Below are 144,179 nucleotides of genomic sequence, written 5' to 3'. Positions count from 1 at the left end.
ATGTAGTGTGCAAGAGGCCTGACATGTACCTTACATGACCACTAGGGGCCTCCAGTATTTGTGCTCTTTAGCATTAGTTACATTTCACACGTAGTGATGGGAATTCCGGCTCTTCTCAGAGAATCGGCTCTTCTGAATCGGCTCTTCATTAAATATCACTGGACACCACTCAGAATCGGAGTAAAAGCCCCGCCCCCGTCTCCATGTCAACTCCAGACTGCTTCTCTGACTGGGGCAATCCCTCCTGCTATTGCTCTGCTCCGCCCCATACACTCCTACAAGCTGCAAGAGGAGGACTACATCTCCCAGCATGCCTCAGCGCCCTCTATTACGGAGCAAAACAGAGCTAAAAGGGGCGGCTGAGGCATCGGCTCTTCTCAGAGTGAGCATCGGCTCCTCTGATTCACTTCAAAGAGCCGGCTCTTAGAGCCGGCTCGTTCGCGAAGGACCCATCACTATTTCACAGGCAGACCGGGACTCGCGAGTGGAGAGACCGGAAGGAGAACCCAGCGGGTAGAATGGAGGGTAAAACTGCGCAGTGGACAGGTGACAGAAGCTTCATCCTGAATTGGAACGCCACTAGCGAGGCGATTCCAATACAACGCCAATCAATCAAAAATTTTACATCTGGCACATTTTCGGTCAATTAGGAATCATTTGTGCATGAATTTCTTGCTGGTAAATATTTATTTATTTATTTGTTGTATTTATAAAGCGCCAACATATTACGCAGCGCTGGACATTAATTTAGGTTACAGACAATATTTAGGGGTGACATACAGCAATATGACAGGACAGGTTTTGTGGACAGATTTGTAGGTCAGACACAATATCTTGAATCTGATTCTGGACTGGATAGGAAGCCAGTGGAGGGATTCACGGAGGGGAGCTGCCCTGGTGGAGCGATGGGAGGAGTGGATAATTCTGGCAGCCGCATTCATGATGGACTGCAGTGGGGCTATTCGGGTCTTAGGGAGTCCAGACAGAAGGGCATTGCAGTAGTCGAGGCGGGAAATTATGAGGGCATGGATGAGGAGTTTGGTGGTGGCAGGGGTCAGGAAAGGGCGAATCTTACAGATGTTACGAAGGTGGAAGTTGCAGGACTTTGTGAGGTTTTGGATGTGGGGAGTGAAGGAGAGTGCGGAGTCCAGGGTGACACCCAGACAGCGGGCTTGAGAGGTAGGGTGAATAGTAGTGTGGTTAACAGTGACCTGCACATCTGGGAGGTCCAGGGATGACCGGGGTGGGAAGATCATAAATTCCGTTTTGTCTAGATTTAGTTTTAGGAACCTAGCGGACATCCAGGAGGAGATGGCAGATAGGCAGGAGGAGACCTTGTCCATGGTAGTGGTGGATATGTCAGGGGTGTGGAGATAGATTTGGGTGTCATCTGCATACAGATGATAGTTAAAACCCATGGAGGAGATAACCTTGCCAATGGAGGATGTGTATAGGTAGAACAGTAGGGGGCCAAGGACCGAGCCTTGGGGGACTCCCACTGAGAGGTGGTTGGGGGTGGACGAGGACTCATTGAAGGAGGTCGTGAAGGAGCGGTTGGAGAGGTAGGATGAAAGCCAGGTCAGGGAGAGATCGTGAATGCCCATGGATTGGAGGGACTGGAGGAGTAGGGGATGATCTACTGTATCAAAAGCTGCTGAAGGGTCAAGGAGGAGGAGAATGGTGTATTTACCTTCAGCTTTAGCTAAGGCAAGGTCATTGACCACTTTGGTGAGAGCCGTTTCGGTTGAGTGGGCAGGCCGAAATCCGATTGCAGTGGGTCTAGTAGTGAGTTGGCATTGAGGTACTGGGTCAGGCGTTTGTGAACCAGACGCTCAAGGAGTTTTGAGGCGAAGGGGAGGAGGGAGATCGGGCGGTAGTTGGAGGGTAGCGAGGGGTCGAGGGAGGGTTTCTTGAGCAGAGGCAGTACAGTGGCCTGCTTGAAGTCTGAGGGGAAGGTGCCTGTGGATAGGGAGAGGTTAAACATGGTAGTGAGGACTGGGGCCAGATCCGTGAAGTGAGGCTGAAGTAGATCAGAAGGGATAGGGTCAAGGGGGGAGGTAGTGGTATGGGAAGTCTGCAGTAGGTGGTTGACCTCCTCAGTGGTAGTAGGAGTGAAGGAGGTGAGGGGAGGATAGGGTGGAGAAGGAGTAGGTTGTGAGCAGGTGGGAGGTGAAGATTGAAGATTGGATATTTCCTGACGGATGGAGACTAGGATATCGATGCCAAATATGTACAAGTGTATGAGGTCACCTTTCTGCGAGGTCAGGGTGTCACCAGGACAGAATAGAAGGGCCATATAACCTGACAGAGGTCCAGCCTCTTCTCCACTGCACATAGACAGTGTTCCCAGCACCATCTCTGTCCCTGCTGAGAAGTGGAAGGGTGTGAATGCTCCACTGAGACCAGGGCTGTTTCTAGGGACAGGCAAACCTGGCGACTGCTGAGGATGCCAAACCGAAAGCATCCCCCCTTTCCTGAGATCCTGAAGCGCTGGCAACTGTGAAATGCCCCCCTGCAATGCATGCCTGTGTGTGACGTGTGCCAGTAACAGTACTCACCTCTTCAGCTGGCGCTTCCCTCCCCCCGCTTGTCGGTATCGCTGGTCTTCATGGCCGCCCCGCAACCTCATCACTGCTTCCATGACCTGCCTGAATGAAACAGCCATTTACATATGTCATTGGGAAACATGGATCAGTTTTATATCAGCACATTAACAGAGAGACACAACACACGCGCACCCGGCCATCCACATGAAGTAAATATAAATATTTATCTTGGTAAAGGCGGGCTCATTTAAAGATCCGGCACACTGTATCTTTATATGACAGCGACCCCCAAGGGCATTGTTCCCCTCCTTATCCCTCCCACCAGAAGCTGCTCCATCAGTCACCTGGTGCTTTCGATGGGGCATCTGAACTGGCAGGCCCAGGAACGATATCCGTTTTACCCGTAGGGTCCAGGCACATTATTGAGTTGCTCTACACTCAAGCTGAACATGTACCTGCATTGCTCTGCATGTAGGTGGTCATTTCTTTTCAATTCAAGGATTACAATCCATTTTTCTGATTAACTGTAACATTTGAAAAATCTGACCAATGTACCACATACATATGTGTTCAATTTTTCCCCAATTATGGAAAAAAAAACGACTGAAACATTCTAAGAAAATTGCTTGGGCGTATATATTGAAGGACAACTGAAGTGAGAAGAGTATGGAGGCTGCCATATTTATTTCCTGTTAAACAATACCAGTTTCCTGGCAGTACTGCTGATCTATTTGGCTGCAGTAGTGTGTGAATCACACCAGCAACAAGCATGCAGCTAATCTTGTCAGATCTGACAATAATGTCAGAAACATCTGATCTGCTGCATGCTTGTTCAGGGTCTAGGTCTAAATGTATTAGAGGCAGAGGATCAGCAGGACAGCCAGGCAACTGGTATTGCTTATAAGGAGATATATTTGGCAGCCTCCATATCCCTCTCGTTTCAGTTGTCCTTTAAGAAATTGAGAATCTACCCTACCAGCATTCAACTTTCATAAAAATTGATCAGAAATATCCCTGATTTACCTTCTGAAATTTATCACAGCAACATTTTTAATCGTGTCTTTAGTCATGTCAGGTGCACCTCTGTTTGTTTTTGAGAATTCTGAAGCCAGTACAAATAATACCTAGCCTCCCAGAATGCTCTGGATGGAAATTTCCACATAGCTAAACAGGGCGGGACTACATACACAGTAATATATAGATTTAGGAAGTGTTTCTGATGCTGAAACCAGGAAAATTACCATAAAAGTGGCTATCCTGAATAATTTACTGAATTCTACTATGTGTCACTACAGGGCCTCTTTAAAGACTGGACATCATGTGAGCGTTTTCTCACACCAGCTTGTAACCGGCTGAACTGATGAATGGGCCCGCTACAAACCCTCGGCCTCCATCTGTAAAAAGAATGATAAATGCCGATAATCCGGAGGGAGTTTTTCCCCCTTTTCCTCGCTCTCTCGTCGGGTCGCTACGCTGACATTAAAATATTGATGCTCTGCCCTGGAAAACATGTAAAGATTGCACGCCCTAATGTTATTTAGCAGCAATATTTCCGTAATAAAAGAAATCAATAGGGCCGAGAAAATAAGCTGTCCGGGATTTGATTTTCTAATTTTAATGGAATACTTATTTACTTCCAGCGGTTTGTTCATTGGATTTTCATTACAGCCGTCTCGCTGTAAGTGGGGCTATCGATGCGCCGCTGCTGACACAGCTGGCTTGGTGTAGACACAAATTACTCAGATTCCGTGCCGGGTTAAATGACTGGAGCCGGGCTGCCGACGCGGATTGGCCGCTGCGGTGTCAGTAATAACGCTGGCAGGCAGCTATAAATCTCCTATCGTTTTCAGCTCCGTGCATTAGATGGTGAAGCCATGTATATTCATGTCAGGGGAGATGTATTTTCATCAAAGGAGGCTTTACCTTCTCCCGTGGGGATCTGGAGGTGAGCGATACGCGGAACTCAAAACCACGATGTGCGCAGTTTCCCGAGACTGGGATGGATGCCGCGTCTGTTCATGGACAGGCGGGTGTCAGAGCTGGACAGGCGCGTGTCAGAGCTGGGCAGGCGGGTGTCAGAGCTGGGCAGGTGGGTGTCAGAGCTGGGCAGGCGGGTGTCAGAGCTGGGCAAGCGGGTGTCAGAGCTGGGCAGGAGGGTGTCAGAGCTGGGCAGGCGGGTGTCAGAGCTGGGCAGGCGGGTGTCAGAGCTGGGCAAGCGGGTGTCAGAGCTGGGCAGGAGATGGTCAGAGCTGAGCAGGCGGGTGTCAGAGCTGGGCAGGCAGGTGTCAGAGCTGGGCAGGCGGGTGTCAGAGCTGGGCAGGCGGGTGTCAGACCTGGGCAGGAGGGTGTCAGAGCTGAGCAGGCGGGTGTCAGAGCTGGGCAGGCGGGTATCAGAGCTGGGCAGGCGGGTGTCAGAGCTGGGCAGGAGGGTGTCAGAGCTGGGCAGGCGGGTGTCAGAGCTGGGCAGGCGGGTGTCAGAGCTGGGCAGGCGGGTGTCACAGCTGGGCAGGAGGGCGTCAGAGCTGGGCAGGAGGGCGTCAGAGCTGGGCAGGCGGGTGTCAGAGCTGGGCAAGGTTGGTGTCAAAGCTGGGCAGGCGGGTGTCAGAGCTGGGCAGGCGGGTGTCAGAGCTGGGCAGGTGGGGGTCAGAGCTGGGCAGGCGGGTGTAAGATTTGGGCAGGAGGGTGTCAGAGCTGGGCAGGCGTGTGTCAGAGCTGGGGGGGCGGTTGTCAGAGCTGGATAGTAGAGATGGCCGAACCTCAGATTTTAAGTTCGCGAAGCGCGAACTCGGCGAACGGCAATAGACTTCAATGGGCAGGCAAACTTGAAAAACTACAAACACTGTTTCTGGCTTCAAAATTGATGGAAAAGATGTTTCTAGAGGTCTAACACCTGGAGGTGGGCATGGCGGAGTGGGATACATGCCAAAAGTCCCCGGGAAAATTACGGATTTGACGCAGAGCAGGGTTATAATCCCTAAAGGGCAGAAATCACATTGCATTCCTAAATTGGAGGCATAAAGTGCTTGAAAACATCTTGTGTGTGTATACATGGATCAGCAGGTAGTGTAAGTAGTGTACTGCTTCACACTGACAGACCAAACTCACTGTGTAACGCACTGCAAACAGCTGTTTGTGTAGTGATGGCCGTGCTGGACTGGTGCGCACGATGGCGAGAGTGCAGGCAATGGCAGTTTTCAAGCCCATATGGTCGGGCTGAGGTAGCTCAATGACAGAACAAAAGTGACTGTCCAGCTGATCGAATTTGGTCTGTCCACAATGAAGCAACAACCTTATTATCTTGGTTGTGCCCCACAACACACTCATATAGGTCATTGCTTCATTGTGATACGCAAGCCCCTTCACCGCGGCACGGTAACGATCATGAAGGGGAATTGGCACATGTACATGCCTTTTGTTTTGTTGTTGCAGCCGCAGTGTAGCCAGAAAAATTAGGCAGGCATGTTTACGCACCAGAAAAATTAAAATTATTATTCTTTTTGTTAGCGGCCGCTGCTAGCAGCGATTTTAAAATTCAGGAATCCACCTGGAGTCCTGGACCCTGTTGGTAGTGGCGGAGAAGGTAGTCAAGCTGCCTGCAGACCAGGCATCCATGGTCAGATGGACCCTTGACCCAACGCTGTGTGCCAGAGATGACACCACTTGCCTTTCAACATTACGCTACAGTTTGGGTATCGCCTTTTTAGAAAAATAATTGCGGCCTGGTATCTTCCACTGCGGTGTACCAATCACCACAAATTTTCGTAAGGCCTCAAAGTCCACCAGCTGGTATGGTAACAGCTGGCAAGCTAACAGTTCCGCTAAGCCAGTTGCCAGACGCTGGGCAAGTGGGTGACTGGCAGACATTGGCTTCTTCCGCTCAAAGATTTCCTTAATGGACACCTGTCTGCTGTGGGCAGAGGAGCAGGAACCGCTCAAGGTGAGAGGCGGAGTGGAGGAGGGTGGCTGTGAAGGTGCAAGGGAGAAAGCGGCTGAAGATGCTGCACCTGAAGGAGGAAGAGGAGGTGGAGGGTGGCTTTGCGTTTGTGTGCTGCTTTTCCTCAGGTGGTCATCCCTTTGCTGTTTGGGCTACTTCATCAGGTGCCTTCGTAAGGCAGTTGTCCCTACGTGGGTCGTACTCTTTCCACAACTCAATTTTTGGTGGCAGAGAGTACAGATGGCATTGCTGTCATCTGAGGCACACACACACAAAATGGCCAAACCGCTGAGCCCTGGGATGATAGCATTTTGATGGTGGCGGCAGCAGTTGACCTTGAAGGGCATGTTGGCTGGCAGTCCATAGGTGGCGATACATGGCGCCGGACACTGCCCCCAGCTGTTTCTGACAACGAGCTCCCCCTGCTTCTTACAGCAACTCGTCTCCTCCTACTCCTCTCTGACTCCCCCTCTGAACTGTCCCCTGGGTCATCGTGTCTCTAGGAACCCACGTGGCATCCGTATCTTCGTCATCATCATAATCATCCTGCCCAGCTTTGCTTGCCTCAGGCACCTCATAAACTGCACCAACAACAGGTACTTCATAATCCTCACACCTTACGTCCATACTGACGCCTGTAACGATCGGTGTAACACAGAGAGGGTCTGATTACCGGTGAACTGCAGTATCACCGAGAATACAGAATATACCCGATTATTGATGATCTGCAGTATCACCGACAATCAGATATATCTACTAACCTCTGGACACCTGAGATAACAAGTGAGTGTTAAGTGCAACAGCAATACTTAGAGTACTGCACAGGAGTATGTTCCTTCCGTTGGCCTAGACTCTCCCGGGGGAGGAGCTAGGCTGAGAGTAGGAAGGTCAGAGTGTGAGTAACACCAAAGAGAGGGTGTTACTAACAGGTCTGGGAACTGCCTCTAACAGTAAGGCCAGTTCTCAAGGTCGGGCAAGCCAGGTCGTTAACACACAGACAGATAAGGTACAGATTCAAGAGACAGATACGGAATCCAATGAACAGGCAGGGTTTGGCAACGGAGGATCAGAATAGCGAGGTACAGAATCAGGAGGCAAATACAGAGTCCAGGAACGAGCAGGGTTTGGCAACAGGATATCAGAAATAGCAAGGTACAGAATCAGAGTTCAGGAGGATTGGTCAGGCAAGCAGAAGGTCATAACAAATAATACAGTTCAATATTCCTAATGCTAAGGTGTGTGCTTCTTGATGTCAACACCTTTGGAAACTATGCTAGAACACAGAAACAGACAAGGCCTGAGTGCTACCACGTAGTGATCGCAACGCCAGACACCAGAGGAATGGCCAGCACCCAGTATATATACACCAGCGCTTCCAGCGCCTCCCCTAAGTGCTGGGCCAATGAAAGGTGGTGGAAATGTCAGCTGACCAGCTTGGTCAGCTGACCTTCTTCTGGCTGTCATATAAACTCTGCCTCTCAGCGTGCGCGCGTGTCATTCTGAACCTGTGTGGACTATCAGTCCCAGCCACACCAGTCACGCTTTGCAATGTCTCTGCTGGCCTGCGCGCGGGGTGAGACGCACCGCTATCTGCACATGCAGTGGCCTCCCTGCGCCTGGTCAGACTGTCAGTAGCAGGCCTGTGCGCGCAAACCGCCGTGTCAGACGCGGCGGTTTCTCCGCGTTCCGCTATGCCAGCCGCGGAAACAGCCGCCTCATCCTGCGTCCATGCGGCAGCTTTTTCGCGTTTCTTCACAATGCCTAACTCAGACATATGAGGTGATGGTGTAACATGCTTAGCGCCTTCATCTTGTAACAATAATGGCTGTGAATAAGTTAATACCCCACCAAATAACTCCTGCAAACTCTCAAATGGAGCGGATGTGGTGCTAGTAGTAGTAGCAGTGGTGGCTGCCGGCTGAGTGTTACGTGGGGTGCCAGAAGTAGAGCAGGAGGAAGATATGTCACGGTTCCGTGCGGAAGCTGAGGAAAATGAGGTGTTCTTGTTAAATAGTCAACTAATCTTGGGGGTTGATGGTACGTGTCTTCTGAACACTGTACTTTGGTCGAGGGCCACACAAAATTACGACACCACGACCTGGACCAGACTTGCCGGGTGGCCTGCCTCTGGTTCTGCCTGTTATTTTGTTCATATTGAGGGGGGATGAAGTGAAAGGTATGCACTGACTGGACTAATACAGTGTGCAGTCACAGAGTGCAGTGAAAGGTATGCACTGACTGGTATAATACAGTGTGCAGTCACACAGATGAAGTGAAAGGTATGCACTGACTGGACTAATGCAGTGTGCAGTCACACAGATGCAGTGAAAGGTATGCACTGACTGGACTAATACAGTGCGCAGTCACACAGAGTGAAAGGTATGCACTGACTGGACTAATACAGTGTGCAGTCACACAGATGCCGTGAAAGGTATGCAGTGACTGGTATAATACAGTGTGCAGTCACACAGATGCAGTGAAAGGTATGCACTGACTGGTATAATACAGTGTGCAGTCACACAAATGCAGTGAAAGGTATGCACTGACTGGTATAATACAGCATGCAGTCACACAGATGCCGTGAAAGGTATGCACTGACTGGTATAATACAGCATGCAGTCACACAGATGCCGTGAAAGGTATGCAGTGACTGGTATAATACAGCATGCAGTCACACAGATGCAGTGAAAGGAATGCAGTGACTGGTATAATACAGCGTGCAGTCACACAGATGCAGTAAAAGGTATGCACTGACTGGTATAATACAGCGTGCAGTCACACAGATGCAGTGAAACGTATGCAGTGGGACTGGTATAATACAGCGTGCAGTCACACAGATGCAGTGAAAGGTATGCAGTGACTGGTATAATACAGCATGCAGTCACACAGATGCAGTGAAAGGTATGCAGTGACTGGTATAATACAGCGTGCAGTCACACAGATGCAGTGAAAAGTATGCAGGGACTGGTATAATACAGTATGCAGTCACATATGTAGTGAAAGGTATACACTGACTGGTATATAAAACAGTATGCAGTCACATATGTAGTGAAAGGTATACACTGACTGGTATAAAAAAACAGTATGCAGTCACATATGTAGTGAAAGGTATGCACTGACTGGTATAATACAGTGTGTTGGGCCTGGCACAGTATAGCAAGGGCCAGCTGCAACAGACAGGACTGTATATGCAGTCAGTGTCAGTGGCACACACAAGGAACACAAGAACATTAGCTCTCAAAAGAGCTTTTTGGGGTGCTTTTCAGCAACAAATATCAGCAAGGAGCAAGCTAACAAGACCTAACTAACGCTTTCCCTATTTCTGCAGCAATGTCTCTCCCTAAGCAGGCAGCAGACAGAGTGAGAAGATGGCCGACACAGCAGCGTTTTTATAGGGGGGGCAGGGGTCCAGGAGGGAGTGCAGCCTGATTGGCTGCCATGTGTCTGCTGACTGTGATGTAGAGGGTCAAAGTTTAGCCCAATGATGTGGTATAGGGGGCAGATCGAAATTGCTATGTGTTCGTGGTTCACCGCGTGTCAGAGCTGGACAGGCGGGAGTCAGAGCTGGACAGGTGGCAGTCAGAGCTGGACAGGTGGGTGTCAGAGCTGGGCTGGTGGGTGTAAGAGCTGGAAAGGCGGGTGTAAGAGGTGGGCAGGTGGGTGTCAGAAAACGCAGGAAAAACCTACCTAAGATGTGCGCGATAGGCCAATTTACTGCAGATGATCGCGGGACAACGGAGCAACCTGGCAGGATAGCAGGGGGCCCATGGCCTGCAAGCAAGATTGTATCATTAAAGTGTACCCCGGACGTTGAAAAGAGACATAAATATACTTACCTGGGGCTCCCTCCAGCCCCGTGCAGGCCGTAGGCTCCCTGCTGTACTCCCGGGTTGCTCCCTTGTCCAGCAATCAGCTGCAATGGGTGACAGTTGTTGCCAGGTAACAGATGAATGGGTGACAGCTGTTACCAGGCTACAGAGGAATAGGTTACAGAGCAATGGGGGACACTTGTTGTCTGGTTATAAAGGAATAGATGACACTTGTTACCTGGTTACAGAGGAATATGTGACAGTTGTTGCCATGATACAGAATGGGTGACAGGTGTTGCCATGTTACGGAGGAATAGATGACAGCTGTTGTCAACTTACAGAAGAATGTGACAGCTGTTGCCAGGTTACAGAGGAACAGGTGACAGCTGTTGCCAGGTTACGGAAGAATAGGTGACAGCTGTTGCCAGGTTACAGAGGAATGGGTGACAGCTGTTGTCTGGTTACAGAGGAATAGATGACACTTGTTACCTGGTTACAGAGGAATAGGAGACAGTTGTTGCCATGATACAGAATGGGTGACAGGTGTTGCCATGTTACGGAGGAATAGATGTCAGCTGTTGTCAACTTACAGAAGAATGTGACCACTGTTGCCAGGTTACAGAGGAACAGGTGACAACTGTTGCCAGGTTACAGAGGAATAGGTGACAGCTGTTGCCAGGTTACAGAGGAATAGGTGACAGCTGTTGCCAGGTTACGGAGGAATAGGTGACAGCTGTTGCCAGTAGAGATGGGAAGTTCGGATCTTTTCAATGATCCGGATGATTCGAATCGGATCATTGAAAAGATCCGGATCTTTGATCCGAATCTCGGATCATTTTACTAGGGAAGCATTCGGGGCTGAAATGACTAGCAGGACAGGTCTGTGGACAGGAGAAGGGGAGGGGGGTGGACACACAGAGAAGGGGAGATGATGGACAGAGGGCAGGGAGTGGACAGAGAAGGGACGAGCAGAAGTGTTTGCTTGCACACAATACCCACATGCTGCAATCATATGCTTTACATGTATTTCACCTATATGCTCATCTGTGTACTTTCTCATGCAAACGTCGCACAGTGAAAGAAAGCATTCCCCGAAGATAAGTGCAGCTGTATAGAGCAGAGTCTGGGAGGATAATATTGCAAAGCAATCACAGTGCCTGCAAAGTTACTGAGCTGTGCTGAGCCAAAAGCTTCCAATGTGATCACTGTGCACAACTACGGAACAGCCAGCCTATAATGGGCAGCACGTTATAGCCAGTATGTGTGCTCTACACATATCTGGCAGTGGCACCCATGTCCCCTCTCTCTCGTCTACCTGTCTCCCTGCAGGGCTGCCTCCCTTCCAACAGAGCGATCCATCTCAGCTCTAGTGTTGTCCGGATCATGAACGATTCGGATCTTTGATCCGAATCTATTTTGTGAGTCGAATCATCCGAATCATCAAAATGAGTGATTTGGATCGAAAAGGGGGCGGGGCCAGGAGCGACACGCCCCCTCTCAGCGGGCAGCGGGGTCCTGGAAGCAGAGCAGAGATGGATCGCTCTGTTGGAGGGGACTCAGGGGAGCCAGCCTTGCAGGGACAGGTAGAGGGGACATGGGTGCCACTGCCAGATATGTGTAGAGCACACATACTGGCTGTAACGTGCTGCCCATTATAGGCTGGCTGTTCCGTAGTGCTGCACAGTGAACACATGGGAAGCTTTTGGCTCAGCACAGCTCAGTAACTTTGCAGACAGTGTGATTGAAAGGCAATATGATCCTCCTAAACAGCTGCACTTATCTTCTGGGAATGCTTTCTTTCACTGTGCGACGTTTTCTTTCAAAGTGTACAGATGAGCATATAGGTGAAATATATGTAAAGCATATGACTTCAGCATGTGGGTATTACGTGCAAACATTTCTGCTCTCTGCTCGTCCCTCCTCCCATCTCTGTCCACTCCCTGCCCTCTGTCCATCTTCTCCCCTTCTCTGTGTGTCCACTCCCTCCCCTTCTCTGTCCTGCCCCTCCCCTTCTCCTGTCCACTCCCTGCCCTCTGTCCATCTTCTCCCCTTCTCTGTGTGTCCACCCCCTCCCCTTCTCCTGTCCACAGACCTGTCCTGCTGTTCATTTCACCCCCGAATGCTTCGGTAGTAAAATGATCCGAGATTCGGATCAAAGATCCGGATCTCTTCAATGATCCGATTCGAATCATCCGGATCATTGAAAAGATCCGAACTTCCCATCTCTACTCAGCTCTGCTTGCAGGACCCCGCTGCCCGCTGATAGGGGGTGTGTCGCTCCTGGCCCCGCCCCTTTTGCGATCCGAATCACTCATTTTGATGATTCGGATGATCGACTCATAAAATAGATTCGGATCAAAGATCCGAATCGTTCATGATCCGGACAACACTAGTTGCCAGGTTACGGAGGAATGGGTGACAGCTGTTGTCTGGTTACAGATGAATAGATGACACTTGTTACCTGGTTTGGTTACAGAGGAATAGGAGACAGTTGTTGCCATGATATAGAACGGGTACCGGTTGTTGCCATGTTACGGAGTAATAGGTGACAGCTGTTGCCAGGTTACAGAGGAATGGGTGACACCCTGGTGTTGCCATGTTACAGAGTGATAGATGACAGTTGTTGCCAGGTTACAGAGTGATAGATGACAGTTGTTGCCAGGTTACAGAGGAATGGGTGACAGGTGTTGCCATGTTACAGAGTGATAGATGACAGTTGTTGCTAGGTTACAAAGAAGGCAATGCTGGTTCTCAGGTTAGAAACAACTCATACCTCCTAACTTCCACAGACTAGAACAAATGGCAGGTCATTTCCTCCCCTCGCCTCATCACCAGCTTCTCTCCGCTCAGGATATCTTCCCGCCTTGCCGTCGCTCCGCCCCTGAACTGTGAGGAGGCGGCGGGGGGAGAGCTGCAGAGCGCTGTCAGCCAATGGGGTGCGAGCTGTGCTGTGCGCGCGCCCCTCTCCCGTCCCGCGCAGTATGGTCACGTGCAGTCAGTGTGGAGAATGCTGAGCGAGCGGGACTCGCTCTCTCTGCTGCGGGGAGGCGGGGCTCCTGGCTGTCAGTCACAGGCAGGTGGGCGGGCGCTTATCAGATGGGCGCTGCATAACTACAGGAAGAGGGAAAGTGTGTGCTCCTCCCACTATAGAATTCTGCTTCATCAGTAGTGTTCCCCAATCCCCACTAGCAGTGATGGATGCACTATAGAGGGCAGCTGGCAGCCTCTGCAGGGGATTACCCATTTCATACACCCCCCTTCTTTCCTACCTTCATATTAAAAAAATTCACCTCTCCTTTGATATTTCTTTTTTTAAAGAAAATAATGTATTAATTTTAACTTTTAAATAGGTTCTGTGGACTGCTAAAATAAACAAAACCGGACAGTTACCTGGGGCTTCTATCGGCCCCCTGCAGCTGTGTCATGTCCTGCTCCGTGCTTTTCCGATGTTCCGTTCCCTGCCGCCGGTCTCATCACGCGACCAATTACACTGCGGCCGTAGCCACGCGTCATCGGGAGCTTACTGCGCAGGTGCAGTACAAGAGAACTTTGGACTGCGTCTGGTTGTGCGAGAGCGAGCATTATTTGTCTTGTTATGGCCCATACTCACGGGCTGCAAAAGTGGCCTGTCGCCAGCACACGTGAGTGTGTGGGCGACAGCTCCTCGCCAGGTCCCTCCGCGTACACAGGCGGAAGAGGGACCAGCGGCGCAACGGAAGCTGTCGCCGACGTTCCTCCTCCCCCCGCCGGAAGCTCCGTATACCTCAATGGAGGTTGCTGTCGCTAGTCCGCGTACTCACGCGGACTAGCGACAGTTGCGGCGGAGTTGCGGCGGCGACTGTCGCCAGGCGATTGAAACTTTCAATCGCCTGGCGACATCAGCGACGGGCAACAGTTCGGGGTGCACGCCCGTGCGACGGCGCATACTCACGGGCGCCCTGTCGCCGCAACACGCGCGCGCCGCGTGTTGCGGCGACAATTGTAGCCCGTGAGTATGGGCCATTAGACATAGCCCCCAACTGTCCCTTTTTCGGAGGGACAGTCCCTCTTTGGGAGCCCTGTCCCTCTTTCCTCCTCATTTGTCCCTCTTTCAGGATTTTGTCCCTCTTTCTATGTAAATATATATATATTTCTCTACTAAAAAAATGTGTTTGATTGACTCTAAACTTTATTCGCATCCTTTAAATTGATATATTAAGTAAGGAAAATTAACCAGGAGAGAAAGGACCAGTGTGGTTTGAATTATAAAACAACATATGTTTTTTATGAAATCTTTATGGTATGCGTGACTAGGGCCGTGGTGGGGGCATGACCAGGGGTGTGGCTTACGTGTCCCTTTTTCTCATCTCAAAAAGTTGGGAGGTATGTTGTTAGACGAATATTAGACTGGGACCGGCGGGGGGAAAGGAGCATCGGAGGAGGGCGGCGCAGAGCATGACAGCTGCAGGGGGCCGATAGAAGCCCAGGTAAGTGTCCGTTTTTGTTTATTTTAGCAGTCCACAGAACCCATTTAAACAATACAAGTAAAGTTGACATTCAGGAGGAAAATTATCTCCATTACGATTATTTTCAAGAACCCCCCCCCCCCCCCCAATCTACCTTTCCACCCCCACCGCTACCCATACCCCACCACCACCCTCCCTAGGTCACTCCTTGCTCATGTCCAATAGGCTCCTTCAAAAATACATTGTAGCCTGCACGCTTAGGCGTCTGTTCAGTTTGGTCCTGTAAGACTAGTCTCTAACTTCAAGGCGTCCCAAAGTTCCAGATAGATGCGCCCTTGCACACCAGGATCCTTTGATATTTCTCCAGTCATGTCCATGTTTTTTTAAAGGATATAGGAAGTGACATGTGACATGAGATAGACATGGGTATGTACATTGCCTAGCACACAAATAACTAGGCTGTGTTCCTTTTTTTATTTCTCTGCCTGAAAGAGTTTAACATCAGGTATGTAAGTGGCAGTTCCTGTCTGAGTCAGGACTGGGTCAGACTACAGTGTGACCCTCACTGATAAGAAATTACAACTATAAAACACTTTCCTAGCAGAAAATGGCTTCTGAGAGCAGGAAAGAGATAAAAAGGGTCAACAGTTCATAGATGTTAGCTCTGGCACAATTCAATGAATGTCATTGAACAAACAATAAAACAGTAAAAACTTAAAAAGTAGATTTAAACATAAAATAAAACTGTGGAATATCTTAAAAAGTCATTTTTAGGAGAAGAAGGATAGATACAATTGTTTATTTCATTAGTTTATTTTCACTTCGGGTGTCCTTTACGTGGCCACCAGCTATATTTTGGTATGTATCTCCACCCTCCCTCCGAGGTTTAGCCTAGGCTGTGTAGCTGTACAGAATTTTCCTAGAGCATTCTTGAGACAAGGTATATTTTGCACTGGCTACGGAATTCTCAGAAACAAACATTCCGCAGAGCTGCACCTGACAGGACTAAAGATGTTGCCACCTGTGATCAATTTCAGAATGTAAATCAGAATGAGGAAAGATTTTTACACTGGGCAAACAATGACTAGTTTATAAATTAAAGTGGACCTGAACTCAGAACTTCCTCTCTGCTCTAAAATATAAGCAACAGCATAATAACCTTTAATCAAAAAGCATTTTACAGCTGATACAAATCCTAAAATACATTTTCACTGTTTCCAATTCCTGATTCATGGAAGCCGACATATTGTTAACATCCTGTGCTTTATGAAAATAAATATCTTAAAATAACTAAGAGTGGATGTCTTCCTATATAAGGTAGGCAAGAATCTTATTATTTTTACTTGAATCTATTCCAAACCGAAACAACACACATATAAAGTATATACCTCGCAAATAAGGGCACCTCCTAATACTACTGTATCCAGTTTTTTTTTGTTACAGGTTCTCTTTAAATACATACAGGGTGCATTTCTTGTTATGTTTTCCTTGTGTCCTGAGCAAGAGTTCAGGTCCACCTTAACATTGTAAAAATGAAATAAGAAATTTTATTCATTACGTTATTTTTACTACAGTTCCTCTTTATGGCAAGATTTGGATTAGGATGATAATCTATTGGGTATCTTTACAGGAATATTTAAAGAGACACTGAAGCGGAAAAAAAATGATGATATTATGATTTGTATGTGTAGTACAGCTAAGAAATAAAACATTAATATCAGATACATCAGTGTAATTGTTTCCAGTATAGGAAGAGTTGAGAAACTCCAGTTGTTATCTCTATGCAAACAAGCCATTAAGCTCTACGACTAAGTTAGTCATGGAGAGGGCGGTTATCTGACTTTTATTATCTCAACTGTTCCTGGACTATTTACTTTTCCTCTGCTAGAGGAGAGGTCATTACTTCACAGACTGCTCTGAAAGACTCATTTTGAATGCTGAGTGTTGTGTAATCTGCACATATTATAGAATGATGCAATGTTAGAAAAAACACTATATACCTGAAAATAAAAGTATGAGAATATTTTCTTTGCTGCTAATCTTCTAGTAATTATTCATAGTACACAACCAATTCACTATATCATTATTTTTTCGCTTCAGTGTCTCTTTAAGGAAGCCTCAGGTACCATAAGTACAGATCAATTTCCCACCTATTTAGTCAGAAATGAAGGAAAGCAGTGATTGCCATCTAGTGGACAAACGCCTCTCAACTCTTATTATATGTAATAAAGTTGGCCTTTCCTATGACTATGCACAGGACCTGTTCTAGGCACAATGGGACTGAGGTGAAGAATAAACCTGGGAGCCCCAGTTGATGAGAATCCCATTTATTGTCGTAGTTATGGGAGATGGTAGGAAGTCTTTCATTATTATTATTATTATTACTAGAAGACCTAAGCCCGTTTAAAAACAGGTTCTAGGTCTCTCTCACCGCAGCATGTCATTGTGCATGAGCGCGCACCCCTCCCCCTCCGTGAAGTTGAACCCCCTACAATCAGCACAAATCAAAATTCCATCCTGATTGGCTAGTGCTACGTTTGTGCCCATTTGTGCTGCAAAAATTAATATTTGCGCTGCTTTCATTTTGAAGATAATAGCAATTATTATTTCCAAAACAATATCATCACCAGGGTCGGACTGGGCCACAGTAGTACAGTTTTTTCCCTCGGTGGGCCCCGCCTCCAGGTCTCTGGTGGGCCCCCCACTCCTTGTCTGACAGAGCTCCGATTGCTGCCTGAAGCACAAAAATTCTCTTCTCAGTGCTGTAATCACTCATGCTGAGAGCAGTGGTGTAGCTAAGGAGCTGTGGGCCCCGATGCAAGTTTTACAATGGGGCCCCCCAAGCACTCTATACACAGGGCCGGTCCTGTACTTTCTGCTGCCTGAGGCAAAGATCCTAAATGCGCCCCCCCCCCAATATTTCTACATAACATTACATTCCCCACACAACCGACCGTGTCCGTGAAGGAAAGCCTGAGTGACGCAGCAAAGTGAGTGACTGACTCACCAGGGATTGGGTCTCCCTCCGGGTCTGGCGGCGGCGAAGGGCGGGCATCCGCATCCAGCATGCATCCTGCACTGGCATGGGACAGACGGCTGCGGTCTGCGGCGGGCATGCTCCATCTCGGATCTGAGGGATCTCGCGCTGGGCCAGTGAGCGGCGGCCGGCGGCAGCCATCATCATCATCATTATCGTCACGGTCACGTCGGCGGCGCTCGCTGCTCAGTGACTGACCATGACAATCAGCCGCAGCCAGGGCAGCAGAGCGGGCGGCAGCCGCCGCCATCAAATCAGCAGGCTTAGGCACTAGGCAGCGTCACCAGCGTGCAGCCTTGGAGGAGACAGGAGAGGCTGCAGAGCTCGGAGTCGTCGGACTCGGAGGCCGGCGGCAACAGTGCAGTTTCTAGGCTAAAATGCACCCAGGGCGAGGGTGTAAAAATTGCGCCCTCCCCCCCCCCCTGGTATAGGTAGCCAGCTATAGGTCCCCCCCGAGTATAGGTGGCCAGGCATCAGTGAGCCAGTAAAGTCGCCCCCAGTATAGGTTAGCCAGGTAGTTGCCTCCAGTATAGGTAGCCAGTATAGTTGCCCCCAGTATATGTTAGATAGGCAGGCACCCCCCCCCCCGCCCCGGTATAAGTTAGATAAGTAGGTGCCCCCAGTACAGGTTAGCTAGGTAGGTGCCTCCAATATAGGTAGCCAGTATAGTTGCCCCCAGCATAGGTTAGATAGGTAGGTACCCCCAGTATAGGTTAGTTAGGTAGGTGCCCCCAGTATAGGTAGCCAGTATAGTTGCCACCTGTATAGGCTAGCTAGGTAGGTAGGTGCCCCCAATACAGGTTAGATAAGTGCCCCCAGTATAGGTTAGATAGGTAGCTTCCCCCCAGTATAGGTTAGATTAGGTCGCTGCCCTTCAGTATACGTTAGATTAGGTAGGTGCCCCCAGTACAGGTTAGATTAGGTAGGTGCCCCCAGTATAGATTAGATAGGTAGCTGCCCCCAGCATAGGTTAGACAGGTAGCTACCCCCCAGCATAGGTTAGACAGGTAGCTGCCCCCCAGTATAGGTTAGATAGGTAGCTGCCCCCCAGTATAGGTTAGATAGGTAGCTGCCCCCCAGTACAGGTTAGATTAGGTAGGTGCCCCCCAGTATAGGATAGATAGGTAGCTGCCCCCAGTACAGGTTAGATTAGGTAGGTGCCCCCCAGTATAGGATAGATAGGTAGCTGCCCCCAGTATAGGTTAGATAGGTAGCTGCCCCCCAGTATAGGTTAGATAGGTAGCTGCCCCCCAGTATAGGTTAGATAGGTAGCTGCCCCCCAGTATAGCTTAGATAGGTAGCTGCCCCCCAGTATAGGTTAGATAGGTAGCTGCCCCCCAGTATAGGCTAGATAGGTAGCTGCCCCCCAGTATAGGATAGATAGGTAGCTGGCCCCCAGTATAGGTTAGATTAGGTAGGTGCCCCCCAGTATAGGATAGATGGGTAGCTGCCCCCAGTACAGGTTAGATTAGGTAATTGCCCCCCAGTATAGGATAGATAGGTAGCTGCCCCCAGTACAGGTTAGATTAGGTAGGTGCCCCCCAGTATAGGATAGTTAGGTAGCTTCCCCCAGTATAGGTTAGATTAGGTAGGTGCCCCCCAGTATAGGATAGATAGGTAGCTTGCCCAGTATAGGTTAAGTAGGTAGGTGCCCCTCATAATGGTGGAGGGGGGAGCCAGAGCCGCGGTGAGGGCAGCCCGACCTCTCCCTCCCTCTCCCCGGGCCGCTCTCCATGCTCCCCCCTCGGACTGTAGGCAGCAGAGTTAGCGCGCAGGGAAGCGCTGCTGTACACAGCTGTTACTCACCTCCCTGGATCCGATCGCCGCTCCCGCCCTGCTGGTCTCCTCTCTGCAATGTAGCCGCTGCTGATACACACGCTGCTTCCTGTTTACACAGGAAGCAGCCGCGTGTGTATCAGCTGGCTAGGCAGAGAGGAGACCAGCAGGGCAATGTAGCAATGTAGCCGCTGCTGATACACACGCGGCTGCTTCCTGTTTACACAGGAAGCAGCCGCGTGTGTATCAGCCGGCTAGGCAGAGAGGAGACCAGCAGGGCGGGAGCGGCGCTTCCCTGCGCGCTAACTTTGCTGCCTACAGTCCGAGGGGGGAGCATGGAGAGCGGCCCGGGGAGAGGGAGGGAGAGGTCGGGCTGCCCTCACCGCGGCTCTGGCTCCCCCCCCCTCGCTATCACAGCCACGTCATCTGGTTCTACCCCTCCACTTCCTGCCGCCTGAGGAACCCGCCTCACCCCGCCTCATGAGCGGGCCGGCCCTGTCTATACATAACAATTGATACGACGCACCAAAACCTGCCAATGGCAACTACAGTGTCAGAGGTGCAAGAAGGGGATGGGGAACAGCTTGTTAATGATCACCAATATTCAAAGTATCCATAGAAGTGATTATTATGAGCACAGGACCAATAGAGAGGCAATACTGTAGTTGAGGGAGGGCCCTTCGGGGCCCCTTTGGCCCAAGGGCCCCGATGCAGTCGCAGCCTCTGCGGTCGCAACCATTGCAAAGTAGGACATTACTTTATATTGAAGGAGGGGACTATATGCAAAGTTTTGCTGGGCAGCAGTGTCTCTGAATTGCAATGCTGCTAAGATCATGTACATTTGGCCCTGTCCATAATACATCATGACCACGCCCACCTTCTGGTGCATGCTCACGCCCTTTTTTCACCGCAATCATGGGATGTGTGGGCCCCCAGTGTCCCAGTCCGACCCTTATCATCACCCAACCCCCATACAACAACCTACAGACATGAAACTGGTATGGGTGGGTAGTGCTGTGCATGTGCTCATTTGTGCTGCAAAAATAATCTTTCTATCTTTTACAGTTTTTGAGATAGCCACGTTTTTATAAAGGTCAAAAGTTCACTCAGCCCCCTACAACATCGCAAAAGCTGAGTGAACTTTTGACCTTTATAAAAACGTGACTATCTCAAAAACTATAAAAGATAGAAAGATTATTTTTGCAGCACAAATGAGCGCATGCCCAGCACCACCCATCCACACCAGTTTCATGCTATGTTCAAATCGAAAAGCAGCACAAATATTCATTTTTGCAGCACAAATGGGCACGAATGTGGCACTAACCAATCATGATGGAATTTTTATTTGTGCTGAGTGTGTGTGTGTGTGTGTGTGTGTGTGTGTGTGTGTGTGGGGGGGGGGATTTATATAGCATCTTCTGCAGCACTTTACAGAGTACATAGTCATGTCACTGACTGTCCTCAGAGGATCTCACAATCTAATCCTACCATAGTCTTATGTTTATCATCTAGGTCCAATTTAGGGGGAAGCCAATTAACTTAACTGTATTTTTGGGGATGTGGGAGGTAACCGGAGTGTCAGGGCGACACCCACAACCACAGAGAGAACATACAAACTCTGTGCAGATAGTGCCCTGGTGGGATTTGAACCTGCAGCGCTGTAAGGCAAGAGTGCTATCCATTATCATGCTGCCTTGTAGTCATTTGATTTAGCATAGGTGATAGGCTTAGTGGTAACACCACAGGCATGGTAGGGCTTCCCTCTGGCTACCAGTGGATGTCATATATACGCATGCATGTAAAAAGCCTGCCAGGAAATTTGGGCGCAGGGTGAAGTTGAAAAACATCTCACCCTGCTGTGGCGAATTTCCCAGCAGTGTTCATTAATATCCCCCCTCCAAGGCTCTGTACAGTGGAGGTAAGATGCACTTCGGCTTCCAGCAGCTGCCCGAATTACGCTGTTTTTATCGTAATTTGGGCTTTGTCTTTTGCTGGCGCCCAATTGTCTCACTGACAACAGCTATATCCATAATTCACATTACAGCTTAACCTCCTTGCCGGTTATCCCGAGCTCAGCTTGGGGTAACCTGCGCAGGAGGATTTCTCAGGCCCCGCTGGGCCGATTTGCATATTTTTTTTTCCTACACGGGTATGCAATCGCCGCCGCTACCCGCCGATTCGCCGCTACCCGCCGCGCCGACCCCTGCGCAGCCTGGCCAATCAGTGCCAGGCAGCGCTTAGGGGTGGATCGGGATTCCCTCTGACGTCCCGACGTCCATGACGACGGTGACGTCATCCCGCCCTGTCTCCATGGCGACCGGGGAAGCCCTGCAGGAAATCCCGTTCTGAACAGGATTTCCTGCTTACTCTGATCGCCGGAGGCGATCGGAGTGGGTGGGGGGATGCCGCCGCTCAGCGGCTATCATGTAGCGAGCCCTGGGCTCACTACATGATTTGAAAAAAAAAAAAAAAAAGTGCTGCGCTTCCTCCTTGCCGGCGGGAATTGGACCGGCAAGGAGGTTAAAGGAATCATCAGCCAAATTAAACAAAATCTATTTACTCACCTAGGGCTTTCTCCAGCCCCTTGCAGCCGACTGACCCGCGCTGACAGTTTCGCACTCCGCCGCCGGCCGGGGTCCCCGCCGCTGTCAATCATGGCCACGTTGTCCATGGCGTACTGCGCAGGGGAGGTGTGCAGTAGTTCTGCGCCTGCGCAGTAAGCCGCGCACAACGTGGCCATGATTGACAACAGCGCTTCACGCAGGCGCAGTAAGGACGACCTCAAAGTCGGACTCTGCACCGTGCGAGGAGCCCGGGCCGGCGGTGGAGAGCGGAGCTGCGGCGTGGGACAATCGGCTGCAAGGGGCTGGTGAAAGCCCCGGTACGTAAAGCGGATTTTGTTTAATTTGGCTGATGATTCCTCTAAAGGAAACCAGAGATGAACGCTTTGGCACAAAATAAACATATCCCCCGATAGATTTTACTAAATAAATACTATACCTGGTATTTTCGCCGCTCTGGTGTGCCGTTTTTAGTGTTTTGTTTTTTCTACCAAAACACCATGCAAAACACAGTTCATCAGAAAAGCTTATTATTTAGTTTCTAAAAACCTCTATGAAAAAAAAAGAAGACATTTTTCAATATGCCCTTACATTAGCAGACACAGGCATTGCTCCTTCCTCTGCACCAGCAGCTCCTCCCATCTCATCACAGCTCTCTGTGATGCTGCAAACATACAGAACAGGAATGCAGAGCCAAAAGGGGGCAGGCTTGGGCTTGAAAAGACTTCAGAGAAGACAGACTCAGCTATAATGATTCCTGAGCAAAGCCAGACTGAATACTCAGTGAGGGATTTTATCAGGGCTGAAACAAGCAAGCTAAACAGTGATGGATGAAACAGAGAGCAGGGTAGGTGTTTACTTTAAAGAGAATCTGTATTGTTAAAATCGCACAAAAGTAAACATACCAGTGCGTTAGGGGACATCTCCTATTACCCTCTGTCACAATTTCGCCGCTCCCCGCCGCATTAAAAGTGGTTAAAAACAGTTTTAAAAAGTTTGTTTATAAACAAACAAAATGGCCACCAAAACAGGAAGTAGGTTGATGTACAGTATGTCCACACTTAGAAAATACATCCATACACAATCAGGCTGTATACAGCCTTCCTTTTAAATCTCAAGAGATCATTTGTGTGTTTCTTTCCCCCTGCATCTCTCATGCACTGAAGTTTTAGGCTGCTCTTTTCTTCCTGTAAACAGCTTTGCCCTTGTCTGTAATTCCTCACTATGTGAAAGCCCAGCCAGCTCAGAGGACGATTTATCCAGCTTGTAAAAGATAAGAGAGAAGAGAGAAGCTGCTCTAATCTAAATAACACACAGGCAGTGTGCATAGAGGGCAAAAACAAAACAAATATGAATAATAAGAGGTGTAGCCTTATATGCAGGTACCAGCACTGGTAACAATTATGAAAGACCAGAAGAAGAGAACAAAAACCAGTATATGCTGCTCAAAAACTGCACTTTATTGTGGATATATTAAATAAAAAGGCACACACATGTATAATCAAAATATGTCAGGAGTTGGCCTGTCATAAATTGTGTATTGTTAGAAGACAATACTATGTGCTGCAACTGTCAGGGACAGTAGGAGAAGGTCCCTACTAGAATAGCATATTACCAAAAGTGGATCAGGTCACAAATAACCATCAAAAGCTAGTCACACTCAACTGATCACAGGTTGGATACCAAGAAGTGTAAAGCCCAATATAGGGTAAATCAGTAAACCATTCGGTTAGGCATGCTTATAAATCCTAAGACAACCTATATTTTGAGCCTTGGCAACGCCAATATCAGGCACCCGTGAGGAGACCCAGTTGTGTAGTAATAGTATGGTCATAACCACTCACAGAGGGCAAAATATGGCGCAACCAATATGGTCAAAAATTGAGCTAATAGTATCACAACCATAGAGGGTATAAAACCCAATGTATAGTAAACTTATTGGAAACACCCTTGACCAGTCACTGTGAGGAAACCAGCATATATTAAGGAGATATGGTTATAACCACTCACAGAGTATAGAAGAGTGTGACCAATATGATCAAATATGCTATTCATAGAATATAGGGAGACCGGGGACTGATAGCCGCAGCCCTAAACCACTTATTGTGTATAAAGCCTGTCACAATTTATGACAGGCCAACTCCTGACATATTTTGATTATACATGTGTGTGCCTTTTTATTTAATATATCCACAATAAAGTGCAGTTTTTGAGTGTGCATAGAGGGGCCTGGAAGGGGGAGTTCATAGCAGAACCACAACACTGAAGAACTTGGCAGCCTTCCAGACACAGGCTGACAAGTCTGACAAGAGAGAGATAAGTTGATTTATTACAGAGACTGTGATAGTAGAAAGTGCTGCAGTAAGCCAGAACACATTAGAATAGCTTTTGGAACTTGTAGGATGATAAAAAACAGGATGCAATTTTTGTTACGGAGTCTCTTTAAGGCAGCACCCAAATGTCCGTGGCTGCGTGGTGCATTGTTTACTTGACTCGGCCATACACACCTATCGCAGCAGAGAAGCTGCACAGAGGGGGGGGGGGGGGGGTGGTAATTCCTGAAAGGTCTCCCTCAGCCTCACACAATACAGTATAATAATATGGTAGGACATCATGCTGGGTACACATAATGCAATTTCCCGTCCAACTGACAACAGGAGGAGGAGAGGCGTGGATACAGATAATAATGAGGACAACCTACATTGGTAATGAAGGGGAAAGTGAAGCAATCACACAGCAGGGGCACAGGGTTGTGCTCATACCTGACTCTGTTAAGTTCTCCAGAGCTGCTCCATGCTCTGTACACACACTGCTGCTCCATGCTCTGTACACACACTGCTGCTCCATGCTCTGTGCACACGCTGCTGCTCCATTCCCTGTACACACAGTGCTGCTCTATGCTCTGTACACACGCTGCTGCTCCATGCCCTGTACACACGCTGCTGCTCCATGCCCTGTACACACGCTGCTGCTCCATGCTCTGTGCACACGCTGCTGCTCCATGCCCTGTACACACGCTGCTGCTCCATGCTCTGTACACACGCTGCTGCTCCATGCTCTGTACACGCTGCTGCTCCATGCTCTGTACACACGCTGCTGCTCCATGCCCTGTACACACGCTGCTGCTCCATGCTCTGTGCACACGCTGCTGCTTCATGCCCTGTACACACGCTGCTGCTCCATGCTCTGTGCACACGCTGCTGCTCCATGCCCTGTACACACGCTGCTGCTCCATGCCCTGTACACTCGCTGCTGCTCCATGCCCTGTACACACGCTGCTGCTCCATGCCCTGTACACACGCTGCTGCTCCATGCCCTGTACACACGCTGCTGCTCCATGCCCTGTACACACGCTGCTGCGCCATGCCCTGTACACACGCTGCTGCTCCGTGCTCTGTACACACGCTGCTCTTTACACACACTGCTGCTCCATGCTTTGTACACACACTGCTGCTCAATTCTGTGTACACACTCTGCTGCTCCATGCTCTGTACACACGCTGCTGCTCCATGTCTTAACTTGTGCCTCTACCCAGACACTGCACCAGCCCTGGTCTGAGGGGGGATTTTGGGCAGCTGTAATACCTCCCCTACCTCCCCCCCCCCCGCCACGTTTCCCTATAGTATGACTAATCATACTGTTCCGTTACCTGCTTCTGGGGTGGGAGGTCCATCTTCAGACTCTTGCTTCTCACTCAGATCATTGTATTACCATTTATGCCATCCTCCTGGGCACATGTCTGACATGACGTCACTATACATATAATGGGGGTCACATCCTGCACGGCACAGAGGGTGCGGGGGGGGGGGGGGGTTGTACCATCAATTGCAGAGGTAGCAGGATAAAGTTAGCCACTTACCTATGAAGTATGAACTTACCTCCAGATCAGGGGTATCAAACTCAAATATGGAAGGGGCCAAAATCTAATACATAGTGTAAAGCCTGGTACACACCATGCAATTCCCCCTCAGATAGATGGGTCAAACAGATAATTTCCGACAGGTCCAATCTGATTTCTGATCGTTTTGCATAGAAGTGATCAGAAAATCGATCAGAAATCCAATTGGATCTGTCAGAAATTATCTACTGATATCTATCTATCTATCTGACAGGAAATTGCATGGTGTTTACCAGGGATAAGTCGCGGGCCAAATTGTTTGTTAAGATTTAGCATTTATTGAACAAATAAAATGGCATAACTATGGTGACCATAGAGGGCCTGGATCTCTACTCCTCCCTCTTCTGCAGAGTATTTATTTATATAGCGCCGACATATTACGCAGCGCTGTACAGAGTACATAGTCATGTCACTAACTGTCCCTCAGAAGAGCTCACAATCTAATCCCTACCATAGTCATATGTCTTTGTATGTATCGTGTAGTGCATGTATCGTAGTGTAGGGCCAATTTTAGGGGAAAGCCAATTAACTTATCTGTATGTTTTTGGAGTGTCGGAGGAAACCTGAGTGCCCGGAAGAATCCCACAGACACGGGGAGAACGTTCAAACTCCTTGCAGATGGTGACCTGGCTGGGATTCGAACCGGGGAACCCAGCGCTGCAAGGCGAGAGCGCTAACCACTACACCACCGTGCTGCCCAGAGTAGCACAGTGGAGCAGTTTTATACTTGCCTGCTCCAGGTCTCCTGTAATCTTCCTGACAAACACATGCTCTGTGCTGCATACCTCTGGCTCGGAATGCATATCACGTGACCAGGAACAGAACAGACAAAACAGCACTGTAACAGGTAAATATTACTCTGCTCCGCTGCACTACTATGTGAGGACATGGGGAAGGGATTCAGCCCGCGGGTCTTGTGCTTGGCACCTGTTCTTTTGATTCTTCAGAGGCTTCCTATGTCCTCTTGGAGACCACCATTGCCACCTGCAGACCCCCAAAACACATCTGACAGGCGCTTGTCTGGTTCTCATGGCCACGCTCCCCACCGTATACAAGCGTGCCTGCGCAGTAAACCTAAGCTGCTGGTACATGAGCGCCTCCTACTGTGCAGCCGCAATCTTCCAGAGAGTCCCGGGCAGCAGCAGGGGTCTCCACAAGCATGTGGGAGACTTCTAAAGCATACAGAGGCTTCCCTCTTCACAGGTCAGTAGATTTATTTTAATCTGCCACAGGTTCTCTTTATAGTTTAACCGAGAGGCCAGCAAATCAGAGGCTGCATCAGGCATATGCACCAGCCATCTGTGTGAGACACCTGACACGGGTTCCAAGCCTTCCTGTCAATTAAACAAGTGTCTTCATGGCCGTTTGTGTCACTGCAGAGATTCTAGTAATCACGCTATCACCGAAATTCCAGTTTGAAATAGAACAGTCCTTCACCAAACTCTGCACTTCAGGCAGGCCAAGAGCGCACACAAACGCCTTCAAATACAATCACATGACCAAACAGATGCAGACAGGCCAAGAGCACGCACAAACGCCTGCACACACAAACACATGACCAAACTCTCTGCGCTTCAGGCAGGCCAAGAGCGCACACAAACGCCTGCACATACAATCACATGACCAAACTGATGCAGACAAGGCCAAGAGCACGCACAAACGCCTGCACACACAAACACATGACCAAACTCTCTGCGCTTCAGGCAGGCCAAGAGTGCGCACAAACGCCTTCACATACAATCACATGACCAAACTGATGCAGACAAGGCCAAGAGCACGCACAGACGCCTGCACACACAAACACATGACCAAACTGATGCAGACAAGGCCAAGAGCACGCACAAACGCCTGCACACACGACCAAACTCTCTGCGCTTCAGGCAGGCCAAGAGTGCGCACAAACGCCTGCACACACAAACACATGACCAAACTGATGCAGACAGGCCAAGAGCACGCACAAACGCCTGCACACACAAACACATGACCAAACTCTCTGCGCTTCAGGCAAGCCAAGAGCGCGCACAGACGCCTGCACACACAAACACATGACCAAACTGATGCAGACAAGGCCAAGCGCACGCACAGACGCCTGCACACACAAACACATGACCAAACTCTCTGCGCTTCAGGCAAGCCAAGAGTGCGCACAGACGCCTGCACACACAAACACATGACCAAACTCTCTGCGCTTTAGGCAGGCCAAGAGTGCGCACAAACGCCTGCACACACAAACACATGACCAAACTGATGCAGACAGGCCAAGAGCACACACAGACGCCTGCACACACAAACACATGACCAAACTCTCTGCGCTTTAGGCAGGCCAAGAGTGCGCACAAACGCCTGCACACACAAACATGGCTAAACTGATGCAGACAGGCCAAGAGTGCGCACAAACGCCTGCACACACAAACACATGGCTAAACTGATGCAGACAGGCCAAGAGCACACACAGACGCCTGCACACACAAACACATGGCCAAACTGATGCAGACAGGCCAAGAGCGTGCACAAACGCCTGCACACACTAACATGGCCAAACTAATGCAGATAGGCCAAGAGCGTGCACAAACGCCTGCACTCATGTGAATCACAGCAGGGTACCTCCAGTGTAATAGTCATGCCAGGCTCTGTCTTAATGATGCAGGATTGGAGGGGTCTCAGGATTAATTGCTTACCTGATCGGACGCAGTTCCTTGAGTCACCCTAACCCCCTCCCCCCCCCCCCTCAGAAATACAACCCTGGTGTTTTTTTTTCCCTAAGTTCTGCTGAGGCTCTAGTCACACCCCCGTCTGTGTTACCGCGGCCCTTCTCCAGCTCGGGTACCCACAGCTTTATTGGTGACTGCCGAGCTGGGGGCGGAGTCTGGCAATGCAGGTGTTTATTTTACATAAAGATTCAGCAGACTTTGGAACCATAGCCGTGATTTTGTTCCCAAAAAGGGGATGGGGGGCGCACATCACCTGCGAACAAATAAGGCTGGGCGCCCACTAGAGCACTTTCATTAGTGTTTTTGCTTTCTAGGAATTTCGTTATTCCTGAAAGCACTTCGCTACTGGAAGGCTATGGGAGTGAGCCCAGAGCAGATCGCAAGAGCGCCACCTGCAGCATTTCCCCAGATCTACTGGATTCGTGCCCAGTTTGGGCAAAATCACAATGGGCAAGATTCACAAAGCTTTTTCACCTGTTCTCACCTTAACTATGTTACATAGTTACGTCATCGGAGCCGCGCTACACAGAAGTGCGCCCTCTACGTATCTCTCCAGCGGCTGCTGCAGAGATACGCAAAGAGCGCACTTCTGCTAAGCTAGACTGGCTGCGACTGATGGAAGTGCGGGGAGCCGGTTCTCATAGCTGCGGGCAGGGGAGGATGGCGGCGTGGGACCTCTGAGGTGCCATTCGTGCTACTGACGAGCTACTGTTTGTCCTCTATCTTATTGCCTGATGAAGCGGGCTGTGCCTGCGAAACGCGTTGCATCTTTTGGGGTACCAATAATACATTTGTTTAATTTAGATAGTATTTTGAGTCTGCTTTCCAGAGGTAAGTCCACCACTGCCTCCCAGCAAATTTTAAAATTTTGATTACCTTTTATCCTGCTGGCGCCTCTGTTCTCTTACGATAATAGAGGGGGAATAGTAATTAATACGCCCCGGACTTGTGCAGAAGCAGGATAGCCCCAGCTGCTTACCTGTAGCCGTGTTTCGGCGAGTCCTCCAGGACGGCTGCTGCTGCTGAGACATTGCATGTCTCCGGTCACACTGGAAACACCTGAAAATAAATTAAATATGTAAATGAAGTGTGAGCCCATAAAGGAGCTCCTCCCTCCTCATTCACCAGTTCAAACCCAAGAACCCATTCGTGCATATCTATATATATATACATACACACATATATATACACATACACATAATAGATTCATATAGGGTTGGGAATTCAGGCAGCCGTCCTGGAGGACTCGCCGAAACACGGCTACAGGTAAGCAGCTGGGGCTTTCTCCCATCGTCCTCCAGGACGGCTGCTGCTGAGATCAACGAGAAGTCTTTACCTTAGGGAGGGATGATGGCTTGTAGGACCTTCCGGCCGAAGCTTTGGTCCTGGCTTGACAGAAGTTCCACTCGATAATGTCTGAAGAATGTAGTATGAGAAGACCAGGTTGCAGCCCTACAAATCTGCTCTAGACTTGCACCTGACCTTTCTGCCCAGGAAGTTGCCAAAGACCTTGTGGAATGTGCTGTTATTTTGGAAGGGGTTGTAGTATTCGAATCCCTGTAAGCTAATGCAATAACATCCTTCACCCATCTAGAAATGGTCCCCTTAGATGTTTGTAGGCCCTTGGTAGCCCCCGCATAGGAGACTAGTAAATGACTTGATCTCCTCCACTCAGCTGTTCGTTGGAGATATATTAAAATTGCTCTCCTCACGTCCAGAGTACTCCATCTTCTTTCTCGATCATTGGTAGGATTGGTGGAGAAAGAAGGTAGTACCACCTCTTGTGATCTATGGAAGGCCAAGGCTTATGCAGGTACGCTGGATCCGGCCTGAAAACTATTCTGTCTGGATGGATTATCATGTACGGATCCTTTATAGATAAGGCCTGGATGTCACTAACTCTCCTTGCTGAGGTGATTGCCACCAAGAAGGCTACTTTTAAAGATAAAAATTTTAATGGTACATCAGTCAAAGGTTCAAATTTCTCTGACGTCAAGAAATCAAGAACCAGTGACATATCCCAAGGTGGGACTAGCTTCTCCGGAATTGGCTGAGTTCTAGCTACTGAAGAAAGGAAATTTGTAACAAAATTGTTTTTTGACAACTGTCTATTAAGGAAAACCGAAAGTGCAGATACATGGACTCTAAGAGAGCTAACCGCTAGACCTAGATCCACTCCACTCTGCAAAAACTCTAAAATAAATTTTAGGTCATTAGATCTGACCCCATTTCTTTCCTTCCAAAGTAAAAAGGCTTTCCAAATTTTCCTGTATTTTTGTCTTGTTGAAGGTTTCCTACATTTGACTAATGTGGAAACCACCTTCTTTGAAAACCCCCACCCTTCTAGGATGCTCTCTTCAGTATCCAAGCCGTGAGGTTCAGCATCTGAGGATTGGGGTGTAGCTGGCCCTCCTGAACTAACAGGTCCTCTCTGCTGCCCAGATGCCAAGGACCCTTGAGGACTAGTCGTTGTAAGCACGGAAACCAAGTCCTTCTGGGCCACCATGGACCTATGAAGATCACACTGCAATCTGACCTTTCTATTTTTCTTAATACTCTGGGAATTAGATTGAACGGAGGAAAGGCACATGGCCGTTTCTACGGCCGTGCCGCCGCCCGGGGCGCTGCTGGGAGGGGGGCGCTGTGATGGAGGGGGGAGTCGCAGCCGCGGGGAGGAGGGCAGCCCGACCTCTCCCTCCCTCTCCCCGGGCCGCCCTCCATGCGATCCCCCCTCGGACGGACTCGGAGTGCAGAGTTATTATGCGCAGGGAAGCGCTATAGAAAACTACTCACCTCGCTGGCTCCACGCGCTGCTCTCTTGCCGCCAGTCTCCTCTCTCTGCCTACACGCTGATACACACACACGCTGCTTCCTGTTTAGCAGCGTGTGTGTGTATCAGCGTGTAGGCAGAGATGAGACTGGCGGCGAGAGAGCAGCGCGTGGAGCCAGCGAGGTGAGTAGTTTTCTATAGCGCTTCCCTGCGCATAATAACTCTGCACTCCGAGTCCGTCCGAGGGGGGATCGCATGGAGGGCGGCCCGGGGAGAGGGAGGGAGAGGTCGGGCTGCCCTCCCCGCGGCTGCGGCTCCCCCCTCCATCATGGGGGGCACCTACCTAACCTATACTGGGGCAGCTACCTATCTAACCTATCCTGGGGGGCACCTACCTAATCTAACCTATACTGGGGGGCACCTACCTAATCTAACCTATACTGGGGGGCAGCTACCTAATCTAACCTATACTGGGGGGCAGCTACCTAATCTAACCTATACTGGGGGGCACCTACCTAATCTAACCTATACTGGGGGGCAGCTACCTAATCTAACCTATACTGAGGGGGCAGCTACCTAATCTAACCTATACTGGGGGGCACCTAACTATCTAACCTATACTGGGGGGCACCTACCTATCTAACCTATACTGGGGCACCTACCTATCTAACCTATCCTGGGGGGCACCTACCTAATCTAACCTATACTGGGGGGCACCTACCTATCTAACCTATACTGGGGGGCACCTACCTAATCTAACCTATACTGGGAGGCACCTACCTAATCTAACCTATACTGAGGGGGCAGCTACCTAATCTAACCTATACTGGGGGGCACCTACCTATCTAACCTATACTGGGGGGCACCTACCTATCTAACCTATACTGGGAGGCAGCTACCTATCTAACCTATACTGGGGGGCAGCTACCTATCTAACCTATACTGGGGGCACCTACCTAACCTATACTGGGGGGCAGCTACCTATCTAACCTGGGGGGCAGCTACCTAATCTAACCTATACTGAGGGGGCAGCTACCTAATCTAACCTATACTGGGGGGCAGCTACCTATCTAACATATACTGGGGGGCAGCTACCTATCTAACCTATACTGGGGGGCACCTACCTATCTAACCTATAGTGGGAGCATTAACTCATCTAACCTGTATTGGGGGCACCTACCTACCTAGCTAGTCTATACAGGTGACAACTATACTGGCTACCTATATTGAAGGCACCTACCTAACTAACCTATACTGGGGGCATCTACCTATCTAACCTATGCGGGGGGCAACTATTCTGGCTACCTATATTAGAGGCACCCACCTAGCTAACCTGTACTGGGGGCACCTAACTAACTTATAACGGGGACGCCTGCCTATCTAACCTATACTGTGGGCAACTATACTGGCTACCTATACTGGAGGCACCTATCTGGCTAACCTATACCGGAGGCAACTATACTGGCTCACCTATGCCTGGCTACCTATACTGGGGGGACCTATAGCTGGCTACCTATACTGGGGTAATCTATACTGAGTGCAACTAGACCTGGCTAACCTACACTGTGGGCACCCATACCTTGCTTCGGGGGGGGGGGGGGGGGGGGGCGCAATTTTTACACCCTCGCCCTGGGTGCATTTTAGCCTAGAAACTGCACTGGAAAGGCATAAAGGAGTCCCCTGGGCCAATCCACCATCAGGGCATCTAGCCGATCCTCTGGTACCGTGGGGTACAGGGAGCAAAAGTCCTCTACTTTCGCATTCTGTGGGGTCGCAAATAAATCTATTACTGGCCACCCCCACTCCTGTACAATCTGTAAAAAGATCTCCTGATTGAGCTGCCACTCTGCCTCTATAGTCATTCCTCTGCTTAGAGAGTCTGCCCATCTGTTCCTGACCCCCTGAATGTGCACTGCTGTCAGAGATATCAGATTCGACTCTGCCCAATACATTATCTGTAATGAGAGCTCCCGCAAACTGTCTACTCTGGTACCCCCCTGTTTTCTCAAGTATGATACTGTCACTATGTTGTCTGAGTAGACTAAGACCTCCTTCCCTATAATCTGGTCATAGGGTTGTAGAAGACCCAGCTTCACAGCCATCAGTTCTTTGAAGTTGGAAGAGCTGTCTATCATGTCCTGCTTCCAGCAACCCTAGACCTGAAATGTCGAGCAATGGGCCCCCCATCCTGATAAACTGGCGTCTGTATATATCCTTGCGGGGGACCTCTGAAACCACCGTCTCCCTAGTGACAGGTGATCTACACAAGTCCACCACTGAAGGGATATTTGGATCAGGTCTGGTACCTGTACCAAATTGTCTAATGACCCCTGACTCCTGTCCCACTTTGACAGGAACCAGGCTTGAGTGTCCCTCGAATGAGCCTGAGCCCATTCTACTGCGGGAAAGGTTGAGGACATTTGACCTAGTAGAGACATGACATCTCGTAATGAAACCTCCTCCCCTATTCTGAATTTCTGTACCTTTTGTACTATTTTGTAAACTTTCTCTTCGGGCAGGTAGACCATCTGAGCTTCCGTGTCCCACAATAATTACAGAAACAAAAGTCTTTGGGTTGGATTCAACTGGGATTTTTCCCTGCTTACTATCCAACCTAGTCTTTTTAACCATTGAATTGAAAAATCTAACTGCTCTTTTAAAATTTCCTTTGTTTCCGCGAGAAACAGGAAATCGTCCAGGTATGGCAGAACCCTTACATTGTGGAGGTGTAGGAAAGCAATTACCTCTGCAATCACCTTCGTGAAGATTCTTGGAGCGGACGTGATCCCGAACGGCAGAGCGCGATATTGGTAATGGCAAATAGCTTCCCCGATCTGTACCGCAAATCTGAGGTACTTGTAATACGATGGGTGAATTGGTACATGAAGATAAGCGTCTTCTAGGTCCAACGTCGCGAGAAACGCGCCTGGCATCATCAAATTCCGTACCGAGGTAATGCTTTCCATGCGGAACTTTTTCCCCACAATGTAAGGGTTCAGGGGTTTCAAATTCAAAATCATCCTGAATTTTCCTGAGGGCTTGATCACTAGAAAAACCTTTGAATAAAACCCCTGAAAATGTTCCTGAAGGGGCACCCTTTCGATTACTCTCTTTTCTAGTAATGAAATTATCGAATCTCTTAAGGCCTGGGCCCTTAGAGGATCCCTCGGGATCCCTGTCACTAGTCTGCTGGGAGGAGGAAATGAACTGAACTCGATTTTGTATCCCGACTGAATCAACTTCAGAATGTAAGGGCTCTCGGTTATTTCCTTCCAGACAGGAAGAAAAAAACTGAGTCTCCCCCCTACTGGTTGATAGTCATTTTGACTGCTTATTGGGAGGGGCCTGAGGCTTGTTGAACAGAAATGAACCCCTGCCCCTGCCTGCATTATAAGTCCACCTTTTGGACTGAAACCCCCCCTCTAGAAGACTCCGAGCGAGGTGGGATTCTTTTATTAGTAAAGGGTCTTTTAGGTACTTTCTTTCTTTTGTCCGGGAATTTTTTCCCCTTATCCGATGATCTCTCTAGAACTGTATCAAGGTCTTTCCCAAATAAGAACTCGCCCTGGAACTGCATAGAACACAAGTTATGTTTAGAAGCCGAATCTCCCTCCCAAGTGTTTAACCAAACCGCTCGTCTGGAGGAGTTGACAAGAGCCGCAGCCTTAGCGGAAGCTCTTACGCTCTCTGAAGCTGCATCTGCCAAAAACGCCACCGGCTTGGAAATAACAGGTAAGGATTCAAGTATTTTCTCATGTGGAATACCTGCAACAAGATGACTCTGCAACCCGTCGACCCATTTAACCAAATTTCTAGCCAAGCAAATGGAAGCAATTGCTGGCTTGAAAGAAAAAGACACCGCATCCCATGCGCGTCTTAACAAAGCTTCTGCCTTTCTGTCCATAGGATCTTTTAAGGATCCTGCGGCTTCGAAAGAGAAGTCAGAGTTTTTTGAATACTGCGCCAGGGCCGCATCCAACTTTGGGCACTTAGTCCAAGGAGACTCCTCTTCCTCTTTAAAGGGGAATCTTCTCTTAAAGGATCTAGGTAAAAAAAAACGTTTTTCCGGCTCTCTCCATTGGGACCTTATGAGTTCCTTGATTGAGTCATGTATGGGAAAGACCTTCATAGTCTGAACAACTAAACCCTTGTATATGTCATCTCTGACAGAAGTTACCAGTAAATCAGCTTTTATCTGTTCAGAGTCATATATAGCTTTTAATATTTTGTTTGTGTCCTCAGCAGAAAACAGATAACGCGACAATTTTACAGTTTTCGAATTGTCTGATCTGTCTGAATCTAAGGCCTCACCCTCTTCCCCAGAATCCACAGAAGATCCCTCTAGGGGAGATATAGGCACATTTTGAGGTGCTGCTGACTGCTGATCTGAGTCTTGGCCGACCGAGGACTGAACTGATACAACACTTTGCTTAGAACCTTGTCCGGTCATTGCAGGTGGTTGAGATTCCTGTCCCATAATCTGCCCTTCCTGAGTTACAGACAATGCAGATCTGAAAGCTGTAAAAGTGTTGGAAATTTCCTCTTTAACTGTTTGCATAAGATCCAACAAGGCCCTTGCAGCTTGGGATCCCTCCCTCTCAGGGACCGAAGATTGTTTAGACTCTAAGTGGCAATCTCTGCATATATTTCTAGTAGCCCCCTCCTGCAGTCTAGCATTACAGACCCTACATCTAATCTTCTGCTTTTCCTTTGCTTTCTGTAGAAAAAAACAGACAAACCAGAAAGGCCTATTAGATTCCTAACAAACAGTATAATGGGGAGACACAGAAAGCTTTGCTTTCCTTACATACCCGCGGACTTGTGCCTGTATTCACCGGAATGGCCGCCGGGGCATTCCCATCTGCTGCCTTGGAGGACTGCATCTGCTCCATGTGCAGAGTGAGCGGCGTTCCTCGTGCGCTGAAGCGCGGCTTGTATAGCCGCACTTCCTGGTTTTCGGCGCTGCCCCCTGCCTTCCACCACATGCCGGAAGTGGAAATGACGTCACACGCTCAGTCCGTGCGCAATGTGAGCCGGCCAGATCCACCTCCAGCTGCACGCTCCCCGAACACCAGGCATTTAGGCGGCTATGGCGGTTTCCCACAGGGACACAGGAGAACAGGTAACCACTACCATTCCACCTCCTGAGAGGGCCGGAGCGTCCCGCTCTCGACCCTGACCATCATAAGGCAACCTACCTATACTAACATACAGGTGCCTCAGGCCAAATCCTGTACAAATAAAAATAACAAACTCCCAATCTATTCAGGTGACCAGTACGAATGGGAAACAGCAAAAAACTGGTGAATGAGGAGGGAGGAGCTCCTTTATGGGCTCACACTTCATTTACATTTTTAATTTATTTTCAGGTGTTTCCAGTGTGACCGGAGACATGCAATGTCTCAGCAGCAGCAGCCGTCCTGGAGGACGATGGGAGAAAAGCCATATACCAGCTGTATCCTACGCCCAAGTCTACCGGCGCAGATTTCATATGTATGCCGACACAACTGTCTGTATGTGTGGGGCTGATCAGTAGGGGCTGCTATACTCTTTCCAATCACTCTCACGACCATCAATCTACCAGAAATCTCATCCACAGACGCACATCAATCTGCCGATCTCCACTTCCTTTTAGTAAAACAAGACTGCGGATACTCATGGAAAACCAGTTCTTTATTAATTTATTTTATTAAAAAATACCAACGATGTTAAAAAAAATTAAAAGAATCACTGTTGTCAAGAGAGATCGATCTCTACGGATCTTCCCCATCAGAGGAGGGGGATAATTCTGACATCACAGACACAGGATGGAATCAGCAGCAGCAGACTCCTCCCTCTTTCCCACCAGTGGAAGGGTTAATGCTGACATCACAGGATGGAATCAGCAGCAGCTGCAGACTCCTCCCCATCAGGAGGAGGGGATAATGCTGACATCACAGACACAGGATGAAATCAGCAGCAGCAGACTCCTCCCCATCAGAGGAGGGGGATAATGCTAACATCACAGACACAGGACGGAATCAGCAGCAGCAGCAGACTCCTCCCTCTCCACTGAGCTGCACAGTGGGCGGGTTTAGTCAGTGAAATGACAACAGTAAAAATAAGTATTCAAGTAGTTCCTAATCAATAAAGCAAAGATAGTATATTATTGCTTTTCCTTTTGGTTTGCACCCGTCTGCCTGCAGCCTCATTACCTGCCCTGCAAGCACTAAACTTACTGAGGGTGGGTACACACTTCCAGTTTTGATTGGCTGATTTTACCCTGTAGTATGAGAGCTTACCAACACAACCAGTTTATTGTAATAATCTGTTGGCCCTCATACCATGGTGAAGTGGCAAAAATCGGCCAATTAAGATTGGATGCATATATGCACCTTTATTTACTGATCACAGGAGCACAGCCTGAAGATCTCCCCTCCCCCAGCTCCCTGTCTGACCACCCAGAACTCACTACAGACTCCTGCAGCAGCCGGGGAGAAAATCTGAGGGACATACATAACCGATGCCACAAAATGGATTTTAATCTTCACATATCTGCTATTGAGGATTTGCAACTAATAAATCATTATGACTGGATATTGATAAGTGAACTAGAGTACTGTACAGCACCTTTACTCCTATGAATTAGCTGTAGGCAAGGGTGCGTTATCTGACTGTACTTCTGTGAACTGCTCTGAAGCCCCACCCATGTCTTGTAACGCTGCTCGTCACAGATGTGGCCCCTTCTCCTCCTGGACGCCTCTATAGCAGGCCCCTCCTGATCCGGCAAAACCATCCACCAATCCCCCTCGCGTCTGGTCACATGGCCGTCAGTCAGAGCTGCTGCGACAGGAAAGGGCCGGCGGCCATATTGGGTATGGGAATCACCAGTGTCTAGCAGCCCGCCACAGGAGGAGGAGAGGGCCACAGCTGTGAAGAGTAGCTAAGCAGAGGAACGCCAAGCACGGGACACATGGGAAGCACAACATCTGCTCTCCATCGAGTCCAGAGACTTCATCCACAGCACATCTCCACCACTTCAGCCTGGTACACACACCTCGGGCTGGGGAGTCGGAATCCAGGCGTCAGAGTAATTCTGGGTACCTGGAGTAGGTGGTACTCCAGGTACTGAGGAGTCGGATGATTTTTATACCAAATCCACAGCCCTGGTATTAGACTAAGGAGTCGGAGCCATTTGGGGTACCTGGAGTCGGAGTTGGATGATTTTTGTACCGACTCCACAGCCCTGCACACACCCAATTTCGATTGGCCATTTTACCAAATCCACGCAGCATGAGGGCTAACAGATTTTGAATACAATGAACAGGTTGTGTAGGCAAGATCTCTTAGAGGTGGTACAATTGGACGTATGTAGGCTTAAGAATACAGATATCACTGCAGTAACGGGGATAATCACAATGAGAATAGTGGTCTCACCTCTCCTGCCGCAATCAGTGCACAGGAGAGGCTTCAAGCTTTGGGTCGCTGCTTACTCAGTGCAATTGTTCCAAATACAGCAGTCGTGTTGAGTCAGCAGAAATGTGGACACTAAAGTCGGTTCTAGTGCTTCGGTCTGTGCATCGATTGCAGCAACAGGAGCTGTATGCAGCTCTGTCTCTATTGTAAGGTCTGTGCACACACTAGATAGAAGTTGGCACACACGAAAGCGACATTGCTCAAAACTACATTACAAGAATTACAAGACTGCTGACATTCAAATCCCTGCACAATCTGGGCCCGGGATACATGAAGGACTTGCTGAAGCTGCACCACACCTCTCACAACCTCAGATCAGCTAGTTCTATAAACTTGGTCACTCCCAGAGTGCACCTCAAAAAATCTGGAGATAGAGCCTTCTGTCATGCTGCCCCTACTCTTTGGAACTCCCTGCCACACCCAGTAAAGACAGCACCATCCCTGGAGCTATTCAAATCCAGACTGAAAAGCCACCTGGTTAGCCTGGCATTTCCAGACTTATAAAATTCTTCCTCTGTACCACGATGGTCTGAGCCATGCTTATGCGCTTTGAGTCCTATGGGAGAAAAGCGCTCTACAAATGTTAGTTGTTGTTGTTGTTAACAGAGATCCTCGCACACAACCAGATATTCTAAACAATTATTGCTCTGGAACAATGTTGAGCAACTTGCACACACCAGCCGACCGCACAATAGTCATCTGAGTTGATCTGCCAAATGGATCAGGCAGAATACCAGATATCCGTCGCTTAGCTACCTTTTAACGATTGTGGTCCAAAACAGCAAAATCTGTCATTCGGACATTTTACAAGTGTGCCCAAGGCTTTCATCTAGTGACAGGAGCAGCTTATTGGAGCAGATTGTAACAGGGCAGGAGCTGTGCCTACAATCAGGGCAAACAGGCGGCTGCAGGCCTGAGAGGTTCCTTTAGGCCTACAGTCATTCCGTGTAGATCTGCATTAATAACCAATCACTTCCAAGTATGTAGGTTGCCGGAGATGATGCTTGGAAGGCCACATGCAGCAAGTAGTGTATGTTTTACACACAGCTGGTACAGGAGAGGGGACGACGACCACAGCGGAAGCACGACGACAGGAAGCGTGCAACCAGGTTCTGGATCCCCCTACGGGAACACAACAGACCTGATTCACAAAGTCACTCCCAGGAGACAAATCTAATCAGATTACAGGAGATCGATACATTTATTTTCCCCGTTTTCTTGCACATCATCAAAACCTTTTCAACCCACAGCAAAAAAAAAAACAAAAAAACAAAACCCTGTGCTAAAAATAACACTTATTTGATATTACCCTTTTCTTTATGTTTTAGTTCTTTGCCACTTGCTAGGTGTGGCATTGTGGTGATCAGGTGAAAAAGTATCTTATGCTGGGAATACACGGCTGGATTCTGAGCCATTTAGATGGCTGGATAGATCATTTCTGACATGTCCGATCTCCCACCCAATCGTTTTGCCGCTCGATTCCAGATAGCAGTGAATGGAAAAAGATAAGAAAACGAACGGAAGATAAGAGAATCGCCTGCAGAATCGAGCGGGGAAAACGATCGGGCGCGGAGTCGAGCGGCAAAAATCGAGCCAAGTACGCCCGGCGTAAGGCAAGAAAACTCAGGAGAAATGTTTGCATTATATTATAGTCAATGAGCGATCCAACAAACCCTGGAGAGGATGAATTAAAATGTGTAATCTGGGTCAAAGAAAATCATAGTGAGGGCTGCTGGAAGGCAAGTGAATTAGTGACTGTAGAACAGGTTTCATCCATTTTTCCCTATCAAAGTGTACCAGAGACGAAGCACCCTCATGTATTTTACCATATATATCAGTGGGAACATTAGAGAAAACACCTACCCTGCTCTCTGTTTCATCCTTCACTGCTCAGCCTGATTGTTATCAGCCCTGATAAAATCCCCGACTGAGCATTCAGTCTGGCTTTGCTCAGGAATCATTATAGCGGAGTCTGTGTTCTCTGGTGTCTTTTCAAGCCCAAGCCTGCTCCCTTGTGGCTCTGCTCAGGAATCATTATAGCTGAATCATTATAGCAAAGCCAGACTGAATGCTCAGTCAGGGATGTTATCAGGGCTGATTAGAAGCAAGCTGAACAGTTAAAAATGAACCAGACACTCTTCACTTCAGTTCCCCATTGTTATGACTGTAGTGAAGCTCTAATAAGTATGTATTGTTTATCTTCACTTTCAATAAAGAGGTTTGATAGCAAAAAATGAACCAGACAGCAGGGTAGGTGTTTTCTCTAATGTTCCCACTGATATATATGGCAAAATACATGTGGGTGCTTCGTCTCTGGTTCACTTTAAATATATGTAAGAGAGCCTGGATTTACTACAGTTCCAGCTGCACACAACAACCACCCAGCTTCACACTGAAAAAGTGCAATTGCTCAGCGCATAGCAGTTGCGATTTTGAAAAGCACAAAGACTGAGATGAGGCCAGTAAAGCTGAGGGTTCTCCAAGATTATGGGGGCACTGAATGAACCTCCAGGTATGGCCGCCACATTTATTTTTGTTAAGGCATGCTTTAAAGAATAACTAAAGCGAAAAATATCCATATTTTATTTGCCATATTGATTTCCTGTTAAACAATACCAGTTGCCTGGCTGCCCTGCTGATCTATTTGGCTGCAGTAGTGTCTGAATCACACCAGAAACAAGCATGCAGCTACTCTTGTCAGATCTGACAAGAATGTCAGAAACATCTGATCTGCTGCATGCTTGTTCAGGGGCGGTGGCTAAAAGTATTAGAGGCAGAGGATCCGCAGGAAAGCCAGGCAACTGGTATTGCTTAAAAGGAAAGAAACATGGCAGCCGCCATATCCCTCTCACATCAGTTGTCAGTACATCAATCCAGTCCAGGTTTTCAGACTCACTTATGATCTCTATAAATCTCCAGCCTGAAATGCAGGGACTTATTAGACCAGCATATACCTTAAAAGGAACAAGAGGTGAGTAACATAAGGAGGGTGCCATATACATTTCCTTTTAAACAATACCAGTTACCTGGCTGTCCTGCTAATCCTTCTGGTCATTAGTGTCTGAATCACACACCTGAAACAAGCATGCAGCTAATCTTGTCAGAATCATCTGTTTTGCGTGCTTGTTCAGTGTATGGTTATTAGATGCAGAGGATCAGCAGGTCAGCCAGGCAACCTGCATTGTTTAAACCATACAGAAATATGGCAGCCTCCATACATCACACCTTTGGTTCCCTTGAATTACAAGAGCACCTTCTATGTCCTCAGTCCCTGGTGCCAGCGTTTCTCTAGCCCCGTTTTATGCTGCAGCATGATACGAGTTCCGAGCCTCTGGGCGGCCATGTTGTTTGATCAGCTCCAGGTATGATGATATTTTCTGTGAGCTGCTGGGCAGACAGGAGGTCTTACAGATCCGGATGGTGAAAAGACATCTTCTAGTAAGTTGGTTTGGCAAATCATGGCGAGTCCGCTGGGTAGTGGCCCGCTCACCGCTGGTGCCGTGTCTAGTAGGAGGGACATCGGTTAGAACAAGCCCACCTCGGACAGGTAGGTGTTGGCTTCCAGCATCAGTGCCTTGGTGTAAACTCTGACCGTGTAGTAGAGGGTGAGGAAGTCCTGGGTGCTGAAGAAGGTGTCTGCCAGAGCAAAGCCCAACGTGGAGGGGATAAACCCCCGGCCGTACTCCACCATCCACGTCCCTGCGCTCCACTGCACAGAGGTGGCCTCCCCCATCTCATGCACAATGGTATCTCCTGCAGGGGGAGAAAACGTGAAGTATTTAAAGAGAAACGGTCATAAAAATAATGTACTTAATAAAATTGACAATTTGTTACAATACAATATTAATTTATAGATTTAGTCAGTCAGTGTTTGCCCATTGTAAAATCTTTCCTCTCCCGGATTTACAATCTGAAATGCATCACTGGTGGAGACAACTTTAGCCCTATCAGGTAGTCTGAGTAATATTTGTTTATTGAGAATTCTGAAGCCCCCCCCCCCCCCCCCCAAAAAAAAAAATATACTGATTTCCCAGAATACTCTGGGAGGACATAGCTAAACAGCCTAGGCTAAACACCAATATATAGCTTTGGAAAATGCAATGCTGAAACCAGGAAAATTACCATAAAAGTGGCCATTGAATAATTTACTGCATTCTACTATGTGTCACTACAGGACCTCTAACCTCCTTAGCGGTAATCATGAGTACAGCTCAAGGTGGGAAAAACATGCCAGAAGCGGTATCCCCGAGCTGAACTCGTGATAGCCGCCGGGAGGTCTGTGTAGAGCAACGCGCGCAGCGGGCATCCTGACCCACCTCCCGGGGGATACTGACTGCGGCCGCCATTCCTCTTCCTCTCCTCCAAGGCTGTGCTTCCCCCTGGTTATCCCGCCTTCTGTCGTCATACCGACAGCTGGCAATCTCACCATAGGGTTACAGCGCCACCCGGAGAACGGAGGGAAAACTGCAGCGCTGGATCCCAAGGAGGTGAGTGAGTGCTGGGCTGCTGCAGAACTCCCGGGGCAGCATGATTTTTTCCAGGTTTTAGGGCCTAAAAACCATGCAAAAGAATTGTACCACTTTTAGACCCTAAAATCCAGAAAGAAGAACGTCGAGGGGGTTCATAAACAGCAATAGATCAGCTCTGATCTTCAGAAATAAGCCCCAAAACTGAGGAAAAAAAACTCAGCAGTCAAAGGAAATGGCCAGTATAAACAACCAGTTTAAATCAATATTAGGGGGGAAAAAAAAAAACCACACACACACACACACACACACACACACACACTGTACACACACACACTGTACACACACACACACTGTACACACACACACTGTACACACACACACACACACACTGTACACACACACACTGTACACACACACACACACACTGTACACACACACACCTATCTATCTATATATTTATTAAGGCCCCCCCCTCCCGTTATTTATTTAATTAGTTCGAGGAGGGGTGTATGTCAGTATGACCCTCCCAGGGGGAGGAGTTACAGTATACAGAGTGCTTTGTGCACACATCCGCGGGGAATAGTGTGGAGACATCACTCTGCACTTCATTTATGGAAAATTGAGAAAACCGATGTTTTATGCTGGGCAGTGTACATTGCTGGCAGAACAAACGTGCTTGGTGGGGAGATGCAGATAATCAGTATGCAGCTTGGAATTGGACCAACCAATACAAATGATCAAGAAGTGTATTTTATTGATACCCACACAGTGGACCTGTTGCCATTACATTGAGAAAGGCACAAACTAATGACGCAGAGCATTCACTGTAAACCTGTCCTTAAAGCACACCTGGGACTGGATTCACTAAACGGAATAACTGCTATCACAGCAGTTATCACGCGATCTGCCACGCCCGAAGGTTTGCGCGGGCAAAGGATTACGATCGCGTGTAAACGAAGGTTTGCGCGCAATCACATTCACGTTTCACACAAACCTTAGTTTATCATGCAGCGTAACCCGTTACGTGTGCAAATCTTCGCGCACGGCAGATCGTGTGACAACTACTGTGACAGCAGTTATGACGCTCTAGTGTATCAAGCCTCTGAAGTGAGAGGTATATGGACGCTGCCATATTTATTTCCTTTTAAACAATACCAGTTATCTGGCTAGCCGGCTGATCTTCTGCCTCTAATACTTTTAGCCATAGCCCCTGAACAAGCATGCAGCAGATCAGGCGTTTCTGACATTATTGTCAGATCTGACAAGACTAGCTGCATGCTTGTTTCTGGTGTGATTCAGATACTACTGCAGCCAACTAGATCAAAGGGCTGACAGGCAACTGATATTGTTTAAAATAAATAAATATGGCAGACTCCATATCTCTCTTGCAGGAGGTGTACTTTGACAGTAATAAATGTGACCGCTGCCCATGGAGGACTTACCACACACACAGGATCTGCTACTGACTGAGGAGACATCTGTGCCCAGTCCTGGGTGTACAGTGACAACATTCACCCCTGACAATCTCTAGCAGTGTCTGACCATCACTGCCACTGGCCCATCTAACCCCACAGGACCCCCTAGTGACAGCACCCCAGTGTGACCAGCAGGGGGAGACAGCACAAGGAAACTCTTCACTACAAGTTAATTTGTGTGTAACTCATTTTCTGATAGCTTCCTGCAGGGGGCGCTCTTACCTGGATAGAATATTTCACTCTTGGTGGTTCCTTCTTTCCACTGCCGGAAGGTTCCTGACAGTATGGTGTCCGAGATCTCCGCCCAGTAACGTCCTGTAACACCAGACAGCAGATTAGTGACATTAGCAAGCATTGTGACTGAAGGGAGAAAGAAAAGAAAGCATCTCTGTGTGGGTCTATCTGCTTCCCTGCTGGAGAGATTATCTCCCTTCACTCCTCAAACAAGCTTGCCAGGGAGGGAAAAGCATGGGCAGAACAGGGCCCCATAGCGGCTCTTCTACAGAATCAGAATGATGGGTTCAGGACTTGATCTCTAACCAAAAGTTTAGGACTGGGTGCTGTACAGACATGTTGCTAGCCTAGAGTCTAGCGATGCATTCTGTTTCCATGGAAAGGGTCAGGTGGACATTGGTGAGGTGCACAAGGAGGAGGGAGAGGTAAGGATGAGAACGTCTCAGGCTATGGTCAGAAGAGACAATCTGGCACTCAATCTTGTGGCCGCTGCACACGTTCGATTTGGACCGTCTGCCTTTAGCCAAAACTGTCTAGCATGTGTACAAGGCTTTAATGGTGTTTTCTCACAAGCTTTGCTCGGTAAAAAACACACACAGTATGTCACTAATATTGTTTACACAAATAATAATAATAATAATAAGTTAAGTCCCTATCCCCTGGGTGACATCACTTGGCCGAGGCAGCACAGATGCAGAGTCATCCTACAGGCTGACGACATGTTCTGTTGCAGCGTGCGTGCGATGAGGTAATGGAGTGGTGCAGATCTGACACGCGGTGTGAGCAATGAGAAAGAACAAAGGTACAACTGTTGGTTCACCTCACAAATTGCTGGTCAGGCCACAGGCAGGGGCTGCTCAGCCAACTTTAATTAAGCATGCGAATTGATCCAAATTTTTGCAAAAACACAAATGCCACCAGCTGCATGCTTGTGTCAGGCCTGACAGCGCTGAAGTCAGAAGAACAGCAGGACAGCCGGGCAACTGGCATAAATAAAAAGGAATAAAGATGGCAGACCCCATATTTCTTAGAATAAAGCGCACACAAAGGCTGTACCGCCACACACATTCCATGAACAGTGAATATGGAGCAATGAGGAATGATGTGAACTGTAGGCTGAAGGCAAACAGAGGATCTCTCCCCTGCAGGCACTGATAAGAGCCACCTGTGGACTCCTGTGATAATCAGATATGCAGAGTCAGCAGTAAGCTGACCATGACCCCGAGGTATAAGTACAAGGCTACTATCCTGCACCTCTGCTACCATCACATCAAGGGCAGGGGGAGTGGCCGTGTCATCGGTGTGCAAACAGGCAGAGAGCTGCTGATACTCCATGGTTACAGCCAGGGAACTAGTACTGGTGAAAACATGATCTCGATGAAGGACGTGTCGATGGAAACGTTGTGCGTGCTGCTACTGTGATATAAGCAACTTATCCAGCCAGATTACCAATTGTTCTTCATGGGAATAGGAGGATCTAGGAAAAGCCACCACAACAAAATAACAATACTGTATGAGGCAGGAAAATGGAGAAAACTGTACAAATATAGGATTGTTTCTAAAGTCAACTACTTCATATTTCTGTCTTTGGTTTAAAGCGGACCTGAACTCAGTACTTCCCCTCTGCTCTAAAAGATAAGCAACAGCATAATAACCTTTATAGAAAAACATTTTTGTTACAGCTGATACAGATCCTGCAATAAATCTGCAGTGTTTCTACTTCCTGCTTTCATGGAAGCAGACATTATTAACATCCTGTGCTTTCAAATGAGCTTATCTGCCTTGGCAGCCAGCTGCCATGGGGAGAGATCAAATTACAACTTGTGATTAGACACAGATGAGGGGGAGGTAAACAAGATTACTCTCTCAGGGTGCATTTCTCTACGCTTTCCTTCTGTAGTGTGCAAGAGTTCAGGTCCATTTTTAAGGACACATAAAGTGTTGCCCGTCTATCCTGCTAATCCTCTGCCTCTAATATTTTTAGCTAAAGACCCTAAACAAGCGTATGCCGATTCATTGTCAGATCTGACAAGATTAGCCACATGCTTGTTTCAGGTGTGTGATGCAGCCATAGAGATCAGCAGGACTGCCAGGCAACTGGTATTGTTTAAAAGGAAACAAATAAGGAAGCCTCTATATCCCTCTCCTTTCAGTTCCCCTTTAAGTAATCTCGCAGAGTGCTACCCCTCCCCCCCCTCCCCCATATGAATGAGATACAATAATTTTGCTTGTAAACACTAAAAACAGATGTGAAGACAAGGAGGAGCAGCAAGACGAATGCTCTGACACAAGGCACATAATGGAATTACACAGTCTGGTATATGTGTGTGTCATCACCCAGCCACAACACGCGATTACATATACTGTACATGGATGCATGTGCTGGCCAAGCCCCACCTCCTTTCCCATAGCCCCACCCCCTCATGCCACAGAGTAGGCTGGCATGCATGGAACACACAACAGAACATGAGGACCAGCATGTCCCATCTCTGACCTGAGTGTCCGCCGGTGTCCACCGCAGTGCCGAATAGCAGCACGTATTCTGTGAGTGAGGCGTGCAGGAGACACATGGAGCCCATCCAGCCTCCGGCGTTCACAAACACCCACTGCAGATCCTCGTCCGGCAGGATATGACCCGGGTGCTTCTTCCGCAGCTCAATGATGATCTTAGAGAAGGCGACTTCATAGTCCAGACCTGGAGGAGAGAGAAGGCATTAATAGGATGGTGGCATCACAGCAACAAAGTTTAGGACTCGCATAGACTTTCTTCAGATCAGTACATAGCTGCAGTTTATGTGTAATGCCTGGTACACACCATGCAATTTTCCTGTCAGATCGACAGTTCGGTGGACAATTTACAACATGCCAAATTCACTTCCTATCAAGAACAAGATCAATTTTGTGCAGTACTGATCTCAAAATCGATTCCTTTCTCAGTTGGAAACCGATTGGACATGACAGAAATGGTCGTTCCACCCAGTGATCTGACAGGAAGATTTCATGGCGTATATAAAGCATTACGGGGGAAATTTATACGATCATAAACGCCAGACTAAATGTTTCAGTTCTGATGAAACACGTCCGAGGTTGGAGCTGTTTTGATAGGGTAGGGCAAGGCATTCCAGAATGTAGGGGCAGCATGAGCTCTGGCTCCAAAGGTTTTAAAGGTTGAACTCTGAGGGTAACCAAGTTCTTAGAGCCTGTTGTGCATTACCTTTGTGTCCCCTTCTTGGCCAATTTCCCCAGCCTAAGGTCTCACTTTCCATAGATATGATAAACGGCATTTCTGACTTTCTAGCATACCTGTCAAGGGAGCATACATATTCTTTTACACTTGTGCAACCTCCCTCATTTACTGTATAGCACGGCACTGCCTTGCATCAACTAATTATACGGGGGTTGTTAGTTGCCCACAGAGGATGGGATATTGGTTTAATGCCAGGGGAGGGGGGTTATTCATTGCCCCTTGGGGGGGGGGGGGCACCATAGGAGGAGTTATTAGTTGCATAGTGACATGTATGCTACTTTGTTGAAACACCTGTCTTTCCCCTCCTCAATCCCTGACCACCACCCCAAAGCCCAGGACATGCCCATCACCCCTCTTTTATACCTCAATGCCTCCTGAACCGGATAATCCCACAGCACACTGCCTGACCAGCAGGGGGAACCCTATTCACCCCCTCCCCCACACTCTGCTACAGCTGCCCCCCAACTGCCTGCTTCAGACAGTGCCCACCACCCATCCAATGCCCCCCAACTGCCTGCTTCAGACAGTGCCCACCACTCATCCAATGCCCCCCACTGACCACTCGGTGCCCACCACCCATCCAATGCCCCCCACTGAACACTCAGTGCCCACCACCCATCCAATGCCCCCCACTGATCACTTGGTGCCCACCACCCATCCAATGCCCCCCACTGAACACTTGGTGCCCACCACCCATCCAATGCCCCCCACTGAACACTCGGTGCCCACCACCCATCCAATACCCCCCCTGAACACTCGGTGCCCACCACCCATCCAATACCCCCCACTGAACACTCAGTGCCCACCACCCATCCAATGCCCCCCACTGAACACTCAGTGCCCACCACCCATCCAATGCCCCCCACTGAACACTCAGTGCCCACCACCCATCAAATGCCCCCCACTGAATACTCAGTGCCCACCACCCATCCAATGCCCCCCACTGAATACTCAGTGCCCACCACCCATCCAATGCCCCCACTGAATACTCAGTGCCCACCACCCATCCAATGCCCCCCACTGAATACTCAGTGCCCACCACCCATCCAATTGGATGAGTATTCAGTGGGGGGCATTGGATGGGTGGTGGGCACTGAGTATTCAGTGGGGGCCACTGAATACTCAGTGCCCACCACCCATCCAATGCCCCCCACTGAATACTCAGTGCCCACCACCCATCCAATGCCCCCCACTGAATACTCAGTGCCCACCACCCATCCAATGCCCCCCACTGAATACTCAGTGCCCACCACCCATCCAATGCCCCCCACTGAATACTTAGTGCCCACCACCCATCTAATAGCCCCACTCAACACTCAGTGCCCACCACCCATCCAATGCCCCCCACTGAATACTCAGTGCCCACCACCCATCTAATAGCCCCACTGAACGCTCAGTGCCCACCATCCATCCAATACCCCCCCCCCCCCTGAACACTCAGTGCCCACCACCCATCCAATGCCCCCCACTGAACACTCAGTGCCCACCACCCATCCAATGCCCCCCACTAAACACTCAGTGCCCACCACCCATCCAATGCCCCCCACTAAACACTCAGTGCCCACCACCCATCCAATGCCCCCCACTAAACACTCAGTGCCCACCACCCATCCAATACCCCCCACTGAACACTCAGTGCCCACCACCCATCCATCCAATACCCCCCACTGAACACTCAGTGCCCACCACCCATCCATCCAATACCCCCCACTGAACACCCAGACAGTCCCCTCTATCAGTGACCAATGCCCAACCCCCACTAAGGACCTCCAATGCAGCCACCCCCCCTCCTCTGCTGACCCCTCAGGTGACCCGGCAGGGGGCGGGGCATGTACCGGCGTGCTCCCGGGCCAGGGCGGAGATCTCCTCCCGCGAGAAGATGTTCTCCTTCTTGGTCATCCAGTTCCTGATCAGCGCCACCATCACCGCCAGCCCGGCCAGCAGCAGCGCGGCCCTCAGCGCCCGGGAGCTGCCCAGCATGGTGCCCGGAGTGCAGCGGCTGTGTGCGGGAGCCAAGGGTCACTTCCTACTGCCGCAGCGACCGCCCGGCGCGCCTCAGCCAATCACCGGGGAGACTGCGTCCCCTCCAGCCAATCACCGGGGAGCAGGGGCGGGAGCAGAGTCTGCGCAGCACAGTGACACCTGGCGGCCGGTGCCGGGAACTGCAGCGCACTGTAACCTCACCTGTCACTGCCAGAATCTGCTCAACATTTCCGCAAATACAGATTAATAATAATATCAATAATAGAATGTGCTACATACAGTTTTCCACTTTTTTTTAAGCTCTGTTCACATCTAAAATCGAAATTGCAAACGCAAGCGTTTTGAGATTTTTTGCACAATTTTATTAGAGCGCCTCCTCACGCTTGCCTGCATGCTGCATTTTTTTTAAGCGCTTTTGCAAAACGATTTTTTTAATACACTCCGTGACGCAAGTCAGGAAGTGAACTCTTTGACCTGGAAAAAAATAAATACAATGTATTTATAATTAAAATCACGACCGCAGTCGCCGCATAAAGTGATTGTGTGAGCGTTTAAATCGCCCCAAAATTGGTACAGGCACCGCAAAGCGGACGAAACGCCCTGATATGAACCTTCTCATAGAGATTCATTGCACAAGTGTTTTGTGGGCGATTCTGAAAATCTTCTGCGCATGAAAACATCGCCCCTCGATGTGAACGAGTCTTTTTCATGATTGTTGCTATTTACTAACAGCAATCATTCACAGGACCGAACACGAGCAGCGGCAGCAGGTTTTTAATGCAGGACGTAGATTCTCCATCCGGGCCTTTTCCACTAGCCGCCGTGCGTCCTGCGAGATGCGCTGTGACACTTCCTTCCTATGCGAGGACGCAGCTGAATCCTAGAAGTCGTGCCATGCACAGCTATGGAATTCGCTGCCCCCCCCCCCACACACGAAAATAAATGCAATGTTGGCCGAATCGCTAAGGCAAGTGATTTAGGCGGCTGCAGCATTATCCCCTATGGCAGAGATTTGCTTGCAGAGAAACTCTGTGGATTCGGCCCAATTTCCGCAGCAGTGGAAACGGACCCTAAAACCTACAAGCAGCACTAATTAGGACACAGAATCTACATCCTGAAACAATAAGTTCACACGCGAGTAAAACAAATATGGGGAAACATATTTTCTAATTTTATTGTACATGTAATTGGCATAATGGGCTCTATTCACAAGGTCTTATTTATCACCTAAGTAATAAAAATAACCTTTCAACGCATTTACAAGCAAAATAATCAGAGTAAGTTGTTCCTGATTAACTTCATTTCAATATTACTTTTCTTACCTTAATTATATTATATTTTTGTTCTTTGGAAGTTTTAAAATGTAACATAGATAAGGTGAAAACAGGTGAAAAAGCTTTGTAAATCATGCCCATGTCGGTTTCAAGCTATACAAAGGCTAGCTAGTAACACTGTCATTTCTCCTGCACAGAATCATTGCGCATCTGTCTGCTGCTGTGTGTGAGTGTGAATCATGTGACTTGCTGGTCACATGACTGGCTGATCACATGACCAGCTATCCCCTGTGCTGTGTAATGCTGTAGCTGGCAGTGTTAGGAGCTGTGTTTGGTGTTATGGAGCCTGAGGTCAGCTTCCAGCCCAGTGGTATGGTATATATTCTGTATTGTGTGTCTGTCCCACCTCCTGCATGCTGTATATTATATTCTGTATAATGACACTGTATCCCTGTGTGTCTGTCACTCCCTGCCTGCTGTGCACACACTGGCTGCATGCTGTATATTATATTCTGTATAATGACACTGTATCCCTGTGTGTCTGTCACACTCCCCGCCTGCTGTACACACACTGGCTGCATGCTGTATATTATATTCTGTATAATGACACTGTATCCCTGTGTGTCTGTCACTCCCTGCCTGCTGTGCACACACTGGCTGCATGCTGTATATTATATTCTGTATAATGACACTATATCCCTGCGGGGCTGTCACACTCCCTGCCTGCTGTACACACACTGGCTGCATGCTGTATATTATATTCTGTATAATGGCACTGTATCCCTGTGTGTCTGTCACACTCCCCGCCTGCTGTACACACACTGGCTGCATGCTGTATATTATATTCTGTATAATGACACTGTATCCCTGTGTGTCTGTAACACTCCCTGCCTGCTGTGTACACACACTGGCTGCATGCTGTATATTATAACCTCTATAATAAGAGACAAGTGTCCGTGCTGCGGACACCTGTCTCTGTGTAGCGTTGTCCGTGCTGCAAGGCAGTGTGCGCATGTGCGCAGCACGGACCCAGGGACAGGGCCAGGGAGTGGAGCAGGTGGTGTGTGAGCAGGCGGCCAGATGTGCGGCGTGGGCACGCGCATGTTTGGCGCGCGCGTGCCCAAGAACACAGACCTAGAGCCCGTTTTTAAACGGGCTTAGGTCTACTAGTTCTGTATAATGACACTATATCCCTGTGTGTCTGTAACACTTCCTGCATGCTGTAAACACACTGCCTGCATGCTCCTGTATAATAATATTATATCCCTGTGTGTCTGTCACATTCCCTGTCTGCTGTACACACACTGGCTGCATGCTGTATATTATATCCTGTATAATGACACTGTAGCTTTATACGTACTGAAGTCATGTGTTTGTTGTGGGCGGTTCAGAGCTTTCTATTGGCTATATCAGTACTGCTAAATTCCTATTATTTCCCGTTGCAGAGCACCAGCACAACCGCTATAACCCGCTCCGCGATGAATGGGTATTGGTCTCCGCCCATCGCATGAACCGGCCCTGGAAGGGGCAAGTGGAGAAACCGCCACAGGAGAATATTCCCAGACACGACCCCAAGAACCCGCTGTGCCCCGGGGCCCGCCGGGCGGGTGGAGAGGTTAGGCAGGGCTCATGATTCTGCATGTGTGGATGTAATGGTACTGTCCCTGGGATATGAGGGGTCCGTACAAAAGGACCCCAGAAACTGGAAACCATAGGGCCCTTGTGAGTTTACAATCTAGAGGGTAGTGGGGTGGAGACACTGGAGTGAGCCTCAAACTCTAGCTATAGCAAATTATAATCGTCTTTGTAACACTTGTATAGCGCTTTTCTCCTGCTGGACTCAAAGCGCTCAAGAGCTACAGCCACTGAGGACGAGCTCAAGAGGCCACCATGCAGTGTTAGGGAGTCTTGCCCAAGGACTTCTTACTGAACTGTTACTGCCCCTAGCCAGGATTAAAACCCTGGTCTCCCATGTCAAAGGCAGAAACCTTAAAGGAAACCAGAGCTGAGATAAAATAAAAGTTTTTTATACATACCTGAGGTTTCCTCCAGCCCCATCCGCACGGATCGCTCCCACACCACCATCCTCAGCCTTCTCCAGCTCCGGTACCGGGTCCTGTAACTTTAGCCAGTCGCGGCCAGTCTGCGCAAAAGAAGCGCTCCCTCTATGTATCTCTCCAGCGGCTGCTGGAGTAGAGGGCGCACTTCTTTTCCGCAGACTGGCCGCGACTGGCTAAAGTTACAGGACCCGGTACAGAAGAAGAATAAGACGGAGGACAGCGGCGTGGGAGCGATCCGTGCGTATGGGGTTGGAGGAAGCCCCAGGTATGTATAAGTCTTTTATATTTTATCGGCTCTGGTACACTTTAACCAGTATTCTATCCAGCCACCAATTACAGGCTAGTCTGAATAGCTGTGTCTTGAGGGTAGGTTTGAGAATTTCCAGGCTCAGAGCAAGATGGACAGGCTGTGTGAGAGAGTTCCAAAAGAGAGGTGTTGCTCATGAGAAGTCCTGGATGTGAGATTGTGCACATATACTAGAACTGTCACCCACAGGAATCAGGATGTGGCCGGGTGATATACAGATGCATCTCTAGCCTGCAGGCTAGTGCCTTTCTCTGTTGCTATGGAGAGGGAAGGTGTGGCAATGGCGCAATGCATGACAGAGGCGGTGCGTGATTAGGAGAACAATGCGCTCGGCTGAGGCGATCAGCCAGACAGACTGGTCACCGATACCTCCAGGGGGCGGGGCTACTGTTCACATGACTCATTATTTGGCTGAGGCTTCTAGCATGTGCCAAGGCTATACCTGCAGTAAAGGTTGATCATTTCGGATGGACTTTTATAATGCAAACCACTCTGGCTGTTGGGTGATAACCATGTTCTGCTGTATGGAAGGGGCAGGGGAATAGGAGTGGCCATGAAATACATCACATAATATCAGGGCTCAGGCATGATCTTCCAGAAGGTCTGATCAGTAACCAACTGTTGGTGGGCATTAGGGAGCAGCTGCCTATACCTGGAAAATGCACCTGAAGTGATCACGAATGACGTTTCCTGGAAAGAAATGGCGGCATACTGATGGGTTAGGTCCGCCCCCTGACCCCTATTGGACAGATCATTTTATAAATTAAAAGAGCCCCCCCCCCCCCGCCATTCTCTTTTTTTTTTTCTGTCCTCGTATGGACTGGTCATTGGTTTTTTGTTTTTGTTTTTCCCTTTAAGCGCCTATTTTGTTTCTTTGTACCTTTTTTTCTTTTTGGCGTGTGTACGACGGGTTAAGCCTCTCCCGTCATGGCAGCGGCATTGCGACCTCTAAACGGGGTCTACAAATGCGCCAGCCCTCTCTGGTAGCTGCTCCCCTGTGCTGAACGCAGTTGGGCTAGCGCGGGGTTTGTCTAGCCGACACGCTATTTCCTCACTTCCTGCTCAACGGAGAGGGAAGTCTCGCGGGATTTGCCGAAACTGTCCCTGATTGGCCGGCAGAGCGGAACGGCTTTCCGGAAAGGAAGGATAGTTTAAAAAGACGCCAGAGCGGGTACAGCCCTTGCTGGCTGCGGTACCGCTCTGGTCGGAGGTGACAGTGGACGGTGGAACGTTCCAGGGATCCAGTGCGACACTTCAGCAACACAGGTAGTGGAATTTCTTCAGTTTTTTATTAAGTGTATATGCTTATGATATGCTATATGTGTTTAGGATGGATGGTCAGGAGACCCACAATGCATCAGCATCAGCATCTCAGGAGAGGTAATGAGAGGTTTTTCAGACTCTCCATCTAAGTTTATTCACAGGGTGTTTTATATATTATAGCTTTTCAGCACAGGGGTCAGTGGGACTTCTATTTAAAAGAGTGCGCTATCTCCCTTTTCAAGGCGGACTTTCTTAGTGGAAACATATCTTTTTTGTGTCTCCGCAGTCCGCGAGGAGGAGAGAAGAGGAGAGAGGTGTCTAAAGGTCACCATTCCTCATCGAGATCCAGATCACGCTCAAAATCAAAAAGGAACAAGTCCACCAGAGAGGCCTCCTACGATGCAAGCTCATCGAAAAGGAAATCCCCTGGAAAGCGTGTGGAAAAGTCTCGCAGAGATGACAATTATTCGCCTAAAAGGCGATCATCTAGACAACGTTCTCCTATTAGGAGGCGTTCCTCGGATCGCTATTGCTCCAGTGGCTACTATAGATCACGCAGGAGCAGATCTCCAGATCTCCAAGACGAGATCACCGATCAGGGAAAGGAAATTCTCCCAGGAGATATTCGCCAGGCTATGACTATGAATACAGGCATAGGAGACGTTCTTACGGCAGGAGTAAATCTCCTAGACCATTGCCTAGGGAGGCCCACAGATTTGATCAAACAGCAAAAACGTTATGTTGGTCATGTGGTCAACCAGCTCTTCCGGACAAGATGGTCTGTGAAGCTTGTTTCACAGAATTAGGCAGGGACAAAGACTCTGAAAACCAGCAAGTCATGTCCTTCATCCAACAGGCAGTACAAGAGACATTTGAGAAGCTGGCGGCTAATCAGCCGGTGCCCTCTACATCTCAGGCACATTAGGAAGAGTCTACACCAGCCTCAGGCCTACCGCCTATGGGATTCGATTTTGCTCTAGTGCCCGCCTTTGTCTCAGCAATCAAGGCAGCAATAGCATGGGAGGAAGAAAAGGAAGTTTCTCAAGAACCAGACAAGTACTACCCGCATCTAGACAAACAACCGACCAATTTTCCCTTTATGAAAGTGATAAAAGATATATTTTTGAAAGAATGGAGTAAAGTGGATCAGAAGACTTCATTATCAAACAGATTTGCAAAACTTTACCCGTTAAGCCAGGAAGATTCAAAAATTATGGACTCTGCCCCCATAATAGATGCGTCAATTATGAGACTGGCTCGTCATGTTACTCTTCCCATGGACGATGCAGTGTCTTTTTCTAATCCTTTAGATAGGAAAATAGATACTGATATTAAAAAGGCGTTTCTGGCTGCAGGAGCGGCCTGCAGGCCGGCGGTAGCCTTAACTTCTCTTGCCAAAGCTATAAAAGTCTGGGTGGATAACATCGAAGTCGCACTCAACTCAGACACAGATAAAGCTGAAATTATCAAAGCCTTAGATGAGTTAAAACTGGCCAGTGACTTTATAGGAGAAGCTGCCATAGACACTATCAGATCGTCATCCAGAGCCATGTTACATAATGTTACGGCAAAGAGAGTTCTATGGTTAAAACCTTGGTCTGCAGACCAATCTTCCAGGAATAACTGGTGTAGAATACCGTTTGACGGTAAACATCTCTTCGGGTCAGAAATGGACAACGCCATTGCTAAAGTCACTGGAGGAAAATCGGGACTTTTGCCCCAAGACAGAAAACCCAGGACAACCCGTCAACAGCCAAACAAACCACAGTCTTCTTCCAGGTTTCAACAGGCTCGTACATACAAACCAGGGAAGCCATTTAATAGAAATTGGAAAGGGACACAGGCGTCCTTTCTTAAGTCTGGAAAGCCCAAACCAAATCCAGGAGCAAGTCAGAACTCAAAACCCTTCTGAAGGTGCGACCGCCCAGACAGAGCCAGTAGGAGCAAGATTGCACTCTTTCTGGAAAGTCTGGGTGGATACAGTGGAAGATGGCTGGGTACTCAAGACTTTACAAAGAGGTCATTCGTGGAAATTCAAAAGGTCTCCTCCCAGATCAAGATTTCTGGAAACTCGGCTACCTCCGAATTTGGTAAAGTGTCAGATCCTATTAGACTACGTGAATTCTCTGGTCCAATGCAGGGCCATAGTTCCAGTCCCACGCCAAAAAGAATCAACAGGAATTTATTCTCCATTGTTCTTGGTCCCAAAGTCATCGGGGGGATGGAGACCGGTGTTAGATCTAAAATTCCTAAACAGTCACATAAAGACACGACGATTCAGGATGGAGTCATTACAGACTATCATAAAAGTCGTGAGGGTGAACGATTGGATGGCAACGTTGGATCTATCAGATGCATACCTCCATATTCCAATCAAGAAAAGCTTTCAGAAATACTTAAGGTTTGCGATCAACGGCATACACTGGCAATTCCAAAGTCTCCCTTTCGGAATTTCAACAGCACCCAGAACATTCACAAAGATTCTTCTCCCAGTCATTGCCTCCCTCAGACAGAAGGGCCTAAGGGTCTTCCATTATCTGGACGACATACTGCTTGTCAATCAAGATCGAGAAGTGCTGTTACATCACCAAAAAATATTGTTACAAGAACTGCAGAGACTGGGATGGTTAATAAATTTCCCAAAAAGCCAGTTAACCCCATCTCAAGACATGATCTTCTTAGGGGCCAGATTCATAACCAATCAAAGCAAGATCTGTCTGCCGTGCCAGAAAGTAATATCCATTCAGCGGAAGGTAGCATCAATATTATGTCACCAGTACATATCATCCAGAACGTGCCTGAGCCTGTTGGGGACGTTCTCATCAACAATCCCAATGGTGAAATGGGCCCACTGGAATTTGAGAACTTTTCAAATCTTTTTTCTCAACCATTGGAACAAAAGGAGTATGTCACAGATGTTCAAACTACCTCTAGAAGTGAAAATCTCCCTGCATTGGTGGAAACAGGAAAAGAACTTGAGGAACTGTCTTCAGATCCAGCAGGCAATCCCTATCGTAATAACGACAGACGCAAGTCTAGCAGGTTGGGGGGCGCATTGTCAGGACTTTTGTGTGCAGCAGAAATGGAGGATCCCTTGTGCTCAGGAACCCTCCAACATTCTGGAACTCAGGGCAGCATTCTTGGCTCTGAAGTCTTTTCAGCACTTAATTCTAGGGAAATCAGTATTATTACAGATAGACAATGTGTCGGCAGTAGCTTACATAAGAAGACAAGGGGGAACGAGGAGTCGAGCACTTCTTCAGGAATCAATTCACATAATGTCTTGGGCACAAAAGCATCTAGATCATCTGACAGCAATTCATCTCCCAGGGCCACAGAATATACTAGCAGATCGCCTGAGCAGACAGTTTGCCGATCCCAACGAATGGGGTCTGAACAGCGACATATTCAACCTAATTGTGCAGAAGTGGGGCCTTCCACAGGTGGACCTGTGTGCTTCAGCAGAGAACTCGAAGTTGCCGAGATACTTATCCCGCTATTACCAGCCGACAGCGGAGGCAACAGACTGCCTAACAGCACAGTGGAATTTCCAGCTGGGGTATGCATTCCCTCCTTTCCCACTAATCTTGAGACTACTACAAAGACTGATACTAGAGTCATGCTCGATCATCCTTATTGCGCCGTTCTGGCCTCGAAGGCCTTGGTTCACTCTCCTATCAGAGTTGAGTCTGGAAGATCCATTCAAACTACCCCAGGTTCCGAACCTTCTTTGTCAAGGTCAACTACTATATCCGAACGTCAACAGTCTCAATTTGACGGCCTGGAGATTGAGAGGCAAAAGTTTCTAGCATTGGGTTGCTCTGAAGAGGTCACGTCTACCTTGCTAAAAGCCAGGAAGATTTCCACAAACTCTACGTACCATAGAATCTGGGGGAAATTTGCAAACTTTGCATCTGTAAAGAAATTTGACTTTCTTGCTCCCAAAGTACAGTACATTCTAGCCTTCCTTCAAACAGGAGTTGATCTACAATTACGGTAAGCCTTTCTGCCATAAAGGTTCAAGTCTCAGCGCTTTCGGCCTTGACGAGTCATAAATGGGCTTTGAATCCATTAATCATCCAGTTCATACAAGCAGTACAAAAACTGAGACCACCTAGGAAACCATTTTTCCCACAATGGGATCTATGTGTGGTCTTGGAAGTTTTATCCAATCCACCGTTTCACCCAGTAGAGTCAGCATCTCTGTTGAATACTACACTGAAAACTGTATTTCTAGTGGCAATTGCCTCAGCGAAAAGAGTATCAGACTTACAAGCCCTAGGCTGCTCAGAGAATTTTCTTCAGTTTTATCCTGATAGAGTTGTTCTCAGGCCTGTACTTCAGCATATACCTAAGGTGGCATCGTCTTTCCACATAAATCAGGAGTTAACCTTACCAACATTCATCTCAGACGAACAGTGTCATCCCCTGGATGTGGGTAGAAGCATAAAAGCCTATATGAACAGCACAAGCACCTTCAGATCATCAGATCGCTTGTTTATAAACATTCAAGGTCCAAACAAAGGTAGTGCAGTTACTTCCAGGACATTAGCTAACTGGCTAGTTAAGCTAATACAGTTGTGTTACAAAACAAGAGGCTTGCAAGTACCATCCGAGATTCATGCACATTCCACTAGAGGCATGGCAGCCTCTTGGGCATCTTTTGCAAAAGTTTCATTGGACACTATTTGTAAAGCAGCCAGTTGGTCATCATCGCATACTTTTCTCAAACACTACCATGTTAACCCTGCAGCTCTTACTACTTTAAAGTTTGGTGAATCAGTTTTGTCTGTGGTAAAGAAAGAAATTACGTTTCGATTTGCATTTACCCTCCCTCTCTGTCTGATTTTGTAGATCCCATCAGTATGCCGCCATTTCTTTCCAGGAAACAGGAAAATTGAATACTTACCTTCCGGTAATTTTCCTTTCCTGGAATAGAAGATGGCGGCATATGAACCCACCCTCTCGTCCATTCGCGGACTGATTTTCATGAGAATGGCGGGGGGGCGGGCTCTTTTAATTTATAAAATGATCTGTCCAATGGGGGTCAGGGGGCGGATTTATACAATGATGATGGCCAGCCTCCCTGCTTGCTGCACACTATTTTGGCAGTTGGACAGAGCAACTGCCATTCACTAAGTGCTTTTACAAATAAAGAAAACCCTGAGAATCCCCCCCCCCCCCACCCCTTTGAGAAGATGGGCTAGCCCAAAACCTGTCGGTAATGTCAGATTTCTACTACCTACTGTAAGTGACAGCAACATAGGAGAAAAGTCATTTATGGCTCATTTTACTCTTATTTGTTTGTGTTCTAAATTTTAAGATTTTCGCAACAATTCCTCTTTAACCACTTCGCCACTGAGGGGTTTTACCCCCTGACCACCAGAGCAATTTTCACCTTTCAGCGCTCCTTCCATTCATTCGTCTATAACTTTATTATTACTTATCGCAATGAAATGAACTATATCTTGTTTTTTTCGCCACCAATTAGGCTTTCTTTAGGTGGGACATTATGCCAAGAATTATTTTTTTCTAAATGTGTTTTAATGGGAAAATAGGAAAAATGTGGGGAAAAAAATAATTATTTTTCAGTTTTTGGCCATTATAGTTTTTAAATAATGCATGCTACTGTAATTAAAACCCATGAAACGTATTTGCCCTTTTGTCCCGGTTATAAAACCATTTAAATTATGTCCCTATCACAATGTTTGGCGCCAATATTTTATTTGGAAATAAAGGTGCATTTTTTTCAGTTTTGCGTCCATCCCTAATTACAAGCCCATAGTTTATAAAGTAACAGTGTTATACCCTCTTGACATAAATATTTAAAAAGTTCAGTCCCTAAGGTAACTATTTATGTATTTTTTTTAATTGTAAATTTTTTATTTTTTTTTTAATTACAAAAAAAAAAAAATGGGGAGTGTGGGAGGTAATGAGTTAATTTTATGTGTAAAAGTCATTTATTTGTATGTGAAAAATGTGTAGGGTGTAGTTTACTATTTGGCCACAAGATGGCCACAGTAACTTTTTGTTTTAATGCGACCTCCAAGCTTCCTTCCGGAAGCTTGGAGGAAGAATAAGGAGGCTGGACACATGAGTTTTTTCTCACAATGATCGCGCTGCCCATAGGAGAGCAGCGGATCATTGCGGGGCTTAGATCAACGAACGGGAATGGATTTTCCCGTTCATTGATCTCTGGGCGAGCGGGCGGCGGCGGTTTTACTAGCGGCGGGCGGCGTGTTTACGAGCGGGAGCGCGGGCAGCGTCGGGAACGCGGAAAGTACGTGTTTCTCCGTCTCTGGTTTTTAAAGGATGGAAAAAGGGGCGGAGAAATACGTACGCGCGGGGGTAAAGTGGTTAAAGGAGTTATCAGCCAAATTTATGAAAATTAGGTTTACTCACCTGGGGCTCTCTCCAGCCCCTTGCAGCCGAATGTTCCACGTCGACCGCTCCACTCTCCGCCACCGTCGCGGGCTCCCCGCACGCTCCAGAGACCAACCGCGGGGTCGGCCTTACTGCACCTGCGAAGCGCCGCTGTCAATCATGGCCACGCCGCAGAAATACTGTGCCTGCACATTGCTCCGTGGCCCATGTGGCCGTGATTGACAGCGTTCCAAGGAGAACTAATCATATGCTTTTTTCCTTACATGGGGCTTCTTCCAGCCCCTAGAAGCGTCTGTCCCCCTCGCTGCAGCTGCGGGGCTTTTCCAGCGTCTCGCAGTCAGACTGTAGTGGTTGGGGCATGCGCCCCCCCCATGATCGCGCTAACGTCGCTGGGAGTGTTACGCACATGTGCCGTAGTACTGAATAGAATCCTCTGGGTCGCTGCCACATGGGTAGGGATGGTCCTTAGAGATGCAGATGGGTAGGGATGGTCCTTAGAGATGCAGATGGGTAGGGATGGTCCTTAGAGATGCAGATGGGTAGAGATGGTCCTTAGGGCTCTTTCACACTAGAGGCTGCGGTAGAAAAGGCTGAAAGTCAGCCTTTTGCTTAACGCCAATACATAGCGTTTTCAAAGCGTTTTCAAAGCCTTTTGAAAGAGTTTTACAGCCCATATGAAAACGTCCTTTTTTTTTTTCTTCTATAAAAATAAGTGAACAAGATAGCTGTAAAACGCTTTGAAAAGGCTTTGAAAACGCTGAAGTTGGCGTTTTCCATTGACTATCATTGAAACGCCAACAGCCAACTTCGGCTGTTAACAGCCCTGAAAAAGCTCCTGGGAGCGTTGAAACGCAACGCTCCAAAACGCCGAGTTAGATGTGAAAGGTAAAATGAAAGTCTATGGACTTTCTTTTACCTAGCAAAACGCCAACTTCAGCCGTGGCGTTAAAACGCCGAAAAATCCCTCTGGTGTGAAAGGGCCCTTAGAGATGCAAATTGTGAGCTAATGAGTTGATAATTATGAGCTGAATCAGAATTATGCAAATTTCTGTGCAAAATTATGCAGCTTAAAAATGGACCAATTGACAGAAGCCAAGGTGGAATTCTATAGGTTCATTTTCAAGCTACATGATTCTGCATTAACTCTTACTGGGCATCCCTGCAGATGGGTATATAAAGGGATTTCTGATCTGCAGTGTCAGGAGGCTCTAATGAAAGCTACTAGAATACTGTATATAACTGACTGCTGGATCTGAGGCTCACTGAATGTCGCACAATCCCGTTTCTGTGGCCGGAGCTCTTCTTTAATTCTCTCCCTCCTCTGCTTCCTGCTGCAGGTGAACCCCGACTACGAGGGGACATTTGTGTTTGAGAATGATTTTCCTGCGTTGCAGCCGGATGCTCCGGAGCCAGGTGAGTCCCGGTCATCGGAGACACCAGACCTGATGGACCAAAACTGGCTATTGATGGCATAGAAAATAAGCCCCTGTGTATCTGGACATGTATGAGAAAGATGACATCACTGAGCGGGGGCCAGTCACTGCTATAATCTGATATGACACCGACACAAGGAAAGGCAATACAGTATAGTCCCAGTTATCCAGAACTCAACTAACCAGAAGTATCAACCCAACAGAACGTATCGCAGGCACAACTGTGATGAAGGTCAGCTTTTCAGGGGCTTTTCACACTGGTGTTATTCGGCATTTTACCACAGCCTAACGCTCAAGGATGGGCTCACGAGAAATTGTTAATTAAAATGAGCCTTAATTGCTGCAGCTGTGTGGCTGGATGATAAGGAGTTATTTACCCATAATTCCGCCGTCCTGCCTGCGCTCCAAACAGCTTGCACACGTTGCAAGCCGCATCACGAGCACTTCCTCCTTCCGGCTTGAAGGAGGAAGTGCGCATAGTGAGGCTTGCAACGTGTCCAATAGAACGCGTGCAGGCAGGATGGTGGAATTATGGGTAAATAACCCTTCATCATCCAGCTGCAGCAATTAAGGCTCATTTTAATTAAGAACTTCTCTAGGGCAATGAAAGTCTATGGTTTACTATATTCCTGACAAGGTACCGACAAGACAGAAGCTGTCACTTCCATGCCTAGAAATGATCTCTTTCAGGCAACAAAATAAAATAAATAACAGCCTGGTTATTATTGTTTTGCACTGCACATACACATGTTTATCTCATCTTGTCACATCACCACGGGGAGACACTTTTTAAAGAGACTCTGTAACAACAAAAACCTCCCCTGGGGGGTACTCACCTCGGGTGGGGGAAGCCTCCGGATCCTAATGAGGCTTCCCACGCCATCCTCTGTCCCACGGGGGTCTCGCTGCAGCCCTCCGAACAGCCGGCGACAGAGCCGACTGTAGCTTCAATATTTACCTTTGCTGGCTACAGCGGGGGCGCTGTGGCGACTTTCGGCACGGAAATAGACGGAAATACCCGATCTCCGTCGGGTCCGCTCTACTGCGCAGGCGCCGGAAACTTGCGCCTGCGCAGTAGAGCAGACCCAATGGCGATCGGGTATTTCCGCCTACTTCGGAGCCGACAGCCGTCAGAGCGCCTGCGCAGGAGCCAGGAAGGTAAATATTACGTCACCGCTGCACGGAGGGCTGCAGCGAGACCCCTGACGGATGGAGGACGGCGTGGGAAGCCTCATTAGGATCCGGAGGCTTCCCCCACCCGAGGTGAGTACCCCCCAGGGGACGTTTTGTCGTTACAGTTCCTCTTTAAAGTGTACCAGAGACGTTATAATTAAAAAATTTGAAACTTACCCGTGGCTGTCCCTCGCCATCCTCCCTCGGTCCGCCCTTCAGCCGCAATCAGCCCTGGTAACTGGCTCAGTCACGTCATTCAGTGCCTTCTGCGCATGTGCAGAAGACCCCGACTGAGCCAGTTACCGGGGCTGATTGCGGCTGAACGGCAGACCGCAGGAGGACGGCGAGTGACAGCCACGGGTAAGTATCCAAGCTAGTGATGTAATATGGCATATGTGGTATCCTTTTAATCCGATTAAGCTAAATAATATATCTTGAGGTGTTTTATAACTGTGGCATTTGTAAAATTGTCACTTGAAAATTTAGGAAGTGTGAAAAATGAATGTGTATTTTCTACATTTACGCCTTATTTTCCCCTGGAAAATACCTAAAAAAAAAATTGAAACATTCTTGGAAAAAATGTTTTTTTCTGCTGCTGGGGAAGTATGCCTTCCCTAGCCTGGCAGGCTGTGCAGAGCGACGCAGGGAGTTACCTGCCCAGATGCTGGATTGGCTTCTCCACCTGCGGGGCTGCACTCCCGACATCTTCTTCTGAGACCCGATCACATGATATGACATGTGATCAGAACCCAGAAGATGGTGTCAGCATTGCAGTGACGCCCGGTGGTAGAAGATGGGCGATGGAAGGGTCCCTTCCATCGCCGGGCAGCTCTGCAGTGCTGAGGCTCGTATTCGATCACATGTCATATGGTAGTGTAGTGCCGCGGGTGGAGGAGAGGAGATTCCAATGCAGCCGTTCAGACAGGTTACTATGACAACTCCATGCAACCGCTCTGCATGGCTGCATTAGGCAACATAATGAGGTCAGCCGGCTGAGGATGTCCTGTGTTATCTCAACGAGAACGCAGACTGGGCTACTAAAGGTTTAATAGTCAGGCACTGCTCGCGAATGTGCAGGGGTGGTCCAGGGCTGTGGCAGCACTCCGCCTCTACTGCTCTCCTCTGAAGCTTAGACAACCTATATGACCCGGGCAGCAGCTGCATTAGATTGGCCTATTACCAATCTGCATCAGTTTGCATTCACTTTAAAATATGAACATACCCGGGGCTCGGGATTTGCAGATCCCCGACTGCAGCCATTACTGGTAAGCGGGGATGAGCGAGCGACAAGCAAGTTGCCCCTTCCATAAAACTGAACCGACCTGTTAGTGGGCAGAGCTTCGGCAGAGAGGGACGACTCATGATAGTGCTGCAGAGTGGCGAGAGGTGGCAAGGTAGGTGAGTTTTCCCTCTCTGCCATAGCCAAAAGCATGGGGGGGGGGATTTTTTGGTACTTGTGTATTGTTATTATACCGTCTGCTGATATTGTCAGCCTCCTGTTAAAATTCTATTTTACCCCTCTGGAGATGGGGAGGGGGGGGGGGAGCTTCAAATCTTGGCTGGTGCTTGTACCGGGTCTGGACTCTCGAGCCTTTGTGCTGTCCCGTTCCGGAGTTAGAGGTTGTTAAAGGAGGGGTGATCCGATGTCACCAGGGGAGTAAAAAGAATATTAATAGGAAAGGGACAAAATCAGTAGATGGTATAATGCACGTAATTACCAATGGTTTTTTTCCAGTATGAATTCTGATGCGCATTTATGGGTAACACAGTTGTATCCTCTCCTCCAGGCCCCGCGGACCACCCTCTGCTCCAAGCAACATCTGCCCGTGGGGTTTGGTAATAATTTTTTTTCCTAGATATGTTTTTGTTTTCTTCTGTAATAAACTGTGTGGAGGGCTGGAGCAGTGCACAGACACTCCATGGAATTGGAATGCCTGCTGATGTGAAGCAGAACTCACAGAGAGACATGTGATCGCTTTCTAAGATGATGATTGGCTGGTCACCATCATGTGTTGCTTCTGTTTGCTCTGCAGTCTAAAACAGGAAGTGGACAGAGCAAATCAAAGCCTTACAAATCACCTGATCATTGATCACGTGACTTCTCCAGGAATTCTGATTCAAACAAACAAATCCGGTCATTTTGTTACACTTTGATTTAGAAGTATAAATATTTTATTAGCCGGTTTTCATCCAACTTATATATAGAGTCCAAACAAGCGGTTTTGTTCCAGCATCAGTAGCTGTTATTGAGACTGACCCTTATTTCCTATTGTTTTTTCAGTGTTGGTGTACCCTGTAAAACAGAAATAATCTTGAGAACATAAACTCTATTTATGAAAAATTAGGGGGCAGAAGTCTGCTGTGCTGGGTTAGCAGGGTTGCATTAAAGGACAACTGAAGGGAGAAGAATATGGAGGCTGCCATATTTATTTCCTGTTAAACAATACCAGTTGCCTGGCAGCCCTGCTGGTCTAATTGGCTGCAGTAGTTTCTGATTCACACCAGAGACAAGCATGCAGCTAATCTTGTCAGATCTAACAATAATGTCAGAAACACCTCATCTGCTGCATGCTTGTTCAGGGGCTATGGCTAGAAGTATTAGAAGCAGAGAATCAGCAGGACAGCCAGGCAACTGGTATTGCTTAAATATGGCAGCCTCCATATCTCTCTCACCTCAGCTGTACTATAAGGCTGGTAAGCTAGATGTGCAATATTAAGCACATAGGAGGCAATGAGGGATTGGGGCTCAATCGGGACTTGCAGACCCTGAGGCCGTGCAGGCTAGCAACGTGTTCTGTTGCTATGCAGGGGGTGAGGGGCAGACAGTGGTCAGGAAGTGATGTCACGAGGCAGGCGGGGTAAGTGAGGAGAATAATGCTCTCGGGCTGAGTTGATCCTCCCAGCCGATCACTGGCCGGGGCATTGGTGGGCATCACGGGTCGCTGTACAAATGCTAGATTCGCGGCAGAGACATTTTGTTGGGTAAATATATCCTCAATCGCATGACCAATTTTTACCCAGATTTCAGCAATTCACTATGTAGTCTGATATGTCCCAGGTGTATACACTCTTTCATAAATCCAGTCCAGTTTTGCAGGATGACTTATGTTCTCCAGCCCAGAGCACTTTTAATCTATCAGGCCTGGTGGGTTGTGGCACATTGTGGTGCATACATTAAGCTTCTGTTACAGTAATGTTGGCATTGATGGCTGCTCCATCACTGATGAGTCTCCTCCCCCCACAGTCAGGTGATGTGCTTCCACCCCTGGTCTGACATCACCCTGCCTCTGATGACCAACCAGGAGGTCCGGGCTGTGATCGACAAGTGGGCGGAGATAAGCAGCGATTTGGGGGCCACTTACCCCTGGGTTCAGGTGAGTGATGGTTCTGCTTTGTTTACAGGTAAAGGTACCAAGGAGTGTGCAGGACAGATATGGATGGGTTCTGTGATCTGCATTTAGTAAAAAAAAAAAAAGTATTGTCATTATCAAGGAAAATGAGGCAGTCAGACAGTCACATTAAGCCCTACATCCTGGAAACTCAATAGAAGGCAAAACATGTTTATCTGTCTGTAGAAATGCTGCTGATATGGTTTTAGTGCTACAAAGTTCAAAGGGTCATTACTTTTGTTTGCTTTGCAGCAGAATGAAGCAAAGGTTATCAGTCTGTCATGGCTGTTGTTCAGAATTCAGATCTTAAACTTAAAATCTAAATATGAGACTGTTCTATGCTGTATTTACCATTAGTAATACACATGCAAATGATAATCTTATTAGTTTATTCCCAGTTCAGTTGCATTATGGAATAGGGGGATATTGGATATGTTGCTTTTACAAACCATAAGGGAACCAACATAGATGACACAACATAGTATAACTTTATGCTATTTCTATACAATAACAACTAGAACATTAAAGGTTCCACTGTTACAGATAAACAAAACTTTTTTTCCCACATAGAAAAAGGAAAATACTTTCTGCATTCATTCCTAGATCCTCAGCAGCTCACACCTGCATGCTCACTCCCATGGGCATGAACAGAGGAACATGACTGCTGTGTCTGCTGAGGCCACGCCTCCCTGGTAACGGACAGCCCATCAGTAGGTGTGGCTTCTGAATGACTGGAAGGGGTGGAGTTAGCAAGCAGCTGCTGAATTGGATTGGTCCTTTTTCAAGCTGAATATAGCTGCATCAAATCATCATAAAGTTTGCACGTTAGAGACTTACAAATCTATCACATGATTAAGTTGATGACTTGCCTCTCCTTGATTTATTCTAGAGCTCCTCCCCCTCAGGAGTCAGTTTGTAATCTATTGTGTATATTCAATAAGAGCACTTATTTGTATCTATTTTTTATTATTCTTCAGATCTTTGAGAACAAAGGAGAGACGATGGGATGTTCCAACCCCCACCCCCACTGCCAGGTACAGGCTCTATACTCCATCATATATGTATGACGTACACCGTCTCTGGCTTTCATGTGGTAGAGACCGCTGCCTAGGCTCCTCCTCCAGCCACGTCCAGTGACACAGTGTGACCACTGCTGGGGCAGACGTGGCAGGGGGATCAGTATCTGGGGACAGTGGCTGCACTTGCTGAGTGTCAGTTTGTGGAGGGATATTTAGAATGAAGATGCTGGTTTAGGGATTCCTCTGTGCTCTCCTGTCCTTCACTCTGACCACGAGATATCGGCAGTGGCTCCCCACGTGAGATTGTGGCAGCTGGAAACTGTGGGGTCTCCTGCTGTGCCAGACGGAGGAGGGACCCAGCATAAAGATGGTGCTGGCTAGGCTGCCTCGGTATACAGGGCTCTGATACATGTATGTGTGTTTTTCCTCTTTTTCTTAGTTTTTTAGTTTTTAAGTTTGTTTTTTTAGGGTAGATCTAGGTTAGGTAAGAACAGGCTCAAATTCAAGCCAGCAAGCAGTGCCCCAGCGCTCCGAGTCGAGCGCAGCCAGCCCGGAGCAGAGGGCTGCTGTGTTGTCGGACAACCACGTGGAGCATCCGCACAAGCACGTGTGCCGTCCCCCATGGTATAGAGCACACTGCTGTTACCGCAGATTCGCCGCAGATTCGCTACCTCGGATGGTCGGTACCCCCAGGACCGCACCAGCTCACGCTTACCTCCGGCGGTCCGGATCCCGCTAGCAGGCCCTACTCCAAGACCTGGTCTGCGGCAGCATCGGTCAGATCCCCAGCGCAACGCACAGCCCCTACTGCCAGCCAAACTCAGTCCGCAGCACCATAGACGCTCCTCTGCGGCCAGGCTTCTGCCCTCCAGCCTCGTGCACAGTACTCCGGTGCGCATCCCAGCTGACTTCTGGCCGTCCTTGCGGCCCTCCGCCCCCTGCACTTCCTGTGCCTGCTACGTCCCGGCTCCCAATCACAGCACTGCTCGGAGGCTGCTGAACAGCTCTGGAGGCTACCTCGCTCCGGATCCGGCTCCTACCGCACCAGGACCCCGGCCTCACCATCCAGCTGCTAAAGGTGAGACCCGTCTCTCTGGGCCCCTGCCACGTGGTCTTGCAGGCCAAATTGATGCAGGGCACAGCCTAGGGGCACGAACACTGCAGGACTGGGAGATGTTTTTGTGCTACATGGAGCCCCTTTTGGGCTGCAAGTATCTGCTGGGCACCTGGATGTTGGTCTGTTCCTTGCATCAGCTGCCGGTAAACTGATAACCGTTTATCGCAGCTGGGTCACATGGCTGATGGTCTGTTATTGCGCTCACCTTCTCACATCTGTGCCACACGGCTGGTGGAACTGTTACCGCACATGCCTTTCACAGTGTCGTGGTTTACTGTGACATATGGCTGATGGACTGTTATTGCGCATGCTTTTCACATCTGTGACGCACGGTTGACGGACTGCTTTCGCACTTGCCTTTTACATCTGTGTCACACGGCTGATGGACTGCTACTGGCGCATGCCTTTTACATCCGTGTCGCACGGCTGATGGACCGTTATTGTGCATGCCTTGTATATTTGCGTCACACGGCTGGTGGACTGTTTATTGCGCATGCCTTTCACATATGTGTCACACGGCTGATGGACTGTTACTGCACATGCCTTGTACATCTGTGTCACACGGCTGATGGACTGTTATTGCGCCTTGTACACCTGTGTCACACGGCTGATGGACTGTTATTGCACACACCTTTCACATCTATGTCACACTGCTGATGGACTGTTATTGCGCAGGCCTTGTACACCTGTGTCATGCAGCTGATGGACTGTTATTGCACATGCCTTTCACATCTGTGACACTCGGCTGATGGACTGTTATTGCACATGCCTTTCACATCTGTGACACTCGGCTGATGGACTGTTATTGCACATGCCCCTCACATCTGTGACACATGCTGATGTACCTATCGCACATACCTTTTACATCTGGGTCACACGGCTGATGGACTGTTATTGGCGCATGCCTTTACATCTGTATCACACGGCTGATAGACCGTTATTGCCCATGCCCTTTACATCTGTGTCACACGGCTGATGGACTGTTATTGCGCATGCCTTCTCACATCTGTGTCATACGGCTGATGGACTGTTATTGCGCATGCCTTTCACATCTGTGACACTCGGCTGATGGACTGTTATTGCACATGCCCCTCACATCTGTGACACATGGCTGATGTACCTATCGCACATACCTTTTACATCTGGGTCACACGGCTGATGGACTGTTATTGGCGCATGCCTTTACATCTGTATCACACGGCTGATAGACAGTTATTGCCCATGCCCTTTACATCTGTGTCACACGGCTGATAGACAGTTATTGCCCATGCCCTTTACATCTGTATCACACGGCTGATAGACAGTTATTGCCCATGCCCTTTACATCTGTGTCACACGGCTGATGGACTGTTATTGCACATGCCTTGTACATCTGTGTCACACGGCTGATGGACTGTTATTGCGCATGCCTTTCACATCTGTGTCATTTGGCTGATGGACTGTTTATTGCGCATGCCTTTCACATCCTTCACATCTATGTCACACTGCTTAGGGACTGTTAGTGCACAATTCCAGGTGGCACTGTGTTGGCTTACTGTGTTGGCTTACCACTCATGCCTCCAATGCCACCCCACCCCCCTCGCACCACCTACTCCAGAGCACAACTCCTCATATGGGAACATGTCACAGCCCGACACCCAGAGGACAGACTCCTGGCCAACTCTGTTTGGAGCCACATCCAGGAAATCTCTGCTCCTGCGGCTTGGCCTCGCACCGGCCAGCGGCGCAGAGGCTGTCGATCAGGTGTCCGGGCGAGGCTGAAGAGGAGAGGCCTGCGGTCATCCATCCCTGCGGTCCTCCTTGCTAACGTCCGCTCCCTCCCTAACAAGCTGGATGAACTGAGACTCCTCAGTGACAAGAGGGAACTTGGTAACAACACCCCAGTCTTTTGCTTTACCGAAACGTGGCTTAATGACAACATCCCTGAGAGTGCACTCCAGCTCCCAGGTTTCAGTCTCATCCGGGCGGACCGCAACAGCACCCTCTCTGGGAAAAAGAAAGGGGGCGGCATCTGCTTCTACATCAGCTCCGCCTGGTGCTCAAACGCCTCTGTCCTGGCCAAGAAATGCACCCCAGATCTAGAACTCCTCCTCATCAATTGCAGGCCAACTTACTCGCCCAGGGAATTCTCTTCCTACGTCCTCGTGGGTGTGTATATCCCTCCTGATGCAGAGGTGAATGCCTCCCTGTGTGATCTCAGTGATACCATCACGCAGTGGGAGTCGGCCCTCCCGGACTCGCTGTTTATCATCTTAGGGGATTTCAACAAGGCCAACCTCCGCAAAGAGCAGCCTCGCTTCCATCAGCACGTCACCTGCCCCACCAGGAGTGCCAACACCCTCGACCATTGCTACACGGTCTTGAAAGATGCATACAAAGCGACACCGTGGGCAGCGCTAGGGTCATCTGACCACTGCATCATCCATCTGCTACCTACGTACAAAAGGCGCCTGGAAACCTCAAAACCTGTCACCAAGTCCTCCAAAGTGTGGTCAAGTGAGGCTAAACTACAACTTCAGGCCTGCTTTGACTGCACAGATTGGAAGGCTCTGGAATCGCCTAACCTGGACGAGTGGGCAGACAACGTATCCTCGTACATTAGCTTCTGCGAGGACTCCTGCATCCCAACTAAAACCTTCAAACTATATCCAAATGATAAACCGTGGTTTTCAAAAAAACTACGACAACTGCGACGCAGCAAAGAAGCTGCACACAAGTCCGGCAACCAGGAGGACTACAAGAGGGCAAGAAACGACCTAAACAGGGAACTGAGGTCCGCAAAGAAGTGCTACGCGGAAAAGCTGGAACAGAACCTCTCCTCAAATGACGCACGAGCGGTGTGGAAAGGGCTTAAGGCTGCCACCAACTATAAGCCCCCCCCACAGCATGCTACACCCAGCACTGAGCTCGCCGAGAGTCTCAGCGACTTCTATTGCAGATTCGAGAACCATCCAGCTCCTGCAGGTCTCCCACAGCCACCCGTACAGCCACCGGCCACTGACTCCATAGGCCCAGACTCACCCCCACCATCAGTGAGGGAGGCTGATGTACTGAAACACTTGCTAAGACTAAAGGCGAGGAAAGCCTCAGGTCCGGACGGAGTGTCACCTTCTTGCCTGAAAACCTGCGCCCGTCAGCTCACTCCGACACTCTCTTCCATCCTCACGAGGTCCCTCCAGGAAGGCAAAGTCCCAGCATGCTTCAAGAGGTCCACCATTATCCCTGTCCCCAAAAAGCAGGGAATCCTCGACCTCAACAACTTCAGACCGGTGGCACTCACGTCCGTGATTATGAAAGCTTTTGAAAGCATGGTGCTCCCCCTCCTCAAGTACGCCACAGAGGGACTGCTGGACCCACACCAGTTCGCGTACAGAGCTAACAGGTCCACCGATGACACCATCAACCTCTGCTTGGAGCTCGTCTATGATCACCTGGATAGACCAGACTCCTACGCCAGGATCCTCCTATTGGACTTCAGCTCAGCATTCAATACCATCAGCCCCAAAATACTACAAGACAATCTCGTCACGCTAGGTGTCCACCCGTCCCTACGCCGGTGGATCACAGACTTCCTCACCAACAGATCTCAGGTCGTCAGGGTAGGAACTATCTCCTCACTACCTAGAACCACCAATACAGGAGCCCCACAAGGCTGTGTCCTGTCGCCATTTCTGTTCTCTCTGTACACGAACAACTGCAGATCCTCGTCAGACTCTGTAAAAGTAATCAAATTTGCAGACGACACAACCATCGTCGGTCTGATCACCAATAACGATGAGGAGGCGTACCGCCACCAGGTCGACAGTATCTGCCACTGGTGCAGAGTGAACGGATTGGTCCTTAACACAGCAAAAACTGTGGAGATGATCATTGACTTCAGGAGGCGTGCTCCCACCCTACCTCCAATGCGTATTGACGGCAAGGAAGTGGAAAGAGTTCCCTGCGTCCGCCTTCTGGGCACAACCATCTCCAGTGACCTGAGGTGGAAAGCCAACACTGCCTCCACACAGAGGAAAGCCCAACAGAGACTTTTCTTTCTTCGCCAACTAAAAAAGTTTGGTATGGCCCCAAAACTTCTGTCTAACTTCTACTCTGAATCTGTCCTATGCACTTCCATCCTGGTCTGGTATGCCGGCTCCTCCGCCAGCGACAAGCTCAAACTGCAGAGGATCATCAGATCAGCAGAGAGGATCATCGGGAAAGCCCTTCCTACTCTGGACTTCCTCTACCACTCCAGGCTGAACACCAGAGCGTTAAAGATCACCAACGACCCCTCGCACCCAGGCCACCGCTTTTTTAGTCAGCTTCCCTCGAGCCGAAGACCCGAAGTTCCGGTCCATCCTCACCAAGACCTCGAGACATAAGAACAGTTTCTTTCCCTCTGCTGTCAGCCTTCTGAACTCTCTCTCACGAATTTGCCCATCCCCAACCCCACCCTACAAACTCAAGCCACACTATAGCACGCTGAACTGAGGCACACTGCACATGGACGGTGATCTAGCTCCAGAGTACTTTCTGCCTGTTCTTTGGATGTATTTTTTGATTTCTGTTTTTCGATTTGTAAATGATGCTTCACTGTGTTCCCCTGCATCTGTTTTTGTTTTTTGGTTCCTGCATGTTCCATCCTGTATCTGTATTTGTATCTGTATCAGTCCCCTGTACGTGCCAAGCCCAATTCCGGGCACGACCCAGTCGTGCTTGGCGAGAATAAAGATTCTGATAAAAACCTTGTGACTTTCCGAATGAGGAGGTTAGGGTGACCAATATCAATGGCTATTTACATTCAGCTTATTAAAGTGGGATTGTCACCATAAAAATCAAATTTCAGCTGCAACTGGTCTGAGATAAAGATGCTAATCCTGCATTCAAAACTTTTTCTGCTGTTATGGTTTGGAGTTATTACATACTTTAGGAGCAATGGCCCTTTAATTGCCATTGCCAAACAGTTGCATGCTGGGGGGTCTTTTTATCTATAATATATTCCTCCTCTTCCCTTTATTTCCCCCTCCTACTAATGACATAAGACAGTGCACTTCCTAGTATAGACCTCAGTGGGCGTATCTGAAGACTCTGGGAGGAAGGCGGGTCACGAATACACAATTAGCAAGAGGAGAAAAAAAGAGTGAGGGAGGAAATTATGTCAGGAGGTCAAAGGTAACCAAGATGGAAACTGCCTAGAATAGGATTCTCTGCTTTTCCTTTATAAAATTCACAGGAATCATAACGTGGACATTGCAATACATATGTTATGTAAGTAGCAGTAGTATTAATCTACTTACAGTATATATGTGTTTTTTTTATTCCTAGGTTAGCATGGGTGTCACTTGTTCTTTAAATTCATGTTTACATTTAAGAAACCACGTGAAGTGAATAAACCTGTAGATAATCAGTAGAGCTCAGCAGTGATGGTGTCATGCTTCTCCTGCAGGTATGGGCCAGCAGTTTCCTTCCGAATGAGGCTCAGACAGAGGAGCGCACACAGAGGGAGTACCTGCGGACGCACGGCACCCCCATGTTACTGGAATACGGGCGGCTGGAGGAAGAGAGGAAGGTCAGAGAGTCGTCTGCGTTACGTTACTGTGGGGGATATAATGCAGTGACTAGACTGTTTGTGAACTTCCTGTTGGGTAAACACACCTGTACATAGTCTGCAGTGAGCACAGCTCCACCTCCCTGCATTGCTTCTTACCTACAATGCACTGCAAGTGCAGAGGTGTAACAATATCCCCTGCAACCTCTGCTATTGCAGGAGGGCCTCAGGGCTAAGGGGGGGCCAGTCCTGTCTTTGGCAAGCGCAGAGTGGAGCATACCTTGATCTTGTGCCGTGACAGGTTCTCACTCCTCCTCCTCTTCCCTGTAGCTGCTGACCGTCTCTCCATGTCAGGTTTATATACAGGGATGTAGACACACTCCCTGAAGATCACTGGTGAGTACAGTGGTCAGCCGACAGCCACACCTGCTGTAATTCCAAAACTGACCAGAACTTCGAATGAAGTAGGCCTGAAATGTTCACACTCTATTCAGGAATGGCAGAATAATGTGACAGTGGCAGCCCATAGTACCAACACAGCCATAGTGCCCTGTGAATCACTACATGAGGCGTAGGTCCTTGTCCAAGGCCAGGTACATCATTGCAAGTACAGCATGGCCATGGATGCTATCTTGTCGGCATTGTCCATATGGCAGGTAATGTCACGTGACATGCATCAGGAGCCGTCCATATGGCAGGTAATGTCACGTGACATGCATCAGGAGCCGTCCATATGGGATGTAATGACGTGACATGCATCAGGAGCCTTCCATATGGCAAGTAATGTCACATGACATGCATTAGGAGCCGTCCATATGGCAAGTAATGTCACGTGACATGCATCAGGAGCCGTCTATATGGGATGTAATGTCACATGACATGTATCAGGAGCCGTCCATATGGCAGGTAATGTCACGTGGCATGCATCAGGAGCAGTCCATATGGCAGGTAATGTCACGTGACATGCATCAGGAGCCGTCCATATGGCATGTAATGACGTGACATGCATCAGGAGCCGTCCATATGGCAAGTAATGTCACATGACATGCATCAGGAGCCGTCCATATGGCAAGTAATGTCACGTGACATGCATCAGGAGCCGTCCATATGGGATGTAATGTCACATGACATGTATCAGGAGCCGTCCATATGGCAGGTAATGTCACGTGGCATGCATCAGGAGCCGTCCATATGGCAGGTAATGTCATGTGACATGCATCAGGAGCCGTCTATATGGCAGGTAATGTCATGTGACATGCATCAGGAGCCGTCCATCCATATGGCAGGTAATGTCACGTGACATGCATCAGGAGCTGCCCATATGGGATGTAATGACGTGACATGCATCAGGAGCCACCCATATGGCAGGTAATGTCACGTGACATGCATCAGGAGCCGCCCATATGGCAGGTAATGTCATGTGACATGCATCAGAAGCTACACCAAAGAAGAGGACATGTCACGTCATTGGATGAAGGTAATGTATGATGCTCTGCACTTCCCACGGACAGGACCGGGCCCTCGATAAGGAGTTGGGGTGGATGCAACAGGTCAGGAGGTGGCGCAATAAACTGTGCTTGGGGTTGCATAGAGCCCACCTAGGTCAAGTATCTCAGCATGTGACCGCAATGACACAGCCAATAACCTGATAACATCCCAGCAACACTTGCTGTGCTCTGATAGTACGATAGCATTTAACAGCATACATTATTTAAAGGGATACTGTAGGGGGGTCGGGGGAGAATGAGCTGAACTTACCCGGGGCTTCTAATGGTCCCCCGCAGACATCCTGTATTGGCGCAGCCACTCACCGATGCTCCGGCCCCGCCTCCAGTTCACTTCTGGTATTTCTGACTTTAAAGTCAGAAAACCACTGCGCCTGCGTTGCCGTGTCCTCACTCCTGCTGATGTCACCAGGAGTGTACTGCGCAGACACAGACCATACTGGGCCTGCGCTGTGCGCTCTTGATGACATCAGTGGGATCGAGGACACGGCAACGCAGGCGCAGTGGTTTTCAGACTTTAAAGTCTGAAATTCCAGAAGTGAACGGGAGGAGGGGCCGGAGCATCGGTGAGTGGCTGCGCCAACACAGGATGTCTGCGGGAGACCGTTAGAAGCCCCAGGTAAGTTCAACTCATTTCCCCCCGACCCCCCCTACAGTATCCCTTTAACCACTTTATCCACCACTACAGTATATCTACGTCCTCTGTGACTTCATCTAAGCCACGAGGATGTAGATATAAGTGTTGTAGCAGAAGAACAGCTGTGCACCATTGGGCTTGCTTCTGTGCACAACTCTGGCACTATCTTGTGCAACACAAATTGGTGAATAGGAATCTATGTTTCCTGAGCTAATGAGATTGATTTTTACCATTAAAAATACTTTTATTTTCTTCTTTCATAGGGAAAAATGCACACTGTAGCATTATTTCAGAGTCAAATCTCTTCACCATAAATTGTGATAGGAACATAATTTAAGTTGTGTGATAAACGGTAGAAATAGCCAAACAAATTTTGTGGTTTTTTTCTGTACAGTAGCCCTTTTTTATTTTTAAATTGGAATCAGTAAAACTGAGAAATAATGTGTTTTTTTTTTTTTCTACTTTTTTTCCCATTAAAATGCATAGAGAACAAAATAGTTTGTAGGAAAAAATGCTATACAATGAAAATCTAGTTTGTCTTGATAAAAATTATATATATTTTATTTGGGTGTCATAAGTAGCGATAAAGTTATTGCCGATTTTAAATAGGGACATAGGTAAAATGTAAAAACTGCTCTGGTCCTTAAAGAGACACTGAAGCGAAAAAAAATGATGATATTATGATTTGTATGTGTAGCACAGCTAAGAAATAAAACATTAAGATCAGATACATCAGTCTAATTGTTTCCAGTACAGGAAGAGTTGAGAAACTCCAGTTGTTATCTCTATGCAAACAAGCCATTAAGCTCTCCGACTAAGTTAGTCCTGGAGAGGGCTGTTATCTGACTTTTATTATCTCAACTGCAAGTGAACTGTTTACTTTTTCTCTGCTAGAGGAGAGGTCATTACTTCACAGACTGCTCTGAAAGACTCATTTTGAATGCTGAGTGTTGTGTAATCTGCACATATTATAGAATGATGCAATGTTAGAAAAAACACTATATACCTGAAAATAAAAATATGAGAATATTTTCTTTGCTGCTAATCTTCTAGTAATTATTCATAGTACACAACCAATTCACTATATCTTATTTTTTTTTCCGCTTCAGTGTCTCTTTAAGACGGGAACAAGGTCTGGATGCGAAGTGGTTAATGAACCCCAGGCCAGGTCTGCAGAATCTCTTGTGGGTGTTCAGCTCAGGGGAACCCTGTGAAATCAAGGCAGTAAAAGGCAATACGGTGGTTGGAAATGGATATACGACTAGTTTAGCAGCAGGACACACAGACGAGGCTGGCATTTCATGCCACCGCTTACCTTCCTCAGGGTTCTGGTCTCTGCTGGTCTTGGATGCTGAAATTTAAGGGCATGGTGTCCTTTTTCATATTTTCACCTATTGTTTCCTCTACACAGGAGCGTCTGGTGCTGAAGAATGACCACTGGCTGGTTGTTGTCCCTTATTGGGCAGTTTGGCCATTTCAGACCCTCTTGCTGCCTCGCCGTCATGTGACTCGCCTGCAGGACCTTTCGGACGAGGAGAGAGACAGTGAGTGCCTCATTTATTTTCCTGCTGTTATTCCTGAATCCCAAGCCTAAAGAAACTTAAACATAATTTGTTTTCCTGCAGTTATTCCTGAATCCCAAGCCTAAAGGGAATTAAACATAATTTGTTTTCCTGCAGTTTCTCCTGGTTTCTAATAGCTGTAGGAGCTGTCATGTCCACCCTCCCCTTCTAGCTGCCATTATTTATCCAGGTGTATGTGTGACCTCTCTAAACTCTTTGAAGCGCAGTGTCCTATCCCTCTCCCCCACCCTTGCTGATGAAAGCTTTTGTTTGCTCGATGCTAAAGTGTAGCAAAAAATTGGGCAGGGCTCCTAATCAGGCTAAACTGAAATGAAACCAACAGAGGTGTGCAGCACCCCCCTAGGGACTTAAAGAAGAACTCCAGTGAAAATAATGTAGTAAAAAAAGTGCTTTATTTTTACAATAATTATGTATAAATAATTTAGTCATTGTTTGCCCATTGTAAAATCTTTCCTCTCCCTGATTTACATTCTGACATTTATCACATGGTGACATTTTTACTGCTGGCAGGTGATGTCAGTGGAAGGAGATGCTGCTTGCTTTTTTGGCAGTTGTAAACAGCGGTTATTTCCCACAATGCAACAAGGCTCCCACAGTGTGATGTCAGGACCATGGTCATGACATCACACTGTGGGAGTGGTTTCATCACAATATCAGCCATACAGAGCCACTGATGATCTGTTTGAGAAATGGAAAAGATTTCTCATAGGAAAGGGTGTATCAGCTACTGATTGGGATGAAGTTCAATTCTTGGTTACGGTTTCTCTTTAAAAACATGCTGTGTGCAATAAAATTACAGAAGTCCTTATCTGCCTGAGATTTCTGTGGTCAGACAGGCCTCGGAAGGAGGGTAATAAAATATTTTGCTAAACGTTTACATTTAAAAAGAAGAGGTACAATTAAACGTCTTTTTTTTTATTAATGAGCCACATTGTTGGCATGGGTTTTTAATGTGCTATTGAGATTCCCTGAGTGCTCGGTTCCCTTTAAGCCATGCTAGATGAAACTTGGTGAAGGCAGCTGATAACCACAGCCTCTGCTGATAATCCAGAGTGTGTACAGCAGCCAATGGGTTATTTCCCATGCAAATGTTTTATTTGACAAGGCATAGTGTACCTAATAGCAATCAGCAAAAAATTGTGTTAATTTCACTAGTTCAGCCCCCTTGCGCTGTAAAGAACGGTGATATGGCCCTTGGCCCAAGCAATCTGTGTTAGAGCTACTCTTGTATTCAGCACTCTCTGCACACTCGTTTCTCTGCTTTGGTTGTAGAATTCACAGACGCACCTTGTATAAATGTCACACTCTGCTTCCAGGTCTGGCTTCCATCATGAAACGACTGCTCTGCAAATATGACAACCTGTTTGAGGTCTCCTTCCCGTATTCCATGGGGTGGCACGGTGAGTCAGACGGATGGAGATCACAGTGTGTGCTGATCAGAACAGTCATCAAAGTCCAGCATTCATCAAAGCAAAGCGTTCTGATCACAATTCAGTCCACACCGGCCTGACTTCAATACGCTGCAATATGCGGGGGAGCGGAGACTGAAACTGCAATGTCACCAGGCGTCCGAGGTCACCTCTGGGCCATTACATCACATATCCGGGGGGGGGGGGAGCAGAGACTGAAACTGCAATGTCACCAGGCGTCCGAGGTCACTTCTGGGTCATTACATCACATATCCGGAGGGGGGGGGGAGTGGAGACCGAAACTGCAATGTCACCAGGCATCTAAGGCCACCTCTGGGTCATTACATTACATATCCAGGGGGGGAGCGGTGACCGAAACCGTAATGTCACCAGGCGTCCGAGGTCACCTCTGGGTCATTACATCACATATCCGGGAGGGGGGGGGGTGTAGCGGAGAACGAAACCGCAATGTCACCAGGCGTCCGAGGTCACCTCTGATTCATTACATCACACATCCGGGGTGTGTGTGTGTGGGGAAGGGGGGGGGGGGTGTTGGTGGAGTGGAGACCGAAACCGCAATGTCACCAGGCACCCGAGGTCACCTCTGGGTCATTACATTACATATCCGGGGGGGGGGGGGGGGGGGGGGCGGAGACCGAAACCGCAATGTCACCAGGCGTCCAAGGTCACTTCTGGGTCATTACATCACATATCCGGGGGGGAGCGGTGACCGAAACCGCAATGTCACCAGGCATCTGAGGTCACCTCTGGGTCATTACATCACATCACATCATATCCAGGGGGGGAGCGGTGACCGAAACCGCAATGTCACCAGGCGTCCGAGATCACATCTGGGTCATTACATCACATGTCCGGGAGGGGGGAGCGGAGACCGAAACCGCAATGTCACCAGGCGTCCGAGGTCAACTCTGGGTCATTACATCACATATCTGTGGGGTGGGGGGGTTGTAGCGGAGAACGAAACCGCGTCACCAGGCGCCCGAGGTCACTTCTGGGTCATTACATCACATATCCGGGGGGGGGGGGAGCGGAGACCGAAACCGCAATGTCACCAGGCGTCTGAGTTCACCTCTGATTCATTACATCACATATCCGGGGTGTGTGTGTGGGGGAGGGGGGGTGTTGGTGGAGTGGAGACCGAAACCGCAATGTCACCAGGCGCCCGAGGTCACCTCTGGGTCATTACATTACATATCCGGGGGGGGGGGGGGGGGGAGGCGGAGATCGAAACCGCAATGTCACCAGGCATCCAAGGTCACTTCTGGGTCATTACATCACATATCCGGGGGGGGGGGGGGGGGAGCGGTGACCGAAACCGCAATGTCACCAGGCGTCCGAGGTCACCTCTGGGTCACCACATCACATCCGGGGGGGAGGGGGGGCAGGCCAGTATTGTGTGTTTTTTAGAAGTCCGATCTTGGTAGTGCTGTTCATAATGGGCTAATTTTGCTTATGTGAAATTTTGCGTAAAATTTCACACTTACTTGTAATTAGAATTTCGAAATTGAATCGTTTTTGCATAATCCATTCGTAAATTTCAAAATTAATAACAAGGCAGCCATAAATTATTTTTTGCATAAATTGCGAAAACACGTTCATGCGACCCAGCATGATTAGTGGGAATAGTGGAAACAAGTAAAAAAAATATCAAAGACTTTGTAGTGTTTCTGAGAATATTTGATTAAATTAAAAAAAAAAAAAAAAACAGAAAAAAAAACTCCGTAAAATTACATTTTGCTGAGGTACACCAAGTTCAAAGTCCTGCATACACACACACACACACACCATATTTTTCTTTGAATTGTTTTAAAATAGATTTTCTCAAAAAACATTGTCTTTTTGAAAAAAAAAAAAAATTGACTTGTTTCCAAAGAATCACATACGGTAATTCTGGTTAAGTGCAAACATTATTGCAAATTTTAAATAGAAAGTATAAGGCCCCATTCACACTTGCGGTTCGAGTCCGGGGGTCCGGGTCCGGTGGCCGCAAAGAGACCGTACGGGTCTCTGCGGTGGCCACAAGTTGCGGATCCGGAATGTATCAGTTCCGGCTACAATAAAGTAGCCGGAACTAGATACATTGCAGTGCCAGAAAGGCACCGCAAGCATGGGGGATACCGGCGTGTAGTCCGGGCCCCCCAAGTGGCATAGGACCGGTGCTGGAAGCATCCGGTCCTATTGCCAGTGTGATGGGAAACATCCGTTTCTCATTGCACAGCACTGACGGACTGAAAAATAGCGCATGTTGGGAAAAAAAGCCGGACCGGCCCGGAGCTGCGTTCCCGGATCGGATCCGTATCCGGACGGCGCACGAGTGTGAATGGATACATTGATTAACAATGTATCCATTCACCATCCGCTGTGTACGGAGCGTTCCGGGTCCGGGGAAGCCGGACCTGAAACGCTAATGTGAACCGGGCCTAAGGGAGCTCCCTTATACTTTCAATTTATGATTAATCTATTTAAAGGTGAAACGGGCACTACATATATTACGTAGTTTGTCAGGTTGATATCCCGTGCCTGATAATTATTACAAATTTGCCAGAATTTGATGAGAAATTACCACTATGCAAAATTCCGGCTCACTAGTTCTTGGTCAGTTATGGCCCATACTCACGGGCTACATTTGTGGCCTGTCGCCAGCACACGTGAGCGTGTGCGCGACAGGCCAGCGACAGCTCCCTCCGCGTACACACGCGGAAGAGGGATCAGCTGTGCGACGGAAGCTGTCGCAGACGTTCCTCCCCCCCTCGCCGGAAGCACCGTCAACTTTCAATTATGTTGCTGTCGCGTGTCCGCATACTCACGCATACAAGCGACACTGTCGCCAGGCGATTGACCGCGCCAATCGCCTGGCGACATCAGCGACAAGCGACGGTTCGGGGTGCGCGCGCATGCAACGCCTCATACAATTGCAGCCTGTGAGTATGGGCCATTACAGTTGACCAGCCGTGTTATTTTTTTGTTACCACTGCCCATGTGCAATTAGATTTTTTATCCCCGAGATTCCTCCTTGGTGATATTTTCATAACGTACTTAAAATTTGCCTTTAACCACTTCCCCTCCCCCGGGATGAGAAAACCTCTTCTAGAGACTATCCTATATCAAAGACAATTAAAGACTATTATTATTTATTTACTGCATGCTTACCGCAGAAATACCTCATGTTTACCTCACTTTATGCATTTACCTCATGTTCGGAAATGGAGAGAAATCTTTCAGAATTGCTAAAAGAAGAGGAAAATACCACATGAGGTATTTTACCTACAAAAAAACATTTACCTCACATAGCTACCAGAATTGACTTTTCTTTTGGGGGGAGAAAAAGTGCATCTTGTATGCCAAAAAAAATGTGGTAGACCTTCTGTCAGGTTGTTTCTTCTGTCTATTTTCTCAGTGGTGATATGTTTCCTTATTTCCCATCGCTGAGATATAAACCCTAATCCTGCTAATGCTGACAGGAAATGAACAGCAATAAAAATGTAGCAATTATTCTAACTCTGCCCCCTCTACTAAATCAGTCTTACTTGTGTCTGTTTTTGTTCCTGTTTCATACATTTACCCGCTTCCTGTTGTGGCAGGAAGTTAGTGAAATTATACTTCAAGGAAACACAGACAGCTATAAAATCTTAGAACAGGTTCTTGTGTATTTCCACAATGTGCAAAATTATTATTATTATTATTATTTAGTATTTATATAGCGCCGACCTATTACGCAGCGCTGTACAGTGTATATATACACTGTATATAAAATAAAAATATTCCGCTGTAAATGTAATCTGTGGACCCCCCTCCTCTCTCACAGGGGCCCCCACCGGCCGTCACCTGAAGGAGGACTGCAGCCACTGGCAGCTGCATGCCCACTACTACCCCCCGCTGCTGCGCTCCGCCTCTGTCCGCAAATTCATGGTGGGGTACGAGATGCTGGCCCAGGCTCAAAGGGACCTGACAGCAGAGCAGGTGAGCTGACACTATAATATTACCGTCATGTGTTGTCCATGAAATCCGCTTCTTGGAGGGATGTGCACCACTTGCTCTTAAAGGGAATCTAAACTGAAGTGTAAAAAAACAAGTTTAACTTAACTGGGGTTTCTACTAGCCCCCTGCAGCCACCCTGTGCCCGCGCCGTCACTAAGTGTCCCTCCAGTCCCCCGCAGTGACCCTCTTCCGGCCGACTGTCGAATTGATGGGCCACTGCACATGCATGGCTGTGTGCGTCCTCGTTCATACTCCCACCTTTGGGAGCGTTCTGCACATGTGCAGTAGAGATTTGTTCATACTGCACATGCACAGATCACTCCTGTAACCGGGAGCGCAATCAGAAGGTGTGCGGACCAAGGCCGCGCATCCAAATCACGGAGGGTCAGTGTGGGGGACTGTAGGATCGCTTTGTGATGGTGTGGCACATGGCGGCTGCAGGGGGATGGTAGAAGCCCCAGGTAAGTTAAACTCTTTTTTTTTTTTTTTCCCCCTTTATTTTAATTTCACTTTAAAGGGAACCTGAAGTGAGAGGGATATCCCATAATCCTGTCTTACTATGTATTGGTGCAAAGTGTTGCTGTTGGGGGGCCCGGGGCCCACCCAGGCCCATTTTGGGAGGCAGGAGGGGTCGCAGCATGAGGGGAGAGCATGGCCACCTACATCAGCGTGGAAGGGGGGCCATTCCCCCCTCCCTCGCCTCGGGCTCTCCCCTCAGCGCTCCCCTCCAGCATTAAATAGGTGGCAGCAGCGGCGGCAGGAACAAAGACATACCTCCATGTGTTTCACGCGCGGAGGTTCCACTCTCTAAGTGTCTAATTCTACTTACTGTTTATCAGGAAGTAGCATGAGACACTTAGAAAATGGACCTCCGCCATGGAACAACTGAAGGTATGTCTTTGTTCCTGCCGCTGCTGCTGCCACCTATTTAATGCTGGAGGGGAGCGCTGAGGGGAGAGCCCGAGATGGGGGGGGAATGGCCCCTCATGCTGCGACCCCTCATGCCCCCCAAATCGGGCTTGGGCGGGCCCCGTGGTGGGGAGGGGCATCCAAATTTTTGCAGGGTGGCCCCTGTGATTTCTAATTAGGACCTTGAACCAGGTAAATATTATCTGGCAGACATTGATCATTTACCCAAATGTAGCATATAATCAGTTTCCCGCCTTCCTGAGCTCTTGGCAGAGGAGAGGTGACACGATTGTTCCATCTGTGCCTCAGTGTAACGGCTGCTGGGATGATGCATTGTGTGTGTCTGTGTGTTGTAGGTTAAATTGGACCTGGAAGTGAGAGACACATGGAGGCTGCCATATTTATTTCCTGTTAAACAATACCAGTTACCTGGCTGTCCTGTTGATCATTCTGGCATCAGTTGTGTCTGAAACAAGCAAGCAGCTACTGTATTCTAGTCAGACTTCAGTCAGAAATACCTGATCTGTATGCTCCTTCAGGGTCTATGGCTAAAAGTCAGCCACCATAACTCTCTCATATCCCTCTCACTTCAGGTGTCCTTTAAGAACGTTCTGCATAATAATAAATTTAAAGGGAACCTGAAGTGAGAGGGATAGAGAGGCTGACATTTTATTTCCTGTTTGGCTATCCTGCTGATTCTCCGCCTCTACTTTTAGCCGTAGACCCTGAACAAGCAGCAGGTGCTCTGACTGAAGTGTGACTTAGCCACATTCTTGTTTCAGGTGCATGTCTTGGGGTTAGGCACCACCAGGGGGGAGTCTTAGGGTTAGGCACCACCGGGGAGGTGGGTCTTGGGGTTAGGTTTAGGTACCAACGTGAGGTCTTAGGGTTAGGAACCACCAAGATGAAGGGTCTTAGGGTTAGGCACCACCAGGGGGGAGGGTCTTAGGGTTAGGTACCACCGGGGAGGGGGGTCTTGGGGTTAGGTACCACCGGGGAGGGTCTTAGGGTTAGGCACCACCAAGAGGAAGGGTCTTAGGGTTAGGCACCACCAGGGGGGAGGGTCTTAGGGTTAGGTACCACCGGGGAGGGAGGTCTTGGGGTTAGGTACCACCGGGGAGGGTCTTAGGGTTAGGCACCAACAAGAGGAAGGGTCTTAGGGTTAGGCACCACCAGGTGGGAGGGTCTTAGGGTTAGGTACCACCGGGGAGGGGGGTCTTGGGGTTAGGTACCACCGTGAGGTCTTAGGGTTAGGAATCATCAAGAGGGATGGTCTTAGGGTTGGACACCACCAGGGAGGGGGGTCTTGGGGTTAGGCACCACCAGGGGGGGAGGGTCTTAGGGTTAGGCATCACCGAGGGGTGGGCGGGCTTAGGCAACACTGGGGGGGGGGGGGAGTTCTGTATGAGAGTGGGGTTAGGGTTAGCTTTAAAATATTGGTAAATATTTCGGATATTTACTATCAAAATCCAGTAAGAAAATATCGCTAATTTTAGCAATATGATACTAGCTGCAATCCCTGCATCCTTTTTCCAGGCGCCTTTTATGTATGCATATCATTTGTTTGGGTCACATTCCTTTAGCACCTCCCTGATTTCCACCAGTGTAATTCTGTTAGATTATGAAGGATGTATATCACACGTACATAGCAGCAAGCTTTCATCAAGTGAATTCAGGCTGCTGGCTACTGATTTGATAACCTTTTGACAGTTTAGTGACCCTCACTGTGGCCTGACATGACCCAAGTGAGGGTCATATCAGCTTCTATCCCCTAGACACGTCTATCCCCAAGATACTTTTTTTTTTTTTTAAATACATTCAGGCCAGGTGTGCAGCATTGCTACTGACCCCGCATGTTGTGTACTCTGTAGATGGCTTTAATAGATCAGGCGTCTACTGTGTATTTTTTATTTATGTTTGTCACTGCTCAGGTATCTTATAATTATAACTGTCCCCCCCCCTCCCCCCAGGCAGCCGAACGTCTTCGGAATTTGCCAGAAGAGCATTATAAGACCGGCGGAGCCGCAGAGGACCGATAAAGAGTAGCGAGTCTGTGGTGGTGTCTGTCGTGCAGCAGATCTGCAGCTGGGGAAGCAGTGTGTGCGCTGAGGAAAGGCTTCCCCTCACACAGTGTGAACAGGAAATGCTGGGGTGCGGATGGCAGAGAAGCAGACGGACCCCCGGGTGTTATCGGACCTCCGCCCAGCACCGCACTGTGTCTGTTCCATAGAGCATTCTGTACATGAAACGGACAATAAAGTGAAGAATTGTTTCTAAAAAAAATCTCAGAACTGGTCTCATTGCTTAAAGGCTATCCGAGGTGAAAATAAACGGATGAGAGAAACAATTGTATCTATCCTCTTTCTCCTAAAATGACTATTTTAGATCTCCCACAGTTTTACTTTATATTTAAATCTAGTTTTTAAGTTTTTACTGTTTCATTGTTTCTGCTCGATGTCACATTCATGGACGAATGCCAGAGCTCAAATCTATGAATTATTGACCCTTTTTATCTCTTTCCTGCTTTCAGAAGCCATTTACTGACAGGAAAGTGTTTTATGGCTGTAATTATTTATCAGTGAGGCTTATGCTATTGTTATAGTCCGACCCGGTTCCGACCTGGACAGAAACTGTCACTTACATACCTGATATTTCACTCTTTCAGGCAGAGAAAGAAAACAAAGGAACACAGCCTAGTTATTTGTGTGCCTGGCACTGTACAATACATACACATGTCTATCTCATCATGTCACATGTCACCTCTGTTGTCTTTTAAAATGTATTATTATATCGTATTTAAATATGGCACTGACATTCCACAGCACTTAAAGTGAACCAGAGACGAAGCACCCTCATGTATTTTGCCATATATATCAGTGGGAACATTAGAGAAAACACCTACCCTGCTCTCTGTTTCATTCTTCACTTCTCAGCCTGCTTGTTATCAGCCCTGATAAAATCCCTGACTGAGCATTCAGTCTGGCTTTGCTCAGGAATCATTATAGGCGAGTTATTATAGCAGAGCCAGAAGGGGGCAGGCTTGGGCTTGAAAAGACATCAGAGAAGACAGACTGAGCTATAATGATTCCTGAGCAAAGCCAGACTTATTGCTCAGTCAGGGATTTTATCAGGGCTGATAACAAGCAGGCTGAGCAGTGAAGAATGAAACAGAGAGCAGGGTAAGTGTTTCTGTAATGTTCCCACTGATATATATGGTAAAATACATGAGGGTGCTTCGTCTCGGGTTCACTTTAACTGTCCCTTGGAGGAGCTCACAATCTAATCGCTACCATAATCAAATGTCTATGTATGTATTGTGTAGTGTATATATTGTAGGCTAGGGCCAATTTAGGGGAAGCCAATTAACTTATCTGTATGTTTTTTGGGATGTGGGAGGAAACCGGAGTGCCCGGAGGAAACCCACACTGACACAGGAAGAACATACAAACTCTGTGCAGATAGTACCCTGGTGCCATCGTTGCTAGACGAGAGTGCTATCCACTACAACACCGCATTGCCCATATGTATGAACAGTGTCAGCTTTTTCTACCCCTCCCTGCATAAGGTAAAAAGTTCATGTATGAAAAAAATGGAACCCTCCCCTCTTGGTGCATCGGGGAGAGGCAAGATCTTACAATGGGCAAACACTGACTAGATAATCCATAAATGAATATTGTAAAAAAAAATAAGCAATTTTATTCATTGATATTTTTATTACAGTTCCCCTTTAGCACGGGCGTCTGTTAGATGCCAGTGATCCCCACGCCCACATGACCCGATCCGACTTATAGAGCATCGGGAGCCTTCACCATGAGTGGTAAGTAAGGAGATGTATATTGTTCTTTGACTTCAGGCCTTAATCTTCAGAAAAGGCTGCCAGGCTGATTTGAGTCTTTCCTGGGGCAGTCAGTGGTGTGAGACCCAGGGAAAGCATACAGCCAGTAGTGATGGGCATGTCTAGGGGAACTCACGGAGAAGCATGTGATGTTTGATCAGCCAATAGATTGCAAGGCACTGATTGGCTGTGATCACATCCTGCTTTAGCACATGATCATAAATAGCCAATCAGAGGCTTGCATATCTATCACCTGACCAACCTGATCACATACTTCTCCATGACTTTTACTAGACATGACCATCACTAGCAGCCAGTTGAGTCCGATCTGACGCCAGACATTTATTAATATGTATAGCGCTGACATCTTCTGCAGCACATTACAGAGTACATAGTCATGTCACTGACTGTCCTCAGAGGAGCTCACACTCTAATCCTACCATAGTGATATGTCTATGTATGTATCATTTAGTGTATGTATTGCAGTCTAGGGCCAATTTAGGGGGAGCCAATTAACTTATCTGTATGGTTTTGGGGTGTAGGAGTAAACCGGAGTGCCTGGAGGAAACCCACACAGACACGGGGAGAACATACAAACTCTGTGCCTATAGTGCGCTGGCAGAGATATGCCCAGCGCTGCAAGGCGAGAGCGCTAATCACTACACCACTTGATCTGCAGACTCATTCTGAATCAGTGACTGAAAATTATTGGAATCAGAGGCTTACCATAACAACCAGGTAAGCAGCGTTTCAATATAAAACAAAGCTAGCTGCTTACTTCATCTATGTATCACTACAGAACAGAAAATAGGTTTCCAGCATCTTTGTATTAGTAACCTCACATTGCAGTGTCTGATTTAACCACCAGGGGGCGCTGTGACATTAGTTATGTGGATTCAGTTGCCATACAGGACACCGTATAGAAGATTTATACTTTGTATCAGAAACATAAAAGGGATGCGGTCAATAGAGGTTATTTATAATGGAATCTCCAGGCTTTGTTGTATAATTTATCTGTATTCTCTCCCTCTGAGGTGAGCGTTGTCCAATCATAAATGCCGGGGTTACTGCAGTACATAATATCCCCAAGTTCCGTCACTTATTCCCCTCTGAATCCCGTGTGCTTCCCCTGCTTATAGTCTGCTCAGGAATACAGCAGAAAGCTGCATGTCTCGTGCTATAAACGCTGTGTAACCCGGGAGTGACTTTACAGGGAGCCTGAGGTGAGAGCGATGTGGAGGCTGACATTTCCTATTACAGCACACAAAGCTGGGGATTTATACTTACCTGGGGAGCTCCAGTTACACCTACTGCGCATGCACGCCGCTCTTGGTTGCATTCCCGGCACTAGAAGCGTTCTGCACATTCCCAGCTTATTCTCTTTAAAAACACTCATACGCAGTGCGCTCCAGGCAATGGAAGTGCGATCGAGAAGGGCACAGGGTCGGAACCGCCCGTGTGCAGCAGGACGGAACCGGCCGTGTGCAGCAGTACGAAACCGCCCGTGTGCATTAGGACGGATCCGTCCGTGTGCATTAGGACGGATCTGCCCGTGTGCAGCAGGTCGGAACCTCCCCTGTGCAGCAGGACGGAACCGCCCGTGTGCAGCACGTCGGAACCGCCCGTGTGCAGCAGGTCGGAACCGCTCGTGTGCAGCAGGTCGGAACCGCTCGTGTGCAGCAGGACGGACCCGCCCGTGTGCAGCAGGACGGAACCGCCCGTGTGCAGCAGGACGGAACCGCCCGTGTGCAGCAGGACGGAACCGCCCGTGTGCAGCAGGACGGAACCGCCCGTGTGCAGCAGGACGGAACCGCCCGTGTGCAGCAGGTCGGAACCGCCCGTGTGCAGCAGGTCGGAACCGCCCGTGTGCAGCAGGTGCGACTGGAGTTCCAGTCACATCTTCTGGAACTGGAAGCGGATATATGGAGGGGACTTGATGGACTACAGGGCCTTGAAGAAGCCCCAAGTATATTAAAATCTGCAGTTTTGTATCCAGGTGTGCTTTAAACAATGCAGATTTCCTGGCTGTCCAGCTGATCCTCTTCCTCTAATACTATTAGCCATAGCCCCTGAACAAGCATGCAGCAGTGTGACTGGATTTGCAGCATGCTTGTTTCAGGTGTGTGATTTAGACACTACAGGTAGTCCTCGGTTAACGAACGAGATAGGGACTGTAGGCTCGTTCTTAACCTGAATCCGTTCTTAAGTCGGAACGCAATGCCATTTCTGCCCCTTTTGCCTCCTATGTGCCCCCCTTGGCCTCCAGTGTCAAACAATTTTTTTCCTTAGCATTTTAATAGGAAAAAGAGGGGAAATAAAAGAAAGAAAAATACATTATTTCTCAGTTTTACCAATTCCAGTTTAAAAATAAAAAGCACTATTGTAGATAAAAGACACAAATTTTGTTGGCTATTTCTACTGTTTATCACAAACCTTAAATTATGTTCCTGTCGCAATTTATGGTGAAGAGATTTGATTCTGAAACACGATCGCAGGAAAATCGCTGCAGTGTCCAGTGATTTTTTTTCCATGTGAAATCGCAGAAAAATCGCCGGCGTTTTGCGCTTTTAAGTGTGAATGGGGCCTTAAAATGTAAGCGTTTTTCTTCGCTATACCAGGACACAGCGCCAACTTCAAATCAGGTGTTCTCTCCTGAAATCACCTTTCAATGGACAAAGGAGAGGGGAAAAAAAACTCTCTATCCAGTCCGTCTGTGTAATAATCCTAACAAAGTACAACTGCCAGAACACACAATGGCCCATATGCAATTAAGTATTTCTCCTCCTGAGCCTTCTCCGAGGTGATATTTCCAAACTTGTTAACAAAATTCCTTTTAACCACTTTTTCCATTACTACAGTATATCTACGTCCTCTGTGACTTCATCAAAGCCACGAGGACGTATATATAAGTTGTGTAGCTGAAGCACAGCTGTGCATGACTGGGTCTGCTCCTGTGCAAAACCTCTGGCACTACCTGCTGCAGCACTAATTGGTTTATGGGAGTATATGTTCTCTGATTGATTTTTACCAGTTTTTGATTATTTTCTCTGTTTGTAGTGAAAAATACACTACAGGATATAAGGGCGCCTAGCAGCTAATGGACAAATAGGCAGTAATGCAAATATCAGCTATTAGGCACCCAAAGCAGAAATTAGAGCACGCAAGAAGTATCGTTTGGAAATGTACATTATAGTTTTTGATTTTTTTTTTTGTTTTTTTTTTTATAGTTTTGAAAATTAGAACATTATCGTTTTTTGACATTTTCAATGTTTTTTGTTTAGGTCTCCAACGAAGGACCGGCACCACAACCAGTATTAATAGCTCAAATACTATGGTATTTGACATTATGGCAACTTGATAAAGGCAGCTTATGCCGAAACAGCAGACTGTCGTTGCTGGTCTTTTAATGGATTGAATAAAGTATTTGAGCTATTAATACTGGTTGTAGTGCCGGGCCTTCGTTGGAGACTTGGATTGTGGCCCCGTGGTACAGGGGAGAGGATCAAGGCACACATTTGAAGATTTGAGCCCATAGGTGGGTGCTCCCAGGACCAGGTTTACATTACAATGTTTTTGTTTATACAAATTATTCATTTTTGAAAATTATTATTTTGAAATGTATTGATTTGAACGAAAGGTTAGGAAGGTGGGATTTAGGGTTATGTGTCAGAAAGGTAGTTTAAGGTTAGGCGTCAGGATAGGAAGGGGGATTTTAGGGTTAGGCGTCAGGAAGGGGGATTTAGGGTTGTGTGTCAGGAAGGCGGTTTAGTGTTAGGCATCAGGAAGGGGGTGTCTTAGGGCTAGGCTTTAAGAAGGGGGGGTATTAGGGGTAGGTGTCAGGAAGGGGCGTTTTAGGGGGGATCAGTGAATAATGGCGCACAGTGCCTATGCATAGAAATGGCGCCGCATTAAAAAGATACGCTTATCGCTATTTATCGTTAGTACTGCATAATAATGGCGCCCAGGGAAAAAAGAAGAAAAACGGCACACACTAACGTTATTTATCAATAGTGGCACACACTAACGTTATTTATCAATAGTGGCACACACTAACGTTATTTATCAATAGTGGCACACACTAACGTTATTTATCAATAGCGCCCTACATAAGCCAAACTGCAGAAGTTATTTAACTGCAAAATGATGAATGGATTTAATGTAACACTGTCAAGGTTAGGGTTAGGCACCACCAGGGGGGTCTTAGGGTTAGGCACCACCAGGGGGGTCTTAGGGTTAGGCACCACCAGGGGGGTGGTTAGGGTTAGGCACCACCAGGGGGGTGGTTAGGGTTAGGCACCACCAGGGGGGTGGTTAGGGTTAGGCACCACCAGGGGGGTGGTTAGGGTTAGGCACCACCAGGGGGGGGGGTTAGGGTTAGGCACCACCAGAGGGGTGGTTAGGGTTAGGCACCACCAGGGGGGGTTAGGGTTAGGCACCACCAGGGAGTTTAGGGGTTAGGGATAGGTACAGAGAGGGTTCTGTGTGTTAACGCTAAATAACAATAAGGCTTTAACGCTAAATAACAATAAGGCTTTAACGCTAAATAACAATAAGGCTTTAACGTTAAATAGCGATAAGCGGCAAACGGATTAGCGGCAACACTGTGCGCCATTATTCACAGGCGCCATTTTCAGATGGATGCGTTTTAGGGTTAGATGTCAGGTTTAGGGGTTTTAGGGCTGGGCATCAGGAGGAAGGGGGGTTTCGGGTTAGGCATCAAGATTGGGGGTTTTAGGGTTAGGCGTCAGGAAGGGAGGTTTAGAGTTAGGCATCAGGAAGGGGGGTTTTAGGGTTAGGCAGCAGGAAGGGAGGTTTAGGGTTAGGCGTCAGGAAGGGGGGTTTTATGGCTAGGCGTCAGGAAGGGGGGTTTTAGGGTTAGGCAACAGGAAGGGGGGTTTAAGGTTAGGCGTCAGGAAGGCAGGGTATTAGGGTTAGGCGTCAGGAAGGGGGGTTTTAGGGTTAGACGTCAGGAAGGGGGGTTTTAGGGTTAGGCGTCAGGAAGGGAGGTTTTAGGGTTAGGCGTCAGGAAGGGAGGTTTTAGGGTTAGGCGTCAGGAAGGGAGGTTTTACGGTTAGGCGTCAGAAAGGGAGGTTTAGGGTTAGGCGTCAGGAAGGGGGGTTTAGGGCTAGGCGTCAGGAAGGGGGTTTAGGGTTAGGCGTCAGGAAGGGGGGTTTAGGGTTAGGCGTCAGGAAGGGGGGTTTTACGGTTAGGCGTCAGGAAGGGGGGTTTAGGGTTAGGCGTCAGGAAGGGGGGTTTTAGGGCTAGGCGTCAGTAAGGGGGGTGTTAGGGTTAGGCGTCAGGAAGGGGGGTTTAGGGTTAGGCGTCAGGAAGGGGGGTTTTAGGGTTAGGCGTCAGGAAGGGGGGTTTTAGGGTTAGGCGTCAGGAAGGGGGGGTATTAGGGTTAGGCAGGAAGGGGGGTTTAGGGTTAGGCTTCAGGAAGGGGGGTTTAGGGCTAGGCGTCAGGAAGGGGGGTTTAGGGTTAGACGTCAGGAAGGGGGGTTTAGGGTTAGGCGTCAGGAAGGGGGGGTTTAGGGTTAGGCATCAGGAAGAGAAGTTTAGGGCTAGGCGTCAGGAAGGGGGGTTTCAGGGCTGGGCGTCAGGAAGGGGGTTTCAGGGCTGGGCGTCAGGAAGGGGGGTTTAGGGTTAGGCATCAGGAAGGGGGGTTTAGGGCTAGGCGTCAGGAAGGGAGGGTTTAGGGCTAGGCGTCAGGAAGGGGGGGTTTTAGGGTTAGGTACAGTAAATCTGCACTATATGGACACACTGCTTCTCTGGCATAGTGTGAACCAAGTCTAGGTCGCCTGCAAGAAGGCCGGCCACAGACTTGACTGCTAGAGAGAGGAGGATTTCCTGTAAATTTGGATACCTGTGATGCAGGAAGTAGCTGGTATGTGGGCTCCTGACCAGGTCCTTTAAAAATAATGTATTTGACATCAGCTAATGATGAGCTTGTATATAGAAAAAAGAAACTGCCGCTTAGCTCTGCACGGATCTAGGAAAGCGTTTTATGTCCGGAGGGGAGCTTTAAAAAGTCCCAGAATGACTCGTCGCGTTAGACTCCACAGATATGTGACCCTTAAGGCCTCCCCCAGCGCTGGAGTGACAGTAGAAGGAGCGGCGGGGTGGCTCGTCTGTGATGATAATTATTGGGAGAAGTGTTTGGTTGGAGGGTGGTAGATGATGAGTTCTGAGGACGGGTCGTTAAGTGGAATTACAGAGTTATTGAAAAGTGTAATTATTGCCGCCGTGCTGCTGGTAAATTACCTCTCGCTGTTTGTCATGTGGGAGCCGCGATGACTCAGCTCTGACTTTCATCTCGGTGATGAATGGTTGGTGAGGAGGACTCTCCCCTGCCTGCCGCAGCTGCTCCTCCAGCCTCTCCTGATTAGGCAGAGCGCTGAGAGCCATCGAGTGCCATCCAGGAACCCTCTTCCCGATGCCGCACGTGGCGAGCTGCTGCGCCGGCAGGAAGTCGTGCGGCGCCTCTGCTCCGCAGGAAGCTCTCCTCTGCCGGAAACTTGTCAGTAATTTCACAGCCTAAACTTTCCAAGAGAACTTCTGATAATTAAAGAAGACGAGCTCACCGCTCCACTTTCCTAACTTTTATACCCTTCAAGGATTCGTGTTCTGAACTGAACCAAGCTTAGAAAGAAACTGTGGTAACAAGGCCTTTTCTAAATGTGTCACAAATTCTGAAAATAATGAAATGACATTAATGAAACTAGATATGACATGAGAACACCTTCCCTGCTCCACTCCGAACACTCCAACTCCACCTTCATATGTCTTCCCAGCCACTTCCTGCTCTGCTACTGCTGCCCTGCTCCACTCTACTCTAGAGATGTCACGAACCGCCGATTTTCGGTTCGCGAACCGGGTTCGCGAACTTCCGCGGAAGGTTCGGTTCGCGGAAAAGTTCGCGAACCGCAATAGACTTCAATGGGGAGGCGAAGTTTGAAAAATAGAAAAAATTATGCTGGCCACAAAAGTGATGGAAAAGATGTTTCAAGGGGTCTAACACCTGGAGGGGGGCATGGCGGAGTGGGATACACGCCAAAAGTCCCGGGGAAAAATCTGGATTTGACGCAAAGCAGCGTTTTAAGGGCAGAAATCACATTGAATGCTAAATTGCAGGCCTAACGTGCTTTCAAACATCTTACATGTGTATATGTTACGGCCAGAACCCGAAGTCTGGCCACTTCGGGTTCTGGCCGGCCAAAATGCGAAGGGCTGTGCACCTGCGGCCAATGTTAGAAATAAAAGTATACCTGGCGGGTCCGGCTCATCTCCTCGCTGTCTTCATCCTGCCATGGACGGCCAATGTCAGAAATGGATGGATTTCTCTGCTCTGGTTCCTCCTCCTGCCTTCCTCCTATTTCCCTCTGACAGCCGGACACACACACATGCACCCAGAGTCGTTCGTGGCTGCAGGGATTCGTTCTGTTAATTCCTGCAGAGCGGGTGCTGGCAGAAGCAATGTCTGCAGCATTCCCGCTCTGCTGTCCTGCAGCCACGAACGACTCTCGAGTGCATGTGTGTCCCCGGCTATCAGAGGGAAATAGGAGAAAGGCAGGAGGAGGAGCCAGAGCGGAGGAGTGGAGACATCCATTAATTTCTTAGCTGCCCTGGCAGGATGAAAACAACGAGGAGAGGAAACTGCGGTGGGGATGGGAGCGATGCGCTGATAGCCAAACGGGAGCACTGCGCTGATCGCAAAGCTAAGAATACTTTCATTTCCAACATTGGCCGCAGGTGCACAGCCCTTCGCATTTTGGCCGGCCAGAACCCGAAGTGGCCAGACTTCGGGTTCTGGCCGTAACATATACCAGTGCTGGGCCGAAATTACGCATTAGCGTAATTACGCATCGTAATTCACTACAAATGCACCGTAAGCGTTACGTGTAAGGTTACGGTATTACGCGTAATTAATTACGCGTAGACCGTGGGGTTACGTTTTACGCGTAACAAATTACGCGTAAGACAGTAAACTCCCATTGAAATTACACAGTCTGCCGTAATCGCGTAATATTACGCTCCCGTATAATATAAAAAAGCCGCCGACTTTAAGGGTTAATAGCAAAGCCCCCTTAAGTGCTAAGAGCCTCAAATTTGGAGAATATATTAAGGAGATCAGAAGGAATAAGAGGAAATTTTTTTTTTCAAAAAGACCTTATAGTTTTTGAGAAAATCGATGTTAAAGTTTCAAAGGAAAAATATATACATTTAAAAACCCGCCGACTTTAACGGTTAATAGCAAAGCCTGCTTAAAATTTAGGAACACCAAATTCACAGGGTATATTAAGGGGATCAGTGGGAATAAGAGGAAAAAATTTTTTTTCAAAAAGACCTTATAGTTTTTGAGAAAATCGATTTTTAAGTTTCAAGGGCAAAAATGTCTTTTAAATGCGGAAAATGTCAGTTTTTTTTGCACAGGTAACAATAGTGTTTTATTTTCATAGATTCCCCCAAGTGGGAAGAGTTTTACTTACTTCGTTCTGAGTGTGGGAAATATAAAACAAAAACGACGTGGGGTCCCCCCTCCCAGACCTCTTTAACCCCTTGTCCCCCATGCAGACTGGGATAGCCAGAATTCGGAGCACCGGCCGCGTGGGGCTCCGCACCCTGACTATACCAGCCCGCATGGTCCATGGATTGGGGGGTCTCAGAAGGGGAGGGGCAGCCAAGCTTTCCCCTCCCCATCCGAGCCCTTGTCCAATCCAAGGACAAGGGGCTCTTCTCCACCTCCGATGGGCGGTGGAGGTGGAGGCCGCGATTTCCTGGGGAGGGGTTCATGGTGGCATCTGGGAGTCCCCTTTAAAAAGGGGTCCCCCAGATGCCCCCCCCCCCTCCCAGGAGAAATGAGTATAGAGGTACTTGTACCCCTTACCCATTTCCTTTAAGAGTTAAAAGTAAATAAACACACAAACGCATAGAAAAAGTATTTTAATTGAACAAAAAACATAACCACGAAAAAAGTCCTTTAATATTCTTAATTAACCATTAATACTTACCTGTCCCTTTAAAAGCCAGTTCCCACGCAATATCCTCGGAAATATACTAATCAGTTACAATGTAACAAAGTTATTACAATGTAACAACTTTGTTACTTTGTAACACCACCGCACCCGACGTCACTCGCCGCTCACCCGCCGGCCGCCGCATACACGCTAGTCCCCGCCGGCTCCGCTGCCCTCCCCGCCTCTCCCACATGTCACCTATATACATGCTGGCACCCATGGGTGCCAGCATGTATATGGGTGACAGGTGTGGGCGGAGTGGACGGCGGGAGCCGGCGGGGACTAGCGTGTATGCGGCGGCCGGCGGGTGAGCGGCGAGTGACGTCGGGTGCGGTGGTGTTACAAAGTAACAAAGTTGTTACATTGTAATAACTTTGTTACATTGTAACTGATTAGTATATTTCCGAGGATATTGCGTGGGAACTGGCTTTTAAAGGGACAGGTAAGTATTAATGGTTAATTAAGAATATTAAAGGACTTTTTTCGTGGTTATGTTTTTTGTTCAATTAAAATACTTTTTCTATGCGTTTGTGTGTTTATTTACTTTTAACTCTTAAAGGAAATGGGTAAGGGGTACAAGTACCTCTATACTCATTTCTCCTGGGAGGGGGGTGGGCATCTGGGGGACCCCTTTTTAAAGGGGACTCCCAGATGCCACCATGAACCCCTCCCCAGGAAATCGCGGCCTCCACCTCCACCGCCCATCGGAGGTGGAGAAAAGCCCCTTGTCCTTGGATTGGACAAGGGCTCGGAGGGGGAGGGGAAAGCTTGGCTGCCCCTCCCCTTCCGAGACCCCCCAATCCATGGACCATGCGGGCTGGTATTGTCAGGGTGCGGAGCCCCACGCGGCCGGTGCTCCGCATTCTGGCTATCCCAGTCTGCATGGGGGACAAGGGGTTAAAGAGGTCTGGGAGGGGGGACCCCACGTCGTTTTTTTTTTATATTTCCCACACTCAGAACGAAGTAAGTAAAACTCTTCCCACTTGGGGGAATCTATGAAAATAAAACACTATTGTTACCTGTGCAAAAAAAACTGACATTTTCCGCATTTAAAAGACATTTTTGCCCTTGAAACTTAAAAATCGATTTTCTCAAAAACTATAAGGTCTTTTTGAAAAAAATTGTTTTCCTCTTATTCCCACTGATCCCCTTAATATACCCTGTGAATTTGGTGTTCCTAAATTTTAAGCAGGCTTTGCTATTAACCGTTAAAGTCGGCGGGTTTTTAAATGTATATATTTTTCCTTTGAAACTTTAACATCGATTTTCTCAAAAACTATAAGGTCTTTTTGAAAAAAAATGTTTTCCTCTTATTCCTTCTGATCTCCTTAATATATTCTCCAAATTTGAGGCTCTTAGCACTTAAGGGGGCTTTTCTATTAACCCTTAAAGTCGGCGGCTACCTAACATTGATCCATGCGTCAACTTTTCCGCTTGGCAGCATGACCTTACGCATTAATTGCTAGTAGGATTTTACGCGTAAGCCTATAACGTAATAACCTGAATTACGGTATACTTACGCGTAATTGCGTAAGTGCTATGCGTAATTACAGACATGTACCGAAATTGAATGTCTATGCCGTAAGCGTAATTTCGTAATGCGTAATAGCGTAAAATTACGCGTAATGATCCGTAAGCGTAGCTTTCTCCATTACGACCAGCACTGACATATACATCAATCAGGGAGTGTAATTAGAGTACTGCTTCACACTGACACACCAAACTCACTGTGTAACGCACCGCAACCAGCTGTTTGTGTAGTGACGGCCGTGCTGGAGTACTGCGCAACATGGCGAGATTGCTCTTCCTCACTCAGTGATGTCAGGTAATGTGTGACTTCCTTCTCAACTTTCCATGACATTGTTAAAAAGCTTACGTTTTGTTTTTTAATTACATTTTCTACTTGCTGTGTACTTGTTCAGTACCGCTACAATGAGAATCCTGTGGAGGCGGGCAAGTCTGCCATTGTGACCCTGGGTAATGGCCGGGGAATGAGGGGTTTGAATCCGGTGTGGAGCCTGAGCAACGGCTACCACTACACATCCAAGGAGGGCAGCGGGCAGGCATGCACGCCCGCCCGCCCGCCCCGAGGTAGTGACCAAAGATAACAATACAGGAGGAGGACTATCGAGGCCCTGCTGTGTATTTTAAATGAATGTACTTTAAATCCTTTAACGAGAACCAGTTATGGCGGGCAAAGATGACACCACATTCCTTTCACGAGAATCATATGGAGGCGGGCAAGTCTGCCATTTGTGACCCCGGGTAATGGCCGGGGAATGAGGGATGGAATCCGGTGTGGAGCCTGAGAAACGGCTACCACTACACATCCAAGGAGGGCAGCAGGCAGGCAGGCATGCACGCCCGCCCTGAGGTAGTGACCAAAAATAACAATACAGGAGGCGGACTTTCGAGGCCCTGCTGTGTATTTGAAATGAATTAACTTTAAATCCTTTAACGGGAATCCGTTAAGGAGGGCAAGTCTGCCATTGTCACCGCGGGGAATGACGGTTGGATTCCGGCCCGAAGTGGGAGCCTGCTGAGACCCATGCTGTAGCTGCCCTGACCGTGCTTTGCAGACCAGGCATCTGTGGTCAGATGGACCCTTGAGCCAGCGGAAGACAAACCAAGTCGAAAGCATTTGCCAAGAATGTTGTAAGGAGGGCAAGTTTTTTTGCCCTTTTTTAAAATTTTTTGAAAATGATAGATGGTTGTATTTTTAAATTGTTTGAAAGTTTAGAGGGTTGTATTTTTAAATTGTTTGAAAGTTTAGATGGTTGTATTTTTAAATTGTTTAAAAGTGTATCCATTCTTCCTCCCCCCAGCCACGAACAATACCATGGGAACGTGGAGCAGCAGAAGCCCCCTGTGACGGCTGCCACGGTTGTTCTCCGAGGCTTGTCTTTTGAGGGGTGCTGCTTTTCCTCAGGTGTTCTTGCCATAGCTGTTTGTGCCTTCTCTCCAGGTGCCTTCGTAAGGCACTTGTCCCTACGTGAGAGTTGGCCTTTCCACGGCTCAATTTTTCCTGGCAGAGACAACAGATGGCTTTGCTCCGATCTGAGACACACACGTGAAAAAATTTCCAAACCGCTGAACCCCCCTGGGGTGATGGCGCGCCGCTAGGGTGGCATCAGCAGCTGACGTTGAAGGGCATGTTGGCTGGCTGGCCATAGCTGGTGATACATGGCGCCGGACACTGCCCCCAGCTGTTTCTGAGGACGAGCTCCCTCTGCTTCTATCATGGAGTCGTCTACTCCTCTCTGACTCCTCCTCTGAACTATCCCCCTAGTCATCTCCTCTACCGGGAACATATGTGGTATCCGTATAATCGTCATCATAATCCTCCTGGCCAACTGCGCTTTCCTCAGACACCTCCTCAAGTGCACCAACTTCAGGTGGTCCACCATCATCCCCATCCACACACGTTACGTCCATATTATCGCCACCTAACTCAGACGTATGAGGTGGTGTACCTGCGCCTTCTTGTTGTTGTTGCAGCAGTGGCTGGGAATCAGTGATTTCACCACCACCACCAAATAACTCCTGCAAAGTGTCAAATGCAGCGGATGTGGTGCTTGTTGTAGCGCTGGTGGCTGCGGGAGATGAGGTGTTCTGTGTTAAATACTCAATCACCTCCTCACGATTTTGGGAAGTGATGGCACGTGCCTTCTTCTGAGCACTGTATTTTGGGGCAGGTCCGCACGAAATCACAGCAACACCACCTCGCACAGACCTGCCGGTGCCTGGTGGCCTTCCTCTGGGTCTGCCTCTACCTCTTCCTCTACCTGGTTTGTCCATTTTGTCCATCTCGGGGGTATGCTAGCTATATGCAGTGAGGTGGGTTCTCACTCAACACAACAGGTAGTTAGATGCAGTGAGCTGGGTTCACTGAACAGTAAAGGTACTTAAGATGCAGTGAGGTGGGTTCTCACTCAACACAACAGGTAGTTAGATGCAGTGAGGTGGCCAGGTGGGTTCTCACTCAACACAACAGGTAGTTAGATGCAGTGAGCTGGGTTCACTCAACACAACGCTAGGTATATGCAGTGATGAGGTGGGTTAAGTAAACACAACAGGTACTGGGGTATATGCAGTACTGGGTAGTACAATGTGCAGCTCCCTGTCACACACACAGGTAGTCACTGAATGTGCTGGGCTGCTGGCAGTGGCACACACTGTTTAGCAGGAAGCAGCGTGTGTATCCACATTTATGCAGAGAGAGGAGACAGACCAGCGGCGAGAGAGCAGCGCTTGGAGCCAGGCAGGTGAGTTGTAAACAGCGCTTCCCGGCTGGTCGCTCTGCATCTGAGGGGGGAGAGGTCGGGCTGCCCTCCCCGCGGCTCTGGCTCCACCCTTCATTTTAGGGGACAGCTAGCTAACTAATCTATCCTGGGGGCACCTACCTAATCTAACCTACGGTGGGGGGCAGCTACCTAATCTAACCTACACTGGGGGGCAGCTACCTATCTAACCTATACTGGGGGGCACCTACCTAATCTAACATACACTGGGAGGCAGCTACCTATCTAACCTACACTGGGGGGCACCTACCTAATCTAACATACACTGGGAGGCACCTACCTAATCTAACCTACACTGGGGGGCACCTACCTAATCTAACCTACACTGGGGGGCACCTACCTAATCTAAACTACACTGGGGGGCACCTACCTAATCTAACCTATACTGGGAGGCACCTACCTAATCTAACCTATACTGGGGGGCACCTACCTAATCTAACCTACACTGGGGGCAGCTACCTATCTAACCTACACTGGGGGGCAGCTACCTATCTAACCTACACTGGGGGGCAGCTACCTATCTAACCTATGCTGGGGGGCAGCTACCTAATCTAACCTACGCTGGGGGGAAGCTACCTATCTAACCTACACTGGGGGGCACCTACCTAATCTAACCTACACTGGGGGGCACCTACCTAATCTAACCTATACTGGGGGGCACCTACCTAATCTAACCTACACTGGGGGGCAGCTACCTAATCTAACCTACACTGGGGGGCAGCTACCTATCTAACCTACACCGGGGGGCAGTTACCTATCTAACCTACACTGGGGGGCAGCTACCTAATCTAACCTACACTGGGGGGGGGCACCTACCTAATCTAACCTACGCTGGGGGGGGGCACCTACCTAATCTAACCTACGCTGGGGGGCAGCTACCTATCTAACCTACACTGGGGGGCAGCTACCTATCTAACCTATACTGGGGGCACTTATCTAACCTGTATTGGGGGCACCTACCAAGCTAGCCTATACAGGTGGCCACTATACTGGCTACCTATATTGCAGGCACCTACCTAAATAACCTATACTGGGGGCACCTACCTATCTAACCTATACTGGGGGCAACTATACTGGCTACCTATACTGGAGGCACCTACCTGGCTAACCTATAGCGGGGGCAACTATACTGGCTCACCTATGCCTGGCTACCTATACTGGGGGGACCTATACTAAGTGCAACTAGACCTGGCTAGCCTATACTGCGGGCACCCATACCTTGCTCGAGGGGGCGCAATTTTTACACCCTCGCCCTGGGTGCATTTTAGCCTAGAAACTGCACTGGCCCTACCCAGTATTAGTATAGTGTTCCTAATAAAGAGAGGCCCTGCCCAGTATTAGTATAGTGTTCCTAATAAAGGGAGGCCCTGCCCAGTATTAGTATAGTGTTCCTAATAAAGGGAAGCTTTACCCAGTATTAGTATAGTGTTCCTAATAAGGGGAGACTCTACCTAGTATTAGTATAGTGTCCCTGATAAAGAGAGGCCCTGGCCAGTATTAGTATAGTGTTCCTAATAAAGGGAGACCCTACCCAGAGTTAGTATAGTGTTCCTAATAAAGGGAGACCCTACCCAGTATTAGTATAGTGTCCCTAATAAGGGGAGAATCTACCTAGTATTAGTATAGTGTTCCTAATAAAGGGAGACCCTGCCCAGTATTAGTATAGTGTTCCTAATAAGGGGAGACTCTACCTAGTATTAGTATAGTGTTCCTAATAAAGGGAGACCCTACCCAGTATTAGTATAGTGTTCCTAATAAAGGGAAGCTCTACCCAGTATTAGTATAGTGTTCCTAATAAAGGGAAGCTCTACCCAGTATTAGTATAGTGTTCCTAATAAAGAGAGGCCCTTCCCAGTATTAGTATAGTGTTCCTAATAAGGGGAGACTCTACCGAGTATTAGTATAGTGTCCCTAATAAAGGGAGTCCCTGCCCAGTATTAGTATAGTGTGCCTAATAAAGGGAGGCACTGCCCAGTATGAGTATAGTGTCCCTAATAAAGAGAGGCCCTGGCCAGTATTAGTATAGTGTTCCTAATAAAGGGAGGCCCTGCCCAGTATTAGTATAGTGTTCCTAATAAAGGGAGGCCCTGCCCAGTATTAGTATAGTGTTCCTAATAAAGGGAGGCCCTGCCCAGTATTAGTATAGTGTTCCTAATAAAGGGAGGCCCTGCCCAGTATTAGTATAGTGTTCCTAATAAAGGGAGGCCCTGCCCAGTATTAGTATAGAGTTCCTAATAAAGGGAGGCCCTGCCCAGTATTCGTATAGTGTTCCTAATAAAGAGAGGCCCTTCCCAGTATTAGTATAGTGTTCCTAATAAGGGGAGACTCTACCTAGTATTAGTATAGTGTTCCTAATAAAGGGAGGCCCTGCCCAGTATTAGTATAGTGTTCCTAATAAAGGGAGGCCCTGCCCAGTATTAGTATAGTGTTCCTAATAAAGGGAGGCCCTGCCCCTTGCAACCTCAGCAACGTCACCCTTCTCATGGACAAACTCAGACTTGATTTGCTGGCTCTCTGTAAAATCACATGATCATGCCTCTTATACCGTTTGAATGGACACTACCTTGTGCTATGTTGTATATCCATGTGCTATCTCTCGGTCTGTCACCCCTTGTTTACATTGTATATAGCCTTATTTATTTTCCAGCGCTGCTTAATATGTTGGTCACTTTTTAAATACAATAGATAATAATAATAATAATAATGATTTTGTGTTGTGCAGCACCAGGACAATAGACAGGTGTTCAGCTCTCTTGCTAGGATAAGCACTTCCCATCCTCTCCGCCAGGTGGCGCTGCAGGCCAGCAGATTGGAGAGCCTTGCTCCAGCAATCCCTCCAATAGCTCTAGATAATTATGAAGAGAGAGCTTACAGTCAGACACTCAGGAGAAGCCGGATCCAGGAATTATTTCTCCTTGATGTTGAGTCCTCACAAGTGAAAGGTTTCTTTGTAGCTATTCTTAGAACGCCGGGCCCCGCTGGTAATTGGCTGAGGCCTGAGATTTTCCGCTTGTCAGTGCGGCAGTCAGGTCAGCATCGGATGTTAATTAGTGGCAATGTGACGGTGAGAGGACGTACCCTGACAAATGCCGGCTGCTCCAGGGGTGACACGAGATGTATCTACATTTACACGGGCGGGCGCCCCGCTCTGCCGTACCATCACCTCACTGCTCCGCACAGACAGGAGAGCAGCCATGTGCTCTACAGGAACATGACAGCTGTGCTGGGGAGGCGGGGCCAGATCACCTCGCTGCTCCGCACAGACAGGAGAGCAGCCATGTGCTCTACAGGAACATGACAGCTGTGCCGGAGAGGCGGGGCCAGATCACCTCACTGCTCCGCACAGACAGGAGAGCAGCCATGTGCTCTACAGGAACATGACAGCTGTGCTGGGGAGGCGGGGCCAGATCACCTCGCTGCTCCGCACAGACAGGAGAGCAGCCATGTGCTCTACAGGAACATGACAGCTGTGCTGGGGAGGCGGGGCCAGATCACCTCGCTGCTCCGCACAGACAGGAGAGCAGCCATGTGCTCTACAGGAACATGACAGCTGTGCAGGGGAGGCGGGGCCAGATCACCTCGCTGCTCCACACAGACAGGAGAGCAGCCATGTGCTCTACAGGAGCATGACAGCTGTACTGGGGAGGCGGGGCCAGATCACCTCGCGGCTCCGCACAGACAGGAGAGCAGCAATGTGCTCCACAGGAACATGACAGCTGTGCTGGGGAGGCGGGGCCAGATCACCTCGCTGCTCCGCACAGACAGGAGAGCAGCAATGTGCTCCACAGGAACATGACAGCTGTGCTGGGGAGGCGGGGCCAGATCACCTCGCTGCTCCGCACAGACAGGAGAGCAGCCATGTGCTCTACAGGAACATGACAGCTGTGCTGGGGAGGTGGGGCCGGATCACCTCGCTGCTCCGCACAGACAGGAGAGCAGCCATGTGCTCTACAGGAGCATGACAGCTGTACCGGAGAGGCGGAGCCAGATCTCCAGCAACACCGAAGCCTGATAGTGTGTCCTATATCTGCCTTTGTATGGACCAGATCAGCACACGAGCTGACCATCCAATCAGGGGCATTACTTGAAATCACTGGGCCCCATGCAAAACTTTGGATGGCTTCCCCCCCAAAGAAAAACTGAAACTAGAATGGCAGGCCAGGCAGAATATTAACAAAAAAAAATCTTATGGTATAGGTAACCAGGTATAGGTGCCCCCAGTATAGGTAGCCAGCTATAGGTGCCACCAGTATAGAGAGCCAGCTATAGGTGCCACCAGTATAGAGAGCCAGCTATAGGTGCCCCCAGTATAGGTGCCCCGCTATAGGTGCCACCAGTATAGGTGCCCAGCTATAGGTGCCACCAGTATAGGTAGCCAGGTATAAGTTCCCTCAGTATAGGTAGCCAGCTATAGGTGCCACCAGTATAGGTGCCCAGCTATAGGTACCCCAGTATAGGTAGCCAGCTGTAGGTACCCCAGTATAGGTAGCCAGCTGTAGGTACCCCAGTATAGGTAGCCAGCTGTAGGTACCCCAGTATAGGTAGCCAGCTGTAGGTACCCCAGTATAGGTAGCCAGCTGTAGGTACCCCCAGTATAGGTAGCCAGCTGTAGGTACCCCAGTATAGGTAGCCAGCTGTAGGTACCCCCAGTATAGGTAGCCAGCTGTAGGTACCCCCAGTATAGGTAGCCAGCTGTAGGTACCCCAGTATAGGTAGCCAGCTGTAGGTACCCCAGTATAGGTAGCCAGCTGTAGGTACCCCCAGTATAGGTAGCCAGCTGTAGGTACCCCAGTATAGGTAGCCAGCTGTAGGTGCCCCCAGGTTAGATAGCCAGCTGTAGGTACCCCAGTATAGGTAGTCAGCTGTAGGTACCCCAGTATAGGTAGCCAGCTGTAGGTACCCCAGTATAGGTAGCCAGCTGTAGGTACCCCCAGTATAGGTAGCCAGCTGTAGGTACCCCAGTATAGGTAGCCAGCTGTAGGTACCCCAGTATAGGTAGCCAGCTGTAGGTACCCCAGTATAGGTAGCCAGCTGTAGGTACCCCAGTATAGGTAGCCAGCTGTAGGTGCCCCAGTATAGGTAGCCAGCTGTAGGTACCCCCAGTATAGGTAGCCAGCTGTAGGTACCCCAGTATAGGTAGTCAGCTGTAGGTACCCCAGTATAGGTAGCCAGCTGTAGGTACCCCAGTATAGGTAGTCAGCTGTAGGTACCACAGTATAGGTAGCCAGCTGTAGGTACCCCAGTATAGGTAGCCAGCTGTAGGTACCCCCAGTATAGGTAGCCAGCTGTAGGTACTCCCAGTATAGGTAGCCAGCTGTAGGTACCCCAGTATAGGTAGCCAGCTGTAGGTGCCCCAGTATAGGTAGCCAGCTGTAGGTACCCCAGTATAGGTAGCCAGCTGTAGGTACCCCAGTATAGGTAGCCAGCTGTAGGTACCCCCAGTATAGGTAGCCAGCTGTAGGTACCCCCAGTATAGGTAGCCAGCTGTAGGTACCCCAGTATAGGTAGCCAGCTGTAGGTACCCCAGTATAGGTAGCCAGCTGTAGGTACCCCAGTATAGGTAGCCAGCTGTAGGTACCCCCAGTATAGGTAGCCAGCTGTAGGTACCCCAGTATAGGTAGCCAGCTGTAGGTGCCCCCAGGTTAGATAGCCAGCTGTAGGTACCCCAGTATAGGTAGTCAGCTGTAGGTACCCCAGTATAGGTAGCCAGCTGTAGGTACCCCAGTATAGGTAGCCAGCTGTAGGTACCCCCAGTATAGGTAGCCAGCTGTAGGTACCCCCAGTATAGGTAGCCAGCTGTAGGTACCCCAGTATAGGTAGCCAGCTGTAGGTACCCCAGTATAGGTAGCCAGCTGTAGGTACCCCCAGTATAGGTAGCCAGCTGTAGGTACCCCAGTATAGGTAGCCAGCTGTAGGTGCCCCCAGGTTAGATAGCCAGCTGTAGGTACCCCAGTATAGGTAGTCAGCTGTAGGTACCCCAGTATAGGTAGCCAGCTGTAGGTACCCCAGTATAGGTAGCCAGCTGTAGGTACCCCCAGTATAGGTAGCCAGCTGTAGGTACCCCCAGTATAGGTAGCCAGCTGTAGGTACCCCAGTATAGGTAGCCAGCTGTAGGTACCCCAGTATAGGTAGCCAGCTGTAGGTACCCCCAGTATAGGTAGCCAGCTGTAGGTACCCCCAGTATAGGTAGCCAGCTGTAGGTACCCCAGTATAGGTAGCCAGCTGTAGGTACCCCCAGTATAGGTAGCCAGCTGTAGGTGCCCCCAGTATAGGTAGCCAGCTGTAGGTGCCCCCAGTATAGGTAGCCAGCTGTAGGTACCCCAGTATAGGTAGCCAGCTGTAGGTACCCCCAGTATAGGTAGCCAGCTGTAGGTACCCCCAGTATAGGTAGCCAGCTGTAGGTACCCCCAGTATAGGTAGCCAGCTGTAGGTACCCCCAGTATAGGTAGCCAGCTGTAGGTGCCCCCAGTATAGGTAGCCAGCTGTAGGTGCCCCCAGTATAGGTAGCCAGCTGTAGGTCCCCCAGTATAGGTAGCCAGCTGTAGGTGCCCCCAGTATAGGTAGCCAGCTGTAGGTGCCCCCAGTATAGGTAGCCAGCTGTAGGTACCCCAGTATAGGTAGCCAGCTGCAGGTGCCCCCAGTATAGGTAGCCAGTTACAGATGTCCAAGGGTTATGATGGGGGAGCAGCGGGCACACACAGCTGCGGGGAGACTGCCACTGCTGTCATTTCTGGAGGGGGGAGCACTGAAGGGGGAACGTGAGATGAGGGAGGGGGGGGGGGAGTCAGGGCCCCCCTCCCAGCCGCTGTGTCCATATCCCTCTCATTTCTGTTGTCCTTTAAAGAAAACTTTACAGAATATAATGTAATAAATAACACTGCTTATGCTTCTTGCAATATTACATAAGGCATTATTTAGTCAGTGTTTGCCCATTGTATAATCTTTCCTTTCCCTGATTTACATACTTCAATGTATCACAGGGGGTGACATCTTTACTGCTGCTAGGTACATCACTGTGGAATGTCTGTTTATGCTGTGTTCCAAAGCCAGTAGAAATAGCACCTGGTCTCCCAGAATGCTCTGGGAGAATTCTGCATAATAAAAAAAATAACAGCCTAGGCAGAGCATCACTGGGAGGGTGGGGCTAAATACCAATTTACAGCAATATATAGGTATAGAAAGTATTTCTGATGCTGAAACCAGCAAAATAATACTTTACTGCATTCTACTGTATGTCACTACAGGGCCTCTTTAACTTCACATGGCCACAAGAATGTACACAGCGTTTGTCATGAATAAGTTTGGCTATTGGCGTCACATCAGTTACGGTCAGGTGCATAAAAAACATGGCATAGCCATGCAACCACTTCAGGTAAGCCTGTTCTGTAGAATGGGGGTTAAAGAAGAACTCTGTGACTTTCAATGCTGACATATGGACTCCGCTTTCCAGCTAATTATCTCAGCATATTTCTGCCTTGCAATGACCTTCCCTGGATACCGGCTATTGTGACACATCTAGAGGCCGTGCAGTGACAGTCGCACAAAGGTCGCTAAGCGCTGAAGTGTGATGTGTGTAAAAATGATCTGTGCCTGGCCATAAAACACATCATTATCGGATTCTGGAGCAGACATTCTTTGGAGTGGTGGATCCCTGCTGGTAGGCGTTTATGGTGATGTGCACGTGTGTGATTCCAGGCGCAAATGTATACCTGAAAGTCTGGTTATGCTGATGTGTGAGGCCAGCTACACGTGGGCCACTCCTCCTCTATGTCAGGATACCTGCAGTATTTAAGCCACCTTTGCCAGCAAGTACTGCAGTAAGTACCGCTTTGTCGGAGTGCACTCTGAATAGGGCCTCTAAAGAGGCAGTACTTGCCTTGAAACAGCTGTCAGCCTGCTGCATGTACCTACCCTCACTGCTGTCCCACTCATGTCTGTTTTGTGACTGATGGTGAAAAAAATCCTAGATTTGGATTTCTCTGTGCTCGGCTTTCTCCCTTTGGTTAGTATGTTACCAGCTGACTGCAGTCATGTGCCGACACCCACAGTAAGAGTAGGTACAGGCTGCAGCCCGACAGCCGTTTCATGGCAAATACTGCTTCAGCAGAGGCTATGTGCCGACACCCACAGTATGAGTAGGTACAGGCAGCAGCCCGACAGCTGTTTCACGGCAAATACTGCTTCATCAGAGACCATGTGCTGACACCCACAGTAAGAGTAGGTACAGGCAGCAGCCCGACAGCCGTTTCATGGCAAATACTGCTTCATCAGAGACCATGTGCTGATACCCACAGTAAGAGTAGGTGCAGGCAGCAGGCTGACAGCTGTTTCATGGCAAATACTGCTTCATCAGAGACCATGTGCTGACATCTACAGCAAGAGTAGGTACAGGCAACAGGCTGACATACTGCTTCATCAGAGGCCCTATGCAGAGTGCATGCTGATGATTCGGTACTTGCCGCGAAACGGCTGCCAGGTTGCTTCTTGTACCTATCTTCACTACTGTCCCTCTCATGTCTGTTTTGTACTCTTAACCCACTGATGGTAAAATAAAGCTTGGATTGCTTTCCTGTGTGAGCGTCTCTCGGCTTTACTTTGGATTCTTCCTTACCATGAGCTCAGGTACTGCTTTATTTGAGCTCCCTGCATGGTAAGCATCTGGTATCAGCACCCTTTGTCTCCTATGGTGGAACATACTAACCACTCAGCAACCCCACTATATCTCAATGTGACCCAATGTACAAAAAAAAAATCAAGCCAAGGTTTTTTAACGGGCGATTCCTACACACCACCAGGCCTGACGTCTTGTTTGTGAGCGGAGCCCTCTCTTAGCTTTCCAGTTTAGTCTGAGCACTGAAGTCTGCTGAAGTAAAAGGCGGATTGGCACCCCTCCCCCTCCCTTCCAGGAAGTTTTGTGGTTTTGTTTACCAGACGTAGCACCTCTCCCGTCGCCGATCCATCTCCATTCCCGGGGTGACACCACATCCCTCATCCCGTCTAGGCGGGCGGAATGCGCGAGCGGGGCTTCTGTCAATTAGCCGGGAATGGTAATAAACGGCGTCTGAATGCAGACTGATCGCTCAGCGTTTGCAGCCGCCGCACGCTGCTACTTAGCGGGCTGTAATGTGGAAGTAAATTGTTTGTCTTGTAATTCATTAAATCTCGCACACGGTGGGGTCTGGTGAGATCACACGCATCTGTCTCACTTTAGCTCTGTCAGCTTTGTACCGCGGTGCAGCCAGCAGGGGGCGTGCTGCCTCTCGCGACACTCATTACATTCAGGGATTTGTCAAAGAATGAACTCCAGTTCGGTTCTAAAGTTCACCCTAAAGATAAACGGCGGGACTGAATAAGTAAGGCTCGGTTCCTCCGCTGCTGACTCCTCCGCTGGGCCCTGATGCCGGTAAACAGACCAGAGGCTCCCTGTTGGATCAAAATATATCAATTCTGCCTAGCAACAGGGTGTATTTCCATTGGTCCACCAGGAACCAATGAGAATTCTATCTTTTGCTGAGGTCCGAGGTTCCATCAATCCTGAGGTTGCTTCCAGGGCCGTTTAGCACGACACACCGGCGAAGAACGCCAAACTCCACACTATAGCGAAAAATTTAAAATATGTGCAAACATAAACAAATAAGAAGTACGTTGCTCCCAGAGTAAAATGAGCCATAAATTACTTTTCTCCTATGTTGCTGTCACTTATAGTAGGTAGTAGAAATCTGACATTACTGACAGGTTTTGGGCTAGTCCATCTCTCCATGGGGGATTCTGAGGGATTTATTTATTTTCAAAAGCACTTAGTGAATGGCAGTTGCGCTGTCCAACTGCCAAAAAACTGTGTAGGGAGCAGGGAAGCTGGCCAGCATCATTGTTTAAATCTTTTTTTAGGGACTATCTTTATAAAGAATAAAAGCCTTGCTGAGAATCCCCTATGAGGAGATGGACTAGTCCAAAACCTGTCACTTTAGTCAGATTTCTACTACCTACTGTAAGTGACAGCAACATAGGAGAAAAGTAATTTATGGCTCGTTTTACTCTGGAAAAAACGTACTTCTTATTTGTCTATGTTTGCACATATTTAAAATTTTAAAATGTTTCGCCATAGTGCCTCTTTAAACAATTCTAACCAGCAGGGGGGCTATTCTGCATGATAATAAGAAAATTCTTAAATACTACTTAAGAGCGGCAGTTTATCATCAATTTCTAGAACTGCACTACAGTAAAAAGTGCAAATCAATCTCTAAACTGCGGCAGATTAAGAAGTGCTTAATAGCACTTTTACATTTATTGGGCAGTGTAGACTAGACATGATGTGATAAGTGCTCCTCCCTCTGCTGAACTCCTCACTCAGAGCCGCCTGTCTCCTGTGAAGCTGTTCTGTGCTTAACCCCTCCCTTCTAATACATGTATTTATTATATATTTATTTACATTACATCTTGTCAGTTAACCTAAAATAATCTACCATAAATAATATATTTATTCTTTTATAACTTCTCTTTTCTGCATCAATACAGCAGATGTATTGGTTACCATAGCAACAGCAAATCCCCTCACACACTGCTCTGTCTGAGAAACCTTCCTAACTCCTCCTATTTAGAACAGTTTAGGAAGGAAACTGCACTATGTAGTGATTTCTTAAGATATCTTTGACAGTTCTGCACAGATTTCTAAAAACCTACTAATAATTTGTCTCAGACACTCTTGATAAATGTCCCCCAGTGAGCTTAAAGTGTATCTGAGACAAAAGGGTGTAAATGTTTTATACAAACCTGGGGCTTCTTCCAGACCCTCTATGCAGATCGCTCTCTTGGCACCATCCTCTGCCTCCTGGATGGTTTGGTAGATGCCGCGTTATTTTCAACCAGTCAGCCCAGGCACAGTCCTCCCACACGCGGCCCCCATCGCGCTCCCATGGCTGGGAGAGTCCTGCGTCTGCGTAGTGGTATTGCATAGATGTAGAACTCTCCCGGCTATGGGAGCAGGGCACGTGTGCGTGGTCAGGCCATGCATGCGCAGTACACCCCAAATGGCCGAAGTTAGCGGGGCATCTACCGGAGCCTCCAGCAGGCAGAGGAGGACAGGGAGGTATCGATCTGTGTGGAGGGGCTGGAGGAATCCCCAGGTATGTATAAAACTTTTACACCCTTTCATCTCAGGTTTACTTAAACCTCACTGGTAAAGCAGTTTTTGACGGTGTTATTTAAGATTAAACCACAAATCAAGTATTTTTCTTCCTAAAACTGGATCTACCTCTAGTCCTAAATTATCTGGCAAAGCCTCCTTGTGTATTATCCCTGCTAGCAATTTCTTCAGGTAGATTATTAGAGGTGGCAGCAATCAGATCTCAAAAGTGTTTTTTATAAATTTCTAAGAGGATAACACTGCTCTAAGATCTTCAGTATCTGCCAAAGGTGTCATCATCTTTTTATCTCAGTCGGGAACCTACCAGACCAGCTTTTCATTGGGATGCAGAACTTCAATCCCTTCATACTTTGGATGCAGAACCTCAACCACTCCATGCTGTGGATGTCTCTTGCCTGAAGGCCTACATCGTATTGTCAAAAGATCTTCGTGCTTCAGAAAGACTTTTTTATCCTTCCAAATAGATATAGAGAAGGACAACCAGCTTCAGGAATGACTTCTTTGTGGATAATTAGAAGAACCATCCAAGCAGTATACGAGGCCGATGGGCAATCAGTTCTAAGGGGAAGGTTAGCACATGGGACGGAATTTCAGCATCCAGGGCAGCTTTTAGTTTCAAAAGGTGTTATTGGTGTATAGCAGAATATATAGCATGACGATTGTCATTGTATACCCACGCAGGGGTTCAAATTGAAACATCGCTCCCAACTATCCCTCTTTTGGAGGAACAGTCCCTCTTTGAGAGCCATGTCTAGGGATGCTCACTGCATTCCGCGGAATTCCGTTTTCCGCGATTCTGGCCGGAATTTGGTGATTCCGTTCCGTCGCATCGGAACGGAATTGTTATAGCGGAAATTCTGCGGAACAATGCGTAATTCCAGCGGAATGCGAAATTTTGTAAGCCAATCACAAGGAAGCCCCTAGAAGAAGCTTAAAGTGAAAACAACAGGATTTCTTCATGAAAATCGGAATTTCTGCACCAATCAAAGACTTACAAAAACCACCCAAACGAATTTGTGCATGAAAATCGGAATTATTTCAGCACCAATTACAGTGTTAACAACAAGCAATCAATCCTATGTTAGCAACCAGCTCCCTAGCTATCTCACCTATCCCAACCATTTTGTATAGGTCCCAAAGCTTACGCGACACCTCCTGCGGCGCCAAAACCACCGCCATGGGACCACCGCGAGGTCCCAAAGCTTACGCGACACCTCCTGCGGTGCCAAAATGACCGCCATGGGACCATCGCTAGGTCCCAAAGCTTACGTGACACCTCCTGTGGTGCATAAACCACTGCCATGGATTCACCACCAGGTCCCAAAGCTTACGCGACACCTCCTGCGGCGCAAAAACCACTGCCATGAGACCACCGCCAGATCCCAAAGCTTACGTGACACCTCATGTGGTGCAAAAACCACAGCCATGGGACTACCGCTAGGTCCCAAAGCTTACTCGACACCTCCTGCGGCGCAAAAACCACCACCATGGGACCACCGCCAGGTCCCAAAGCTTACGCGACACCTCCTGCGGCGCCAAAACCACTGCCATGGAACCACCGCCAGGTCCCATAGCTTATGCGACACCTCCTGCGGCGCCAAAATGACCACCATGGGACCACCGCCAGGTCCCATAGCTTACGCGACACCTCCTGCGGTGCCAAAACCACCGCCATGGGACCACCGCTAGGTCCCATGGCTTAAGCGACACCTCCTGCAGTATCAAAACGATTGCCATGGGACCACTGCTAGGTCGCATGGCTTAAGCGACACCTCCTGCTGCAAAAAAAAATAAAAAATCAAAAAACAAATAATAAAAAAAATGACTGGGGGAACAGCCACTAGGTCCCATGGGCTACCATTTAGCATAAACAAGGTTCCATTTGCGATTACTTTAATTTTTCCGCCGGAATGCGGAATTCCGTGGAAATTCGCAAAATTCTGCGGAAATGTAATGGCAATGGAAATTAGCGCTGGTGGAATTCCGCAATTTGCTCATTCCGATCATCACTAGCCCTGTCCCTCTGTCCTTCTCATTTGTCCCTCTTTCAGGACTTTGTCCCTCTTTCTATGTAAATATATATACAGGTCCTTCTCAAAAAATTATCATATTGTGATAAAGTTCATTATTTTCTGTAATGTACTGATAAACATTAGACTTTCATATATTTTAGATTCATTACACACAACTAATGTAGTTCAAGCCTTTTATTGTTTTAATATTGATGATTTTGGCATACAGCTCATGAAAACCCAAAATTCCTATCTCAAAAAATTAGCATATCATGAAAAGGTTCTCTAAGCGAGCTATTAACCTAATCATCTGAATCAACTAATTAACTCTAAACACCTGCAAAAGGTTCCTGAGGCTTTTAAAAACTCCCAGCCTGGTTCATTACTCAAAACCGCAATCATGGGTAAGACTGCCGACCTGACTGCTGTCCAGAAGGCCATCATTGACACCCTCAAGCAAGAGGGTAAGACACAGAAAGAAATTTCTGAATGAATAGGCTGTTCCCAGAGTGCTGTATCAAGGCACCTCAGTGGGAAGTCTGTGGGAAGGAAAAAGTGTGGCAGAAAACGCTGCACAACGAGAAGAGGTGACCGGACCCTGAGGAAGATTGTGGAGAAGGACCAATTCCAGACCTTGGGGGACCTGCGGAAGCAGTGGACTGAGTCTGGAGTAGAAACATCCAGGCGTGTGCAGGAAATGGGCTATAGGTGACGCATTCCCCAGGTCAAGCCACTTTTGAACCAGAAACAGCGGCAGAAGCGCCTGACTTGGGCTACAGAGAAGCAGCACTGGACTGTTGCTCAGTGGTCCAAAGTACTTTTTTCGGATGAAAGCAACTTTTGCATGTCATTCGGAAATTAAGGTGCCAGAATCTGGAGGAAGATTGGGGAGAGGGAAATGCCAAAATGCCTGAAGTCCAGTGTCAAGTACCCACAGTCAGTGATGGTCTGGGGTGCCATGTCAGCTGCTGGTGTTGGTCCACTGTGTTTTATCAAGGGCAGCAGGGTCAATGCAGCTAGCTATCAGGAGATTTTGGAGAACTTCATGCTTCCATCTGCTGAAAAGCTTTATGGAGATGAAGATTTCATTTTTCAGCACGACCTGGCACCTGCTCACAGTGCCAAAACCACTGGTAAATGGTTTATTGACCATGGTATTACTGTGCTCAATTGGCCTGCCAACTCTCCTGACCTGAACCCCATAGAGAATCTTTGGGATATTGTGAAGAGAAAGTTGAGAGACGCAAGACCCAACACTCAGGATGAGCTTAAGGCCGCTATCGAAGCATCCTGGGCCTCCACAACACCTGAGCAGTGCCACAGGCTGATTGCCTCCATGCCATGCCGAATTGAAGCAGTCATTTCTGCAAAAGGATTCCCAACCAAGTATTGAGTGCATAACTGAACATAATTATTTGAAGGTTGACTTTTTTTGTTTTAAAAACACTTTTCTTTTATTGGTCAGAAGAAATATGCTAATTTTTTGAGATAGGAATTTGGGGTTTTCATGAGCTGTATGCCAAAATCATCAATATTAAAACAATAAAAGGCTTGAACTACTTCAGTTGTGTGTAATGAATCAAAAATATATGAAAGTCTAATGTTTATCAGGACATTACAGAAAATAATGAACTTTATCACAATATGCTAATTTTTTGAGAAGGACCTGTATTTGTCTACTAATAAATGTGTTTGATAGACTTTATTCCCATCCTTTCAATTGATATATTACTCATTTAAAAATGTTATTATGAAGGAAAATGAACCAGGATAGAAAGGACCAGTGTGGTTTTAATTATAAAACAACATATCTTTCTCATGAAATCTTTATGGTATACTTGACTAGGGTTGTGCTGGGGCGTGGTCAGGGGTGTGGCAGGGGCATGGCTTAAGTGTCCCCTTTTCTCATCTCAAAAAGTTGGGAGGTATGTTGAAAGCAGTGTAAGAAGTTTGTACAATACAACATAGATAAGTATATCACAGCATCACATAAATAGGTGATACAGAGGGAGGGAGGAGGGGGGGGGGGGGGGGGGGGGAAGGAGAGAATAAGCAGTTAAAGGGAAAGTGCAGCGTACAAGTGGCACTCCAACAGCAACCACAAACATGAACTCGGTTGAGTAAACATAAACTCGGTTGAATACATAACTGGTTTCCGGATCACTATTATAAACATATAATGCAATCATTTGTATCACGCATGTATACTACAGGCTTACACAAGGCAGTTTAGTTGAGGTAGGGTTCTTCTTAGAGTGGACTTGTCAGTAGAGGCCTTTATATCTAGGAAAAGTGAAGAAGCGGCCTTAAACCGTGGCTGGACATTGTAATGGTTAAGGGCGGTGCCTCTGACACAGGTGACCTGGGTGTAAATCTTAGCTCTTCCTGTAAGCCTGCACCTGTTCAGTAGGAGACTCCTTAAGGCTGCTTCTGCCTATTGAGCGCACCCTAGTGGCTGCAGCTCAAGCACTTTGCACCAGGAGAAACCGCAATATAAATGCTCTGTGTCTTGTCTTCCTAGAGTGGACTCATCAGTAGAGGCCTGAAGGAGAAGTGAAGCGATGGCCTCAAACTGAGAACTTCAAGCCTAGAGATCCAATCCTTCCATGTAGCCTGAAAACTGAAAACCTAAGCTACTAAATTCTGAGATCCTGGTATTCCTGACATTGGTACAGACTGTAGCGTAGGGTAAAAAGGATGTCCTCCAACTACTTGCTGAGCGGCACCTGGCCAAAGAGCCCGCAACCTGTAAAAATCTGTGCAGTGGCCTAGCAGTAGGGGTTGCAGAGGTTGCAACCGCACCGGGCCCCACTCTCACCCGCTGTATTAGCTCTTTATTGATCCTGTACCGGTAATAATAACTTCTATAGATGCTTTGAATAGTCGGAATCATGAACACACTGTTCCCCATCCCCATCCTGCACCTCTGACACTGTGGTTGTCCTTGGCAGGTTTTGGTGCGCCGTATCAATTGTTATGTATAGAGTGCTGGGGGGGGAACAATGTAAAACTTGCACCGGGGCCCATAACTCCTTAGCTACGCCACTGAATCTGTGTAAAGACAAAGGTTCAAAACCCTCTAAACCCCCATCGCTATTGCTCACCGGTGGAGGATCTGGAAATCCAGGCCAATCCACATATGCAAACAAGAAGGGATCAGCAAACCAGGTGGGTAGACGAAAAAGCTGTTTTTTTTATTGGTGCAAACTCCACATAAAGACAATACATCCACAGAATCAACCTGAATCTGTGCTGAGGGTATGTGGTCCTACCAGGGTTACTTCACAATAAACTGTAGGGTCTAGAAAAAATAAGACCTGATAGGGCTTTTAATAGATTAGAGTGGAGAGTGGACCAGAATAAGCAGCTGGGCATGTGTGACAAAGGTTTCCTAGGCTACCACAGCCCCTAAACCACAAGGTAGAGTGCTCTTGTTATTAGAAGGGGAATGTTGGGCACAGTTCTGGAGCGTACCTGCAGTGACTCAAAAAAGAGATAGAAGTTTATCTCAGTAGAGGGATGCCTCTGGATAGTTCAGCAACTACCCCGATCATCTTGTAGCACACAGTTCAGCGCAGGTCCCTCTAAGCATATTCAACAAGGATTTGTTGAATGTACTCTTGGGGCTGCACATAGGCAAACGCAGGGGGGATTACAGCTGCCCAGAATCCCCCCTCAGACCAGGGCCAGTGCAGTGTCTGGGGACAGGCACAAGTTGAGACACCAGAATATCTACAGGCATCCTGCAGCTCACAGCATCACCCCTTTCTTTCCCTGCTACAGTTGTCTTTGGATGGAGCAGCAGCGTGTGTACAGAGCATGGAGCAGCAGCGTGTGTACAGAGCATGGAGCAGCAGCGTGTGTACAGAGCAGGCAGCAGCAGCATGTGTACAGAGCATGGAGCAGCAGCGTGTGTACAGAGCATGGAGCAGCAGCGTGTGTACAGAGCATGGAGCAGCAGCATGTGTACAGAGCATGGAGCAGCTTTGGGGAACTTAACAGAGTCAGGTATGAGCACAACCCTGTGCCCCTGCTGTGTGATTGCTTCACTTTCCCCTTCATTAGCAATGTCGGCTGTCATTATAATCAGCAAAAATCGAACATTTAGAAAAGAATTGTCAGATCCTCTTGGACAGGAAATGTGTACCCAGCATGATGTCCTACCCTATTATTATACTGTATTGTGCGTAGCTGAGGATACCTTTCAGGATTCCCCCCCTTGAAAATCCTGGGTTTGCCCCTGCTGCACTTCTGTCCGTGTATCAGCGCGGCTGTACTGCACATGTGTGGTTTCAGTTTGGGCAGATTCTCCCTCCTTGCACCCACGACTTGCGTAAGTATTGGACTTTTATATTTTTTTAAAGTCACAGGCTTGCTTTAATAATCAGAATTGTAGCTTTACCTTCTTTTCCAGCACCTCGGTGGTTGATCGCAGTCAATCCAGTATGCATCTCATAAGACGACCGCCCTATAGGCAGCAATGTGGCATCGTTGTTATATGCAGAGTTCCTCCTCGGATAAGACAGCCACCCTCAGCACAGATAGACAGATCAGTACTTTCTATCCTAATAAGCTCTGTGTAGGTTTAGAACATAAAAGCCAGCTGCTCTCCAGACCCCGTGCTAACGTGTAATGAGGCGGGACATATATTCAGCGCCGCACATATCAGCGAAGGGGTAACGCTGGTAACCGGGATAGTAGTCAGCGATCTCTCCTGCCTCATTAGAATCCCGGCTCTCAGTCTGCACAGGATCTGCATGTGAGATACTTTCATCTCTCTGATTCAATAAACGTTCACCGTGCTTATTAATCTCGCTGGCGTTGCTGCCGTGCTTTCTGTTTTACCTTCGCATACATGTGACCACAGTACTCTGTCAAGAAGGAAAACTTGGAAAGGATAACTGACCTCAGAGGGATATGGAGGCTGCCATATTTAATTTCCTTTTAAATAATACCAGTTCCTTGGCAGACCCATTACTTTAAAGTACCCCTTTACCAGCACCATCCTCACTCTCCAGTCAGCATCTCCTGTTTCTGCTCTGCAGTGTTGCTCACAAAATGTAATTTTCGCATCAAAAATGGCGTTTTTGATTTTGAGAAAATTTTTTCGAAAATATGTCGCATTTTCACAATATAGCAAAAGTTTGCTAACCTGTGAAAAATCGTTATTTTACAGCAAAACCGTGAAAAAGAATTTAATTTTAGCACAAAAATCACAAAAAAATTTTTTTATGGCATTTTTACTTTATAGTCAAGTTACATAGTTTAATATTATTTGTTTGAAAATTAATGCAAAATGAATATCGGCATTTTCAATCATTACTGTTGCAATATTCGACTGAGCAGAATGGCGATTATGGGCGGAGAGGAAGAAGCAGTCTCTCCTGCACACTGTGAGCAGACACAGTAATATCAGGAACCAATAACAGGGCGTTCCTAGGGGCAGGCTGAGAAGAGGGGACCTGCCACTTCCTCCCTGCCCATAATAAACATTCTGCTCAGGGAAAAGTTATGGCAGAGGGGTGCAGGGACCACAGGGGGCGCTGGACTGTGAGGATGGCGCTGTGACACTGCACATAAAAGATTATTAAAAGCTGGTAAACCAAGCCTCTGTCAGGGGTACTTTAAAGGATACCGGAGGTGACATGTGACATGATGAGATAGACATGGGTATGTACAGTGCCGAGCACACAAATAACTAGGCTGTGTTCCTTTTTTTTCTTTCTATACCTGAAAGAGTTAAATATCAGGTATGTGTTTGACTCAGTCCTGACTCAGACAAGAAGTGACTATAAAAATTCCAACAAAAGTGACAGAAATTACAACTAAAAAACACTTTTCTAGCAGAAAATGGCTTCTGAGAGCAGGAAAGAGATACAAAGGATCAATAGTTCATCGATTTTAGCTCTGGCATACTTCAATGAATGTGTAACCCCTTGGAAAATAATCTAATGTATGTACAGAGCCATCCAACCTCCCTGGATGCAACTGCAGAGAGTGGACAGGCAGACATGTTTAGCAGTGGCAGGAGACTAGAGCAGAGTATTCATGAGAACATAGAGCTGTTGGCATTTCCGGAACTGGATAAACTGGAAGGTGCACCAGGAATGGATGAGAAGAGTCACCTGATCAGGAGATCTGCTATTGGAGGACGGTGTACCTTGGAAAACAACATGGCAGCTGTCAGGTGGTTCCAGCAAATTTACAGTAAACAAATATGGTAATACAGATATCAGATACTGTGACCGATCTCAAAAACCTACCACTGGTCTCATTGTAGTGGTAGCTGCTGACCTGTGTCATTGTCCTGTGCTGCAGTGATGCCACGCCCCCTCCTCCACAGCTGCACAAAGCAAAGGTCTAGGTGTTCATGACCCAAATCCAAGCTTCCGGATATTTTGCTTCCTCTCTGTTATAATTTATAATTTCAGGGCAGCACTACCGGCAGGTTGAGAGGAGGTTATATCTGAGGACATTTTTTTTTTCCATTGGGTCTTAAACTAGTGAAAATAAAAATGTATGAACGTTGGTGGTCAACCGATGTTTAGTGTTTTCATTTTCCTTTCCCTATAAAAATACATCACCGGAAAGTTTGGAAATGTCAGCGGAAAAAATTCACAGACGTTTCAAAGGTCGGATAAATAACAAACTTTTATGAAGATGAACAAATACGGCGATTGCCAGTTTTCTGCGCTTATTTAATAGAAACAGACGTTCCGGAACAGATCTGCTGGGAACTCCTGGTAATGTGTAATTTTCTGTGTTTTACATCCGAGCACAGCGTTCCCCCCCCCCCCCCCCCCATCGCTACTCGCCCTGTACTTGTATCTACTTATTTCCAGAATTTCCAAAAGTAGCATCAAAATATGACCACCACGAGTCCCCTTGCCCCTCACACCTGTCCCTCAGCGGGAATCCCAGGCTGATGTCCCCACCTACAACACTCTAGAGCCTATATGTCAAACTCCGGCCGGTGGGCCAAATCTGACCCTCAAAGCCGTTATATTTGGCCCTCAAGTGGTTTCCCCTCTTTGTATTATGTTGGACCCACTAGATCACCAGGGAAGCTATACTGGAGAATAAGTCCTAGATCACCAGGGAAGCCATAAGGGGATGGGAAAAGCACAAAGGGACTATGTGGGGGAGGGAAGGAGCCTCTAGACACCAGAGAGGGACTGTATAGAGATTTATGGGGGCCTCTGGACACCAGGGAACTGTATAGGGGTTGGAGGGGGCAATTAGACATCAGGGAACCGTATAGTGGAGGATGGGGGCCTTTAGACACCAGGGAACTGTAAGGGGAGGGTGGAAGTCTCTAGACACCAGGGAACTGTATAGGAGTTGGAGGGAGGCCTTTAGACACCTGAGAAGTTTATAAGGGAGGAAGGTGGCCACTAGCCAGTAGACATTGAGGTCGGCCCGTGACTTGGTCCCAGTGTACAATTTTGGCCCACTTTGTTTTTGAGTTTGACACCCCTGGTCTAGGGACAGTTTTGAGGAAAGACAGGCCATACACACATAGATTTTCCCATTCGATACCCAGCAGACTTGATCACCTTGATCGAATTTGCAGGGAATCGATGCTGCAAAAATGCCTGCTCGATTATTTTCCAATATTGGCCAAGAATCAATCAGAAGTTTTCTTTGGACCAGGGGAAAAAATTTGGTTGATTGGGGGCGGGGCAGGATTGGCGTTTGATCGGCAGCCCGTAACGTTGCACTGCATTGACCGGTCCAACACTGCTGTTCAATTCGTTTTTTCTGTAGGTTTCCTGCTGGAATGTATTCTGCAGCAGGGGTATAATTATAGCCCCCATGACCCCCGCCATCCCCAGGGGGCCTGGGAGCTAGGGGTGCCCACTCCTGTACTTAAAGGACAACCGAGGTGACATGTGACATGATGAGATAGACATGGGTATGTACATTGCCTAGCACACAAATAACTAGGCTGTGTTCCTTCTTTTCTTTCTCTGCCTGAAAAAGTTAAATATCAGGTATGTAAGTGGCTGACTCAGTCCTGACTCAGACAGGAAGTGACTACAGTGTGACCCTCACTGATAAGAAATTCCAAACTATAAAACACTTTCCTAGCAGAAAATGGCTTCTGAGAGCAGGAAAGAGATAAAAAGGGTCAATAGTTCATAGATTTTAGCTCTGGCATACTTCAATGAATGTATCATTGAGCAAAAACAATAAAATAGTCAAAACTTAAAAAGTATATTTAAAGAGAACCCGAGCTGGGGTTCTGACAATGCTATCCGCATACAGAGGCTGGGTCTGCCTATACAGCCCAGCCTCTGTTGCTATCCAGATCCCCCCTAAGTTTCCCCTGTGCTCTGCTATGTGTTTACCTCTGTACTGTCAGTCTTGGCTGCTCCCCCGCCTCCTGCATAGCTCCGGTCCCCGCCCGCATCCTTTCCTTCCAATCAGCGGGGAGGGAAGGGACGTGGGCGGGGACCAGAGCTATGCAGGAGGCGGGGGGAGCAGCAGATTGACTGTACAGAGGTAAAAACAGCGCACTGCGACACGCTGAGTGTCAACAGCACGGCTGTGATTTATGGGGGATAGCAGAGCGCAGGGGGGGCTTAGGGGGAATCTGGATAGCAACAGAGGCTAGGCAGTATAAGCAGACCCAACCTCTGTATGCGGAAAGCATTGTCAGAACCCCACCTCGGGTTCTCTTTAAATATATAAAAAAACTGTGGAATATCTTAAAAAAGTCATTTTTAGGAGAAGGAAGATAGATACAATTGTTTATTTCAGTCATTTATTTTCGCCTCAAGTGTCCTTTAATGCAGAGCAACAGCGGCAGAGCTATATATAGCCTGATTCTGGCAGCGGGAAAGTCCTACCCACTCCTCTTCAGCATACAAGCGCCATATAGCCAGGAAGGGGGGGGGGGGGGGCACGATGTAGCCACGCCCCTGTTCTACATTGTATGGTAGGAATCAATTGCTCATTGAATCGATTTTGATTCAACCTGCTTTAACCTCTCTGTATATTGGTGGGCTGCTGGAGGAAGCCATGGCAGCTGGAGGAAGCCCTGGTAAACATGATGAGAATAGCTCGCAGCTACGCGCACATTCGCTTTTATTCAATCCCAATGCAAATTCAGTGCAAATGTGGTGCAATCGCTGGGCAAGCCTTGACTGAATGAAGACATGAGACAAACAGAAGTCATTGTAAATGCAGGTTAACATTGGCCCATTAGATATTGTACTGTTTATGGGCATGCATGACATAGAGGTGCGAGGAAAAATGGGCGCCAGGTGAAGCCGATATAAGTCTAAGCGATAAATACCGTTGTGAAAACGACAAATATTTACAGCGGTAATAAGTGGCGATAGTAAACTATAACGTTCTAATTCATTTTCAAAGATGAAAAATTTCAGTTAGACGGGCCTGGCGTCTGCTATTTATCCGGAACTCAAATTTCTGCTTTGGGTGCCCAATAGGCAATATTTACATTAGCGCCTATCAGGAGCCCAAATCATCCATTAGTCACAGGTGCCCGATAGGAAGACTATCATTTCTAACACTATAGTAAATCAGACTGCTTCATTATAAAACATAACCCTGGCTTTAGGAAACACAACAATCCAGTGACCACACTGACACACATTATTTACAGGCAAGGAGAGCCAATTACTGGGCTATATACTGACATGTAAACACTCTAACTGCCCAATTCACATAAAGGACACAGCAATTATCTCCCGGGCAGTTGTACTTGACAGAGCCCATAATACTGGAGTCACTTCCCTCTATGACCATTTCCGGGGATAGGCCGCCACTTACACACAGACCGCCATGTACAATTCCATGTAAAAAATGGCAACATAAAGCAAAGCACATAGCCATAATAGTGTACATTCTTGTGCAGATATAATGAGGGACAATAAGGAATTGCCTGCTGCCTGATTACTTCTGCGGTCTGCTGGCAATCTCATTTCCTAAGTTATGTTTTTGCGTTTTTTTTTTTGTTTATCTTCAGAATACATTAGCACAGGAAGTTAGTCCCCTGCCATTGTCTTCCCTAGTTCATCAGAGCATGATTTTTGGTTCCCCTGAAATGTTGGTCCTGCTCCTTCTCCAATTGTAATATGCATAAAGCTGATTTGAGATTTGACTAGCTGCCATGGGCAACAAAGATGCCAAAAAAGCGTTGGGTATAGGTGTATCTTTTTCTCAAGTCCAGGTATATTGTGTTCAGTAGTCAGGAGGCAGGATAGCTGAAGTTAGCTTTATTTACAAGATTCACCAACTATCTACATTAATAGTCTTTTGCTTTGTGTCTCCAGCAAAGCAAAACAGGAACCAACAACCCACAACAGTCTAAATAGTGTTATGCAGCAAAGAAAGTAAAACAGTGCTATCTACAGGCCAGATGTATGGATACCACATATCTCCCCCCCCCCCCCCTTGTTACAAAGCTTCTTTAAAGAGAAACCATAACCGAGAATTGAACTTCATCCCAATCAGTAGCTGATACTCCCTTTCCCATGAGAAATCTTTTCCTTTTCACAAGGAAAGCCATCAGGGGGCTCTGTATGTGTCCATTAGTGTTGGGCGAACAGTGTTCGCCACTGTTCGGGGTTCTGCAGAACATCACCCTGTTCGGGTGATGTTCGAGTTCGGCCGAACACCTGGTGGTGTTCGGCCGAACTGTTCGCGTTCGTCCGAACGGCTCAATTCCTGGCCGAACCTGGCCGAACAGGGCCCTGTTCGGCCGAATACGGCCCCCCTATGGGGTCGCAGGCATAAGGGGGGAGCATGCCCCGATCGCAGGGGGGGTCGGAAATTCCCCCCACCCCCTCCGCTAGCGCTCCCCCCTCTGACCGCTTCCCCATACAAAAGTTTAAGCAAAGTACCTGTAATAGTGGATGGCCTGGCAGTGGCACTGTGGAGTGAGGAGGAGGAGTCCGGAGAGTGACGCGTTGAGGGAGGCCGGGCAGCGAGCGTGAGGTCAGAGAAAGGGCGGAAGTACCACAAGGGTACTACCGCTGAACCGCCCGCTGCCCGGCCTCCCTCAACGCGTCACTCTCCGGACTCCTCCTCCTCACTCCACAGTGCCACTGCCAGGCCATCCACTATTACAGGTACTTTGCTTAAACTTTTGTATGGGGAAGCGGGCAGAGGGGGGAGCGCTAGCGGAGGGGGTGGGGGGAATTTCCGACCCCCCCCCCCCCGCGATCGGGGCATGCTCCCCCCTTATGCCTGCGACCCCATAGGGCCCCCAAAAGCAGGATGTTCGGGAAGTTCGGGGTTCGGCCCGAACATGCCGAACATCTCGGCCATGTTCGGTGAACTTTCCTGAACCCGAACATCCAGGTGTTCGCCCATCACTAGTGTCCATCTAAAAATGGCGCACCGTTCTGCCGATAAATGTATCATAAAACGCTATTTACTGTTTGAATGTAAATACATTAAAACGGTAAATAGCCTTTTGTGATACATTTATTGCAGAACGGTGCGCAATTAAAAAATGCAGGGGGCTGCTAGTATAGGCAGCGGGGGTTGGGGGTAGTGTTGGGCGAACAGTGTTCGCCACTGTTCGGGTTCTGCAGAACATCACCCTGTTCGGGTGATGTTCGAGTTCGGCCGAACACCTGACGGTGCTCGGCCAAACCGTTCGGCCATATGGCCGAACTAAGAGCGCATGGCCGAACGTTCCCCGAACGTTCGGCTAGCGCTGTGATTGGCCGAACGGGTCACGTGGTTCGGACCCGAACGCGCTCTGATTGGCCGAACGGTCACGTGGTTCGGGTAAATAAATACCCGAACCACGTCATATCTCCGCCATTTGTCTGTGGGTTTAGCTTTGGGTAGGCAGGCAGGGTAGTTCGCGCTCCAGCCACGCTAGCCAGGGTCCCCCCTGTCATTGTGTCACTGCTGGGAACAGTAGTACACCGCTTGCTCAGCCACACTATATAGCATTCTGTTTACTGCCACTCTGTGTACCTCGCTCAGCCACACTATATAGCATTCTGTTTACTGCCACTCTGTGTCTGCTGGGAATAGTAGTACACCGCTTGCTCAGCCACACTATATAGCATTCTGTTTACTGCCACTCTGTGTACCTCGCTCAGCCACACTATATAGCATTCTGTTTACTGCCACTCTGTGTCTGCTGGGAATAGTGGTACACCGCTCGCTCAGCCACACTATATAGCATTCTGTTCACTGTTCTGTGTCTGCTTGGAATAGTGGTACACCGCTCGCTCAGCCACACTATATAGCATTCTGTTTACTGTTCTGTGTCTGCTGGGAATAGTGGTACACCGCTCGCTCAGCCACACTATATAGCATTCTGTTTACTGTTCTGTGTCTGCTGGGAATAGTGGTACACCGCTCGCTCAGCCACACTATATAGCATTCTGTGCACTGTTCTGTGTCTGCTGGGAATAGTGGTACACCGCTCGCTCAGCCACACTATATAGCATTCTGTTCACTGTTCTGTGTCTGCTGGGAATAGTGGTACACCGCTCGCTCAGCCACACTATATAGCATTCTGTTTACTGTTCTGTGTCTGCTGGGAATAGTGGTACACCGCTCGCTCATCCACACTATATAGCATTCTGTTCACTGTTCTGTGTCTGCTGGGAATAGTGGTACACCGCCCGCTCAGCCACACTATATAGCATTCTGTTCACTGTTCTGTGTCTGCTGGGAATAGTGGTACACCGCTCGCTCAGCCACACTATATAGCATTCTGTTCACTGTTCTGTGTCTGCTGGGAACAGTAGTACACCGCTCGCTCAGCCAGAGTATATAGCATTGTGTTTACTGCCACTCTGTGTACACCGCTCAGCCAGACTATATACCATTGTTTACTGACACTCTGTGTACACCGCTCAGCCAGACTATATACCATTGTTTACTGACACTCTGTGTACACCGCTCAGCCAGACTATATACCATTGTTTACTGCCACTCTGATTCTGCTGGGAACAGTAGTACACCGCTCGCTCAGCCAGACTATATACCATTGTTTACTGACACTCTGTGTACACCGCTCAGCCAGACTATATACCATTGTTTACTGCCACTCTGATTCTGCTGGGAACAGTAGTACACCGCTCGCTCAGCCAGACTATATACCATTGTTTACTGACACTATATAGCAGACTATATAGCATTGTGTGTACACCGCTCAGCCAGACTATATACCATTGTTTACTGACACTCTGTGTACACCGCTCAGCCAGACTATATACCATTGTTTACTGCCACTCTGATTCTGCTGGGAACAGTAGTACACCGCTCGCTCAGCCAGACTATATACCATTGTTTACTGACACTCTGTGTACACCGCTCAGCCAGACTATATACCATTGTTTACTGCCACTCTGATTCTGCTGGGAACAGTAGTACACCGCTCGCTCAGCCAGACTATATACCATTGTTTACTGACACTCTGTGTACACCGCTCAGCCAGACTATATACCATTGTTTACTGCCACTCTGATTCTGCTGGGAACAGTAGTACACCGCTCGCTCAGCCAGACTATATAGCATTGTGTTTACTGCCACTCTGTGTACACCGCTCAGCCACACTATATAGCATTGCGTACTCTGCCAGTCAGTGTGTATATTGCTGGGATCAGTAATACTCCACTCACCGTCAACCACTATATGAGCTCAACATGAGTTCCCCAGAGACCTCCGCTGTGAGCAGCACTCCCAACAACAGCAACAGCCAACGCCCCACGCAAGCTATAACATCCACCCCAGCAGCCAGTGGTCAGCAGCAGCCCTCCCCGGAGGAGAACGTTGTGTCCATCAGTCCGTCGCCAGAGCGATTAATGAGGGCTGCCATTGAGGAGATGATGGGGCCTGATGTGGAGGAGGAGGTCTGGCTCAGGCCAGCATCCCAAGTTAATGTTGAGGACGATGAGGGGTCTGTGTCTGGGGATGTTGGGGTGGCAGAGGTGGTGGGTGGGTCAGACTCAGGAGAAGAGTTGTATGATGAGGATGATGATCGGGACCATCTGTATGTGCCTCAGAGTCCGACCCCGGAAAACATGTTGTATCGTGTGTTTAGGTACTAAAATCTGCGTTCCCTCCCAGTAGTGTTGGGCGAACAGTGTTTGCCACTGTTCGGGTTCTGCAGAACATCACCCTGTTCGGGGTGACTATATAGCAGACTATATAGCATTGTGTTTAATGCCACTCTGTGTACACGGCTCAGCCACACTATATAGCATTGTGTTTACTTCCACTCTGTGTCTGCTGGGAACAGTAGTACACCGCTCACCCGCCACTGTATAGCATTGTGCTCTGTGTCACTGCTGACAATAGTGGTACACCGCTCACCCACCACTGTATAGCATTTCTGTACTGCCACTGTACTGCTGCCAGTCAGCGTGTACTTTAAGGATAAGTGAAATGAGGAAGAAATCCGGTGAAAGAGGGAGGGGCAAGGGAAGAGGTGTTTCCCCTGACGGTTCACGTACAGGCCACAGGGGAGCACCCAAGAAAACCCACTCAATACTGCCCATGTTGTCCAGGACAACAACCCTCACAGATCCAAAAGAACAGGACCAGATAATTACTTGGATGACCTCTCAAGCGTCCAGCAGTGGGTTAAGCAGCACCAGCACATCACGCACGAGGTCCGAGTCCTCAGCCAGTTAAAGTCTGGGCTTTCTTTGAAGACTGCACTGAGGATGTTACCATGGCGATTTGCAAGGTGTGCAAGACCCGCCTGAGCAGGGGGAAAAGTATTAACAACCTCTCCACCACCAGCATGAGCCGCCACATTCTATCCAAACATCCCACTCTGTGGGCAAACGCGGCAGGACAGGGTACCACCAGCAACACTGCCTCCCTTGGGTTCACCAGACTCACCACCAGACCCGCCTCAGCAGCAGCAGTAGCCCAGCCATTGCGTGGTTCACAACATTCACAAACATCAGACGATGCTGACACTGTCACTTTCCGGACTAGTGCTCTTGAGGTCTCCCAGTGTTCATCAAACACAACAACCAACAGCCCTTCGGTGTGCAGCGCTACGGTTGAGTTGTCTGTCTCTGAGATGTTTGAGCACAAGAGGAAATTGCCAGCAAATGACCCCCGGGCCGTGGCAGTAACAGCCAGCCAGCATAGCCAAGCTTCTGGCCTGCGAAATGCTGCCATATCGAGTGGTGGAGACAAACAGCTTCAAGGGCATGATGTCAGTGGCCATCCCACGTTACGTTGTTCCCAGCCGCTACCACTTTGCGCGCTCTGCAGTGCCTGAGTTGCATGAGCACGTGGTCAGCTAAATAACCCGAAGCTTGAAGAATGCCGTTGCCTGCAAGGTTCACCTCACCACTGACACCTGGACGAGTGCGTTCGGCCAGGGTCGATACATCTCCCTTACCGCGCACTGGGTGAACCTTGTGGAGCCTGGCAGCGATTCCTCACCTGCTACGGCGCGGGTGTTGCCCACGCCGCAAACAGCTGGATAACAACAGCAGCACCTACCTCTCTGACTCCTTCTCCTCCAACGCATCTCAAAGCTGTACCTCATCCGGAAATGCTAACCCAGCACCAGCAGCAGTAGGATCGTGGAAGCAGTGCAGCACAGCTGTTGGCATGCGTCAGCAAGCGTTGCTGAAGCTGATCTGCCTTGGGGATAAGCAGCACACAGGGGAGGAAATTTGGAGGGGAATAAAGGAACAGACGGATTTGTGGCTGGCACCGCTGGACCTGAAACCGGGCATGAAGCTAGACACCTGGCACGAACTGGCAATGTACGCAATAGAGGTGCTGGCTTGCCCGGCAGCCAGCGTTATGTCGGAACGCTGTTTCAGTGCTGCCGGAGGCATCATCACAGATCGGCGTATCCGCCTCTCCACAGAAAATGCAGACCGTCTGACTCAAATTAAAATGAATCAATCCTGGATTGGAAACGACTACGCAACACTCCTGGACCCCAACCAAGTAACATGACCGATGAACATCTGGGATGGTTTAGCGTTTCCGGTCCCTGTTTATTGAACCTCTCATCTGTATTACATTTATGACTGCATGGCGGCAAAAAGCATTGCTGCTATATCCGCACGCTTTTTGTCCTCATGCAAGGCCTGGGTTGTTGTGTCTCACAAAGCGTGGCCTTCTCCTCCTGCGCCTCCTCCTGTTCCATCACGTGTGCTGCTGCTGCTGCTGCTGCTGCTGCTGGGTTACCGTTGCCGCGTGGTCCCTGTTTATGGAACCTCTTATCTTTATTACATTTATGACTACATGGCGGTACAAAGCATGCTATCCGCACGCTTTTTGTCCTCATGCAAGGCCTGGGTTGTTGTGTCTCACAAAGCGTGGCCTTCTCCTCCTGCGCCTCCTCCTGTTCCATCACGTGTGCTGCTGCTGCTGCTGCTGCTGGGTTAGCGTTGCCGCGTGGTCCCTGTTTATTGAACCTCTTATCTTTATTACATTTATGACTACATGGCGGTACAAAGCATGCTATCCGCACGCTTTTTGTCCTCATGCAAGGCCTGGGTTGTTGTGTCTCACAAAGCGTGGCCTTCTCCTCCTGCGCCTCCTCCTGTTCCATCACGTGTGCTGCTGCTGCTGCTGCTGCTGCTGGGTTACCGTTGCCGGTCCCTGTTTATGGAACCTCTTATCTTTATTACATTTATGACTACATGGCGGTACAAAGCATGCTATCCGCACGCTTTTTGTCCTCATGCAAGGCCTGGGTTGTTGTGTCTCACAAAGCGTGGCCTTCTCCTCCTGCGCCTCCTCCTGTTCCATCACGTGTGCTGCTGCTGCTGCTGCTGCTGGGTTAGCGTTGCCGCGTGGTCCCTGTTTATTGAACCTCTTATCTTTATTACATTTATGACTACATGGCGGTACAAAGCATGCTCTCCGCACGCTTTTTGTCCTCATGCAAGGCCTGGGTTGTTGTGTCTCACAAAGCGTGGCCTTCTCCTCCTGCGCCTCCTCCTGTTCCATCACGTGTGCTGCTGCTGGGTTAGCGTTGCCGCGTGGTCCCTGTTTATTGAACCACTTATCTTTATTACATTTATGACTGCATGGTGGTACAAAGCATGCTATCCGCACGCTTCTTGTCCTCATGCAAGGCCTGGGTAGTTGTGTCTCAAAGCGTGGCCTTCTCCTCCTGCGCCACCCTCCTCCTGTTCCATCACGTGTGCTGCTGCTGGGTTAGCATTACCGGTCCCTTTTCCTGGAACCTCTTATATGTATTACATTTATGACTGCATGCCGACAAAAAGCATGTTACCTGTGCAAAGAAAACAGACATTTCCCGCATTTAAAAGACAGTTTTCCCTTTGAAACTTTAAAATCGATTTTCTCAAAAACTATAAGCTCTTTTTGCTAAATTTTTTTTTCCTCTTGTACCCACTCCCAAGGTGCACATACCCTGTAAATTTGGGGTATGTAGCATGTAAGGAGGCTTTACAAAGCACAAAAGTTCGGGTCCCCATTGACTTCCATTATGTTCGGAGTTCGGGTCGAACACCCGAACATCGCGGACATGTTCGGCCTGTTCGGCCCGAACCCGAACATCTAGATGTTCGCCCAACACTAGTTGGGGGAGAGAGGCAGCGGGACACTGGAGGGCATAGGCATCGGGGGAGGGTGTGTGTATTATGCATACATTACCTTGTCCCGGGCCGGCAATCACTCCTTCCCTCTGCTTCTTCACTTCCTAGTTAGTTTGCTGTAGTCCTGCAGCCAGCCAATCACCATGCGGGGACTGAAACCACATGGGGATTGGCCGGCTGCAGGACTACAGCAAACTAACGGAAGAAGTGAAGGAGCGATCGCCAGCCGGGACAAGGTAATGTATGCATATTGCACACATCCTCCACCGATGCCTATTCCCTCCAGTGTCCGCTGCCTCTCTCCCCCCGACCCCTCTGCCTTTACCCCCCCCCCCCCACCCGACTGCCTCTGCCCTCTGCATTTTTTAAGACTTATAACGTTATTTAGCGTTATAAGTGTAAGGCACACTGCCTGCGCCATTTTTTTTAACACTTATAATGCTGAATAGCGTTATATAATGTAAGTCTATGCGGCGCCATTTTCATTCCCCTGTGCTCCATTTTTATGTGTCATGCTCTGTATGGCTAATATTGAGGTGAAACCCCTCCCAGAGTGTGATGTCAGGACCATGGTCCTGACTGTTTCCTGTCTGTGAACCTCATTGCATTGTGGGAAATAACAGCTGTTTCCAACTGCCAATAAAGCAAGCAGCATCTCCTTCCACTGCCAGTGCCATCACCTGCAGTATAAATGTCACCATGTGATAAATGTCAGAATGTATATCAGGGAGAGGAAAGATTGTACAATGGGGCAAACACTGACTAAATCATTTATATATAATTATCGTGAAAATGAAACACTTTTTTTATTACATTATTTTCACTAGAGTTCCTTTTTAAACAAATATCAAGTGTGCTAATATCTCATTATAACACAGAGTAATACTATGCAAGTTAACTTTCTCACATACTGTAGGGCCTGATGCACTAACTAGTGGTAACATTGCTACACCTAACACTAATCTCACTGCCGCTACCCCTAACACTAACCTCACTGCCGCTACACCTAACACTAACCTCACTGCCGCTACACCTAACACTAACCTCACTACTGCTACACCTAACACTAACCTCACTGTTTCTATACCTAACACTAACTTCACTACCACTACACCTAACACTGACCTCACTACCACTACACCTGACGCTAACCTCACTACCGCTACACCTAATACTAACCTCACTACCCCTACACCTAATACTAACCTCACTACCGCTTCACCTAACACTAACCTCACTACCGTTTCACCTAACACTAACCTCACTGCCTCTACGCCTAACACTAACCTCACTGCCGCTACACCTAACACTGACTTCACTACCACTACACCTGACGCTAACCTCACTACCGCTACACCTAACACTAACCTTACTACCGCTTCACCTAACACTAACCTCACTGCCTCTACACCTAACACTGACCTCACTGCCGCTACACCTAACACTAACCTCACTACCGCTTCACCTAACACTAACATCACTGCCTCTACACCTAACACTGACCTCACTGCCGCTACACCTAACACTGACCTCACTGCCGCTACACCTAACACTAACCTCACTGCTGCTACACCTAACACTAACCTCACTACTGCTACCCCTAACACTGACCTCACTGCTGCTACACCTAACACTAACCTCACTGCCGCTACACCTAATTCTAACCTCACTGCCTCTACACCTAACACTCACCTCACTGCCGGTTCACCTAACACTAACCTCACTACCGCTATACCTAACACTAATCTCACTGCTGCTACACCTAACACTGACCTCACTGCCGCTTCACCTAACACTAACCTCAGTGCCGCTTCACCTAACACTAACCTCAGTGCCGCTTCATCTAACACTAACCTCAGTGCCGCTTCACCTAACACTAACCTCACTGCCGCTACACCTAACACTAACCTCACTGTTGCTTCACCTAACACTAACCTCACTGCCGCTACACCTAATTCTAACCTCACTTCCTCTACACCTAACACTAATCTCACTGCCGCTACACCTAACACTAACCTCACTGCCGCTACACCTAACACTAACCTCACTGCCGCTTCACCTAACACTAACCTCACTACTGCTTCCCCTAACACTAACCTCACTGCCTCTACACCTAACACTAACCTCACTGCTGCTACACCTAACACTAACCTCACTTCCGCTACACCTAACACTAACCTCACTGCTGCTACACCTAACACTGACCTCACTGCCTCTACACCTAACACTAACTTCACTGCTGCTACACCTAACAATAACCTCACTGCTGCTACACCTAACACTAACCTCACTGCCGCTACACCTAACACTGACCTCACTGCCTCTACACCTAACACTAACCTCACTGCCGCTACACCTAACATTAACCTCACTGCTGCTACACCTAACACTAACCTCACTGCCGCTACACCTAACACTGACCTCACTGCCTCTACACCTAACACTAACCTCACTGCTGCTACAACTAACACTGACCTCACTGCTGCTACACCTAACACTAACCTCACTGCCGCTACACCTAACACTAACCTCACTGCCTCTACACCTAACACTAACCTCACTGTTTCTACACCTAACACTAACTTCACTACCACTACACCTAACACTGACCTCACTACCACTACACCTGACGCTAACCTCACTACCGCTACACCTAATACTAACCTCACTACCCCTACACCTAATACTAACCTCACTACCGCTTCACCTAACACTAACCTCACTACCGTTTCACCTAACACTAATCTCACTGCCGCTACCCCTAACACTAACCTCACTGCCGCTACACCTAACACTAGCCTCACTGCCGCTACACCTAACACTAACCTCACAACTGCTATACCTAACACTAACCTCACTACTGCTACACCTAACACTAACCTCACTGCTTCTACACCTAACACTAACTTCACTACCACTACACCTAACACTGACCTCACTACCACTACACCTGACGCTAACCTCACTACCGCTACACCTAATACTAACCTCACTACCCCTACACCTAATACTAACCTCACTACCGCTTCACCTAACACTAACCTCACTACCGTTTCACCTAACACTAACCTCACTGCCTCTACGCCTAACACTAACCTCACTGCCGCTACACCTAACACTGACTTCACTACCACTACACCTAACGCTAACCTCACTACCGCTACACCTAACACTAACCTTACTACCGCTTCACCTAACACTAACCTCACTGCCTCTACACCTAACACTGACCTCACTGCCGCTACACCTAACACTAACCTCACTGCTGCTACACCTAACACTAACCTCACTACTGCTACCCCTAACACTGACCTCACTGCTGCTACACCTAACACTAACCTCACTGCCGCTACACCTAATTCTAACCTCACTGCCTCTACACCTAACACTCACCTCACTGCCGGTACACCTAACACTAACCTCACTACCGCTATACCTAACACTAATCTCACTGCTGCTACACCTAACACTGACCTCACTGCCGCTTCACCTAACACTAACCTCAGTGCCGCTTCACCTAACACTAACCTCAGTGCCGCTTCATCTAACACTAACCTCAGTGCCGCTTCACCTAACACTAACCTCACTGCCGCTACACCTAACACTAACCTCACTGTTGCTTCACCTAACACTAACCTCACTGCCGCTACACCTTATTCTAACCTCACTTCCTCTACACCTAACACTAATCTCACTGCCGCTACACCTAACACTAACCTCACTGCCGCTACACCTAACACTAACCTCACTGCCGCTTCACCTAACACTAACCTCACTACTGCTTCCCCTAACACTAACCTCACTGCCTCTACACCTAACACTAACCACCTCACTGCTGCTACACCTAACACTAACCTCACTTCCGCTACACCTAACACTAACCTCACTGCTGCTACACCTAACACTGACCTCACTGCCTCTACACCTAACACTAACTTCACTGCTGCTACACCTAACACTAACCTCACTGCTGCTACACCTAACACTAACCTCACTGCCGCTACACCTAACACTGACCTCACTGCCTCTACACCTAACACTAACCTCACTGCCGCTACACCTAACACTAACCTCACTGCTGCTACACCTAACACTAACCTCACTGCCGCTACACCTAACACTGACCTCACTGCCTCTACACCTAACACTAACCTCACTGCTGCTACACCTAACACTGACCTCACTGCTGCTACACCTAACACTAACCTCACTGCCGCTACACCTAACACTAACCTCACTGCCGCTACACCTAACACTGACCTTACTGCCTCTACACCTAACACTAACCTCACTGCTGCTACACCTAACACTAACCTCACTACCGCTACACCTAACACTAACCTCACTGCTGCTACAACTAACACTAACCTCACTACCTCTTCACCTAACACTAACCTCACTTCCGCTACACCTAACACTAACCTCACTGCCGCTACACCTAACACTGACCTCACTGCCGCTACACCTAACACTGACCTCACTGCCTCTACACCTAACACTAACCTCACTGCTGCTACACCTAACACTAACCTCACTTCCGCTACACCTAACACTAACCTCACTGCCGCTACACCTAACACTGACCTCACTACCGCTACACCTAATACTAACCTCACTACCGCTTCACCTAACACTAACCTCACTGCTGCTACACCTAACACTAACCTCACTGCTGCTACACCTAACACTGACCTCACTGCCGCTACACCTAACACTGACCTCACTGCCTCTACACCTAACACTAACCTCACTGCTGCTACACCTAACACTAACCTCACTGCTGCTACACCTAACACTAACCTCACTGCCGCTACACCTAACACTGACCTCACTGCCTCTACACCTAACACTAACTTCACTGCTGCTACACCTAACACTAACCTCACTGCTGCTACACCTAACACTAACCTCACTGCCGCTACACCTAACACTGACCTCACTGCCTCTACACCTAACACTAACCTCAGTGCCGCTTCATCTAACACTAACCTCAGTGCCGCTTCACCTAACACTAACCTCACTGCCGCTACACCTAACACTAACCTCACTGTTGCTTCACCTAACACTAACCTCACTGCCGCTACACCTTATTCTAACCTCACTTCCTCTACACCTAACACTAATCTCACTGCCGCTACACCTAACACTAACCTCACTGCCGCTACACCTAACACTAACCTCACTGCCGCTTCACCTAACACTAACCTCACTACTGCTTCCCCTAACACTAACCTCACTGCCTCTACACCTAACACTAACCACCTCACTGCTGCTACACCTAACACTAACCTCACTTCCGCTACACCTAACACTAACCTCACTGCTGCTACACCTAACACTGACCTCACTGCCTCTACACCTAACACTAACTTCACTGCTGCTACACCTAACACTAACCTCACTGCTGCTACACCTAACACTAACCTCACTGCCGCTACACCTAACACTGACCTCACTGCCTCTACACCTAACACTAACCTCACTGCCGCTACACCTAACACTAACCTCACTGCTGCTACACCTAACACTAACCTCACTGCCGCTACACCTAACACTGACCTCACTGCCTCTACACCTAACACTAACCTCACTGCTGCTACACCTAACACTGACCTCACTGCTGCTACACCTAACACTAACCTCACTGCCGCTACACCTAACACTAACCTCACTGCCGCTACACCTAACACTGACCTTACTGCCTCTACACCTAACACTAACCTCACTGCTGCTACACCTAACACTAACCTCACTACCGCTACACCTAACACTAACCTCACTGCTGCTACAACTAACACTAACCTCACTACCTCTTCACCTAACACTAACCTCACTTCCGCTACACCTAACACTAACCTCACTGCCGCTACACCTAACACTGACCTCACTGCCGCTACACCTAACACTGACCTCACTGCCTCTACACCTAACACTAACCTCACTGCTGCTACACCTAACACTAACCTCACTTCCGCTACACCTAACACTAACCTCACTGCCGCTACACCTAACACTGACCTCACTACCGCTACACCTAATACTAACCTCACTACCGCTTCACCTAACACTAACCTCACTGCTGCTACACCTAACACTAACCTCACTGCTGCTACACCTAACACTGACCTCACTGCCGCTACACCTAACACTGACCTCACTGCCTCTACACCTAACACTAACCTCACTGCTGCTACACCTAACACTAACCTCACTGCTGCTACACCTAACACTAACCTCACTGCCGCTACACCTAACACTGACCTCACTGCCTCTACACCTAACACTAACTTCACTGCTGCTACACCTAACACTAACCTCACTGCTGCTACACCTAACACTAACCTCACTGCCGCTACACCTAACACTGACCTCACTGCCTCTACACCTAACACTAACCTCACTGCTGCTACACCTAACACTAACCTCACTGCTGCTACACCTAACACTAACCTCACTGCTGCCACACCTAACACTAACCTCACTGCTGCTACACCTAACACTAACCTCACTGCTGCCACACCTAACACTAACCTCACTGCTGCTACACCTAACACTAACCTCACTGCCGCTACACCTAACACTGACCTCACTGCCTCTACACCTAACACTAACTTCACTGCTGCTACACCTAACACTAACCTCACTGCTGCTACACCTAACACTAACCTCACTGCCGCTACACCTAACACTGACCTCACTGCCTCTACACCTAACACTAACCTCACTGCTGCTACACCTAACACTAACCTCACTGCTGCTACATCTAACACTAACCTCACTGCTGCTACACCTAACACTAACCTCACTGCTGCCACACCTAACACTAACCTTACTGCTGCTACACCTAACACTAACCTCACTGCTGCCACACCTAACACTAACCTCACTGCTGCTACACCTAATACTAACCTCACTGCCGCTACACCTAACACTAACCTCACTGCTGCTACACCTAACACTAACTTCACTACCACTGTGCCAAAAACAAGCCCTTCACCCCTATTTTGTATGCAGAGGCAGCTGTAACCTAAGGAAACAATGGTGCAGCGAGGGTTAATGCAGAATGCATGTGTGTATCATTAGAGAGCGCAGTGTACGCTGTGTAAGAAGAACACAACGCCCTCCGTACAGCGCGTAATTGGCGAATCTCACACCTCTCCGCAGCACTCTCTAATAAGGATGCGGCGGCCCCGCGGACAGTCGGGGATCAGCAGCTGTGTTATCCCAGCCTAAGCCAATATGGACAGACACTAAAAAAAATAACTCGCCTCCATTCACAATAAATAAGGGAACTTTTAATGAACTGAGACTCCTGATCTCGGCGGCAGTGTGGAGGAAAGCATCTGCCGGCCGCTGTCTGATCACCGATACTCCCAGCGGAGGATTTCAGCTTCATATCTATAATAATCAAAAGAAAACTTACAAAAACTCTCTCCAGAAGCCGCATCTCTCCGACGCTCCGAATTACGCAGAACTCGGCTAATGGCGTCTGTGATCCGCGGTCACACAAACGAGGCAGTCGCAATCTTCTCTTTTTCAGAATCTTTTATTGAAACTTTTCGTAATGCAATTACATTTCGCACACTCATTGCTTATCCTGAGAACGCGACACAAGATCCTGCTAAATATACAATCACCGAAAATATCTCCTGACATTCGCTTACAGCTTCGATCTAGCATTCAAGAAATGTAACATGTGAGCATAGCTCCCAACTGTCCCTCTTTTTGTTTTTTCTTATGAAATCTTCATAGTTTGTGTCACTAAGGGTGTGTCGGGGGCATGGTTAGGGGTGTGGCAGGGGTGTGGCTTAAGTGTCCTTCTTTCTGATCTTAAAAAGTTAGGAGGTATGTGTGAGATAGATACATCGGGACCGGGGTGCAGTCTCACTTTTCACGGGCAGATTTCTCATACACGGTTATTAATATTATTATTAGTTTTAATTGATCCTGAGACTTTTCTCTTCACACCTTGCATGAGTGTCCTCTCGCCTCCTGGCTGACACCTGCTGATGCTTCTGCTTTTTGAAGCTGGGCATAAGTGATAAACTGACAAGATGTGGTAAATAATGCAAATCCACCTGCTGTTGATCAGTTGCCACCTCGCCCAATCAGGAGACAGAACATTTGGGTACCCACGAGCTGTGGAAGTTTAGGCAATGCTATGGGCTCCAAGCCAGCTTCATTTTGGAATAAGGTGTTGTGGACTGCTGAAACTAAAATTGAGTTATTTGGGCATAACAAGGGGCATTATGCATGGAGGAAAAACAACACAGCATTTCAAGAAAACCACCTGCTACATACAGTAAAATATAGTGGTGGTTCCATCATGCTGTGGGGCTGTGTGGCCAGTGCAGGGACTGGGAATCTTGTCAAAGTTGAGGGACGCATGGATTCCACTCAGTATCAGCAGATTCTGGAGACCAATGTCCAGCAATCAGTGACAAAGCTGAAGCTGCGCTGGGGCTGGATCTTTCAATAAGACAACGACCCTAAACACTGCTCAAAATCCACTAAGGCATTCATGCAGAGGAACAAGTACAACGATCTGGAATGGCCATCTCAGTCCCCAGACCTGAATATAATTGGAAATCTGTGGTGTGAGTTATAGACAGCTGTCCATGCTCAGCCTTCAAACCTGAATGAACTAGAGATGTTTTGTAACGAGGAATGGTCCAAAATACTTTCAACCAGAATCCAGACTCTAATTGGAACCTACAGGAAGCGTTTAGAGGCTGTAATTTCTGCAAAATGAGGATCTACTAAATATGGATTTCATTTCTTTTTTGTGCTGCCCAAATTTATGCACCTGCCTAATTTTGTTTAAACAATTATTACGCACTTTCTGTAAATCCAATAAACATCATTTCAGTTCTCAAATATCACTGTGTGTGTCTCCTATATGATTTATTTAACTGACATTTTTTATCGTAACAACCAACAATTTATACAGGAAAATCATGACAATTAACAAGGTTGCCCAAACTTTCGCATCCCACTGTATTACATAAATTTTTCAGAGATTTGATGTTGAAATCTATTAAAGATCTATTTGCAGTGTCGGGCAGGAATACAGGAATAGAGGTAGTAACTGAATGACCCGCCCATACGAACAGCCTGAAAAATGTGATATTTGATTCTGTGGGGTCATTTTTTTTTCCAAGAAGACCTTGTAGTTTTTGAGATATTTAGTTTGAAAAAATTCAAAGGAAAAATGTTTTTTAAACGGGTAAGATGAGGACAGCGCTGGTGGATTTTTATGACTTATGGACAGATTCAGGTTGAGGACGGACCTACAGTCCCTATCTCGTTCGTTAACTTTGGACAACCTGTAGACCCCTCTCTGATCAGATTTCGATCAGAGTAGGAACCATCTTTGGGAGTGTCTGGCGACCATCTGTTAAGGTTAGATTAGAGAAGGCTTGGTGCTCCACCACTCTGTGCACAGGTGTCTCCGGCAGGTGTGTAAGTGGCAGAGTTGTGTCAGCTGTAGGGTTGCGTGACATCACCGGGAGGGATAATTACCGGCGGTAGCCAGCACTTCATAATGTGCTAATCCTGCCTATAAACACGCCACGTTTCCCGACCACTTCCACCACACAAATGAATGGGATTTAAGAACACAGACTGGATTTCCTCTTAATTATATCACTACACACAAGAGGTTTCCCAGATCTGCAATCCGCTTAAAGGATAACTTAATATGGACAAATATGACAAACACTGCCTCTGCTGTACAGGCCGGCACTTGTGGAGATAATTCACTGACACTGAATGCATGAGAGGAATACAGAAGGTGGTGTCACTAGCTCCTCAGAAGGCTGCTTGTCTAGCTGGGAGTGGCCATCTTACCAGTCAGTAATAGGTGCCCCAGTATAGGTAGCCAGGAATAGGTGCCTCAGTATAGATAGCCAGGGATAGGTGCCTCAGTATAGATAGCCAGGGATAGGTGCCTCAGTATAGATAGCCAGGGATAGGTGCCTCAGTATAGATAGCCAGGGATAGGTGCCTCATTATAGATAGCCAGGGATAGGTGTCCCAGTATAGATAGCCAGGGATAGGTGTCCCAGTATAGATAGTCAGGGATAGGTGCCTCAGTATAGATAGCCAGGGATAGGTGCCTCAGTATAGATAGCCAGGGATAGGTGCCTCAGTATAGATTGCCAGGGATAGGTGCCTCATTATAGATAGCCAGGGATAGGTGTCCCAGTATAGATAGCCAGGGATAGGTGCCTCAGTATAGATAGCCAGGGATAGGTGCCTCGGTATAGATAGCCAGGGATAGGTGCCTCAGTATAGATAGCCAGGGATAGGTGCCTCAGTATAGATAGCCAGGGATAGGTACCTCAGTATAGATAGCCAGGGATAGGTGTCCCAGTATAGATAGTCAGGGATAGGTGCCTCAGTATAGATAGCCAGGGATAGGTGCCTCAGTATAGATAGCCAGGGATAGGTGCCTCAGTATAGATAGCCAGGGATAGGTGCCTCAGTATAGATAGCCAGGGATAGGTACCTCAGTATAGATAGCCAGGGATAGGTGCCTCGGTATGAATAGCCAGGGATAGGTGCCTCGGTATAGATAGCCAGGGATAGGTGTCCCAGTATAGATAGCCAGGGATAGGTGCCTCAGTAAAGATAGCCAGGGATAGATGCCTCAGTATAGATAGCCAGGGATAGGTGCCTCAGTATAGATAGCCAGGGATAGGTGCCTCGGTATAGATAGCCAGGAATAGGTGCCTCGGTATAGATAGCCAGGGATAGGTACCTCAGTATAGATAGCCTGGGATAGGTGCCTCGGTATAGATAGCCAGGGATAGGTGCCTCGGTATAGATAGCCAGGGATAGGTACCTCAGTATAGATAATAATGGCAGTATTTGTATAGCGCCTTTCTCCTGTCGGACTCAAAGAGCTTGCGAGGCAGCCACTAGAGCGCACTCAGTAGGCAGTAGCAGTGTTAAGGAGACTTGCCCAAGAAACTCCTTA

At 48.2% G+C, this 144,179-nt stretch overlaps 3 protein-coding genes across 7 annotated transcripts in view; 1 reads left to right on the top strand and 2 right to left on the bottom strand.

Annotated features, from left to right (window-relative positions):
• The window catches only part of ARID3C (AT-rich interaction domain 3C), a 395,250-nt gene extending 381,962 nt beyond the window's left edge, over positions 1–13,288 (bottom strand). For 2 of the 4 annotated variants that reach the window (XM_068272418.1, XM_068272434.1), the window contains exons 1-2: positions 13,063–13,288; positions 2,559–2,648 (exon numbers count right to left, since the gene is read on the bottom strand). The gene's annotated coding sequence lies outside the window, so the exon portion shown is untranslated. Of the gene's footprint in view, positions 1–2,558; positions 2,649–12,750; positions 12,801–13,062 lie in introns of those variants that run through there. The other 2 variants (XM_068272424.1, XM_068272440.1) reach the window with 2 other exon arrangements.
• Positions 13,289–37,141: 23,853 nt separating this feature from the next.
• SIGMAR1 (sigma non-opioid intracellular receptor 1) lies at positions 37,142–50,413 on the bottom strand. The gene is made up of 4 exons (XM_068253019.1): positions 50,203–50,413; positions 47,615–47,815; positions 45,109–45,201; positions 37,142–42,695 (listed from the first exon to the last, which is right to left on the bottom strand). The coding sequence occupies exons 1-4, from the start codon at positions 50,345–50,347 to the stop codon at positions 42,466–42,468; spliced, it is 669 nt and encodes a 222-aa protein (XP_068109120.1). The 5' UTR covers positions 50,348–50,413; the 3' UTR covers positions 37,142–42,465.
• A 1,467-nt stretch (positions 50,414–51,880) lies between these two features.
• On the top strand, positions 51,881–87,688 carry GALT (galactose-1-phosphate uridylyltransferase). 2 transcript variants are annotated; one of them, XM_068272408.1, is made up of 11 exons: positions 51,881–51,994; positions 53,070–53,239; positions 62,976–63,051; positions 66,032–66,080; positions 67,489–67,618; positions 68,611–68,667; positions 75,198–75,320; positions 78,853–78,985; positions 80,341–80,424; positions 84,260–84,414; positions 87,312–87,688. In XM_068272408.1, exons 1-11 carry the CDS (start codon positions 51,964–51,966, stop codon positions 87,378–87,380), a joined length of 1,077 nt encoding a protein of 358 aa, XP_068128509.1. In that variant the 5' UTR covers positions 51,881–51,963; the 3' UTR covers positions 87,381–87,688. The 2 variants fall into 2 exon arrangements, with proteins under 2 accessions (XP_068128509.1, XP_068128512.1); XM_068272411.1 differs by having other exon boundaries at positions 51,912–51,975.
• Positions 87,689–144,179: the final 56,491 nt, after the last annotated feature.

The sequence above is a fragment of the Hyperolius riggenbachi genome, chromosome 1 (assembly GCF_040937935.1).
Source record: "Hyperolius riggenbachi isolate aHypRig1 chromosome 1, aHypRig1.pri, whole genome shotgun sequence".
Taxonomy (NCBI): Eukaryota; Metazoa; Chordata; class Amphibia; order Anura; family Hyperoliidae; genus Hyperolius; species Hyperolius riggenbachi.
The sequence above is the reverse complement of the archived record's forward strand: the minus strand, read 5'-3'. Positions and strand labels throughout refer to the sequence as shown.

Bases quoted from the DNA above. Each gene is read 5' to 3' on its own strand.
- SIGMAR1 (XM_068253019.1), bottom strand. From the start codon at position 50,347: ATGCTGGGCAGCTCCCGGGCGCTGAGGGCCGCGCTGCTGCTGGCCGGG. The intron at 47,816-50,202 runs GTACATGCCCCG...TCTCTCCTCCAG, and splicing joins CCTGGCCCGGGAGCACGCCG to GTCTGGACTATGAAGTCGCC. The intron at 42,696-45,108 runs GTAAGAGCGCCC...CTCCCCCTGCAG, and splicing joins GAGTGAAATATTCTATCCAG to GAGATACCATTGTGCATGAG.
- GALT (XM_068272408.1), top strand. From the start codon at position 51,964: ATGGAGCCTGAGGTCAGCTTCCAGCCCAGTG. The intron at 66,081-67,488 runs GTAATAATTTTT...CTCCCCCCACAG, and splicing joins ACATCTGCCCGTGGGGTTTG to TCAGGTGATGTGCTTCCACC. The intron at 68,668-75,197 runs GTACAGGCTCTA...CTTCTCCTGCAG, and splicing joins ACCCCCACCCCCACTGCCAG to GTATGGGCCAGCAGTTTCCT.